Below are 108,291 nucleotides of genomic sequence, written 5' to 3'. Positions count from 1 at the left end.
AAAAAATACCCAGAAACCCTTGGCTCAGAGGCCTGGCTTCATCTGAACACAGTTTCAGAATATAAATTAATTAGGATAATCAGTTACATCTCAGAACAACACCACTTCTTCTTAAAAAGCTTAAGCCATTCCATACCATGGAATTTCTCACTTCTCCATGTGCCCCAGCACCAGAGCCCCAAAGGAAGGATCCTCCTCACCTTGCAGGAGATGGTTCCTGAGACAGGCACTGACTTGAGCCTGCAGGGAACTTCAGGCCAAGGCAGAGGGTGACCCAGCAGCAGATGGTCCATGCGCCACCACAACTGCTGAGCTTCCTGCACTGCCTTGAGGGTGCCATCAGTGCTTCTGCCCTCTCACAGCAAGAAATACTGGCCAAATTCACCTCCAGATCCCAGAGACCTTTCTGGGCTCAGCACATCTCCTAACATGACCACTCGACATGTATCTTCTGAGGTCTGGATTTCCCAGCACCTCACATGAAAAGCCTGGAAGAGGACACTTAGTGCATCATCTAAACTGCCAGCCCAAGACAGGGGGGAGCTTTAAAACCAGTTTTCCTCTGTAGGCTTCCAAATGTAAACCAAACAATCTCAAACAACCCTCTGAGGTAGGTAAGTATTGTTTAATGTTCGTTTTACAGGCAGGAGAAAAGGGCTGATAGGGCAGTGAAGTGATTGACCCAAGTCCCCATAAAGAGCCAGAGAGAACCGACCCCTGATCCCTCCGCACAAAACCCCAGACCACACTCTTCCTCCTTGGGTCCAACATCTTCACCAGATATTTACAGCAGCTGCTGCACCTCAGGGTGCTCATTGCCTAAGGAGCACATGGAGCAAAGCCAGAGCAGGGAGTGGTGTGTCCCCCCCGAGGCTGAGTGAAGAACAGTGACATGAAGCTGAGGAGTTATGTTTATTGGAGAAGCACGTTTAGACACAGCGAGGCGGCAGGGACGGCAGCACACGCACGGGGCACACCTGGGAGGCACCACTGAGTCCCCACAGCCTCCTGCCCTCCACCTGAGCAAGGACAGGCCCCGTGTGCTGCAGAAGGGGATGGAGGCAGCTCAGGCCCCCTGTGCTGCAGAAGGGGATGGAGGCAGCTCTGGCAGTCCTGGGGGCTCAGCAGCTCCCCTGATGCTCGACATCGATGCTTCCTTTACTTTCTCTGCAGAGACAGAGGGCAGACAGTTTATTGCTGTAATCCCAGAAAGGACCACGAGGAAACCTTAAAGCTGTGATGTTCTCATGCTCTGCAGGGGCTCTGGGCCATTTCTGCCTCTCTGCGATGGGGGACCACTCTGCCAGCATCCTCCCTGCTCTGCAGGAACAGCTTGGCTGAAAAAACAGCCAGGGGAAAGGAGTGGCCAGAGCCCAAGGCCCCACAGGCTCAACCCCACCATCACAAGGCTGCAGCGAGAGAAAAAAATCTGCAGAACCCTCTGTCCTGGCCCTGCAGCTTGTGTGGACAAGGTGGGACACAACCTCCAAAGGACAGGCTGGCCAAGCAGGGCTAAGTCACTGCCCGTCTCTGTGCCTACCTTTGGTCACAGATGATCCCTGGTGTTTGCTGGCAGTCTGAACTCCATTACTCCTGGAAAGGAAGAGCAGAAAAAATGAGCCCATCCCCAAGCTTGACCACATCTGTGTGACACTGGTATCAGTGTGACAGCCCCTCAGGCCAGCTCAGTGCCACACAAGACAACTGCAGCAGAGCCTGGCACAAGGACAGGCAGGCTGGGCCACTGCCAGCTGAGGAAAACAAGACTGATTTCAGCCTCAAGCTAGGTGCTTTCCACACCTATTTTCTAATCTGGGAAAGGTCCTGCTTTTTTTCTTTCCCTCCTTTCACTACCTTTAAAAGTAGCGTGGCAAAACAGAGCATTGTAAGGAAACTGGGACTTGCCCATTGCAAACGTGGGAGTTATCTGTTTGTTGAGAAACAGGTATAAAAAAGAAAGGGAGAAACCCTGGATAACCCCTTTTTTCCCTGATCTATTGAACAGCGTGGGCAGGCTGGTGACTACTGCCCAGGTGATTAGTGTGAAAAACCTTTGAACAAGTAAAGGAACTGCAGATATGCAGGATTAAAAGTCAAATGTGCAGGAAAGACCCACAATCAATTGATCCACGTGACACAGCCCTGCAGGACCTACCAGGCAGTTAACTTACCAAAAAAAGATATCTTATCCCACGATGCCGACCTATATTTGTCATCAGTAAAGCAGAACGGGATCAAAGGAATTCAGTTATGGCAGAGACCTCCCAGGGAAGGTGGCCAGACTCAGTGCTGGCCAGTGAGGACAGGCTCTCTCTGCAGCAAGGTTTTCCACCCCAGCCATGCCCACATACACCCATTAGTGTCAAATCTCTCTCAAACCACACTGCTCCCAACCCTTCCCACAAGCTTCCTTCCCTGATGGCCATCAGGTCACCAGAGCCACCAGAAACACCTGGAAAATCCAGCTGGAGCTTTGAAGGCAGGGGTGGCTGCAGGCCCTGGGCTGCAAAGGGATGAGGCAGCTTTAACACACATTTTCTCAGGCAACCCAGCACTCTCCGTGGGTAATTTAAAAATACAACTCAAGGAAATACTACAATTTTTGGGTAACAATTTCTTATCTTCTTCCAAAGGATTTCACATTCTGCACATTGCAACTCTCTAAACCCATTTCTGATGCCAAAAGCACGGCTGGAGCTGCTTTCCTCCAGGTTTTAGTAGCATATATTGAGTGCCTGAATCTCCAGCAGAAAGAAAAATTCATTATACTGCAAGTGAGCATGAATTTTAGTGCTGAAAATAACATTGCTCTGTACATTGTTTATAAGCTCCCATAAATTTCCAGCCTGATTCTTCAGGTGACTTTAATAAACATAAAGAATAAATCATTGTGCAGGGGGGGCTTTAGCTTTTCTTGCCTCAAGAAAAAAAGCTTAGCACTTTGACTTCTAATTGCATCCATCTCTCCTTGGAATACTTAACACAGCTGCAAGCTCTCTGACTTCCAGTAAATGGCATCTCCCTCTTATTGCAAGGGCTTGAGAGCTGTAACAGCTCAGTGAGACAGTAAGGAATTCCAGACCCAGCACAGTTTTTTGGGAATCCTGTCTATTTTTCAGTTGCCATGGTGTATCCAGTCTCATTCTGACTTGGACACAGTCACTGACAGATTCTTGTAGTGCCTCATCTCCCAGTACCCACAGGCCAGCAGCAGCTCCATCTCCCTAAGGACTGAGACACAGAGGCCTCCAGGACTGTCACAGGCAAAATTATTTCTCTCTGCAATTTCTTTGACTTTAAGCAAAGTTTAGAGCACTCTGCTGCTTCAGAGAAGAGGGGGAAAGAAGCCAGGTTGGCTGTGTTTGGGGGATCTGCTGGTGTCCTGGCACTGAGCAGAGGAAGGCATGGAATGACACTGTGGCAGGATGGCTCTCTCATAGCCCACATCCCACTGCACCTGAAAACGCATGGACACCACATCCATACTCAGAAACCAATGCTCCCACCCAAAACTTCCCAGAAATCTCTTTGGTACGTTCAATATTTGGATTCTCTACAGGTTTAGAGTGGGAATCGATCTATATCCTGGGGATAAGGATTGAGTTTCTCAAGAGTTCATGCCAATGAGGACAGTCCTCCCCAGGTGCTACAGGACATCCCATGCACAGAATCACAAACTGGGAGACGCTGACAGCACATCCCAGAGCTGGAGGCTGTCCAGCTTCCACTGGTAGAAAGACAAAGCACAGCTAAGAAATGTTTAACTCATCTGCCCTGTGGGATTGCACAAGATGTCAAGGCTCAAGACCTTTCCCGAAAGTGTGCCACCTAGTGAATAATCTTAATTTCCCAACCATCTCCCTGGATATTATCTGGGGAACAAGCCCTTTATGGTTTATACCATTCTGATCTTCCTCGCTCCATCAAAGTGCCAAGAAGAAAGTCAGGTGTTTTCCCAGACACATCACACTCCTACCATGCAGCATCAGCAAAACATGGAGACTATGCCCAGGTTATGCATTAAATCCGAGCCTCAACCTGTATTTAAACATCTGGACCATGAGAATCCATTCCTGGAACTCTTATGGTCCTGTCACAGGTGCAGAAGCCAGGCTTGGCTCCCCAGGAGGCACTTAAGAGTAAAGTGCGATGCTACACACAGCCAAGAGGCACTTTCTTTTCTTCACCTCTTGACATCATTCCACTCCAGGAACAAAATAAAATAGAAATAGGAGCCTCAATACCTCTCTTCCATCCCAGCCAATATGGCTGAAGAGCAGCTGGAGAGCATGCCTTTAATTATCCCACTGTGACCTGAGGGAACAGGCTAACTCTGTTAACCTGCCAGCGAGGTCCCAGTGTGGACACCCAGCTCCTGCTGAAGGGCACAGTGGGCAGCTGGCGAGTGCCAGCCACTCCTCATTCCTCACTGCCCATTGTGGCTGCCTGGATCAGGTCACCACAGGCTGACATGGTGCCAATGGGGAATTTCCACCAGGGGAAAGGCAGAGATTGATGTTTGGCAGCCCAGCTGTGGTTTGCTGCTTACCACTGCATTGCCAGGCTCTTGGCACTCGCCTCGATAGTTTACCGTGATGAAGTTTGAAGCTCTCCTGCAAAGGGAGGACAAGACATTGCTTATTATTCACTTGCAATGCCACAGCTCAGCTGCTGGCATGACAGTCCTCTGTGGGCTCCTTAATGCTTTGATGCTACTTCCAATGTGATGGCATTTATTACTCCCCAAACAATTTCATGATTGGGCAGAGAGGGAATAGGGGACCCCGGCAACTTGTGTATCTTAATTAGCTGTCATCAGATTAATCTCAGGCATTTTGATCTATGTTTGCTTAACAGCAAAGCACCAAGGACACACTTGATAGTGAGTCATGATGTATCAAAACAAACACTGTTCTGCAAAAGACACTCGGGAATGGTGGATGGCCCTGTATTACTGAAATCTCTCCGCCTACTCACATGGCAGCTGAACACAAGTCACATTCATTTTTGTATGTTTTCCCATCAGTGCCACAGACTGGTTGTGAGGATTCGCTGCAGAAAATCCTTCCACCCTTTACCCCATGCAGAATTCGCTCACAGTCCAGCTGAAGAGAGAAAGAAATCACATTTGGTGACAGTTCACTTGCAAGACCCTCCTTTACATGGCCTGAAGGTGCTCACAAATCAAGCCTTGCCAGGCCACACTTGGAAAGACATCATATCTCTTGTTGGACCAGCCAGCCAAGCTTGGAGGACAGAGCCCTCACTCCCCGCTCACCAACCCACCCCAACACTACGGTCCGGGGCAAGGTTTATTTCTCTCAAAGTGCATCCATCTCCTACCTGCACTAGCCTTCCTTATCGGTATGCTGACACCGTTTATCTCCAGGGACTGAGCCGCAGGCATCGGCCGGAGCCGAGGCGGAGCGCCGGGAGCGCCGGCGCTGCCCGCGGGCGGTGCGGCACGCAGCGCTCCTGCCGCCCACCGCGCCGGGGACACCGGCGGCTGTGACTAACGGGGCTGCCCTCCTGTGCCTCCCAGCACGGCAACGGGAACGCTCCCGACACTGCTTTCCCTGTGAACCACACGTGGCACAGCCAGCACGCAGCGACAGGACAAGGAGTGGCCTGTAGGGACCCCCCAAAAAGCCTCTGGCACCCTCGGAGAGGAGAGGGTGTTTGTACAGTCATAGCAGATTTCCGACAGCAGAGGTCAGGGATAGCACAGCCTGGCCCCTGGCACGCACAGCCCCTTCCTCAGCCCCAGGAACAGAAAAAAAAACCGAGACGAAGAAGCGAGTAATGGGCTCCCAAGCCCTTTTTCCAGTGCTACAAAATGTGGTGCAACAGCTGCAAATGGTGTGATGGGTTTGAGAGAACATTCCAGTTCCCGCTCCACCTGGAGATGCAGCATTCAGCACAAAAATGATGGTTTATCAGCAGCAGGAAGCACCCCAGGGAAGGAGGATTCCATGCCAGGCAGCACAGGGGAGGTTTTGGTGATGTTGGGGTGCTGTGATAGCACCTGCTGGTTAAACGTCACTTGCTAATTTCCATAATGTGCTGCTTCCTCCCTCATCTGGGTAATTATCAGTGACGTGAGAGCAGACAGTGCTGACCTTTGCAATCCTCTGCTGGATGCCTTCCTACGCACCAGACCTGCACCACAGCCCAGGGCAGGAGGCCACCCCTCCAGCAGCCCCACACATCACAGGTGCCAGCAGCCAGTGCCACCGCTCCTTTGGCTCTGGGAATTGTCTGTGACAAAACCCACAAGTGGCCCTGCAAAGAGGAGAGGAGCAGATCTGCTCCCTGAATCACCTCTTGTCTGTCAGGCTCATCGGCATCCACTCCCCCTCCGGTGCTACCAGGAAATACCACTAAGCCCTGAAGCCGACCGGCCTTATTACACCTAATGCTTCCTCTGGAATGCATCAAAATTGCAGTACCTGAACTACCTTTTGCGTTTTTAACTCAAATTTTCTCAGAGTGGTTAGTGGCAAAAGCTTCAGAGAGAGTTACGGCAGTTGGTAGTAAGATCCCTCCAAATCCATAGAAACATTTCCCATCTCTTCCAGCATGCTATTTAAATTACTGTATGAAAAGTCTGAAGGGATTAAAACATCAGGTATTTTTTTAACCATCCTACCTCTAGACAACACCCTGTGATAGCGAGATCCACAGTTTAGTCACCCTTTTTACAGTAACTTATTTTCTCTTATTAGTTCACATTTTCCACTTTTAGCTTTGTTGGAACTATTCCATTTTCTCCTCATGAGAAGGGAGAGCAGACACCCCCACCTTCCTCCTACAGTATTCCATACACAGTTGTCATCTACCACTCAGTGTTTCCCCCTTTAGCACTCCTTCCTTCTGCCAAACTTGTCCTCATCCCCTGGTCACCCTCACCACCCTGCTCTGACCATGGCCTTTATCTCACACCTTTTCAGCATGGAGAGGTAGCACTCTTTACCTTATTTTGGCTACATGTGGGGCAGGATTCCAACCTGAGCTCAAGACCCACATCCCCCGAGCTGGGGGGCTTCCACAAGGAGCCAAACCCTTCCCTCTGTTTCTATGCCAGGTGATACAGGGGCTTTCAGCAGGCTACAGATACCTTCACTCATTCAAACTCTTCCAAGGACATGAGGAAAAGTGAAAAGCTTCAGGGTTAAAGCAAAAACAGGAAAAGCTGCTGGGAAAGGAGACTCAGCACCAACAGAGGAGCGCCCCATGGGAGAGGTCCCCATTTGTGCCCACACAGCTGCCAGCCGAGGGGCAGGAGCCCCATTTGTGCCCACACAGCTGCCAGCCGAGGGGCAGGAGCCCCATTTGTGCCCACACAGCTGCCAGCCGAGGGGCAGGAGCCCCATTTGTGCCCACACAGCTGCCAGCCGAGGGGCAGGAGCCCCATTTGTGCCCACACAGCTGCCAGCCGAGGGGCAGGAGCCCCATTTGTGCCCACACAGCTGCCAGCCGAGGGGCAGGAGGGGGATTTACCGTGGGGTCCTCGTGGCTGTCTCTGCTCTGGGACTTACGGCCTGGTGGCCGATTGCAGTTCCTGCCACGCTGCACTTGAGGGCTGGCAGAGAGAGCAGAGATACAATTCAGCACCACCTCCTTCCAAACATGAGGAGCAGAGTGCAAACCCACCCTCCCTGCAGACCCCCTCGAGGGCTGTTTGCACCATGGCATCCACCCACCCACAGGAGAGGAGAGGGAGAGAAGCCCCTCAGGCACATGCTGAAAGTGAGGAAGGCAAGAGCAGGACATGGCCTTGCCCTGTGCTCAGCCTGAGAGCACCACCACCACGGGGCTCTGCAGGCCAGCAGTGTCTGCTGCCAGCACTTGGTGCAAGGGGGACATGAAGGAATTGCACCAGGCAAAAGCAAGAAATCTCAGTGTGCCCCAGAAAAAGCAGCAGCTGAGTCCTGCTCAGGGCCAACAGCGACAAAACAAACAGCTCCTGCCCAGAAAGCACGTGGGGCCTTTGAGGCAGGGCCAGGCACACACGTGTGCACTGCCAGGAAACAGATTTTAGTGAACAGAGCGTCCTGAGATGGATTCTGAGCACAGCAGTCACTGGTGCTTCATACACAGAACATCAAGGCCAAAACGGTTACATGAAAGACATGCCCCAGTGTGTGTCTCTTCCTCAACACCAGCTCAGCCCATGGGAAATACTGTAGTGAGCACCAAACAGCACAATGTGCACTGCTCTGTCCCAGGCTGTGCTGCTCTTGTGCTGTCCAACTATTCTTGCTCCAATTAATCTCCTAACCACCCCTAAAAATACAGGTATATGGAAGGGGGCAGAAACCAGTGCCAGGCCTGGTGGTGTGTGTGGGGACAGGCTGCCAGCCCAGGTGCTGCTGAACTCACCCTCTGCCCGAGGAGAAGGGACGCCTCTCGTTTACACCCTGCCTTGAGCCACCACAGTTCTTCTGCAAAAGGGGCAGAACACACTCAACAGCCACAGAAACAACTTCTATGCAACTAGGGAAAAAAGCTAAAGCAGCTCCTGCCCTGCCCCCCTGATCCTCCCAGACCCAAAGAATTCTGTTCTTAAAGTAGCAAGTTTGAAGCACTCCATACCCACCAAATGTTATCATCCAAGGGTTTACAGGATTGTGGGGAGTCTGAACCTGCTCTTTATCTCTCATATAGCATCACATCACTGGGAAAGTGAGAGGGGCAGTTCTGTCAGCTACAAACATGTCCAGTTTGTATGCTCATCCCACAAATGAGGGAGGCTTTGCAATACAAAAGCTTCCCCCCCATGATTAGCTGGCTACAGAATCCTAAACACCTTGATCACCCCAGGCTGACCACAGGCAGTTCCCTGACTGTCCTGATCCCACAGACTCTCACCAGGCCCTTTCTGAGTTCTGCAGAGGCTCTGAACTCCATCTCACCTGCTTTGTCCTCTCTGAAGCAGGCAGTTTGTTGCGCTGGAGAGTTCCACCCCCTCTTTGAGCTTCCTTTTTGCTGGAAGAAGGGAAGAGGAGAAAAAAATGTAGTGCTATGGTAGTGTGAGTGCCACCAGCACCCAGGGGCAGTGTCAGTGTAAGACAGTGTAAGGCATTATCATGGCACTAGGTCCCACCTCCCCATCCACAGTCCCTGTTCCTGGTGGTTCTGTTCCTAATTCCCACCCCTAAGACTTCTCCCTTTCTCCTCCAAATTCCCACTGCATGCTACATCCAGGTTCCCAATGGCTGCTTTCATATCAGGTCTGCTTCTGCATATGCTCTATGGGACTAGAGAGAGAGAGAGAGCATCTGGAAGGCCGAGTACACACATGAGAAACTCCTCAGGAGCTGCCCGTGCCTGACAGTCCCCTGGGAAAGGGGCTGTTCTCTGTCACTCTTGCTTCTCCTCCTCTACTCCACACTGCTTCCCACCTGCCCTTGGGCCCTTAGTGCTGAAAGGGAATGGGGAAGAGGAGCACTAACACCAGAGCATTTCTTAGAGGGCCAGGGAGTCAGAACTCCCCCAGGCATTGCCCAGAGACAGCTCCACAGGCAGAAGCTGCGCTTCTGCAGCCAGAGATTTCCCTCCTTGCTGCTGCTGCTCAGGGGAAAGGGTACTCACAACCTCTCAGCACACATGAGGCATTTGTTGGTGTGCTGCCTGCCAGAGGCATCCCGGACAGGGGCATTCTCCCTGGTGCAGGACAGGCGGCCGCCGGCTTCAAACTGGGAGCGGAACTCGCTGCAGTCATCCTGCGGAAGGAGGGCAGGGTTAGGGCACTCTGTCCTCCTTGCCTTATTGATCAGATCCTTAGAAACCTGGGGTTTTCCTGCCAGGAAAGCATGGAACCATCACAAATGCATCACAGGAGAGTCTGGGTGGGGGTGAGAGAAGAGGGTGTGCAGTACCAGCCACTTAGCATATAAACAGAGGGGTGAGTCAGAAAAATTCCGGGTCCTTCTGCCTGCACAGCACGTGTTGGGAGTTCTCTATGCTATGCTATGCTAGGTCCCACTAATTATTATTCTCCTGGCTGGGTTATCCAAAGCATGCCAGTGATGTGACCGATACAGCAATGAAGTCACTCCCTTTTCTCCCAACATCCTTAATACACAGCTACAGCCTTTTCCCAGATTGTAGCTCAAGATAATTTTCTTTACAAAGCGCGTAGGATCCTCAAAACCAGCCACACTTTGGGACGTGTCAATCAAGAGGCAGCAGTTAAAACATAAAAGCACAGTGCAAACACACTTAATAGCCCACGAGCACAGGAAGGTTGTTTGGAGAGTGGATGATTAATTTGTTCCTTGTTCAAAACTGCTGTACAGAAACTGTGTTAACCTGCCCCTGTTATGTAACACGGATGGAAACATTCAGTCCCCCTAATTTCAACTATTTCACATACTGCAATGGGCAGTTCCAATCAGCAAGTACAAAGGTAAGGAAGTGACTACCGCTCACCCTTTTCTTTTTTTAAAAACAGCTTTTAACACTTGCAATTTTCTGCCCATATTGTGCACAGTTTTGCTGGCTCAAATGAAGGTCCTTGGCAGGTCACTGGCCTCACCCTTTGCTTTGCTCAGAAGTTTACAACACCTCATCCTCTGTTCCAGGGGAAGGTTTCCCCAGTGTTGTTCTGCATCCCATCCAGGGCACCCCAACCTCCCGTTCCTCAGCTTTCCCATGAGGGTAATATGCTGGAAAACCACTCTGAGTACAAAGCCCCACATTTCCCTAGAGCCAGCCCAGCCACAGGTAGCAGAGATTATTTGGCCCTGGATGAGCCTCTCCTGCTGTGCCAACACCCATAAAGCATTGTTCCATCAGAAGTCAGTGTTGCACCCACTCCAGAGGGGCTCCCCACAAGCCTCACTGCATCTCCCCACCACCAGCTCACACCCCTGCACAGTTCAGGTAATGCCTCCCCTTCCCAACAAGCCCAGGGAAGCTCTCCTCGTTCCCTGGGACCAGCCCAGCTCAGCAGCCCAATCCTCTGCCGACAGATCTGCCTTCCCCTGAGTGCCTGTCAAACATTTTCTCTTTGAGCCAGCGTTTCTGAAGCCCTGTTCAGGCCTGACCTCTGCTGCAAAAATCTCACCGAGTACATCTGAGTCGTGCATTTGCCTTTTTCATGGCCTGTAACATCCCTGACCCACTAATAAATGCAGGGCTTTCTTATCCTTTGTCACTTCTAGCCAATGAGTACGAATTCTTGTTAAGCACTGACTGTGTGATCTTGCACTGCCATTACATTTTATCTTGTTTCTATTACTCCAGGCCTCAGCACTATCCAATTAGTCTTGAGTGATCTGCTGATCCTTCTCTGCTGATACTGCCTCCCAGCTTTGCCATCAGCAAATTTCACTTACCCTTCTATTTTTTGGTGCCAAAGTCATTAGAAAAAGCACTAAAACAGGATTATCCCCAAGACTGAAGCTTAAGGGGGCCGCACCAGTCCCTAAGCAGGAATCAAGAGGAAAGTGGTAGAAAGCAACTGTTTTCCCTTTACTGGGCTGCTTTTACCAGCAAAGCATCAGTGCACAGCAACATGGAGGCTGCAGCATGCCAGGGAGAAGGTGGCAAATCACAACTCCACAAGAGCAAAGTTTCCAACAAAAAAAAAAAGCTAAAACTGAGCCACAGGCCTGGAGATAGTGCAGGGCTGACATTTCCCAGAACACAATGATCTCTTAAACTGTGCAGAGTTCAGATTTAGGGCTTTTCACACATTTTCCTTTTCCAGCTAATTAGCAGCCTCAGCAGAACTGACCTCTCCACCTGAAAGCTGAAATTTGGGACAGCACAGCACACCTGGCTTCCTGATCTGTCAGGATTTGCCTGTCCCTAGATCCACGGGTCACTGGAACAGACCATAATATTCAGGCACAAGTTGTTCACTTGAGGGATTCAAGAGCATGAATAAGAAATAAAGAATGTAAAGAAAGTGGATCTCAAAATTAACTCAGAGGAGAAAGAGCAACGGAGTAGAATAACATTCCCTTTCCTCTGTCTTGGGTGAAAATCCAATAAAGTTCCATATTGACCTGCCTAATACTTTAATCTCACCTTATCTTTTCCTTGTCTGTTTTTAGATAACTTCTGCTCATTCTCCCTTTTGCTGGAAGAGAAGAGAGATGAGAAAGTGAATACCAGGGTGCTCCAGGGAGGGAGGAGAGGTTTCCCACGCTCCTCTCCTTTACTCACAACTTCTCTGCACACATGATGCACTTATTGCTGTGCTGCTTCCCAGAGGCATCCCGGACAGGGTCGTTCTCCCTGGTGCAGGTGAGTTTCCCTCTCTTGAACAGATCCCGAAACTCCCGACACTCGTCCTGTGCAAACACCAAAAGCATGAGTTGACACAGATATGCTGACAGAGAGGCACATCTCCCACAAATCCACAAAGGATAATCCAACCAATGAATTACATTTCAAACGTTGTTTTGCTTCCTTGAGGCGTAACTCGGTGGAAAACCGTAACGTGCAGCATAAAACAAATAAATCCGTATGTTTAGATCAGCAGATCTGTCTTTCGCATCCAGGGTAGCCTTGTTGCTATTTCTAACAGATAACACATGCAAGAGCCTGCCCGAAGGACCTAAGCTCTGCTCTAAGTATAAAATCCACAACTTCAGTGAATTTTAAATGAGAAAGTCAGTTTTCCCATCTCTCGTGAGAGAACTCGCTACTAAAATTAAAGAAATTTAAAACCCATGCACAGTAAAAAAAAAAGAAGCTGCAGGCATAAGAAAATATAATCCTTGAACACCTCCTATTGCCAGATATATGAGAGCAAGAGGTGGGTGTTTTTACCTTCCACTTAACATGATGGTATGTGTTAATTGAACCAAAGCACTCTATTTCACAAAAGGCTTTTGTAGCAAAGCCTGCTTAAGCATTTCAGCTCAGTCTTTACTTTTCTCTGAACAGCTTTCCTATAAGTTTCAGGGCAAGTCTGGAGCATAAGAAACACATGGAACATGTGAGGTCTTCAGGTTCATTTATGCAGCACTTACAACCTTATCTGTTATGTGATCTGTAATACATTTTTCCTCTCACACCATGTAGAGGAGATAGCTTGATAGCTTATCCCAGTTCTGCAGATGGGGAAGTCAAGCCTAGAAAATTACTTGCCAAAAGCCAGACAGAAAATCTATGGCTTAACAAAGAAATTCAGTGTAGGTCTGTTCCTGACACTGTAAAACTGTCCTGATGCCTTCAGGACCACACTTTGGCAAGTCAGATGTCTAAAAAAAAGATCTCCCTTAGGACAGCTATGCCTTACAAAGCCTTTAATTTGTCCAGACACACAAGAGCTAGAAAGCTACCCTGCTTAACCAGATGTAAAAAACTAAATAAATCAATCACCACAACCAACACTATCTGATGGAAACCAATTTGCTTCCATCTAGAATAAAAACCCAAGGCTAAAAGGACAGCTCCCTCCATGTAAAGACCTGCTATCTAGAAAAACAGCTATGGCTAAAAGAAACCACAGGTGCATCAACAAGATAAACAAGGGACAATTAGAGCCAGCCTATTCCCACACCCTGCCCTAGTCAGAGCTCACATGTGCCAACCTTGCTATTAAATATTTGCCAGATTCCAGGGGTGCCTTATAAACAGGCAGGCATCCTCCTCAGCCAGGCTCTGGGTCAGGCACACACGGCACATGCCGTGATTGCCTGGGAGGAGCCGCCAGGAATTTTGGTTTCTTTTATGCTGGAGGATGACACAAAGCCTCAGACTCTTCCCAAGGCTGGGCACGTTTGCCCTGCTCCCCTTTTGCAGGGCCCTTTCTCACGCTGCAGACGAGGAAGTGCCCTGGGCAGCGGGTCAGAGGCAGCAGACGAGATGCCAACGCCAATAAAACTGGCTTCAGCAGCCATGCTTCACCTCACCTTTCCCAAGGAGTTCACATTCCTGTCCAGCTCTCCACCACTCCCTTGGGTAGCTGAGTCTCTTTCCCTGCAAGAAAAGGAGGAGTGAGTGACGGGGCAGCGTGCAGTGCTTGGACACAAAGCCAAAACAGGGGGTGATTAAAGGCCAGTCCAGCCAACCCCACCTCCCCATTGCACAAGGCAGCAGCACAGACCAGCAGCAGGGCTCAGCTCCCTGACACAGTCCAGATGTTGAACACATCTCTGCTCTGGGATCACTGTGCCACCCTTTCTCCCTGCCCAACATCCAGCTCTCCCCACCCTAAGAAACACCATCTATGGAAACAAGAGATTAATCTGTGCAAGTTTTCACTCTGCATTTGTTCCTCACGCCCTGTGGTGAGTCCCCACCATGTCATGAGCTGGGGAGACCTACTGGGTTCACAGGTTTGCTGAAGAGCTACAAACTGGTCTGGCTGGCCAGGGACAACAACTTTATAGCACGGAGCCTCCAGAGAGTTGGCTCCCTGCTACGGGAGGAGAGGACATGCTGTGGGTGGGCAGGGCTGCCACTGGAGCCAGCAGGCAGCTGATACTCACAGCAGCCTCTGGCACATCATGCACTTGTTGAGGTCTCCTTTTTTATTTGGGCTGCTGAAGGTCTCCCTGGTGATGGGACAGGAATACTTCCCGCTGCGCAGGAGTGACCAAATTTTCCTGCATTCGTTCTGAAAAGCACAGAGGAGGGCAATCAGTGGAGGCTCCCAGCAAGATCCTGAGAACTGTTTGTTCACACTGAATCTTTTTTGGGTGTGCTGCAGGCTCTCAGCAGCACCAGTTTGCTCACACAAACCACGCTCCTCCTGCCCATCCCTGGCCACACACCACACGTGGCACAGGCTGCACCCAGAGCCCTGCTCGCGGCTCCCGAGGCAGAAAAGACAATGAGAAAGTTCAAAACCCATTGCAAGAACCATTAATCACGGGGAAAGGAATATATATTTAAGGAACAAGTTTAATTTACATACAGCTGCAAATTGCTGCCCGCTACAGCATAGGACTGCACGTTATAAAGTTAGCCAAGAGCAGAAAATACAGCCCTGCAAGTGCCAGAGGGATGCAAGAGGAATGAACGGGCCAGCGTGACTGAAGAGTGATTCACATGCAAGACAAGCACAGAAAAGCACAACCCTCTCAGGAAGCAGAGCAGTAATATTGTGCAATGTTGCAGCAGCCCATTGCATCTTCTGCTGGGTAACTGAGATGCAGACCAGGGAGAAGCAATGAACCGTTTAGTTATTTTTGGCTACTGTGTTTCCCGAAAGGATCTTTACCAAGGAGACAAGCTTGCTTGATTAAAACATGAATGGAACTGACTTCTAAGTCATTGAATCAAATTATTTTCTGAGACTCAAAGGACTCGCCTTAATTCTTTTAATTATGAAACTCAGGAATTATCAGAAGCAGGGGTTTCTGCTGGATTAGAAGCTACATTCTAAAATATCATTAAAAATATAATTCATGCCATTTCTAACATCATTTCATGAGATTTCCAGCCCAGAGCTGTTTGGATATGTTCTCATCATCATGCACCAAACACACACTGTCAGCTGGAGCCATTGCCATATTACCTAAGTGTTGTCTCTAAATATGGAGAGATTCACTGTTTTTTCCACCACTGAAAAAGCTTTATAATATCTAAGTATAGTGCATCTAAATGGACTTTGCTCAAAGCATGCATTAAAGCAGTGTAAGTTGGCAAAACAAAGGGAGAAGCAGAATAGAAAAGGTTGGACTCGCCTTAATCGAAGCTTGACTGGCAACATCTGTGACAGAAAAACCAACAATGAAACCATACAAAAATCTTTGAAGGGAAATTTTAAAGCAAAAGCATTTAATTAAAATACTTGATGCAGTTTCCTAATCCACCCAAATACCTCTTGATAAAAGCTAATCCAATGCATTATTTCACACTGATAGAAATTCTCTAATGCCCAGTCCTTTCTGGAACATTGCACTTTTTGTCATTCAAATGCAAAATCACATCCATTTTTTTTTAGTGTCTTTGTGCCCTTCTTTACTGCGTTACTTTTCTCAGGCTTAAAATCCAAGTTCCAAGGATGGCCCAGTAACTGTTTATCCATTATTCTATACCCCTGCCTGGGTAGCTGCATCAAACCCACACAAACATTTTTGGCATTCTTCACCATTCCTTAAAATTGGGATACCAGAACTAGGCCATTGTTGTTTGTCCAAAATGACAAATTCCTTTTCAAGGCCCATTCCATTTGCAGTACTTCACACAAACTATCAAATTAATAATGAGTCAGCAGGTGAGTAGCTGATACCTATTTCTTTTTACTAAGCCACTTAAAGCTGGTATATTATGTTTCATCCTCCTTTGCATCATCAGTGGCATTGCAAGGAACTGTCAAGAAATCTTCCATTAGCACTTTTTCAATAGAAACTGGCAGGAAATTGCAAGACCATTGCTTCAAACCTAACTCCTGCTGAAGTCTATCTATTGTAGCCAAATTACTGCAGCCATGTGAAAATGCCTTCCTTAGCAAGTGTTGACAAGACATTACCATTTTTCTGAATTTACAGAAAATTGTATTACATTTTTGTTCAAAGTTGGGCTTTTTACAGAAGAATTCAGTCTGGTTGGAAATTGGTATTCTTCCACTTAGGATGGAAGTCAAATGGGGGTTTGGCTTTTTTGTTTTCTTCTTAAACTGTTAATTCCATTAAAAATAGATGCTTTCATCTATCAATACAACTTCACTATTTCTACATGAAAAAGAGAGAGTAGTTAACAAGACAGGTTATATCAAACTAATACATGTAGAACAACAAAGAAAATTGTGGTCTTCTGCTATACCACCAGGCTTTTTACAAAGCAAGGGCTCTCTAATCCTCTCTCTGTCTTTATGGGCACTCCCAGGCTGCGTCCTCTGCCAGTCCCAGATTCCAGCACAGAGAACATCACAAGTTACTGACCTGAGAAGAAGCAGAAAAATGCCAGAGCAAGGACCACCGAGGCACCTCCTATTTTCATGGTGAGGGTGCTGGCAGCTGTTTGCCTACGTTGACTCTACTAGAGCATTGCTCAATGAAACCCAAAGAAAGGGCTCAGGGCTGATCACATATATATAGGTGACCAGGTTCTCCGCCTTCCTTATGACATAACCTTCCCAAGAACCATCATTAGCTGAAAAAACCAGTTTGACACTACTCTAAATTCTAATGATCCCATTAACACAATTAATTTCCATAAGGATGGGACATATTTGAGTCACTCCCTGCGTTTTGTCAAGGTAAGAAAATTATAAATAGATCACTTCAGATCCCCCACACAACCAGAGGGATTCTTGCCACCCTCAGGGTGGTTCATAAGACAGTGGGAGTCCAGCCACCACACTACAAACACCCTTTTATATCTCAACCAAATAGCTGAAAGGATTTTAATAACTTGGCTGCAGAAGAGACAACAGGAAGGCCAGGTCACTCCAACCTCTGGAAGTCAGTCTGCTTTTATTAAAGCACCTCAGTATGAACCTGAAGAGTAAACATTCAGGAAACATTGAAAAACATCAAGTTTGAGGCTTTGTTGAAATTCTTTAGGTTTGATGCTGCAGTTCTCATAGCAGCTGTGTTAATGATAAAACCATACTGCCAAATCCTCATGTTTTCTTAGTTTCTCCCTGTTGTCTTCAGGAAAAAAAAATAAAAAGGCAGTGTTATTAGTGAAAACCATTCTTCAGCCCAGGTGGGACCTGGCAGGCCATTATAGATGCTGCTCTTTGAGGTGTGTTGTTATTGATGCTAAAGGGTCCAGCAAAGCAGCCCTGCTCTGGGCTTTCCCAAAGAAAAGATAAGATGAAAGTAATCATCCTGTGCAGGATTTCTCAGGAGTCCCAAGAGAGGAAAATAAAGATGACATCAAAGTTTTGGAATGTGATTTACGTGGGAAGAAGCTGTGTGCCTTGTCTCCAGTGAAAAGAGAAGAATTTGGAGAGAAAAGTCATTTGCAAGGTTTGAAAGGGGTGGATAAATGAGTCAGTCGAGCAAACCAGAGCAATGAGGGGCTCGAGCACAGGCTGTGGCTGTGCAGAGAGGCAGATCAGCACCATGTGAGGAAGAAAACATACTTCTGCATGACATATGTGCCTGGCCAGACAGGCCAGCAGAGCTCAGTATAAATCCTTGTAATAAACTGCTGCCACACATTTCTCAGATCAGAACAGTTGCTCGTGTTCGCAGCTGGAGCCAAGGCCAAGCCAGCACAGCCCTCATTTGGAGTGTGGTCACCCCAACATTTCTCTTCAACTCAAAATGAAATCTGTGTGCAGGTTCACAGTGGAGAGTTTGCAATGCAGTAGCAAAGTGCCCAAGGCCATGCAGATGGCTCATGGCAGAGCTGAAGAGCTGTGTATTGTCCTGAATCATGAGATAATTCCTGTATGCGTATTTGGGCGTGGAATTGGAGGGAAGGCCAACAGGAAGAGAGGAAAACTAAGCTGACAGAGCATGTGCCAATAAATCCTTGAAGAGAAAAAGCAAAAAGAAAAATAAAGTGTATGGTAGTTTAAAAGTGGTTAGAGCTTGGAAATCTATCTGAAGGACAAAAAACAAAAGATGCTATTTGTTCCTGAGGCGTCTGCCCATGAGTCAGCCATGAGGTGGGAGGGTTTGGGAACGGGAAGCGCATTTTTGAAAAGGGTTTTGTTCTTAAAATTTCCTTTTCCTCCAAAAGTTCTATTCTGACAGAGAAATGAAACAATTCCCTGATTTAAGACAGCTGGCTGACTGCCCTGTTCCTGAAGGAAGCAGAGTGGGTGCCAGATCAGGTCAGACTGGCCAGGTGAGAGCAGCTCCCAGCCTGGAAGTGCGGAGTGACAAGGAAGAGGAGAGACAGATCCTGACCCCACACTGGCCTTGTCACCACCCCACTCTCCCATATTCCCACCATGCAGCCCCCCATCCACCAATCACACCCACACCAACATGTGGGAGAAGCCCAGAATTGCCCAAACACACCTTGATACCAAAACCAGATCCACGCTCAGTAACAAAAGTCAAGAGTGGAAAAAAATAAAAAGGATTTTTAGCCTAATTACTACTGCACAACAACAACCTCCTAAAAAAACCCAGTAATAGAATGAAATGTGAAGGGAAGGAGAGGCCCAGCAATGCCTCATGGTTTGCAGGATTATTTGTGTTACACAAACCTGGGCACAATGAGGGATGACAGCAGGAGTGTATTAAGCATAAACCTTGCCTGACTCCCTTGATTGCCTGTATTGATCGATTTACACCGTATTGATCCATCTACACCATGAAGTCTCAATCCTGCACTGGAATCCAGACAGCCCATTAATTTCCATAGAAATTTATATCCCATAGGATTTGATCTGGAAGAGAGATGATCCTGATGCTTTATTTATATATTTTTAGCACAGCACCTAGCTAATCTTAATTTACAAATAAATGCCAAACAGCCAGAGTGCAAAATGCCACAGAGAAAAGCAGGTGAGGGCAAGAAGAGATATTGCAAAGGTATCTTTTGTTCATGTCTCAGTTAAAAAATTTGGGAAAGTAAACAGCATATAATGATGCTGTGCCTGGTAGGACAGCTCTCACTGGGTCTATTTTTCACCACATTCTGCTATGAAAACAGGAATCAGGATAAAAATAATCATGAAGGAGTAACTAGGAAAATGCAGGAGAAAATAGAAGCATAACATGAAATGTAGGGAACCCCTAGGCAGCTGAAAACCCAAAAACAACACCCTGCAGCCAGCAAGCTGGGCCAGCACTGTGGCAGGCAGGACACAGCCACAGTGGGCATTCACCTCTTCCCTCTCCAGGGCCCCAGGGAGAATGGGAAAGGAGTCCAATAAGCAGCCAAATTATTTATACCCTAATTAGTGATGAACATCACACTTTTCCTACAGCCATTCTCCCCTTTTTTGATGTTCCCATATTTCTTTCCCTCACAACCTGTGCCTGCACAAAAATATATCCATAGACAGAGAAAAATAATTGAGATGCCTTGTCCACTCAGGAAGTTGTTTTTCTTCCCATTAGTGACATGGCACTGTTTTGCAGGCAGTATCACCTCCTTCCTAATGGGTTTAGCATCACTTAGGGATATTTTTACCAGGGAAAAGCTTCCTGGCAGCATAATTGGCTGGGATGGTGATGCTGGGGGTGCTGTTTGGTTTGGGGTTTTTTAGGGTGTTTTGGTTTGGGATTTCTTTTTAAGGCAGTGGAGGGAGGGTTTGCTTGGGGATTTTTTTGGTTAGGTTTGTGGGTTTTGTTAAACCATCTGTGCTTTGGTAGCTCTTCACTGTTTGAATGCCAGCCTCCAGCCCAAGCAGCTCTGAAGTTGCCCTAAATGCTTGAGGACATGAGCTGTCCCATTCTCACCCCAGAGCAAGGCAGTGTTTGGGTCAGGCCACCAAAGCCACCACTCAGTGGGACAAAAAGCCCTGACGAGGATCTGCAGCCCATGTTTTACCCACTTTTTCCCTGGCAGCAGTGCCAGTCTCTTCCACAGCACCATTTGTCCTCATAAAACTACAGACATGACTACATTCCCACCATAGATGTACTTTTCTGTCCTGATTGATGCAATTTTTACCTCCCACCATTCTCTCTTCTTCTGAGGAACCCCATCAGCACCACTGCTCAACACCTAATTTCTATAAAATATTGAAACTGCTTTATTTTCCAGCTGACCACTGTGTCCCCCTCCAGTCCAGAGATCCTCAGGGAGAAAAGGGAAGAGACAGAATTGTTTGGCATATTTAACAAAGGAAGCACAGGCTAAATGCTGTTTTGCTTCACATTTAGCCAAAGCTGAATCCAGAGCTCTCAACTGCAGCAGTTTCATGAGTTCATAGAACCCCAGAATGGTTTGGGTTGGAAGGGACCTTCAAGATCATCTCATTTCAGTCCCCTGCCATGATCTGGGACACCATCCACCACACCAGGCTGCTCCAAGCCCCTTCCAGCCTGGCCTTGGACACTCCCAGGGATCCAGGGGCAGCCATAGCTCCTCTGGGCAACCTCTGCCAGGGCCACACCACCCTTACAAAGACTTTCTTCCTAATACCCAACCCAAACCTACCCTCTTCTACCTCCAGAGTGAGGCATTCCAAAAAGAGGGATTTCAGAGCCACAGGGTGGTTCCCTGTCCAAGGCACTCATTGATGCACCCACCCTGGGCCAGACTCTCTGCAAGAGGAGCTACAAGTCTCACCCGTCTCACAACAGCTTAGGAGGTTCCTCACCACACATCCCATGCAAAAACATTATTTATGATGCTGGACAAAGCTTTTCTGGCCCTTGCAAAACCAAAGTCCAGGTGCTGATCAGCCAAGAAGCCAGTGAACCCCAAGCTGATGGAAGTGAGTTTGAATTTCTGGGCAGTCCCACTGTCACTGCAGGTACCCAAGGCCACCACAGTCCCTTCCCTTCAGACAGGAGAGTTTCCTGAGCCCAAAGCAGAGCTCCAGAACTCTGACACAGTAAAAAGTCTTTCCCCAGAGGCTGCTGAGCTCCCAGCATGGTGATGGGTGTGCAGCTGCTGGCTGGTCTCAATTGCTGGCTGCATCCCTGAAAACACTGCAGGTTAACTCCCTTCATCCTGGAGCACTCCCACTCTGGCTGCTCAGCAAGGAGGGGGAGTTGCTGGAGGCCAGGACAGGAATGATGGGAATTTCCTGATTTCATCCACTTCTGAGAGCCAACTGCACAGTGAATGTTATGCATCCACCAAGCCTCAGTAAAATGCATTCCAGAAACACACCCAGAGCAAATCCTTACTGAAGAATAAAAAATACTAAAACAAAAATCTCAGTAAAGTGAACTTACTCTACTAAAAGGAGACAAAGTGGATAAGCTTAATTTGGAATAATTGCTTTGCAAATCTCTGTGCACTGAGAGCATTTCAGAATTTTCCCTAAATCCAGCATCTGCTGCAACCTCTTCTGAACCCAGTGTCTCATGAGTCACACCCCTCCCTGTCACCAGGCATCCTTTCACACCCAAATCCACCTTTTTAACTCTCATCTGAAAGTCACAGAAGTCATCTGGGGTTATGGACTGACCACACACCCCTTGAACATCCTCCAGCACAGAAATCTGCCAGGTGTCCTTGTCACACCTGCAAAGCGATGGCAGCAATTTCCAGCCCCCGTGCTGGAACCAGAGCATGAGACTCCTCTTTGCAACCCTTCCCAGGCCATGAGCCACCATGACATGTGGCTGACTGGCCTGGGCAGCCCTTTGCCACTGCTGATTTGGCTTGACAGTGCCAGGGAGGAGGGGGAAATGAATCAGGAAGTGAGCAACAGTGAGAGGTGTAGGTCCAAAAGGCAGGGATGAGGCCAACTTCGGAAGATCACAATAATAGCATGTAACACATGCCATCTTCAAAGGACTAATGAATCCCTGCAGGGTTCCCCTATTATTATTTGCATTTCACAGATGGATACATTAAGATGCAGAATGCTGCATTATCCTCTGGGTCACACCTAATTCAGTCTATTCATCCCTGGTCTTATAGTGGAGCTCATCCCTGCAGTGCAAGAGATCCTCCCACAAGGAAAAACAACTCTGCTATCTCCCAGGCAGGCCTGCTCCAGGAACCACTGCTGTGTCTGGGGTCTGATTTGCACAGCACACCAGACTGACTGGTCCTATTGATCTCTCCTGACCTTGAAAACTGATTAACTTATCAGTTCTCCTTCCCTCCAATCAGCCTGAGGAGTACAAGCAGCTCTGGCTTAAAGTTGGATTGAATTTTTTTAAATGTACTTTTCTTCTAGATGAGAAATAGAAGACAGAGGAACCCAGAGGAGAGATGCATCTGAGTGTTCAGCACACAATCCAGTCTCGTTCCACCCCTCAGTCTCAGCCTGGCTGTGGAAAGGACCCACCTTCCAGCCAGGAGCTTCCCTGCAGCTCAACAGCTTTTGTTCACAGAAGAATAAAGCTGCCCTGGGAAACTGCTCTTGCTGGGAGAGCAGAGCTGCTGCCTGAGCTGCAACTGCTGCCATGTGGGGCTGGGGATGCTGGAACTGTGTCTGCTTTCAGAGGGAGATCCAGCATTGAGGCAGCAGGCTCTCCCCGCCGACTCTGAGGAAGCAGCTGCCATTCCTGCTGTCAACACACTCCTGGGCGGGTTTGGCTCATTGAAAATTGGAGGCTGGGGATGGCAGGAGCTGGGGTTTGATCTACAAGGCCTCAGCAAGCAACATCTGCACACTGAAAGGACTTCCCATGGCAAAGCACCACGACATCCCCTGGAGCTGCCCAGCACTTGGAGCCTCCAAGGCCACCAAGATCTGTGCTGGGACAGTCCTGCCCAGAGCCAGCTGATTTCACCTCCCTTGCAGTATTTGTAGCTTAGATAAGGGTAATCAAAATCTCATCATTCAGGGTGTAAACTGATCGCCTGCAGGGGTTAGAAAGGAGTTTTGCTCCGTGTGGAGCATTGCACAACTGTTCACTGTGGGTATTCTCCAGCCTCTGCTGAGCACCAGGCGGGACCACAGCAAAGAGCACAGCACAGCACACCGGCTGAAAAGCCAGAGCCATCATGCAAAACAACACAGCCCTATTGTTTGGGAACAAAGCAGAAATTTTTCTGACTCTGGATTCAACTCACACATGGAAATGAAAGACAATGACTGTCACTAGGCTACTGAAACAGCAGAATTTCAACAGAGGAAGAAAAATCTGTCCTGAGATTTTCCTGTGGACAGTGAGGGGAGAGCACTGAGGATTGCACTTGTGTAGCTCTGCCCCACCCTGTGCAGCCACTGGACCCTCTAAGTGCTGCCCCAGTGAGGGCTGAGCCCTTCCATGCCCCCAACAACCCTCACTCCCACCCACCCCACCTAAACAACAAGCCACAAGAACACAGTGTTTTTTCCCCTCTGCAAAATTATTATTTATGTTTTATCAGCAGCAAAGGCTCCATAGTGCCAGAATTGGCCAAAGGGGTGTGGTGGCCTAAGTGCCAGCACCCATGGCTGCAGTGACAGCAGGAGGCCAAAAACATGCCCCGTGTGGGTGGTGGTTGCTCTCAGATTCAAGTATCACCACGCCCCACTCTCCTAATTGCGCTGTGAAACTCTGATCTCTGCCCCATGCCACAGCCAGCCCATGGCCGGGCCCTGAGCCGCCCATGGCAGCCCCCAAAGCTCCAGGTGCTCCTTCAGGAGAGCCCACAGCAAGATGAGATCCCAAATCCCCTTGCCCTGTAGAAGGTAACTGAGAAGGAGGCATTTCAGGACACGATAGAAAACCACAGTGTCATTGAGGCATCTGCTGCCGTGGATTGTGACTGGAGCTGCCAGCCAAAAGGGAGAGTTTCCAAAGAAAACTATCAACTTTTTGCACAGGAAAAATAAAAAAAGGCAACAGCAACTGAAAGTTGACAAGTATGGATTTTCCATAGATTAGATTTTCCAGTACCTAAAGCAGGACTATAAGAAAGCTGGAGAGAGACTTTTTACAACAGCTTAGGACAGTGCAGTGATGGGACAAAGGAGGAATGGCTTTACACTGAAATAGGGTAGGTTTTGGTCAGATATTGGGAAGAAACTTTGCTATAAGAGTGGCAAGACCCTGGCACAGGTTGCCCAGAGTAGCTGTGGCTGCCCCATCCCTGGCAGTGTCCAAGCCAGGTTAGAAGGGGCTTGGAGCAACCTGGGAGAGTGGCAAGAGCCCCTGCCCATGGCAGAGGGTGGAACTGGATTCTATTCAAGGTCCTTTCCATTCCAAACCATTCTATGATGACCTGTGCCTCCTTCCATATCCCCCAAATTTAGGGGAGAGCATAGAACTAATAAATATTTGCATTTGATCCAAACACACTATTTTTAATTTGAAAGCTGCAGAATCTGTTAAAGGCATCCAGAATTATCACTTTTCAGTCACTGTACAACCTTTTTCCAGTGTGCTGGTGATGCAGCAGTACCTGGGAAACAGGACAGTTGTTCCTTTTATACAGAAGATGTAAAAAGCTTTAAACACACATTTTGTGGATGGGTGGCATTTTTCCAAACAGCATCAGTACATTCAGTAGCATCACTCTGGCTGCTGAAGGAGCAGTTCAGCCTTATCAAAGATAATGGCACAGCCCTTGATGCTGCAGAGAGAAATCACCAGAAATGCATCAGTATTTTGGGGAGTCACTTGAGGTCTAATGCACTTAAAGCACCTCCATTCAGCCCTCACTCACACACAAAAACCCAAATTTCATGCAAACATGAACCTGGAATCTGCTCCCCTGTGCTGCAGTCAAACACCCCAGAGGACGTGTCTGCAGCCACCCAGCCCCTGCAGGTTTGTACTGATTTTCAGCTGGTACACTCACCACTGAGCTAATAATCCCTGTGCTCACGAGGGAGTGTTGGCCAGGCCCTTTCTGGCAGCAGCACAAGGACACCACGACAGATTCCAGCCAGGACAGCTCCCCCTGCACACAAACGTGACACTCGTGACACAGAGCTCATCCCTGCAGCAGGAATGTGCTCACCCTGGGAAGTCCCAGGGGTTACCTTGGTACATTTAGCTACCTGGGGCTTTTGGCTTCCATTTAAAAACCATTTCCCACAGCACAGCAGCCTGAGCACCCATATCCAGCCCAATACACATCCCATTTTCCATTGCAGCTGAATCACCAGGATAATGGTGGAGATCAGCTAACAAATAATTGATGACCAGTGAGAATCAACATGTCCACCAGCACTGAGTGATTTGGAAATTGGCTGCCAGGAGAGGCACATGGTAGGCAACAGCATCCTAGAGCTGAAACAAGGAAAGACCTGAATTGGTGCTATTTCAATTTTTTTAAGGAACATCCAGATCATGGTCCAGCTCTTTTCATCACCAGGTAGTGCCTGGCAGACTGGTCAAACCAATAAAATTTCAAATAGGCAGCAGAGGTGCTCAGCTCATTTTGATCAATTTGTCCCAAAGCATCTAATGTTTTGGCTGAACATGTTCCAGGTGTTTGTCCATAAGTGCTACAAGGACCACAAAATAGTCTTTCCTGGCAGACCATTGCAATCTGCCAGTCTGTGATCCCTTTCAGGGATGGATTGCATTTAGCCTTTGTTTCCCAACTGAAAATAAACCACAATGCAACATTTCAGCTGCAGGAACAGAGCCTTCTGAATAGGATTGAGGAAATTTGCATAAAGCTTGTATTTGTAGCTTTTTAGGGAGCTGAGGATGCTGCACACCAGCTGTTGCACAGGAACACATCTGTACAAATGGGAGCACACTCCACATACAGCATGAACAAAACAAAAATTTAAAAAAATAAATAAAGAGAGACCTCCCCTTTGCAGCACTGATGTAGTGACAGACAGCCCTGAGGATGGGAACAGGAATTCCACCTCACTTCCTCCAGTCCTTGCTTGTAGCAAGGTAGGTCTCCTGTACTTGCAGACCCCTTTTCTTTTCTAAACCTGTTGCACATTCACTTCATCCCTGCTGCTGCCTGTCCCACCTTCAGTGCAGAGGTTCATCCTTGGCTCAGTTATTGCCTGTCCAGGTCTGTTCTCCTGTCACTGGCTCAGGATTAGACACAGCAAACAACACTCAGGGCCCAAATGCTATTTTTGTCTTGTATCCATCGTGGACATGTTTTGTCCATGTGCTGTTGGCTGGAGTGCTGATTTTAGGGAACACACTTAGCCTTGCCAAGCACAGCTGGAGATGCCATGGAGCCTGGTTCCAAAGATGCAGGACAGAAATATCTGTGATTCACTCTGGCATTAGCCTCCACAGAGCACAAAAGTGGAAAGGACCTCCCGGGTCATCAAGTTCATCTCCTTGTCATCACCAGTAACCACATCACTAGATCAATTAGAGCTCTTTGATTGGCCTATCACAGCTAATGGGCTCCTCCATCTGGCAGAGGAATAACAGGATCCAGAGGTGATGCCAGGCGGGAAACAAGGGGTGACCATTTAACGGTGCCTGGGTCTGCCCAGGGCACCCACAGATTTTCAGTCTAGCCTGAATGCTGTGCCAAGACCATTTTATCCAGTGGCTTTCTGCTCCAAAACTGAGCCTGGGAATGTCTGGACAGCAGTTCCATGGTTGGTGAGCAGCGACAAAGAAAAGCAGTTTCCATCAGCTGTGTAATAATACAGTTACTGAAGTTTGGTTGGGTTTTGGTTTGGTTATCTTTTAAGGAATTGCAGCTTCCCTGGGCAGCACCAAAGAAATCAACAAGCTGAAAGAGGAGGTTCAAAAAGGAAAGAAAAAGAAAAAAAAAAAATCACTGCTCTGAGCAAAACAAGAACTAATTCTAAAGAACCTCTGGCTGCAGCTTTAAAACCCACCCTAAGTGCAATGCTCATCACCAGGTTTACAAAAGCAAGGAGTTAAATGGATTTATTATTTGTTTTCAAGGTATTGCATCAAATAATGAACCAAAAATTACCATATGCATGTGCCCTTTTCTCACATGCTTTTGAAGATGCCCTCTCGCAGATTAGACTGACACCTAAGATAATTAGCATATCTTCAGGCTGGAGATTTAATGAATAACAAACAAACAATAAGTCCCTCATACTCACTAAAAAGCCTGGGCAACCTCTGTTCTAATAATTTCTCGTAAGCAAACATGTATACACAGCACCATGGTTATAGTGGTGTTAAGATTCACTTCCTGATCATTATCAGTTCCAGGAAAAAAAAAAATTACCAGAAAAACCCAAAGACTTGAAGGGAGTTTAATTATTTTTCAGGCAAAATAAGATGCTTTGCTTCATTCTTGAGGTTTTCTATATTCCACATTTCACATAAACCTAAAATACCTCACTTAAATGATGCAAATCACTGCAACAGCAACTGCAAATCACTGCAATATCCCAGACATACACAAAAATAAACATTTTCGTTCCATGGGGCTATGTTTCAGCTATGTGTGGGATGCTTAGACTATGTGATTTAGTGGAATTACCCAGCAATGACAGCACATTCTACACAAGGGATCATGAATTTGTGTTAAGAATGTAATGGAGAGGATTTTGAATCCCTAAGTAACAGGACATGAATTCACCTTGCACTGAGCAATGGCACAAACAGTTCAGTCCTGCTCAGGGATGAAGAGACCCCTGCAGCTTCTCATTGGAGATTTGTGGGATCTCTCAAAATGCAACAGACCCATCAAAATGCAAAAACTGTATAAGAAGAAACAAGTCTAAGTATTTATACATGGTTATGGCGCTGTCCAAGGGAGTAATTTACTCAAACTTTCCCCATTTAGCAGACATCCAAAGGCCTTTTTTAAACATCCTACTCATTGCAATAGGGACAGACAACTGAGGACCAAAACATCAGTTGTGTGCTGAATGCTGATGTGGTGATCTCTCATCTCTCACTTCTCTGAGCTGGGGAACAACTCCTGGAGAGGTCTATATAGGTCACCACCAAAGCAGGATGGAGAGAACAATCCTCAAGGCAAGATTCAGCTTCAGGCCAAGACCAACTCAATAAAATGCTCAGAAATGCTTCCCCAAGTGCCATTTAATGAAATCCAGGGTCACCCCAAGGTGTAGAGTGTAGTACCCTGAGGACAGGCTTGAATAGGTAGGGCCTGCACAGTAAAGATACAAATATTAAATCCAAATGAAAACAGACCAAGGCTACTGGCACATTTTAAACTAAATATTGTGGGGATGCCAGCTATTTGACAAGTCATGTGGCTTGGGAAAATGCAGTCTCCAGTGGAGAAGTCATGAAAATTTAGTATCCTTGAAGAAAAGGATAGGAGAGAAGCCAAAAACAGTCAGGGGAAAACAGCAGGCCCAGCTGACAGCCCTGTCAGGGCTGCAGAGAGGGAACAGCACAGGACACCAGGTGTGCATTTCTACCCAGACAAGTGTAAAAGGGCAGGGGAGTGAACAGCAGTGCCCTGGTTTCAGATGGGGCTATTAACATAACCAGCACCTTGGAAACCTGGTGGGGGCAAGATAAGCAGCAGAACATGGTAATGAGTGGGTACAAACCAAACAGGAATGAGAGTGGGCTGTGCAGGTGGAGGAGCTGAGCATCAAAGAGAGCTCATCAAAGAGCTCAACCAACATAACTGTATCAACAAATAGTTGATGCTGTTAGGATTGCAGTCCCATGCCCAGACATTATAGTGTTGGAGCTATTCCATCCTCCACCCACCCAGAACAGCCCAACAACAGCAAAACCTTAAGGGAGACGAGCGAGGCTGTGATGGATATGAGCAGAGACAAACACAAACAGGAGATGTCCCTGTACAGATGGGATCACTGACAGGAGGGAACATGTTTACATTGAAAATGGAAAGTTACTGCTCCCTCCAGCAGTAATTTATGACCTCTGACACAAGAGCCTCTCCAGCACATCCTGAGCAGCACCCAGGAACCAGCGGATTTGATTTCAAGTGTATGGCCAAGGGCTCTTTGCACCTTAAAACTGACAAATCTTGAGGGCAGCCTTGAAAACCTGCTGCTGTGACTTAGCTTGGAGAGGGTACTGCCTAAACACACAGGCACTTGTTCAAAGAAAATTAAAAAGGAAAAGCCCTTAAGGAAAAACACACCCAGGAGGTGGGAAGACCATTTGAAGAAGTCATTAGAGTAAACGTGCATTGCTTAAGGGAAAAAAAAAATCAGAATAAATGCTAGTGTGCTTTAAGTGAGACAATTAACAGTAAAATGAGACTAAGGAGAAGCACTGTCCAAATAGCAAAAATGTAAAAACCAAGACTAAAATCTAAAGTTACAACTGTGCCAAAATACTCCAAAGACTTAGAAGAATTTTCCAAGCCACAGCAGTAATAACAAAGCACATTGAAGAGTCCTTGATCACAGGGCTAAGGGAGCCTCCAAGGAAGATAACAGCAGAGTAGAAAAGCTAAATTAACTTATTCACAATAAGCAGATAAATCCTGATAACACACAGCCACAGTCAGGGATTAAATCCCCCTCTCAGCAGCGCTGAAGGTGCTCAAATGTGCAATCACCCAGCTCTGTCCATAGAGCACTTTGGGGAAAGGGAGGAAAGCTCATAAAAACAGCGTAACAAAGCACAGAGAGGAGTGACAGACTGGGGAGGACTCATCACAGATTTCTGGGAGACAAGTCCTGCCTCATTCTCCATCTGAGTCCTCTGAAGTGTGGGCAGGTGGGCACTGCTTGACACCATGAACTTCTCCTTCTAATGAACCAGTTACAAGAAAGTAAGGTGCCAAGTGAAGGAAGAGTTTCTTTGAGTTAAAAATGGAAGCAATAATAAGAGGTCAGCACTCCCAGTGGAGGTGAGACCTGACAGTCATCTCTGCAGCTCAGCTTTTTGTGAATGACCATGAAAAGGCAATTAGCAAAGGGACAAATTGAATGATTCAAGAGAGTTCAAAGCTTCAAGTCAACTGAGAGAAAACCACAAGTCACTCAGTGGCTGGACAAGAAAGCAGCAGAAAAATTTCAGTGTTGAAAAATGGAGAGAGGAGGAAAGCTTGCTGTGCTCTACCTGCACATTACAGCTCCACAGTAACCATCACTGTCAGGGGTGTATTAAGGAGTTCTGTGGCTAAGGTCACAAATAAATGTCACATCATTGCCAGAGGAGCAATCAGGAAGGTTTAGCACCTGATAGGAACTGTTAGGAAACGTGGAAAGGATAAAACAAATTTCTTCTGTCATGCTGCCTTATGATTGCTGGGCCTGCCCAGCTGCACAGTGGCCTTCCTCATCATCATAACAGGGATTTAGAGAGGTAAAAAGGGCACAGGGAACACCTCTCCTGGACACAGAAAGGAGCAGAAATAGGAAGGGCTTTTGTCTAAACTCACAGCAACTCCCATGGTGGAAAACAGGCTATAGAGGGAATATGCCCATGACAGTCCACAAAATCAGGAGGAACCCACAGAAAATAAGAGTAGCTGCTGTTCAGGATTACTCACAGCACTAGAATTAATGGGTACTAAATAAATTATCATACAGTAGCTTTAAACAAACAAAGCGAAGGGTTTTGGTTTTTTTCCCCTCCCCACAAGATGTAATTGCACTGTGGAACTCATCACCCCAGGATGTTGTGGGTGCCAAACATCTCAAGAGAGTCAAAAGTCAATTAAACAAATTCATGGCCAGGTCCAGCAGTGGCTATTAAACATGATGATGGAGATGCAGCCTCTGGCTGACAAGTCTCTGAACCACACAAAACTTTATCACAGGAGGATTTACTTTGTGCTTGCCCTGTTTGTTCCCCTCAACATCCACAGCCAACCATGGACCCAGGTACTGGGTTATTCCAAGTTATTCCAAGCTGGGGCTGGCTCCCAGAGTTGAAGTGAGCATTTTCAGGCACATGCCAGCTCTGGTCTGGAGTTCTAGACTTCCTCTTTGTCCCTGTCCTGAAGTGACATTAATCTTTTGAACACAGGGTGGATTGCCAACATCTTAGGCTAAAATTTTGGGCTTTAAAGCTCAGGAGATTCCAAGGACATGAAATCCAAAATCACACCCAGATGTCAGCCCTTTGTTTGGATGTCATGATTTATACTATGAGTGACACTTCCTCCTCTGTCTCCCTGACAATGACAAAACAAAGAGCTATAAACAAAACCTGACTCCAGATGTTCTTTTGCCCTCATTAGCGACCAGCTTGGCTAACACTATTTCATCAGCCCTTTGTTTCAGGGTGGCAAGCCAACATCAGCAGCCCGAGGACACTTTGATGGGCTCCCCCCACTCGGGATGCGACAAATTCCCAGGACGCTCCTGCCCAACACTCACTACAACAACAAGCACGGGGCTGAGTTACTGCCCTCGACAATGTTTGGTACGTGGAAAAACTCGTGCTTGCTAATGACCACGATTGCTCCATAAAAATCCCCCTCGGGCAGTGTGTGCAATCCCGGCCAGCCCAGGTGGAGGCAGCCTTCCTTCCCTCTCTGAAGAGCCTCCCCAGCCCTGAGGTGTCCCACCCACTCACCGAGGCTATTCCTAGACATAGCAGCTCTGTTTGCTTTCCACACTGACTCTTACACCGGTGCAAAGGGTGAGGATCAGCCCGGACACTTAAGTAGGCTACAAAACAAAGACTCTTCCTCTTCCTTTGAAGCCTACTATCCATTATTTTTGATAAGAGGTGCAGCAGATTTATTTCTCTGGTTTGAGCACTCCTAAGCCTCTTTGCTAAGCCTGGCAGCGGGAACCTCAAAGCAGATGCCAAACTCTGCAATCTTTTTATGTGTGGTGGAAATAATCCCTTTTTCTGGTGCCTGGGAGAGCTGAACCCTGACATGCACAGGAGCTGCTGATGGAGGAGCACCTGGGAGCCAAAGCAGAGCCAGCAATGGTCTCTCCTCCCCACAAAGCCCCTTCTCTCTGTAGCCAGCCAACAACCACAACTTTGCTTTTTTTTCTGAGCTCCAGCTTCATCCTTGCACCAAGATTGGGAAGAAATACTCAGATCTGACCCCAAAGCCCAGTTCTTCTAACAAAGGATCCTTTCCTCCTCCTCCTCCTGCAGTTTCACTCCTACCTTTAGAGCTTTGTGAGTTGAAGAAGCTCAAAGAATCTCATGCAACAGAGGAGCCCAGCTCCCAAAGCCAGCCCTGCTCCCAGATTAACACAGGCCAGGCTAACAAGGTCCTTTGGCTTGCAGGCTGCCTTGGGCTCGGGAACTACATGAGTCACCAAATCCCAATGCCAAAGCCCCAGCACCAGGGTAATTGCAGACATTTTGAACCAGATTATGCTGCAAGGACAGAGGGAAGCTCATCATAAAAGGAATAAATCAAGGGGAAACACTTGGCGCTTCACTTTTGGCAGGGAGGGGCTGGTCAGCTTTTACTCTGGAGGAACAGGGAGCGAGAGAGGGAAGATTCACTTTCACTTGGCTCCCAGGATGTCCAAGGACTTTCACATCCCTGCCCAGAGAACAGCTGCTGTATGTCTTTACATCTCATAATGATAGATTCCTCATTTAAAAATAAATCAGAACAGCCTGGGATAGATGCCAGCACATTTCCCCCAGTTTTCCCACATCCTACATTTTAAAGGCAGCTGATGAGCTCCATCCATGCTGGTCCCTCATCCTTCCTTTAATAACTCCCCATGTTCCCATTAAAACCAGTGCATTGCCCTCCTCACCTTTAAATTTACCCCGAGCTGTAGTTCCCTACTTTGGCTGCTCTTACTCAGTTTTGTATCATGTGGTGTTACTGCTTCAACAGCACCAGCACCCTCTGAACTTCTTTTCTTTTTGTAACTTTTCTCCTCAGGCAGCACCACTGAACTCCTTGTGTAAAAAAAAAAAAAAAAAGGAAAAAAAACAACATTCTTCTGGGCTAATCCATCTCCAACATTACTGCCTCATCAATTACTTGTGATAATGCTTTAGAAGTTAAAATCAATAGTTCAGACACAGCTGGAACCAACACTTATTCTCCACATATAGATCCTGATTTTCGGGTTGATGTGTTTCCCCAAAACTTAGAAAAGGGGCTCAAGTTTGCAAACAAAGTGCCAAAGCACATCATGTTGAGCAACACAGAGGTTATCAAACCTGGGATCTCATTACACCCTGTGCCTCCCACTCTGGGTTGTGCTCCCTTGTTACATCTTGTTTCAAATTAGACTGAGAGCTCCTCACGCCAGCGGCTGTGGCTCCCGTGGCACCACTGCACCAAACGGGATTAATAAACTAACACTAAAGACAGCTCTCAAAAGCACAAAAAACCGACAAGAACAAAGGGATGTGGGAACATCTTGCCCCTGCCCTGGATAAAGAACTCTCAAGGTGCTTGAATAACTTCAGGACATTCACGAACTTGGCTTCTCTATCATGAGTTTCATTTTTCACTTTTAACCCCAGCTCTCCACAAATTAAATGAAACTAAATGAAAAGATGCATTTCATGGTTTAAGACTTTGTATTTTTGAGTGTTTCATCAGCATAGCTCAAAGGTTTAAGTAGTCCATTCAAACTGGGTCATTTGTGTTGCAGACAAGAGAACACACTCAGCAAGCAAGGGATGAGAATTTTTGTGGCAGGAAAACAAGAATTTGTTTTCTTGCCACAAACTTGTCCTTTTATCAGCAGGCTGCTCTGTCCTAGCCCAGGATCTCACACCCCCCAAAGCATGGTTTTATCTCTGTCTGCCTTCTGGTTTAGGACTTACCTTGGGAATTAAGCCACCCTTACAAACCTGGCTGGGGAGGTGCTGCCTGCTCAGCTTCCACCAGACTGCACCCAGAGCCCCTGGTGCTGCCCTTCCATCAGGGCATGCAAAGATGTGGCATTTGGATATCTGGCCATCAATTCCCAGAGGTTTTACACCAACTGAACCAATTTTCTCATAGCCTGAAGAGGCTGACCTGGAGCAGTGTCTGGTTTGTATCAGCTGGAATACAGAAAAATGAGAGATTTGCCAGTGGCCACCAAACAAGCCAGTTTTTAAGGTAAGGTGCTCTTTTCTCTGTCTGGAGCTGAAGTTGGGATTGAGTTCACTGTCCCCATCATCTTTTCACACTCATCTGCTGGACTCCATGATAACAGCTCAAGGTTTGGGAGAGCTCACAATGTGCTGCCATGTCACCCAGCTGCAGCTGAGAGTTCCATCCCTCTTCATTCACCATAGTTTCTGTAACAATAAGCTTTCAGTATGATAGGAATTCCCAGGCCAAAAAGTGTAATTCTAATAGTTGAGCTCCACAACAGCAGGTCAGGTGTCACTGCTTCCCTGGAGACCTTAAATCCTTTTTCCCCAAGAGCCCTCTCTGAGGGTTCTTTTCTCCCAGGACTAGCACATCATCACTGGATTTTGCTTCCACAGGAGCTCCCAACACCACAAATAATGCCCAGGCAGTGGTTCTGGTGATTTTCTCTAATAGGCACAGTGGGCCTGCCTTAAGGGCAGCATCTCCCTGGATAGCACTGCTGGCCCTGGCACCATGGATCTCCAGGGAAGGTGGGTCTGGGGGCTACACAGGGAACCCAGTGCCCACACAAATGAACACAATTACAGTAGAGAACAGCACTAGACAGCAGAGTTGTCATTCAGTGGGAAATCCTCATTTTCAAACAAGATTAGCTTTGCCTTTAATCATCCTTCACCCAACCAGCGCTCAGGACAAGAGGCCTTGCAGGCAAAACTCAACCTCCCTGTGTTACCCTTTGCTTGCAGCTGTTGTTGCAAAAACACACAAATGAAAACATCACATTTGCATGCCATTTAACTCAGCATGACAGCTTTCCTGCTGGAAGGAAAGTTCCTTCAGGCTGGGTGGTGTAGGGCTGCCCAGAAACAAAACCCTTTTCTACAGAAAAGGAGGAAGAAGTTCGTGGTCCCCTGCCTTGTCCCAGAGCTTTGGAGTGAAGGCACTTATGGCATCAGCAAACAAGTGCTCAGCAGCACTTCAGTGATGTGGTTTAAGCAGAAAAAAATCCCTTTCTTGAGCATGGAGCTAAGCAGGCCCCAGGCAGTAATGGGTACATGATGAATAATAAACCCAGCTGAAGCAAGATGCATGAGTCAACCCAGATGAAGAGTTCCTCTTGGTTCCTCCCTCCCCCCTGCCTTTGGCTGTTCCTTGGAAAACCCATATGCATTAAAGGGTGTCCACAAAACAAACATTTGGCTGCTTTCTTCAAGAAACCTTGGAGAGCCCAAAACTGGCTGTGTGGGCTGAGTACTCAGCGGGGTACAGTAACCAAAGCAAAGAGAAACCTCCTCAGGGGCTGTTAGAGCATTTGGGATGGGGGAAATGGAGCAGAAATCTTTGTAGAAAAGCTATTTACATCTGTTTGACCCTTGTAAAACAGGTCCCCAGGCTCTTCCCCACTCAAAGGCATTTGGATGCCAAGGCTGCTGCAGCAGTTTGATCCTTCTCAGGGGAAAGGAATGGGGCAGAGCCACCAGGGTAACCACCAAGCACTCCCATGCCACAGGCAGAGTGGTGCCACCTGCTCTGCAGGCAGGAAGGGACAGCAGGAGGCTCCCTGGCAGCACCAGGTGCTGCCTCTTGGCTCACAGTCCCAGGAGGAGCCCATGAAAGTGAAAGACACCTGCAGCACCCTCCTCCAGGCTGCACCTTGCCCCCCAGTCCTCCCCTGCAGGCAGCTCCTCCCTGCTCATCCCCTCCCACTCAAACCCCTTGATCTGCTTGCCAAAGTGCTGCAGGAGGGTCTGGCTGCCCACAGGGCATGCAGGGTGGCATGTAGGGCATGCAGGATGGCATGTAGGGCTGCCCACAGGGCTGAAGCTCAGCTCCAGGTGCCACGGGGCTAGGTGGCTCTGCGTGTGCTCTCCCCTCGCTTTGTTCCAAATGCCCACTGCAGATTTTCAGTTCACCCATCCCAGCAGCATGCGCTGGCCCCAAACCTTGGGAAAGCCAATGCCATGAGGTACGGAGAAGAGGAATCCCTTTTACCAAGAGCCTTTGCTGAAAGTGATGTGGATGCACACAAGTGACCAACCCATGCCAGGCACAGCTCCTGCTGCTGGTCTGCAGCCAGGCTCACCCACAGCTCACTCTGCCTCCACATTTGCTGCCACCTTCCACAACCTTCCTCACCCCAAGGCCAGCACCACCTCCACTTCTCCCTGAATCACGAGTGGCACCAAGCCAGGAGCAGTGTGGAGGTGGTCTGCTTGCTCAGGATCACAGAGAGCAGAGAAATGGGATGACTTGCACAGTTCTACACCCAGCAGCTTTGTGCCATGGGAGGTAGACCATGGGGTCCATAAGAGGTGGCAGGTGAATGCTGACCCACCTGCACAGGATCTGTCCTCAGAGAGAGAAAGTTTCAAGTGTGGTGGCATTCAGGACAGTGCTGGGTGTGACAGCCAGCTCTGCTCCTGGGTTCTGTCACTGCTTATGCTGCAGGACAAAGCCTTGCTCTGGAAAAGGGAAAGTGGGGTTTGACTCCTTCCACTGTGGATGCCCTGCAGTACCTGGACAATGCAGAGGCCTTGCCTTGGGGGCTGACACACAAACCTCAGGAATGCTCTGCCCCAAACCCAGAGCATTGGCCACCCCACGCAAGTTCCCTCTCCCCTGGGCCATCCCACTGCTCCTGGGAATCCTCAGCAGGCACCACGAGCAGCCAAGTGAGCATGGCCTCCTCCTGCAGGCTCTTGAGCAACCCCAGTGGGTGGACACACACCCAGCTGAGCACAGCTCCAGCAGGGCAGTCCCACACCCCAGGCCCGGGTCACCAAACACATTCTTGCTGTGGGTGGCAGGTTCCCATGCTCCTCCCCGGGAGAAGCTCATCTTGCTCAACCCCTCTCAGCTCTGGTTTCCCCAGTGCTGAACCCGGAACCAGATTTCACTCCTCACCAAATGTGCCAGCTCTTTTTGCCACACAGCTCTGTCCCAGGGCCGGGCAGAGCTGGTCCATACCCCACCACTCCACATCCTGTCAGAGGGGCTGGCCCAGGGCTAATGGGGAGGACAAGGCCTTTGCTGCAACTGCCATTGTCCCTAATCCCTGCTTTTTACCAGATCAGCCTGTGAGATGCCTCACACCTGAAGGACAGGGATTTTAAGGCTTCCAGTGCCTTCTCAGCACAGCCTTTACTTCCTTATGACACATCAGAGCTTTTGCAATCCAGGTTAGCACCAATCTGCCCTATTTCAACTTCAAAGCACTTCACAAACATTAACCAATTAATCCTCTCACTGCCCTCCAAAGGAGGTGAGCATCTTGATTTTTATCTGTTTCCCCATCAATGAGAAGGAGAGAGTTAAGAGCCTCTCCCAAGGCTGTCTGCACTTGACTCCCAGCCCCAGGCTGGGCCCATCAGAGGGATGGACAGGTGCACCTCAGACACAGGAAAAGCTGCAGGAATCACAGCACCTAAATCAAGCAACTTTGGTTTTCTCCATGCCCCCCATGATTCAGCTTTTGGAGCATTTTCTGTTCACCATGAGTCAATGACATGGAAGAAAAATTATCTGAGACAAGCAAGACAGAGGAGGCCACTGACACAGCAACCAGGGCCAGCTGAGAGCCAGGGACACACACACTGCAAGTGTTTTTAATAAGCCATGACGAGTCCTACATCTTGCAATAAGAGACAGAGCTCAGCATGGACAGTTCCAGAGTGAGGGGACAAGCTTTGATGTGACCACAGGTAGACAGACAGCCAAAACACAGCATGAGCTCCTGTCAGTGCTTCCCTTCTGCTGAAAACTGGGGCAGAACATCCCTGCATTCTGCACTTTAAATGGCCCTTATTTCCTCCAGTTCAGCTTGTATTTCCCTAAAGCTTGGTTTAGGGAGCCCTACAAACCTCTGAGCACAGACAGAGCTGGAAAGGGAGCTGGCCTTCAGCTAGGACACTGCAGGAAGACAGCAGGTGTCAACCAGCGTGGTGGCAGCTCGCTCAGGGTGGGACATGTGTCACTGGCAGTGATGCTCCCCCTCAGCATCCTCTGCATCAGTCAGGACTCACCCAAACACTGCCAACAAAGGGCACAGCACCCACATTCACCAGGTCCATCCTGTACCTCTGAGGTGCAACCAGCAAAAAAAAAAAAAAAATTAGTGTTTTATCACCTGATATGACTATTTATTTGTTGAAGGCATGAGCCCATGAGCAGTCCTCTCTCCCCCAGCATCCAGGGAAGGAAACATCCTGATCCCAACAGCCCTGAGACGGAAGCTGTGCAGAGGGAGAACAGGGTACACACATGGGTTGAACACCAGAGCCACCATCAGTGGTGGCTGCATTTATTAAACCTTCTCAGGAGTGTCACTGCTGGCTGGGGAGAAGGGACCTGAGCTGCAGGAGAGCTCCTGTGACACCGTGGGATGGGCCAGGCAGGGCTGGGGTGCTGCTCCCTGCTCCTTTCACTGCAGCAGCAATTTCTGTCCCCAGGGTTCCTCGGAGCATGTGAGTGAAAGCCTCTCTGCTTTTGCAACACCACTGACCCAGGGTGGGACTCCTGCCCCAGTGGCAGGGCAAAGCCACAATTGCAGGGCTCACAGGGAAGCACTGGCTCATTTTTCTCATCATTTCCAATGGCTGGGGCTCACACTAAAGGCTGACAATTACTCATTACCACTCACCCCGAGGTTCCACAGTGCTCACTAAACCCTGTGAAGATGCAGGAATCCCAAAGCCCTTTGGATGGAGAGGGGCAACCTTTAAACAAAGCTCTGCAACGCCAGATCAATACTGGAAAGAGCTGAAATCAGCCCAGCATCTCCTGAAGTGGCAGGAGAATTTCAGGCAGATGAAATGCAATTCTCTAACTGCAGTTATTAGAGGCAGCGGGGGTAGAAGCCTTGCTGGATCTGGAATAGAAGCACCATCCCGAGGGAAGGCTTTTCTTAGCATCCAGAACCACTACATGTACTGTTTTAAACAGGTATTCAGAACATGCCTCGAATTAATTGCTAAGCACAGACCTCAAGCCGCAGCAGCACCTTAGAAAGGGAGCTCTGCCCACCTCCACAGAGGGTGCCACACCTGCACCCCCAGCACGGGCCCGGGGAGGGGAGGCAGAGCTGTGCCCCAGGGAGCAGGGACAGCGTCACAGCACACAGTGCCACCTGCTGTCACCTGTCCCCGTCCCATCCCTCCCTCCGGGGCCCCCAGGCAACCTCCCAGCTCGGCAGCTACAGCCCCCGTGCAAGCCGCACCCCAAAAGCATTCTGTTCTAGTATATTCCACATTATTATTATCTATCTATTATATTCTTGTCTGCCCATGAGGCTCTTGCCCTTCCCCAGTGGCTGTATGGGACAGACCCTGAGCTCTGCTGGATGAGCCACTGCTTGTCCACAGCCTGCAACACACCATGGGATCTGACTCCACATGCTGATAGTGTTCACCAAGGAAAGAAGGAAAAGGCAGACACCAGCAATGAAATATGACAAGAAACAATTTCTGAGGGTGCTTTGGCACAAGAAATGATTTCTGAGTGTGCCTTGTCTTCCTCCTCAACTGAAAACCCTGGATTTTGTATCTTTCTTGAGCATTGACATCACCTCTTCCACTCTGAACCTCTCACCACCTTTTTTGTGGCATGAAGAGGAGCCCAAACTGCTCAGGAACACCCTGGAACTGAGCAGGGAGACCTCCCCACCCTATTCAAACACCATGATCAGATGTGCATTTGGGGATTGCAATTGCATGGCATGCCCACAAACCCAAAATACCTTAAATAACAGTCACGGGGCTTACCTTGACCCCACAAGGATCCAACACCCTCTCAAAACTCCTGTGAACTCCTCCAGGAAACTTTTGCAGCTTGGCTCAGACCAGAATCAAAATATGAAGCAAAGCCACCAAGCTCAGCAGGACTTTGGGCCCTCAGGGACTCGGCAGACTCTAAACATTCACCATAAGAAGCTTTGTAACAGATGGATTCTCTAGCATATTCTCAAACTTATACTTGCTCTTCTTTTTGATAAAAGTCACTGGAAGATGGAATTCCCCTCCACAAGAAATCTACTTGCCAAGCCCCTCTCAAGCCCAAATTTGCTTTTCCATTTACTGGCCACCAAGATCTTGACCAACAGTACATTAACCTCCTTTATATTTGAGAAGTGAAAGGCCCAAGGATTCACTAGGACAGATACTTAAACCAGTTTACAAAACAAAGTTCAAGTTAGAGAGCAAATCCACGCAAATAAGAGGGAATGGAACTCATTGCCTAAAACAGCCCTTCTCAAAAACCTTCCCTTAACCAGAACACAACAAATCCAAGCAAGAATGAAGTGTTTTTCAAGAGCCCACTCTGGCTCTCCTGCTGGGGGTGTTGTTGGTGAGCCCAGAAACCCCTGCAAGAGCCAGCACAACAGGGCTGCCCACAGAGCTGGCACCCTGCAAACTCCTCTCTGCCCAGGAGCAGATGCAGAGGCAGCTCTGACATGAAACTTGTGCCTCTGAGCCATCTGACAAAGGTCCAGCCTGGACAGGAACCATCTAGAAAGAAAATCAGCTTTGCTGATACCCCTCCCAAATAATACTCGGTTTTGAAACCAAATAAACTATCATAATCCACACACCAGATTTCAAATAAAGCTCTACAAAAGCAGGGCAATCCCTGAGAGTGTGCTTAGTCCCCTACTACCCCAAGCCTCATTATTACCTGAAAATCAACTTAATTTAAGAACTCACATTCAGCCTGCAAATCCCTCAAAGCCAATTATGCCAGGATCCACTTCTTCCTGATGCCCTTCCCAAAGCAATCCCACTGCTGACTCTCCAGACCCTCCAGCCTCCCCCTAAAAATGGAGGGGGCACATATTTATGGTACCAGGAGGAGTCACATGCCTTAGGTCAGCTGAGCTTGTTTCCCTGTCTCCTTGTTTTCAATTTCCATCCTTCAGTCACAGTGCTGAAGTGGCACAGGAGAACCAAATTCAATTAACAGGATTAATAGCAATTAAGCTGCTACTGGAGTCAGGGTTGTGCTCTTTAGTCCTGGGTAGAAACTAGATGTCACAGCAACAAGATAAGCAGCAGGTGATGCCAGAAGCTTTTTATTTCCAAGGAGAAAAATTGGTTGTCTTCCTGAAAGTCCTCTCCTCCTCCTCCTATGAGAATTTGGCCCAGATGGAGCCAATTCCTTTCCAGCCTGCTCCTGCTCAGCCCCATTCTCTGCACCTGGAAGAGCTCAGCTTCCCCTGAACACCAGTTGTAGGATCTGAGCAAACCACCCTGAAGTCGCTCTCTTTTCCCATGCCTGTATAAAAAAAACACCAACCCAGTTTCCCAGCATGTGTGGGAAAGAGCAGAGCACTTGCATGTGATGCTCAAGTTCCCTTTCGTTTGCCTTCTCTGCAGGATTTGCCCCTGGCAGCCTGACCCTGCTGTGCCAGGAGGTTCTGCAAGAGGAGCAGTCCCAGTTATGGGACACTGGGATGTTCCCCCTCCCTGGCAGGGTCCTGGCCTTTCCCCAGCAGGGACCACCCTCGAGGGCAGGAAGGCTCTGTCACTCTGGCAATTTCCCCTCCGGTCTCACTCTGTTATCACAGCACCTCGCAGAAGTTATTTTAGCTACAGAGCAGCTTTCTGGCTTCCTGTGTAGTTCCTTAGTGTTCTTCCTAATTGAGGGTTTTAACATTAACAGCCTTTAGCAGCTGTTCTTCTTCCGGAGATGGGGCGGGGGGGAGCACCAAATCTTTTATTCAAATTTCTTCTCTAAGAAGTGGAAACGTGACCCACATCCTAAGAAGGTGTCCCTCAAGTGAAAAGCCTCCCCCACTCTGTCACAGGCTCCTTTCAGCCATTGATATGCCCAAGGGTTTGCTCTGCTGAAGGTTTTGAGGGTAAGGCTGATTAAATATTTTAAATAAATTAAATGCAGGTGTCCAAAAAATAACAATGCTCATCAGTTACTATTGATAGACTCAGTTGTGCCTGAACAGTGGGGTTTTGGTTTTATTCTGCTGACAGTAGTGCTGTGTTTTTATCTTTTCATGAGCTCCCCTTCCATGCTGCAGCCTCTCCTCTCAGGAATGGGGGTGGCTGAGTGCTTGTGACCAGCCCAGAGCCAGAGGCTTGTCCTCTTCTCACACGCAGCAACCAAGAGAGGCAACAAAGGCAAAGACAATTTGCTGAATTCACCGCTCCATACATAATCCCCAAGCAGGAACCAGGGATCTTTGGCTGAATATTTCCTACAGAACCAGGAAAGGGGATCTGCATGGCTTGGTGGGAGCTGGAGCTTCCCAGTGCCAGTGCTGGCCCATCAGTGCCCTCTCCCTGCTGTGAGTGAAGCACTGACAGAATGGGGTCCATGGAGGGGCACAGCAGCAGCAGCAGCTGGGGGCTCTTCCCAATAAGATGCTGCATGCAGCAGCCACCAAGCAAAATGGAAAATGGGATAGGAGGGGGCTGTGGGACACACTGAGGCTCCTGCCTGCAGTTCCTCTCCAGCCAGGGTGGCATCTGCATGGCAAAAAGCTGCCTGGGCCCTCAGAAGAGAGCTGGGATTTACTTCTGTCAGAGCCTTGAGTGTTTTGAAGTTCTGTGAGTGGCAAGAAGCAACAAGCTCCACCAGTGCCCCCGGGAAATTGCAACAGAGTCACCAGTCAAAAGCATTCAAAGATCACAAACCAGACCCAGATGATCGTGAATCACAGCTTAGAAACCGCAAATGGCTCTTAAGCCTCTTCCAAATAATGTCATTTACAACAGGCTCCTTTGGAGTGGTTTGGTTTCCCAGCCACCCTCTGAACCCAGCAGGGAGAACGGCTAAAGCAGGAGCAGAGCTCCCTGTGCCCTCCTGGCACTGGGGGATGCCAGGGAGGTGCTGTGGCACCTGGCACAAGGTTAGCCCTGCTGGGGCTGTGGGGAGGGCTGGGGATGCCAGGGAGAGGTTGTGACACCTGGGGGATGCCAGGCAGAGGTTGTGGCACCTGGCACAAGGCTGCCCCTGCTGCTGGGGCTGTGGGAGGGCTCTGTGGGACAGCCTGGTGTCAGTGAGGGTGGGCAAGGGGTGACCCTCACAGGCTGAGCCAGTGTCAAGGACAGCAGGGAGTCTCTCACCTGGTTCCAGCTCCCTCCAAGGCTCCTCTGGCCTCACCTGCCCCACACTCACCTTTGGAAGTTTGAGGGATGTCAGACAACGTTTTTGTTTGAAAACGCTTCCTGTGTTTTTCATCAGGGAGTGCGCAGAGGTGGTGTTAAGTGCACTAATGTGGTAAAACACCACAGGCTCCTTGGTCCACGTGTGTGGGCAATCCTGAACTCCAGACAGAGCGAGACCTACATCCCAATAATGCACAGGCAGTAAAGCTCTTAGGTGTCATCAATGTTTTAACGCCCCATTTAAATATTAATCTAATGGAACAGCATAAAAGCAATATCCCTGAAAGCACAGGGTCATTTAGTCCATTGCCCTGTTGTCAGGAAGAATCCAGACCTCCTCCAAGTGTTTTACTTCCCCAGTCCAGTGCTGACTTTCTCAGTCTCATAACATTAGTTCTAGTAATAATAATACATCATCATAATGCAAAGCTGGCCATCATGATAATTATTTATGACTTATGCTTCTGGCCCTAACAATGTTTCTGTAGAGGTTTTAATTATCATTTATGCATCTTTGTTCCACGTCCATAAAAATCCCAGGGCTCTGTATGGCTGAAAGCTGAATTTATAGGATCCTGGGAATGGCAGAGCCTGGATGCAGTGAGAAAGGCTGCTCCTAACCCCCAAAATGCCAGATCCAGTGAAAGGACATGAATGTCAGCAGGGCACAAAATGCAAAAATGAGTCCCAGCAGGTGGAACTGCAGCTCCTGGAGTAAAGGGGAGCTTTACAGGAGTGTTGGCTGCATTTGTGCCTGATCCATGATGGAGATGACTGGGAAGAGGTCTCTGGGTCTGAACCCAGCTGGTCAAGGGGGACAGCACACAGAGAGGAATTTGGGCTCTTGTGCCCCTCCCTTGCTCCACAGGGAGCTGCACTCGGGGCTGCCCAGCCCAGGAGTGCCTGATCACCCTCAGTGCAATCCTGGAGGGTCCCCAGGGAGAGCAGGACCTGCCACCAGCAGCCCTGTGGCTCATCCTGAGCAGAGCAGCACAGAGCACAGAGCTCAGGGATGGCTCAGCTGAACAGGCAGATGCAGCATCATCAGCTGCCTCCAGCACACCCCTCACCATCTGCTCCTGGCAAACACCTCAGCGCCGCAAGAGAGGTGCCCCAAGTGCAGGCACTGCGAGGCTGCCTTGAGCTTGGAAGCAGGCTGCATTCCTTCCTCCAAAACACACGGAGGGAAAAATACAAGATGCAACATCCCCAAGTATTTCCTACAGAAACTACAGCGTGGCATGAGGACCTCGGCTGATTTTTTGACTGGAAAACCGAGTTTCTTGGTAAGTGGGGCTTGAAACTGTGAGCCAGGGGCTTTCAGAAGCTCAGAAAATGAGGAGGAATGAAGAAAAGAGGATCTTGGCAGGGATGAATAAGGATAAGAAGGAAAATCATACTGCAGGCAGCAGCCATGGGCTTTGGCAGCCACTTCCTCTTGTAGAAGGAAAAACCCAATTTAAAAGCTGCTTGGGGAAAAGGAGGTTCAGCAGTGGATTTTTTCATCTCTGTTACCAGAGCCAAAGGACTGCTCCTCATATCCCTGATGGGCTGGAGACAGTGCCTTCACTGCAAGCACCTCACTCTCACAACCAGGCTGGGAACACACAAGGCATCAAAAATAATGTCACATTTATTAGGGAAGCAATTCAAGTGCAAAACTCACCGAGGGATACAAGGAGCTGACTACATGCAGAAATCAAAGGGAACCCTTGATGGAAAAGAAATGTTTAGCCACTATGTTCAAAGGCTCCCTAAATCAAAGACAAACTCCTTCTTTAATCAAGGCCATTGACCGAGGCTGAAAGCACAGAGAGCTGCCAACAATTCCCGCAGCGTCGCTTTTCACAGCAGGGCTGCAGGTGCTGATGCTCTTATAGCCTGAATCCTTCCCCCAGCATCCTGTATCTGTGTCCAGGGAGCAGCTCTTGGCACTCAAAACACAGCAGTTTTGTGGGGACAATAAACCTCAGCCATCCAAACATCCCATGCTCCTTTTTCAGCTACAGGAAAATTTCAGCCTCCGAGCTCGAGGAGTCATTAGGAGAAGGATCAAGTGTTAATTGGGCTGTATCTAATCTGAGCCCGACCCAGGGGTCAATGGCTGTTAGTTAAGTTTATCAGCGGTGTTTGGCCATCATTTATCAGCTTTGGGGAGGCTGGGCTGGGACAGGTGTGCAGCGTGCTGACGCACAGAGGGCTCAGGGAATATTGATTTTCCCACCCGCCATTAACGAGCGTGCGTTTGTTGCGGTTAAACCGCACCAGGAGATGCTGCTGGGGAAAGAGCTGCCCAAGAATGAGGTGCACAGTTATGAATGGACTGGTGAAATATCATGGATCTCACGGTGCCTTGTGGCAGCACAGCTCTGAGGAAAAACCATCTCTGGAAACAGGCTCAGTGTTTCCCATCTCTGCTGAGCTTTATGTTCAGAATCAGAGTCCAGCAATGTCATCCCCAGCTCTGTCTCGTGTCTGCTGCTTGTTTTCCCTTTCCTCCCAAAATCTCTCTTCTATCAGTCTGTGAAAAAGCCCGCTGCTCATTTTAAAATCTCTCTATAGATCACAGGAAGAAGAAATGATGACAGAAATTAAAGCCTTATTTCATAATCTGCATTGGTTTTCTCTTCCTATCCTCACCTTTCTAATTTTTTTATAGGCAATTTTTCCTGTGGAGCTAAGCAGGCTGAGAGCTCTCCACTGGAAAAACCTCATCTCCTCTGTTTGGGTAAAATAGCACAGTGAGCTGGACCAAAGAGCTTCAGCTTCCTCTAGCCATATATTTCATTGAAATCAGAAGTATAATACTGGTTTTCCTATTTCTGGGCCAGTTCTGGGAGCAAATCATTCATCAATAGCCATTAGTGCTGCCAATGGAACTCACAGGAGTAGCTAAAAATGCCAAATATTTCTGGGGTTGTGATGAAAGTCATTTGCAGTATATTTGGTTTTGTTGATCAACTGGCTTACAGAGTGATGGAAAATATTACAAAAGGTTGAAAAAAAACCATTGACAAAATGTTTTCAAGAAATTAGGGGGAAATGTGAAAGTATCCTGTATTTCAGATCTCCACTAAAAAAATCTCCTAGTCCTGGAGACTGGATTAGCCAAGGACCACAGAGGGGCTGTTGCTTCTCTGCTGGTTTCTGACAGCTTTTGTGGAGAATATCAGTTCATTCAGTCTTGTTATGAACCTCTGCAAGTATAAAGCCTCCACAGCCTTTTGTTGGTCCAGCAGCAGTGTTTGTCCACCCTCATGGTTTTTTCCTGCTATCCCGTTGGGATAACCCTTCCTGCAGCTCCTCTGCCATCTCCCAGCCTTGCTGTTCAGGTCTGGAGGGGCTTTGGCTCTGTCTTCTCCCCATGTCCTGCCAATCCTCCACCTCCTCACACCATCTCTGCAGCCAGGACAATGCGCCCAGAGCTCACCTGGGCTGCAGCCAACTTTCTAAAGAGCCATTTTCAAATATCATCCCTTGAAACTCACCTGAGGGAAAGGGTCAGACAATCACAGCATGGTTTGAGTTGGAAGGGGCCCTAAAGATCATCCAGCCCAACTCCCTGCCATGGGCAGGGACAGTTTATCCTGTCCAAACAGTTTATCCTGCTCCAAACCCTGTCCAGCCTGGCCATGAATATTCCAGGGATGGGGCAGCCACAGCTTCCCTGGGCAATGGACAGCAGCTGCAGGCACACAGGATCCTTTATGCAACAGCACCAGGCACTGGAGATCCAGGATCCTCATCCAGAGTGGCTCATTCCAGAGCTCCTAGATTACCTCAGAGTGAGATCCAGCCCTGGACAAGGGACATGTGGTCCTTGGGAGCAGAGACAGAGCTGCCTGAGCTGAGCAGAAGGACAGATTAGACTGGATCATCCCCCTGAGTCTGTGACCCCGAAAGGACAGGGACCATATGCTTCCCATCTGGTGAAGCTCCGTGGAAGAGGGAGTGGGCACAGGGTGCTGCTTCGAGTTGGAGAAAGGGGGAGTGATTTGCTGGAGGAGATTGAAATCTGTGTTTGCCCAATTATCAGCTGCAGTGCTTAATCACTCTGCCCTGGATCTCCCCAGCAGCCGCAGGGGCAGTCGGGTGTGGGGGTGGGAGGCAGATAGGATTTAATAAAGAAGCAATTTTATGAGGAATACTTTGCTTTTGGCACTTTCTGTAGGAGTGGGAAAAATGATCCTTTTTTCTTCGGTAATGCCGGGGAAAGCAGGAAAAGCAGAGCTCCATGTTTCAGCTCCTGAGGGATCCACTCTGTCTCCAGCTCTCAGTGCCTCTCCTTCCCATGGAGATCCTGCAAGAGCCCCAAGGAGAGGGGCATCAGAGGAGAAAGGGGGAAAGCCTGTCCCTGCACTGGCCCAGGGTCCCACCTGCAAGGGACAGAGCCCCAGGGTCACCAGAGCTGGCCACAGCCCAGAGCCATTCCCAGCAGACTCTGCCACCACCCAGTAAATCACAGCAGAGGGGAAAGGGTTCCATGGGCTGAGCCCGTGGGGTTTGGTGCCACTGAGAGGTGGGAGAGCGCAGGAGCTGGGCTGGGAGCTCCACCCCAGCCAATGTCAGCCAGGAGCCCTCACAAGCACAGAGCCTGTCCCCAGCACATTCATCCTCCTTGGGAAGCGTTTGAGTGGCATCCAGTCACAGCCTCTTCTGAACGGCCCAACAAGCTGTGATTTATGTGATGTCTTTGTCCTCAGACACTGCTGTCAGCAATACCCAGGCTCAGGCAAAGCTGCTGATGCCTGCAGATTTCCAAAGGTCTCTCTCATGGACATGCTGCCCTTGCTGAAGGATAACAAACAGAAGCTTTAGTAAAAGTAGAAATGATGTTTTGGTAATGTTATCCTGTAGCCATGCCCAGCCCCCTCCTCTGAAACCAGAGGTCCCAAGATTTCCAGAACAGAAGAGAAAACAAATTGATAATCTGTCCTGGGCTCCAGAGATTCTCCTGCAGCAGGAGAAAATATGTGATGCTTTCTCAGCAGCTACTCACAGGATCCCTTTTCCTAAACTGTCAGAATGTTCAATATCTCCCATGCACCCAAAGCAACAGAATAGCTTTCTCAGCATTAAATGGGAAAGAATCCAAGACAAAAATCACTACCGATCAAATTATGGTTTGGGTTTGGGTTTTTTGCTGCAGGAAAAATCAGTGTTTGAGCAGTATTCCCTGGACAGAGGAGCAGCTGATCCCTGCACACTGCTCTCACCTTGCTGATGCAAAAGGGCTTGGTCTGGCTCACACACCTTTCCAAACCACCTTGGATACCATGGGCAAGGTCTTGGCTACACCTGCAAGATCCAGCCCTGGCAGGTAACACAAATTAAGGCATTTTAACTTCTAAATCCAACACAAGCAGCATTCTGGACCCAAGAGCTTTGAGCATCTTGGGAACTGGTTTTTGTGACATCTCTAATTTTCACATTTGCATCAGCCTTTCTCCAGATTTCACCCATCCCACCCACTGCAGGGCAGCAGCAAAGTGCCCAGCTGCCTTGCTGAGATCCTGAGCCCTGAGGAGCCTCTGGTGCTTCAAGAATCCCAGGGAAGGTCCCCACAGCCTCCACCAAGGGACTCAGGGATGCCACCAGCACAGGGCCATGGTGCAGGTCTTGGTCAGGTCATTCCTTGGGGAAAGGGTTGGGAGTGCACAAGGAACTCTGCTCCTGCTTCAGCCCATTCTCTCTCTGCTCCAGGAGAAGGCTGGAAAATGTGAACACCCCTAATGAGCTTGTTGAAAAACACCATTATTTGGAAGAGGTTTAAGAATAATTTGTGACTTCTGAGCTGTGATCCATGATCATCTGGGTCTGGTTTATGATCTTTGAATGCTTTGGACTGGTGACTCTGTTGGTTTCCTGAGGCACTGGTGGCTTTCTCTTTGTACATCAAGTCTCCACAGAAAACCAAATTCCAGCCCTGGTTGCAACAAGTGATCCTCCAGCCTGTCATGGAGGGACCATCACAGGGAAATAGGTAGTTTCCCAGATTTTTAATCCCCCTGCAATGTAATTTTTTATCCCTTTGCAGCACTTTACTACTGAAATGAATGTAACTTGAAAACACTCAGGTTTGGCCAAAAGACAACACAGAAATTCATCCTGCAGAAGGAGAATCACCTCTTCCTGCTGCTCCACCTGGGGGCAGCCCTGGCAGTTCAATTTGCCTCCTTACCCACTGCCCCTTCCCCTCGTGCCTTGTGCAGCATCAATTCTCTCTCCAAGGGCTCCCAGCACCCAGGAGGAGACACCAGCAGCAACTGCAGAGATTTGTGTCCCAGCCCATGTGTGGTGGCCACCACCCAGCAGGGTGGCCGAGGGGACACCATCCCATGCCAGCCCCTGCCTTGGGACCCTCCTGTCCCCTCCGTTTCTCCACGGCAGGCTCAGCAAGTCACACAGCATGGCTGGCACAGCCACCTGACTCATTCCTCTCGACTCCTCCAGCTGATGTGTTTGGAGGAACACGCTGCTCTGACAAGGTGACACATCCTGAGAAAGCCCACACTGCCGAGCAGGAGCACCCAGTGCAGCAGCAGCACTCGCAGCTCTTCTTCATTCCTCCCCACTCAAATGAGCCCCAAGCATTTCTGTTTGATTTTCCTGAAGGAAATCGAGTTGTTGTCAATCAGGAGAGAGGAGCCCTGAAATCCCCTGGTTTTGAAGGCGTCTCATAAAGGCACAGCTGTCAGTGGAGACGCTTGGAAAGGAAGAGCATTTGCTAAGGGAGAAACTGCATTAAAACCCAAGTGTGCCTGCTGTTCAGCTGCAGCCTATGCTGGAATCTTCTTCTGGCAGAGGCAACTGCCCTTGAGTCTGTTGGTTTGGCTCAATTCGTTGTGGAATAATTAAGTTCAGTCCATTGCACTGCATAATCTGGAGTTTCTTCAACCTTCCTCAGTAGCAAAGTACTTAATCTCATCCAGCTCTGGGAGCACTTGGGAACATGAAAATCAGCCAGTGCAAAGCTGTCAGGAGCCTCAGCAGTAAGAGGATGAGGAGAGGAGTGTCCAGGAGGCAGGGGAAGGTCAGCCTGTGCTTTGATGCCTCTGGCTCCTGGAGGGAGGAGAAAACCATGGCATCACACACCCTGAATGTCCCAGGAGCCAACACAGAGCTGCCACCTGCAGAGCATAAACAGTGAGGATGTACCCGTCAAACTCCAGTCTGGAAATGCGCCTGGATGTTTCCAAGGAATCTGAGGGAAATCGTTTCTGTTCCTGGACAATCCAAACTATCACATTGCCTGGCTACAGCAAGGATCTTCAAACTGAAAAATGTGTTTTACCAGGAGTGGGCACGCCCCAAACATGGGTAATCAGAGAAGCTCTTTTCAGCACTGCTCTATTTACATGTCTTAGATTGAAGAGGAAAAAAAAAACAGGGGACAGTGTTGGACTGAGGGGAACCTCTTTTAGCTATAAAAAATTATCTCTCCCCCCCTTGCTCCTCTGAGGGTGATAACACCACCTGAACAACTGTCCCAGGCATGCTAAAGGATTGTTTTCTGTGCTCAAAGGTCCACTAACACCCAGCCCAGCTCCTGAGAGCTGCTGAGCAGTCATGCCCAAAGCCAGCTCTACTCTCTGAATTAATAAAATAACAGATGCCACCAGGAGCTGTTCTTTCTGCCCCATGTTGCAGGTCAGCCCAGGGAGAGCAGAGGGAAACCCAGTGAAGAGGGAGGAATCAGCCCATGACCACTGAAGCAAAATCAAAAGAGATGTTTATGGCAGGGGAAGCGCCCTCCAGAGCCACGCTGGGAATGAGGCATCCCTTGGACAATGGAGCAGCTGCCAATGGAGCTGAGATTTCTCCCTCTCAAACAGCTCCTTGAATTGCTCTTGGCATTGACTTTTTCCTGTTCAGCTAATTAAAAATCTGTCTTTGAGTCATAAGCCCCCATTAGTAATAATTTGCTTTGCACTTCTCCAGTGATTTATGGCTGAGATATCAAAGTGCTTTAGAAACATTAATTAATCCTTCTAATCCCCGGGGGACTGATCCACTCTCTGCAATGCACCACTGGTGGTGTAAGTGTGGGAAATCCCCAGGGTTTGCTCCCAATGCAGGCAGGGAGAGGGGAAGGGAGCAGCATCTGACCCAGCCACGCATTTCAGCTGCTGTCTGCAGTCAGAGATGTGCAGTCAAAACAGCAGCCCTGCATCCGCAGCCACGAGCAAGCCCAAGGCACAGCTCTGAGTGCTCTCAGAGCCATCCTTGCTCCCATTCCTGCCTGCCCAGGGGGGCTGCAGCCCCCCAGTCTGCTCTGTGGATCACAGCAGGGATGGTGTGCGTGGATCAAAGCCATCTTCACCCCGAGGTGGCTCCAGCAGAGAGCTTCACCCTGCATGGGCAGCAGCAGGGTCATTCATCAAAGCCACAGCGCTGCCAACTGCACTTCCCTGTCCTGCCCTTTTCTGCAATCTTGGTTCTTTGTTGCTTTATCACAGCACGCAGACCCAGGCCTGACCCCCACACCTGGGACAGGGCCCCAGCCCTTGCTGCAGATAAGGATGATTTCCTCCATTGGCTTGGCACAGCTTTCATCCTTGCGCCCTCCAATGAGCCAGGTGCCACCTGGTGCTGTCCCCACGCTCTCAATGTTGTCACCACAGCCCTGCAGGGTGGAGCTGGCTCTGTGGTGTGCTGCCAGCAGTGGGGAAAGGTATAAAGGTCCCAGCAGAGTGCCAGAGTCAGGATCTCTGACACACCCAGCAGTGTCCCAGTTTCCCTCTGCTGTGCTCAGTAGAACATCACCTCCACCATGAAGGTAGCTGGTGTTTTCCTGCTCCTCTCCCTGGCACTCTTCTTCTACCAAGGTGAGTCCAACCTTTTGCTTAGGAGCTGTTTCCTCTCCTTGCTAAAGCTCCCAGGTTGGGAAGGGGAGTGTGGGAAGATTCCAGCTGGTGCTGGGACCTTGCTGTGGCCCTGGGCAGGGAATGCTGCAATGGCCAGTGTGCATTACACCTGTACCTGTACCTGTGCATTAAACCTGTAGCCTTTCAAAGGCTACTGCTACAAAAGTGAGCAGACCTGCTGCTCTTTCTTCAGGGGTAGGATTTGTCCTGTAACTGGTGATTTCTAGGACAGTGTGATCCTTTCAGAGTGAATAGGTGCTATTCTGGTTTTAAAAAAGCAAACCCAAGAAGACAGGAAATGAATCTATGCAAGGGAAAATGCAGCTCTCACTACTAAAGCCAATGTTTAAGCCAACTGTGTTTTCAAAATCCCATATGGTGCAGAGGGATGAGAACACGAGCTGTTGCTGCTCCTCAGGTCCTGCTTCAGTGGGCTCATTCCAAACAGGAGGGTGCTTCTGAAGCAGGTCCTCTGCCATCCTGTTTACTGCACAGAGGCTGCCATTGCAGGGCTGTCTGAGCACAAAATCTGGGCTCATTTCAGATGAGCTGAGCACGTAGTGAGCTTCAGCTCCTGGGTCTGGAGCAGTGCCGGCCCAAAGTAAAACCACTGAAATATTAAACAGTGTGGATATCAGCTCCTCAGCACCAAAATGCTTCACTGCCACTGGGCTGTGCTGGTTGTTAATACAGATGTAGTATAAATCCTCCATGTAGATGACTTCTGGGTTTATAACAAAGCCCAGGATCAGCTTCTCAGTTGTCTCTTTTGCCAAAAAAAACTTCAGGTTGTTTTTCAAAACACACCCAGCACATGTTCCACCCTTGTGATCCCAGCTGCCAGCTCAGCTTCTCCATGGGGAAGCCCAAAGTCATGGCTTGATCCCACCAGCTTTGATGTGAGACCTCAGGGTCTCCTTCCAGTAGAGACTTCCAACAACTTGTCTTTTGCTCTGCTTGCTTGTGGTAAAAATGGAATAACAGCAGGAAGATCGCCCTGGATTTACTGCAGCACCTGTCCAGTGGCAGCAGGAGTTTCTCAGGCACTCATGAACATGTGGTAAGACAGGACAGAAGCCACCTTAGCTCCCTGACAGCTGGCAGGTGACATCTCTGGAAGTGCACTTTGCCTTGCATCATTACATGTTCCTGCCAGGGGAAGGAGGGTGACACAGCAGGGAAGGATTCAGCTGGGAAACGTGGGCGATCCAAGGAAGAAATTATTTTCTAGGACAAAGGTGTTTGAGTGAAGACACGCAGTCCTCAGCCTAAACTGTCTTTATTCTGTCCCCTGGAAACCAGCCCGAGTGATGGGTGCTAAGGTTCTTCTCTCCCTCTCTCCCTGTCTCTCTCTCCTGTTTCTCTAGGAAATGCCGAGATGGATGCAGCTGCTTTCAGAGGAACCGAGGTAAAATTTCCTCTTTTATGTAGCACAAGTGAGACAGCACTAACCCAAACACTGGGGCTAAATACATTGCAGATACAGTGAAGCAGTGAGTTGATAGCCCAAAACTGCCAGTGCCTGGGAACCCCCTTCCACCTGCAGTGCCACAGCAAAATCCCAGTGATGATACTGGTTTTCCACTCCATTTCCCCCAAACACTGAAAGAAAAGTTCCTAAAAAGCCAAATATTGCTGTTTCCTGCCAAGAAAGTCAGAAGTGCCCTTAGTCTCTGGCTTGCAAGTGAGGACAGGTATTGCTGTGGCATAAAAACAAAAACTGGGAAAACATGCTCAGGCAGTGAAGCACTATTTACTCTGGACTGTTACTCCCAAGGGTGTGCAGCAGAGCCAGGTGGAGTTCAGCTGGCCAAGGGTGGCAGATGGTCCCAGTGTTTCTGAGAGCTCACAGCAGAGCTCTGGGGATGGGTTACAAAGACAGACAAAATGTGCACTTCTCTGAGAAGGCAAAGCTCCTTTGCTAAATTGAGAACAGGCTTAACATTTTCCAAATTAACCTTTTGTGCCTCCAGCCATCTTGTGAGAATTTCAACCTGGGGAGAGGGTGTACAAGGGAGTTTGACCCCATCTGTGGCACGGATAACCTCCTGTACAGCAACGAGTGCCTGCTGTGCCTGCATAACCTGTGAGTATCTGGAGCTGCTGCGAGTCTAAATGCCACAGAGATGAGGGGATACCACACACACATATCTGGGATTTCCTAGAAAGAAAGCTGCCTGCACACAGCTGGGTGGAGTTTGGGCAGTGAGCCCAGCACATCTGGCACGGCTCTGGCCTCCTGCACAGCTGCTGCTGCCGCTGCTCTGAGCATGTGGGCTCCAGCTGAGGAATCCTTGTGGCTCCAGCTGAGCAATCCTGTGTGATTCCAGCTGAGCAATCCCGTGCAGCTCGCAGCACACACGCTGCCCACGAGCAAAGATCTCCCCACACCTGCAGCTGCCAAGCAGCAGCGAGAGCTGGCAGGCATCCAGGACCTCAGACAAATGGCAGAGTCCTCCAAGCCTGCCCAGATCTAGCGCGCGGGCTGAAGAATATTTTTCCAGATGACCTCAGATGTGTGGTGGCTGAGGGAAAAAACTGTGTTTTTTCACCCCAGAAATTTATGGCTGAGCTCTGCTTTCTGTCTTCTCTGCATATGAAAGGACACAGTTTGCTCTGGGTATTTTTAAGAATGAGTTTTATATTTAATCTGTGCTGGTGCCAGATTGCACTGTTCTAGCAGAAGGCCAGGTCCAAATGCTAAGGGTGTCTCTGGCAAGACTTGATACACTTCATCTGGCTTGGGCCCTAGGTAATTTAAAATATATTTATACATTGGAAGCACTCTGTGTCAGACAAGTGAAGGAATTACTTCCAACTCAATGCTATTAAGTGGTTCAAAAATCTCTTTTGGGAAGATTGAGTCTTATCTGGAGCCAGATGCCCCAGTCTGCAGGGCTAAGGGAGCTTCACCCTTGGCTTCACCAGGTGTAGGCAGGGATTTCTGGTGATCAGGCTCACAGGCCCATCTGCCATCATGTAGCAGAAGCTCAAAGTCCAGCTTTTCTGTCCCTGGATGCGTGGGTTTGTGGAGCCAAAATTCTGCTTTCAGGAGCATTGCCTCCCTGCTAACTCTGCAGGAGCAAGGAACAGAATCCAGATCACCAGGAAAAAAAAAAAAAGAGCCTGGATAAATATTGTCAGTTGGGTTGTCCCCTCTCTGCTTCATTAACCCAGGCTGCTGCCACATATTCTGCAGCATTTGCTGGTTCACCTTTCAAGGCTGAGCGTGATGCAGCCAGGCAGAGAGAGGCTGAGTGGGATCTCCTCAGCAAAGGCACCACAGCTAATGACCCAGCACGGCCTGGCAGGGTGGTAATGACCCTGCTGGAAGCCAGCAGCCCAGCACCAGCTGTCCCTGCATTGTGCAACAGATGGGGGTGGGAGGTTCATCAGACACAACATCATTAGGGCTCTGGCCATGGACCAAGAGCAGGGTAAAGTGAGGGAGGAGGGCTCCACAGTCAGCTGGGCAAAGCGGCATCCAGGATGCTCCATCTCCCCAGAGCAGGGCAGAGAGCAGCTTCACAGGGGATGGGAGCTCACAAGATGGGAAATTGGGGTACAAGAAGGGAAATTGGGGTACAAGAAAGGGAAAGACTGAGCTGGTGGTGGATTCAGAGCCAGGCAGGAGTCAGAGGAGGGATGGGATGGATGAGAAGCTGGTGCTGCATCTGCCTTGTGTTGACAGGCACTGCATTCCCAGAGCTCCCAAAACTCCTTCTTGTGCAAGCTCTGAGCAGCTGCAGCTGGAAATGTGCTGCTCCTGTGGGCCACAGCCCCCAGCCTTGCAGCTCCCCTGTTCTGTTCCCCAGTGATGCAATTCTGAGGTTAGGAGCAGCCTTTTGGCCAGGGCCATCTGGGCTCTGGAGCTTTATTCAGGACTCTGGAGCTGCCTGGTGCCAAATGTCCTGGGGGAGAGATAAATGGAGTGTCCTCATCTCTAAAGCCCTGGCCCATGGGGACCGTTCAGCCAGCAGGCAGGATGAAGTGTCATTTGCAGTTCTGTGAGTGCAACTGGCCTGACAAGAGCTGGAAGGCTGCAAGGAGCCAGGGAATGTCTGAGCATCTGGCGGGTCCCCGTGGCAGCGGCGTCTCACTTGTCGCCGTTGGTCACCTCACTGTGACCGGCATGCAAAACGCTCCTTGCAAAAGGAAAATCATTTCACCGGCATTTCTCTAACGCACCTGAGAAATGGATCTGTCTTTCCAAAGAGGAGAACATCATGATTCCGTGTGAGAATGGAAGAATTCATAGGAATCGTGTTCACTATAGGGCAAAAAGAAGAAAATAGTTTTTTAAAGATACCTTTTTAATATTTTCCTCACTTTTGCTGCAGAAGCAATCAGGAGGGGAGGCTGGGAGCAGGCCAAACCCAAGTGAGACACAGTGGCAGTCTTTTGTTTCTAAAACCCTACAAAACAAAATCATAACCTTTACTGTCTGCAGTCAGACAGGCATTGGAGGTGTCTCAGCGCTGTCCTGCAGCACGGAGGTGAATTATCCTGCCAGGAGGTGTCAGAAAGCACTCTTGAGCTTATTGGAATTAATTAACACATGTCCATGGTAACCCTGAACTCCCTGTCAAGAATATGTGGCCTTGCTTGCTGTGAATAACACTTAGATGATGATTTAAGCAGTATTTTCCTCTCTTTCTGTCTTTTGCCCTCTGAGCCAGGCTCTGCTGTGTCTCAGGGACCCGAGGGCAGCCCCCCAACATTTTTAACCTCTCTTGCAGGCAAAGGAACGACCACGTGCGCATCAGGAACAGAGGAATGTGCAAAACTCCCCGCAACAACCTGGCTTAAACTGGGCTGAGAGATCAGGGCACAAAGCTGTCCCCTCTCCCATCAAACCCCAATAAAATGGAAGCATCGCCACGTCTTGTGCTGGGATTTATTACTCACACAGCAACCCCCTTTCCCCAACACTCAGAGCACCTTCCTGGAAAATGTGGTTTGTTCTGGTGATGTCTGTAAAGAGCTGGGAGCAAATTACAGACAGAGCCCCAGGGAGGAGGCTGGGATGTGCCCAAGGAGGGTGCCAGGCTCTGCCAGAACAGGGAGGTTCTTTTTTTGCATCAAGAATTTTGTTTTCCTTTCCTAGATTTCCAGTGTTTGAGCAATAGATTTCTAGCATTCTCATGACCTGCAATTGCATTTGCTAAATACAGGGCACTAAAGGCCTTGCTCCAGATCCTTTGCTAGGAGAAAGAAACCAACAAGTCCTCTCCATGCTGACCCATCTCCAGCCTTGTCCATGTGCCAGTGCCCCATGACATGGTCCCTGTGCACCAAGAGTCACCAGCCTCACACTTGTCCTGCAGGTCACAGCTTCCCAGTGCCTCAGAAAACCAAAAAGGTTCCATTTTTCAGGCAAAATTCTAATATTTTTTCCCCTTTACTGGTCTTGGTGAGCTTTGCTGCTGGCACTGATGACCTGGCCTGAGGGCTGTGGGCTGGCAGGATGGGAGATGCCTTTCCAAGAAGGATTTGAAGGTGCTGGTGGAGAGGCTGGACACGAGCCAGCAGTGTGCACTCACCAGCATTGTCCTGGGCTGCATCCAAAGCTCTGTGGGCAGAGGGTGAGGGAGGGGACTGAGCCCCTCTGCTCTGCTGAGACCCTCCTGCAGTGCTGCACAGCTCTGGGGTCCCCAACATGAGAAAAACTTGGGGCTGTTGGAGCAAGCCCAGAGGAGGCCACAAAGACACTCCAAGGGCTGGATCACCTCTGCTACAGAGCCAGGCTGAGAGAGCTGGGAATGTTCAGCCTGGGGAAGAGAAAGCTCCTGGGAGACTTCAGAGCCCATTCCAGTGCCAAAAGGGGCACCAAGAGAGACTTTTTACAGAGGCTTGGAGCGATGGGACAAGAGGGGATGGCTTCAAACTTACAGAGGGCAGGGTTAACTTAAATATCAGGAAGAAGATTTTTACCATGAAGGTGGTGAGAAAGTGGAATAGGCTGCCCTGCCCAGAGAAGTTGTGGAACCCCATCCCTGGAAATATTCAAGATCAGGCTGGAGGATCAGGCAACCTGGTCTTACTGAAGACGTCCCTGCCCACGGCAGGGGTTGGACAGGACGCCTCCAATGCTCCCAGCGCGCCCATTCCGTGGCTCCGCGGTGCGGGTGCGGGATCAGCGCGGGTCCGGGATGGAGAGCGGGGCCGGGATGGGGAGCGGGTCCGGGATGGGGAGCGGGTCCGGGATGGGGAGCGGGTCCGGGATGGGGAGCGGGTCCGGGATGGGGATCGGGTCCAGGATCAGTGCGGGTCCGGGATGGAGCGCGGGAGGCGCTTTCGGCGCTGGAGGCCGCTGTTGCTCCGCAGCCGGGGCCGCTGCCGGAGCCGAGCCCGCAGCTGGATCCGCAGCTGGATCCGCAGCTGGATCCGCAGCTGGATCCGCAGCTGGCGGAGGCGCGGGGGATGCGCGGCCGGGCGGTGCTGGCCCTGCCAGCCCTGTCCGGAGCCTCGGAGCCGCTGAGCTGCGGTGGCCGAGGCCTCGCCAGGTCCCTGTCGCCCTCCCGGGACCCGCGGGCAGTCTGGGGGATGCTCGGACAGGAGCGGCCCCGGCGGGTGCGCCCTGCGCTGGAGGGGTGTGACAGTGTCACAGCACTGCCGGCTGCTCCCGGAGAGCTGGGCACTCCCTGCTTGTGCCAAAGGCTGTCGTGAGTCAGCCCAAAACAGCCTGGGATGGAGCATTTGGAGTTGGGGTCAAACCCTCGTGGGGTTCCCGATGAGTCACAGCCCTGCTGTAAATGACTGTTGGTGTCTGGGGCAAACCCAGCGCTTTGTTCATAGGAAATCCTGGACTTCACTGGGGGTAGAAAGATGAGTTTTCTTTATGAAGTGGCTGAAAGAAACACCAAAAAAAACCTTAAAACAAAATAAAGCATGATCCATCTGAGAGAGCTCCAGTGCTCATTTCAGATTTCAGATGCAGCTGGAGGGGGGGAAGCACAGGCTCCTCTTCTCAGATCTGCCAAAGAGTGTCTGCAGCCGAGGGAGAGATGAAAAACGACTCGCTTTGCCCACATGTAAAATTAATGCACTAAAGGTGGTAGTCCCAAATAGGCTCGGGACTGTGAATTGCCTTGACATCTTTGCACACAGGGGATCCTGGAAAGATGCTTCCCACAGCTGGGATATTGCTGATTCTGCTGCATCATAAGAAATGGAGCATAGCTTTTATCCAGGGAGATCTCTTCCAGCGAGGCTGGCAGGAGGGGAGACTGATCCTCCCTACACTTCTTTCACTGCTCTTGGATTTTTTGGCATGGCTAAGCCCACCTTAGCCCCAAACTCATCCCAGCTGATTCCTTCCACCCAGCAGAACACTGAAATGTGCACTGAGGCCAGTTTATGCCAAGCAAAACATCTTTCCTGCCCATGCCATTTCTGGGAAGCATCACCCAGTGTTAGCCAGGAGCGTTTCTCTGATGGAGTGAGGTGCTGCCCGAGCCTGCAGAGCAGCAGGTCTCGTCAGCCCGCTCGGCTGAGCACAGCCTGCGTCTCCCCAGGCACTGTTCTGATGAGAACTGGCATTCCTGCTAAATGTCAGCCACATCCGTTTCACAGCAAGGTCCATATCAGCCTGCAGATTATGGGAGGCAGCAGGCCAGGGGCCACTCTGCTGTTGTGCACAGCAGGGGCACATCAGGCAGAGCAGTGGCAACTTTCCAGGAGGGAATTGTTCCTGTTCATATTTCAATTTTGGCTTGAACAAGGGCAAATCTGAGTGCAGGTGCAAAGTTTAGGCTCATCCTCAAAAGCCAGCCTTCTGCCCCCATAAGAGTTTTTCCCTGAAGCTGAGGAAGGGAATGCTTCATCCAAGCTGCTCCTCTGCCGTCTGATCCCCAGCAGAGCCTGGAGCTGTCCTGCCAGCAGCAAGCCTGACTTTTCTGAGACACCAGCTTGCTTCCCTGCGTCTCCATGATGCTGCTTCCAGTGCTGGTGAGCTGGCAGGGACAAACAAAATGGACAGTGACAGGAACAATGGCTTCAATTCTTGGTTTCTTTGTCTAAATCTCTGCAGCTCTTCGGGCTCCTTCCCAGGGCAGTGCTTCTGGCCATGTGCTTGGAGCCCTGAACACGTTTTGAGTGATGCAGTGAGGGAAAAACAGGATTTGCCAAATCAGTGGAAAGGCTCAGCCATCCACCTCCCCTCTCCTTCCCTTCTGGCTGCTCCCAGAGGGCTCAGCCAGGGCAGAAAATGCATGAGGCCAAGAGCACATGGTGAATGAGGAGAATCCCTAAGGATGGTACAAAGGGTTCGGAATTTACTGCCCTGAAGAAGGTCAGGCAGAGGACAGCAACACAATTCCTGCCCCAGCCCCACAATTCCGGCCCCAGTGCCTCAATTCCTGCCCCAGTCCCACAATTCCTGCCCCAGTGCCTCAATTCCTGCCCCAGCCCCACAATTCCTGCCCCAGCCCCACAATTCCTGCCCCAGTGCCTCAATTCCTGCCCCAGTCCCACAATTCCTGCCCCAGTGCTGCAATTCCTGCCCCAGTCCCACAATTCCTGCCCCAGTCTCACAATTTCTGCCCCAGTGCCACGCTGCTTGCAATAACAAGTAATTTAATGACAAAGGGTAAATTCCCAAAATAGCCTCAGTGCCTGAGGCAGCCAGGGCTGTGCAGAGAGCAGGACACCCCCAGGGCCCAGCCCCAGCCGCCTGCCCTGGGAGCACCAGCACATCCTCGGGAGGAGCAGGTTTGGAAGCTGGCAATGCTTCCCTTCCTCTCCCTCCTCCTGCCATCCAGGGGCATCTCCCCTGCAATCCTGCACCAGGATTTGCTGTTTGGGTGGAAGCTTCTCAAAGCAGGGTGGCATCTCTGTGCCTCCAAAGCAGCCCTGGGCACTGCCAAGCCTCAGGAATGTCACAAGAGTGACAGAATCCAGACAGCTGAGGACAGAAGGCCCAGGGGAGCATTTTCAAATCAGGAAAACATGTTTCTTTAAATTGAGACTTTTCTGCCAGTAAAAATTCTTGTAAAATTCTGCCTGGGAAGCCCTTCCCCCTCCACCTTCTGGAGCACTTTCCTGAAGCTCCCACCTGGGAGGCAATATCTATTTCCACTGCCAGTGGCATTTGACTTCATGATGTCATGGCAGCATACTGTGAATTCAGCTTCAGAACTGGACTGAGGGACTTCAGTGAAATGCAAGACCCAAGCTGAGAAGAAGCCCTGATTTTTTGGTGGTTGCAAACCATTCTTGTGTCCAGGCCTGCCTGGAAGAGTCAGCTTTGGTACCACCTTTGCCCACTGCAGCCTTCCCCAACATTCCCACGATAAGAAGGCTTCTATTTCAGCCACATTTTCCACATCAGATTTGTTTTTCCTGTCTGGAAACCTGGAAAAAATCTGTAAATCAGCAGAGCCTTCCTCAGCTTTGCTGCAGCTGCCGGAGGGCACTTTCCACGAGGCATGATCAGTTCTAGGAGACTTGTTTTGGGGGAGCTGGATTAAACTCATTTTATTGGGCTGGCAAGGAGAGCTCCCCTTTGCAGACACCCCACGGGAGCCCATCTGCTGCTGGAAAGGCTCCTGTGTGCTCTGATGCTCCCACGTGCCACCTCCCAGATCTGCCCTTTGGCAAAGGATGCAGACAGAGGTGTCCCAGTGCCCAGAGCAGGGCACAGATCCAGAGCCTGCTCTCCTTGATGGGTACAGAGCCACTTCAGCTGCTGCTGTTGTGACAGCCTCAACGAGAGATGTCAGCAGTGCCAGCAAATGCAAACAGTTTTGTCATGGTGGGGAGGCAGCTGCCAGCCCAGCACAGCAGCACTGCTGTGGCACAGGGTCACGCTGCCAAGCTTGAGGCCAGGGAAGGAAATACCAATTGGTTCCACCCGAGTGGGAAATGACACTCTTAATACTCTGCAAAGGAAAAGTCTGACTGAAATGGAAGGAGGCTTTTAAACTGCAAATTTCCTTTCATCTAAACCACAGCTCAGGCTACGTAGGGAAAGAGCTGTCCTTGGCAGATGTGTGGGAATGAGCTGGAAGTGGCTCTGCACTGACACAGAGGGGCTGTCCCCAGGGCTTGGTGGGGCTGGAGGATCATGGCAAAATAAGAGAGTGGACACTTCTCAGAGGCAGGCTGAAACCACCCTGATAACCACAGACATGGCACAAATAGCCACAACTGCAGCTGCACATTTGAAGTGAGATCTCAGCTTTTGCTTTCTAATGTCTCTGAGCTGTTACAGAGAAGTCAGATGACAGCAATAGTTTGCATTTCTCCCTATCAAAAGAAAGGAGCTTCCGGGAGCCGGGAGCATCCCAAGTGTTCCGCAGACAGCAAAGCAGCCCTGCCAATGTTTCAGCACTACTTTTTCTGGCCTTTATCTTTCTTCAGGCACATTCCACGTACAGCCAGGACAGGAGGGGCTGGAAGGGGCAGCTCTGCATGGTGCTGGCACGTGGAGCTGCGTTCCTTGGCCTTTGCAGGCTGTTGGAGCCCTCCCGGCGCTGCAGTCGGCATTAGCGCGGCAGGTGCATTCATTGCTGAGCAGCTCTGCTTCCTCCCAGCCAGGCAGCACAGCTCCTGGAAAGCTCCCAGGAAAAGGTCCTGCCCTTCACCTGTGCCAGAACAATAACCTGTTGTTGTGGCACGGCTCAGCAGGGCTGGATTGCAGACTTTTTCCAATAACTTCAGCACTTTTCTTGCTGCAAAAGGGCGCCACAAATAGAAAATCACGTGTGAGGTTTAGCCCAAACAGGCTGCTGGCCTCTGAGAGAAGGCTGGAGCCTTCCTGGCACACCTTGGCATGGATTTAGGTGGTGATCCACCCCCACACCTGCGTGGTGGGGTGCTGGGAAGCTCTCCTTTGCTGGCAGATGGTACAATGTGGCTTGAAGCCACAAAGGCATTAGGTCAGTGTAAGTGTCCAGCTTGCAGGTGGCATCACTCTCAGGGACTGAGATCTGATGCATTAATCAGTGACCCCCCATCAGCCCTCTGTTCTCAAGCCATTATCCATACAGAGAGGGGAAGCAGCAGCCTCTCTACATGCCCTATCCCATGCTCTGTCCCCCACCAATGCCCTCAGATGGTGTTTAACTCCAGAAGTAGGATTCCAGGACCTGAAAGCAAATGCCAGGATGCCTCAAGGTGGGCACAGCAGGGGCTGAAACAGTGGTGAAAGAGCCAAGGCAGGACTGAAGCATAGGCAAGGCATGGCTGGGGCAGAGAAAGGTGTCCCACAGCCCTTGCACTGATGGCCACGTGCTGGGAGTGTCCCAAGGCAGGGAATGAGTTATTGCACATGGCACTGAGATGGCACAGATGCCCAGCTCTGAGTGCCAATGCCTGTGGATTTGGCAGAGCTCTGGATCCGGCCCCAGCAGGGCACCACAGGGAGCTGCACCAGCACTGCTGCAGCTGCTGCTGGGCTGGAAATGCTTCTGGCTGCCCCAGGGCTTGGGCAGGAGTTGTCTCCCTTTCCTCACCCCATTCCTGGTCACAAGCACACAGGAACTGGGTACAGAACCAAAGGGATTGTTCAGTGCACGTTTCCAAGGGTGGTGACTCTCTGGTATTGGTGGCCTCTGCTGGCATTCCTGGCTGGATCAGGACACTGCACCTGCAGCAACACCAGCCAGGGCGGCACAGGAAAACATCTGCACCAGGAGCTGCTCTCCTCCAGCTGACAGCAGAGCCCACACTCTGCAAGAGGGGAGGAGAGGTCCTGCCCTGCCAGTGTGGAGGGGCTGTTTTAGGGAACAGCACACACATCCTTCCTGCTGGCAAGTTCCAGGAACCATTCAGACTCAGCTACAGCCTCTTAAATCAAACCAAATCAAACCAGCATGGGACAGAAGCCCAGAGTTCTGCCCTCCAGCCCTTCTCCAGCCACTGACATCTCCAGTGCCCTGAGCTCAGCTTCTCCCATTCAACAGGATCTCCTAATTCTGGTGCTCAGAAACAATCACTGACATGCCTGGGCTCTCCAGTTTGCCTGGCAGTGTGAGAGAGACAAGCAGAGCATAGAAACCAAGAGAGAGTTCAAGGCCAAGGTATTTCTGAGAAAAAACTGAAATAATAAGCATACACTGATTTGGTCATAATGAGTTCACCGTTGTTTCTGCTTGAGTCCAGAGCCACAAATAACTCCAACCTCTTGGCAAAGGAAAGAGGCTATCCGGTCACAAATGACTTCCCAAAAAGCTATTAAGAAAAGTTCTGTTCACCTCTTTAGGCACTGGGGCAGACAAACTTCTGCTGGTTGCAGCACTGACATGCTCCCTATCCTGATCCAACTCCTTTTAAAGACAAATCCTGCCTTAGAGGCAGCTAAGTGACTTCAAAGGCAGGTCCAGGCTTTTCCAGCTCTCTTACAGGCAAAGTGAAGAGTTTCGCCTAAATAGGGCATTGGGACAAGGAAACATATATTTAAAGTTGCATAGTTAAACTGCCACTCTTGAAAATAAGGCCCATGAGAGCAAAGTCACCCCCAGTAACCATTCCCCACATGGGAAAGGAGCATTTTCCCATAAAAACAAGTTCCTGTTCATTGGGGCGTGGTGTGCACGGGCTTCCATGAGCCACAGCTCGTCACTTTCGGGATTCTGTGCCTATTTCAAGCCCATGATTCTTGTTTGATTGTGCAAAACACTGGTGGGATAACCCACTGAAATCGAAGGAAGGAAATGAGCTCAAGATCTGGGTCTCCAAGGGTTGCAGCTGGAAACAGTGCAGCTGTAATTCTGAAAGCCGGGAAGGCTTCCACATCCAAACCCCTGACTGTATATATAATGACCAGAAAGGTCCTCACCAAAGTGGAAACTGGAAAACAGCACCTTTGTCACCTTATCCCCAGGTACCCCAGCAAAGCTGCAGGGTCACTGCACCACCTTCCACCTGCTGCTGATGGAAGGGTTTGAGCTTGGAGAAGCCTCCAAGCAAGCCCTGGACTCCAGGTCACCAGCCTGTCACGTGTGCTCTGCACAGAAGGGTTGGTGCCACTCCATGTCCCCGCTGCCCTTGCACTCATTTGGCTGCACCTTGAGAAATCAGCCACAAATCAGACAGGACCACAAGGAGCTGTTTTTCTTCAGCAAAGATAAGGCCAGAGACCAAAAAGGAGCCTCAGAGGAATATTAAAAATATCACTGCAAACTTGTAGCCTGGCAATGTGCCTAATTGGGCACTGCCCACATTGAGAGGAGACATTCCTGTGAAAACCTGGTGCTGAGCAACTCACTCGCAGCCTGTAGATGAGATCCTGCACAAACACCTGCCTCTGGAAATCCAGGAGGGGAGGGAGATGGAATAGGAAGCAGCAGGAGACACATAAAATGTAATTTTCTCTTCCTCTGATCGAGCATGTTGAAGAATAGCTTGCCTGTGTTGAGACAGTGTGAAAACCACCTTGTCAATAGACAGAAATCATGGGGTTGTTGAGCCAGTCAGGGCAAGAGGTTTTATTTCTAGACCATCGAGGGAGAAATAATTCTTTAGAAAAATCAATGAAATTTAAATGAGTACATAGGAATGGCTGGTTTAGCCCCAAAGATCCAGCCAGCCAAGCACTGTGATTCCAGCACAATATGTCCTTCATCAAGAGAACAGAGCTGTGCAGCTCCCCAGGGCACCATGACCATGAGAGGTGTGTGGAGATGTGAAGTGCCACAAAACTGATGCCATCCCCTCGGATCCTCCCAGCTCCCTCATATCCAGCACCAAAATCTGGGCATTTTGGGTAGTTTGGGTAGTTCTGCTGGGGGATCTGAGGGCCTGGCCACCCCCTCCACAGTTCAAGTTTGTGGCCAAGGATTTGGGGGCATCACATCCCCTTTGGCAGAGCCAGGCAGGAATTATCTGCCCTAGCAGGGTCACGTGCAGAGGGGACAACGGCCCCCAGACACCCATCTGGACCATGTCAGCTGGGCTGCAGATCTCAGTCACACTCTGCCACCCCTCCTGAACCTCACAAAAATCACTCTGTGCCACGGGAAAACTGGTGAAGTGTCTGGTGTGCTCCCACAAGGCACAAGGATCCCAGTTAAACACCCAGAGGTGCCTTTCTCTGTTCACAGCCTCCATCCTCTCCCCAGCACTCGGCCACCAAGGGCTGTGGTCTCAGCTCAGGGCTGGTTCTGGCAGTGCCTGACTCTGCAGCTCTGGAGCTGAACCCTCCAAAAAGCCATCAACAGCTGTGCCATCTCTTTAGCTTCAGGGTAATATCACCAATTAGTAAAAATAAAGCTTGAAGGGGCCTAAGGAGCTCAAGGCTGTGTCAGGTGTTTTTCCACTTTCGAAGGCTTCCAGTAATGGAATTTCTACAACTTCCCCAATAAACCATTTCCCAACATCTGTGTCTTTCTGGTTTGGCTCGTGACATCTTCTCCTAACTAAGAAAGACACAGAGGAAAAAAACTCAACATTTTCTTCCTTTTTTCAGTATCTTTTTACATATTGCAAGAGCTCCGCACTTGTCCTGTTTTGCCTCAATCTTCAGTAAACAGTTTTCTCCCTCCCTTCCATCTCCGGGTAGGTCAGACGTTCTCTCCTTCTCCCTGTTCCTACTGCTGCCTTCTGCTCTTACCCTAATCCAAACCCAAAATCCGATGCTTGGGGTAAATTCCATCCAGCCTTTTCCACCAGCCCTTCTTATAGGAGACTTTGACCCACAAAGACTGTGCATTATTCAGAGCAGTTCTTTGGCATTTCTGCTTCACTGCCACACAACACAACACTGATCATTTCACCTTTCTAGCTCCTGGCAAAGCTTGTCAAACCTCAGCCTCGCTCATAACCACTCCTTGAACATCCTGAAAGCCACTGGAGCCCCTCTAAGCCTCACGCTGAGACTTGGTGACTTCCTGCTCTTCCAGCCCTGCCTCTGCAAAGGGAAATGTGAGACCTGTTTGCCCTCCTGCTCTTTAATTGCTGTCCTTGCCCCAGGCAGATCCGTGGAGTCACCAGCCGTGATGAAATCCCGCGTTTCCCGTGTCTGTAAATATTTTCCAAAATTTTATTTCCTCCTTAAGACATCAAAAACTAGGTCATAAAAGAACAACTGGGATATTTAAGAATCAGGTTTGCCTTTGGCTTTTATGATCAAGGATGCTTTTAATATTGAATGTTCAGCTGTCAACATCGGGACCGACTTAATAATAAATGTCTGACATTTCAGTCATTATTCGGAGTTTTTAATCCTTCCCTCCCCTCCAGTGCCTGCCTGTTTACTCAAAGATTCACGTTGGTGTTTGCGCTGGGAGCTGAAATGGGGACGGAGCTCCTGGTGAATGCCCAGCAGCCTGTGCCAGGCAGGCCAGCGTGGGCAGGGGAGGATGCCTGGGGAGGGCAGTGCTATGGGAACCTGCTAATAACCCCAGCACAGCATCCTGCCTTGCCAAAGCCTGGGCTGGCTGCCACACGTGGCTCAGAGCTCCTGTGGAGCTCCACGGGAGGGACAGGGGCCAGCTGGGCTCTGCTGCTGCTGCTGCAGGAGCCTCTGCTTTCCTTCCCTTTGTGGCTCCCACGCCGCCCCACAGGCGCTGTCCTGATCCTTGGTGGCTCCTCTTTTCTTCTTTCTCTGCCAAAAAAAAAAAAATCTCAGCAAGAGTTGTTTGACTTTTTTAGCAGGGCCAGCTCCCCACAGGGAGGTGTGGCTGCTGCAGCATCACCACAAAGGGAGGGAACAACAGGAGGGGACATCTGGAGCCCCAGCACCCCTGCGAGTCATCTGTGGCACCTGGGAGAGTCACACCACACATGGCAAGGGACACTGCTACCAGGCCTCTGGTTTTCATAAAACACATTTAAAAATGTTAAATTCTTTAAACTTTCCTTAGTTCTAAGGTTCTGGCTTAATGTGTTCCATGTTTGGAGGATTTTTTTATCTTTATGTCATATATGGCAGCCTAATTATAGTCATTTCACTGCCTCAAACTATGTGAAAGAAGTTGCTACACATAATTATGTGCACATAAGTGACACTAATGCCATGTCTAGTGCCACACAGGTACCTGAAGGGGTTAACACCACAGCTTGCACCCAGGCCAAAACTCACATTTCCAGCAGCTTATCAGATAAGTTGTCCACCCTCTCCATCCCAAGAGACATATTGTGCTCTGGGTATTTTCTGTTATATTTAGCAAAGCTAGAAGGAGTTTTCCTGCAGGTAGTTCCACCCCTCCAAAGGCACTGCAGGCTGGTTTCAGCATTTCAGTGATTTGGCTGATCAAGATTTGAAAACTCCACATGATTCTGAGTGTCCTTGAGAAGCTGCAGCACCACACCACACACACAGGGCAGGTGTGCCTGGCCAGGGGGAAGGTGCAGAGCCTGTTTTGGGTAAGGATGGGTGCATGCCCAGCTCCACCCATTCACCTCTGTGACCAAAACCCTTTTCTTTACGCTGGAGACACAAGCACCAAGATGAGATCCTTTCATGGCCACAGGCAGTGTCCTGTCATCTTCTGACCCTGCTTCTCCATCCATCCTACAAACCAAGGCAAGGACACACCACCTGCCCAGCCAGTGGGCTCCTGTGTGCCCTGCTGAATGCACACACAGCTCTGTTATGCAAAAGGCAGTACAAAGAGTCCCCTCTGTGCAGCAGCAAACAACACAAACATTCCTAAATGAGACCAGCCAAACCCAGAGGCAGATCCCAGTAAAATCTATAGGGAGATACAAATTATTCCACTGCGTGCCTGACTGCCAGGAGGAGTTTTGCAAATGCTCTAATGAAGTCTGGACTGCACCAAGCCAAGACTGTCAGAAATTAATTCCTAATGGTCTCCTGCATACAAGCAGCTCTTCATCTGTCTTTTCAGCCAAGTTGCTCGAGTTTGCTTCTTTTCTCTTTAAGAATTAAGCAAACAAGTAATTACATGGACAGAAATAAAATTGGAAATGAAAAAGAGTATGAGAGAAAACCCCTCCAGTGGACTGGTGGAAGTTGAGGCAAGCAATGGCTGTAAAGAGGCACCTGCCTCACACAGCCAGGGCTCCCAAGTCAGAGGCTGGTCAATTAGAGCTTTACCAGCAGCAGATTGACTTAAAAATATGCAAAGCAGCTGGCCCTGATACTTGTGTTTTCTTTGTGTAGCCGGTGCTGACAAACACCAGCCGTTTCTACATAGCCTTGGGAAAGCTCTTGTTCTGGAAATCATTAGTTGATGCAATTATGGTTTTCTCTGTTGAATGTCACATGTGCAGAGGTCATTGCTGGAGATAGGAGAGAGGCTTCTGTTTCCAGAAGAGGCACGAAGATGAGCCACTTTTGGCTGGAATACAAAATATTGCTCTCCACTGGCAGGACACGTGTCCTCCCACGCATCACCTGCTCTGCTGTGGCCCCTCTCCCATGGCCTCATGTCCTCTCACCAGGGTTCACACTGGGACTCCAGGTGAGAAATGCGATTCTGTTGGTAAAAGCTGCCGGCATGGATTGTCTGCAGGCCTGGCAGGTGTGAAAGGCACCTCAGCTCCAGCGACCCAAGCACCAAACACCAGTCTGGAATGAGCAGGTGCCCTGTGAGCCTGGGGCTGCGGCAGCCCAGGCTGGGGCTGGAGGGTGAATGGGTAATTTTTCAGTCAAATTTTGTCATTTCAATCCACCAGCTGTGGATTAAAATGACTGAAAAATCAGGACAAAAGTCCTGCTCTAGAAAAACGTCAAGATAACCAAGCAAAGATAAAGTGTCATGAGCAAGCCTTGGGGTCGTGTTTCTCCAGGGATGGGCAGATGAGCACCTGGCTGGGCTGCAGGCTCAGAGCACAGTGCCAAACCTTCTCCCCATGGGGAACAGGTGAAGCCCAGCCCAACAGCCAAAAAAGCACTGAGCAGATACAGCTGCTCCAAAAGTTTTGTCTGGTGCAACCCTTGACATGTGGTGCTGGCTCATTCCTTGGTGGCATAACCCACCAGGGCAAAACCCCTTTTTTCCTTTTCATTTAGTGCTGCCAGTGCATCACAAACCAGGTAAATTCTTCCTGAACTGAGCAATTCAAACAAGCTGTGCCTAATAGTCCATCTACCTCGTTGCTATTTATTTTGGCATCTTTGCCTGTTTCAAATCCCACTTAAAGCTGTCTAACAACCAAGATTACGCCACTCACAACTGCCATACAAACATCTCTATTACTGTATGTACACTGGAAAAATGACTTTTTTCCCTCCTCCTTTTTGCAAATACAACACTGGCAGCAAATCACACTGAGGGAAGAGGAAAGGGTGAGATGATAATTATGCTGTGCGAGTCCAAAGTGTGACACCAACATCTCCTGCTGGCATTAGACACTGTGGAGACCTGTGTGGGCTTGTAGCACACAGGCACACTGAGAAGGATCCACAGGTGTCCAGTTTAATAGCAGTCTCTCTGCACTGCCATCCAATTCTCCTCCAAATAATCAGTCAGGCTTGGCTGGTGTCAGGCAAAACACACATCACCTGTAATACCAGGCCCTGCTGAGAGCAGCTCTGGAGGCTCCCAGCCTTCCTGGGCAAGGGCAGGAGCCGATCTACAAACAAAACGTCCAAAAGGATTTTGACAAAGTGACATTTAAACAATGGTTGGAAAATTCATCCAGCCCAGGGCGCTTGGCTGCTGCAGCTCTCTGCCTCTTTCCAGCCTCCTGGATGCACACACAAAGCTACCCCAAATCTCCAAAAAGAGCAAAATATAGGGCTGGGGTTTGTGTCAGTTCAGCTGACATATGTCAGTGAAAGCATCTCCTTTCAAGCATCCCTCTGCCTGCTTCACACACCCCTTCCCAGGAGCTCCCCCAGCTCTGCAGATTTCCACAGGAAAAGCTGCTCTGTGAGACAGATTTTCCTACAGAAATGCTCCAATTTTTATGAATTTTCCTGAAATTTCTGATTTTCTTCTTCAGAAATTTGTTGCCAAAATTTTTCCCCCATTGGTTATCTATTTCAAGGTTATTTTGCCATATATTTCACTAATTCTATAAAATAAAATATTTCGTTTAGATCTAGATTAAAATACATAATGTTAGAAAACAAGACAACCACCCCACTTTTACTACAGTACTTCTTTTGAATCAACCAAAAATGTTCAGGATTTTCTTTTCGAGGATGTCCCAAGAATTTAGAAAATGGAACATTTTGTGCCATTTTCACACCAAACACACCTGGACATCCCAGAGCTGGTACTAGAAAGTGCTCCAGCTCCACCACAGCACCATTCTCATTCCTTGCTCTGTTTCTAAATGTTTCAGGGGGTTCCTCAATGTGCTCTGCAATGAGACAGCACTCTGAGCACTCTCACTTCATGAGCTTCCATCCAGGAAGGTGGAACAAGGGGAAAATCCTGAACCCATTTCTCTCAGCCCTTACTCGTGTGCATGGCTCCAGATTTGTGCTGTTCAGCTTTGTTTGCATTTCAAGACCCTTCAAGCAAACCTTAGCTGAGAGGAAAAACAGATGGTGCAATTAAAACCCCAAATTCTCCACAACAGGATGCCCTGACAAAGCTCTCAAACCTTCCTGAAAGGCTGAGTGGGGGAGCTGGAGCAAGCAGGCTTTGCTGTCACTGTGCTGTGCAAGAAATCAGGCAAAGAACCATTTCTAAAGCTCTGACAGCTTCCTTAAGGCAGACAACCTGAGAGTCCCAGAAAATCAAGGCAGAAAGGCCCAAAATGCCCATCCAGAACCTCACAGAGCAGCAGTCAGAGATCAGCACTTTCCTCTGTGCAGCAGGAGCAAAAATCTGAGAGAAACAGCTGTGGAGGCAAGAGAATGGAGATCCTTGAGAGGGAAACATGGGCTCAGTGGCTCAGGGGTGAAGTGGGAGAGGATTCCACCTGTGCACACCAGTGAGCACTCAGGGGAAGAGCCTCTCCCTCCACACCAGCACCTTCCCACATGGGGCAGCACTGAGGAGCTGCAGAAATTCCTGGGGAAGCCCCCAGGGCTGCACCTGGAGCACACAGAGCAGCTGGAGAGGAGCAGAGGGTGCTGCCAAGGGACAGGGAATTGTCCCCCTCAAGAACTCACCCTCCCCACAGGGCTGGCCAGGGCCCTGTCAGTGGCATTCTCATTGGGGGCCAAGTTAAATTGCTCTGATTTTTTCTGAAGAGCTCCACAGAGGCTTTCAAATGTGATTTTCATTGCCAGTCATATACAAGAGCCCTTCACCTCCCAGCTCGTGCCACCAGCATCTGGCCCATAGCACACAACACTCTGCTTTCTCAGGATAGATGAACCTGGCTCCAAAAACCCCAAAACAACCAAGCAAGGTCCTGGCAGCTTTGTCTTTCCTGCCAGCACAAGCCCAGGCCCTCAGGAGTCAGCACGTGGCTCACAGCACACCCAGGGCTCCTTTTTCCCTTTAAAAACCTTCAGCCTTTTTGTGCCTCGACTTGCTCAATTTGCTTTGTGGGTTTGTTCCACCTGAAGGCACCAGAGCAATTCTCTCATCGTGCTCCCATCACTTTGGTGTGAAATGCAGGGGGAAGTGTTCTTTGCTCCAGACTAGCAGAGCACGAGCCACCTTCTCAGTGTCACAGCAGGCATGGCACAAGGTCAGGACATTGGAGACTCCTCCACACTCACAGAGACAAGAAACGAACGTCACAAAGTCCCCCTGCCTGCCAAATCCAGGCAGAGGCTGCCTGAACTCCATAGTCAGAACCTGCACACTCATTTCCCTGGCACAGGCAGGGCTTGGGGTGCAGAGGGTTGGGAGGGAGCTCTGCACCTCCTGGAGAAGCCAGGAGTCACATCCTCCCAGCACAGCTTCCAGGAAACAAGGAAAACCCTGGCTGCATTTCCCAACAGAGCCCATCTCTTCCAGGCACTGACGCCAGCATTCAATGAGCTGCTACTGACGCTGACATCCTCAAAAACCACCATCATCCAAGAGTCCTTGGGAATCCCTGGCTGGGAAGGGAAACTGGGAATAAGGAGCACTCATCTCCGCTGCATTCTGCAGTGCTGTCACCAGCAGAGAACGTGCCAAGAGTTTGGTCATATTTCAAGGAATGTTTCTGCCCCGATTCCCAAAGGAGCAATTAGCTTTCCTCTAGAAAGTGAAGTAGCCCCAGTGGTCACAGCTCTGCTGCTGCAGAAAGAATTTTATCCTGTATTAGCTCTAGATGTGACTGAATCCCTGCCCAAAAGCACTGTTATCCCAGCTGGACAAACATCCCTGTCTTTGCAAGCCCCCCTGGATCTTCAAACACACAGAGCCCATTTAAAATCACCCCAGAGAGATGTTGAGACTTTTTCTCAATTTATTACTGAGCCCCAAATGCTCATTTTACCATTTTACCCTCCTCTACTTCCCCTGCTCTTAGCACCCACCAGAAACACTGCAGCAAATGCTGTGGCCCACCCTCAGGAGCTCTTTTTTTCTGTGCAATTCCCTATTTCCCTCCCCAGGCAGGATCCATAGGGACACTACACCCCTCATGCCCCAACACACAGAACAAATCCCAACTTTGCAGTGACTGTCCCAGGCTGTGGGAGGGACAGCCTTTTTCGTTTTCCCAGCTGTAGATGTTTGTTTTGTTTCCATAAGAGGTTTCAAGGAGGGCATTTCTCAAAAAGCTCTCTCTCCCACAAAAATCCAGCCTGCTCCTTTGCTTTTATCTCTGTAAGAAGGAAAGAAGACCTGCTCCCACAATCACTGTGCTTACTTGCTTTCAAGTCCACAGAATCAGGGGACATATGCCTGCATCCAACACCAGAGCTTTGCAAGAGCCATTTCCAAGTCATCTGCTCCAGTACCTTATTCCAAAGCATGTTTGGTTCCTTTTTTTGTGGGGGCTTGGAGTAAAGAGGTTTTCAAAATATGCCCATGAGTCCCTGTGGAGGAAGGCTGCACAGCAGGTTGTTCAGCTGCCTTATAGGAGCTGTAATCGAAGGTGTAGGAGAAGAGAGCCAGAATTAGGATCCTGAAGCCAAGGAACAGCAGATCCCCGTGGCTTTGCTGCCTCAGTCTCTGCAAAACTCCCCAGCCCACCTCGTTCTGTGCTGTGGTGTTTTCCATGACGCTGCTGCAGGAATTCTCCAGCTCAGGCCAGCTCTGTACACAAGAGACCTCGTGCCTGTGAGCAGAGAACTGGGGTGAGAAAAACAGGGGGAAAAACAGGGAAAAAACAGGGGAAAAAAACGGGGAAAAAACACAGGGAAAAAAAACCAGGAAAAAAAACAGGGAAAAAAAACAGGAAAAAAAGCAGGGGAAAAAACGGGGAAAAAAAAACTGGAAAAAACCAGGAAAAAAGCAGGAAAAAAAAAAAAAACAGGAAAAAAAAAAAAACAGGAAAAAAAAAAAACAGGGAAAAAAAAAACAGGGAAAAACAGGAAAAAAACAGGAAAAAAACCAGGAAAAAAAAACAGGAAAAAAAAACAGAAAAAAAACAGGAAAAAAAAACAGGAAAAAAAAACAGGGAAAAAAAAAACAGGAAAAAAAAAACAGGAAAAAAAAACAGGAAAAAAAAAACAGGAAAAAAAAAACAGAAAAAAAAACAGGGAAAGGGAGAAAAAAAAAAGGAAAAAAAAAAAAAAAAAAAAAAGGAAAAAAAAACAGGAAAAAAAAAAAAAGGAAAAAAAAAAAGAAAAAAAAAAACAGGAAAAAAAAACAGGAAAAAAAAAACAGGAAAAAAAACAGGAAAAAGAAACAGGAAAAAGAAACAGGAAAAAGAAACAGGAAAAAGAAACAGGAAAAAGAAACAGGAAAAAACAGGAAAAAAACAGGAAAAAACAGGAAAAAACCAGGGAAAAACAGGAAAAAAAACAAGGAAAAAACAGGAAAAAAACAGGAAAAAAAAACAGGAAAAAAACAGGAAAAAAAGGAAAAAACAACAGGAAAAACAGAAAAACAGGAAACACGAAAAAAAAAAGGGAAAAAACAGGGGAAAAAAACAGGAAAAAAACCAGGAAAAAAACCAGGGGAAAAAACAGGGGAAAAAGGGTCCAAGGCAAGGGCTGGAGCATCACAGACCCTCAAACCTGGCCCAGGGGGACCCCAGGGTTCCTGTGCTCAGCCCCCATGGTAGGAAATTGCCAGGGAATAAATGGTGAACATTGATGGGCCCCTGAGCACCTGCTCTGCTCAGCATCTCTGCACAGGCTTCATGCTCAGGATCCTTGGCTTATTTAAAAAAAAAAAAAAAAGCCGTTTAAAAATTCACTTTTCACAAGACAGCTAAAGACTTTATTCCTGCCGGAACTACTCAAGGTAAAAAACAAAAATACGAACAACCAAAGAGAAAAACAAGCAAAATGCACAAAGAAAACTACAGCAAAGCTTTCCTTTTTCTTCCTTTTCTTTTTCTTTTTTTTTTAACAAAAACTACTTCTCTTCCTCATGTGTTTTGGAAAGCAACTTGCTGATCCTCTCAAAGCCAGGAAAGGTCCCATCAGCAAGGGTAAGGAACTCATCAAATCTGCATTTTCATTCTACCTCTGGACTACCAAACTCCCAAATTAGGCATATTCCCAGCAACACACTGTGACAAATGCATCACCCACACCTCAGCTCAGCCCAGGAGCAGACGGCTGCCCTGAGAAAACCGTGCCAGACCCCCCCCAAAAAAACAACAAAAAAAACCAAAAACCGCCAAGAGGAAAATGTAATTTTGCAGCTGGGAATCTTGACTGTCTCCTAAAGTAGCATTAATCCACCTCACCTTCCTAAGCTTCACCAGGAAATAGCTGCAAGGAAGGGGTGGAGGAGGAAAGAACCACTTATGAAGCATCAGCTGCAGTCTAATTAGAGCCATTAGCAAGCTCTTAGTGGTGTTTATTAGCCCTCACCCAGCGTGGCTGAACGAAGCAACCCTGACATCAGCCTCCTGGCTTGGAGAGCCACGCTCCAACCCCAGCGCCAGCAACAGAAGGGTCCAGAAAGGCCAGGCTGGTTTCAGTCACTGAGATTGTTTTGATCCCATAGAAACCAAGGTCCCAGATAAGGGGAACCCACCCTGCTCAGGGCAGGAATGAGATGGCCCGGTCAGATGAGTTCCATCACCATATCTCTCTGAGCTGGAGGTTTCCTGCTCTGATTTATGGTTTCTGAGTCATTTTGAGTTGACAGCATCATTCTGCCTTTGCTCTTCAGACAGCCAGGGGCTGCCAGCCACCGCCCCGGGGATGGGGACAAGATGCTCTCAGAAGACAAAGCACAAACCCTGAGCCCAGCTCGGGACAAGCTGGCCATGAGCTGGACAGGATTAAAATAAGATTTACATCTTCAGTTGTGCCGAACATTCATCACTGGCTGCTGTTGGACGTCCTCAGCCTGCAAACAGTTTGTCTGACATGAGGTGTTTCTTAAACATGTCATGCCTTTCAAAGGACATGCAGCCAAAAGCTGCATGCCTCAAGCAGGGCTAATCTCCCTGGAGTCTCTTATACTAGCATATTTCAAGGCTGTTTATCATACAGAAGGGACATTTAAAAATATACAAATGTATGTTGTAAATCACAGCCTTTTCCTGGGAAGGAGCAGGAGGAAGAAACCAGCAATCACTCAATGTTGAAGAAATTTATATGGAGGCATCTTAGCTCTGGGCTTACCACAGCTAGCAATCATTGTTTCAGCAGGGCCCAAAACACATAATCAGAGCACCACAATAAATGAAAGCACTTGGGAAACTCAAAACATACTTAAGGGAACACTGAACTCCCATATATCTTTCTCAAGCACGTGTACAGTCAGGTAAAATCTTCCATATTCCTGTGATGGAAAATCTGCCTTGTTTTTGTGGTGTAGCTAGCACAGTTCACAGTCTTTACAACTATTTCCTTTGCAGATAAGCAGGTTTCTACCATCTCAGCAGATGGGTCTGTCAGAGGTGCTGCTGAAGGAGGAAACCAAACAGAAAGTCTGAACTCCTGGGGCTGAGTGCCAGATCAGCACCTGAAGAACTGAGCTGTCTTCCCTGACTCATCCCCAGGGATGAGTGTGACAGCCAACTGCTGTGGTCACAAGGTTTTGAAAGACAAACATGCATCTTTCCAGGGTTGTGGCCACAAAGAATTGCTCCTGCAATGCTTTTCAGGACAGTGCTGATGGGAGCTGCCTCTGGAACCCAGCTGTGTGACCACCAGCTCTGCAGGGTGTTTCCAAGCCGTGCCTTGGCCACCCAGCCCCACAAAACCTGCAACATCACCAGCACAAGCTGCTCTCTTGATGAGCAAACACTGCACGCCACAAAGGTGCTGCTGCTATCACAGCCACCTACAAGCAGCTGCTGCAGGGGTTCTTTTGGAAGAGAAAATGTGATGAAAAGAAACTCTGATTTCATCTCTGCCACGTCTCAAACTCGTGGCTTCCAAAAAACAGTCGTGTTCAGCAGAGAAATTCTGCAACCACGCTTTGCTCTCAGTGTCAGCATTTCCCTGCACTCCCTCCAGCCTCACAGGTGTTACACACCAGGCCATGGTGCTGGGAGGTGGATTTTGGCAGCCCTTCCAAGTCAGCCTCAAACTCACAGGAGGGAGAAGCTGCTGATGCTCCTGATCCATGACCCTTCTGCTGATCCCCCCGAGCATCTTGGAGGGGAGATGCCACATTCCCCTTCCCAGGACCAAACATCACTGAGAGGATGGAGAGGGTGAGCTCCAGGATGGAATGGGAGGTATTCAGAAGGAAAACCTGATCCCCCACCACCTTGGGTGTCAAACCACATCATCCCATCCAGCTCTGGCACTGCAGCCCTGTGCCAACACCCTGCCCTGCAAGGAATCACTGCTCAGACTCAGGGACGCCTGCAGGTAAAGATGTGAAATGTGAGTAAAGAAAGCAGTTTGTGCAGAAAAGTAATGACCCCTTTGGGATCTCCCCAGTTTATACACAATTACATCAAGCAGCTAAAATGAACGAGTGCTTGGCAGAGAGGGGAGGTGGAGAATCCAGGGGTGTAAAGCCCTGCAGCTCCCAGGAGAAGTAAAGGATGCAAAGCAGAGCTGACATTTGAGGATGCAGATGATCCTCTAGTTTATGTATGTCAGGACATCTGCTGCTGTGACCTCACACAGCCAAAACTTCCCCTGTCTTCACCTACAGCTGAGCATAGCACAGAGTATCTCCCTGAGCTGAGCCACACACAGGGAATTCCACTCCTCCACGCCAATTTATAGCAAATTCAGGATTTCTGCAACTATTATTTATCACCAGGGCTCCCTGCTAACCGTCACCACATTGGTGAGAAGTTATTCCAAATGAGTTTCCAAATTAGCAGCTCTGAATTCGTTTCTTTTATGTTGGTTTCAGTTTATGAGGGATGTCAGACAATCACAGGATCCCACTCAGGGTAAATTACCTGGGGATTTTATGCATGATCATTCTGCTAAGCTGCAAAGGCAGCGAGCTCTGCATGCTGCTCACAGTGCCTAAAGCACCAGCGAGGATGAGCCCAACTGCTTCCAAAGGATGATCAGGTTGGAAAGGTGCTTAAAACACCTTGCAAGGATGGATGAGTCTTCCCCATGCAGATTAGAGCATGCCCAGGCCACATACCCGTCTCCCACATCCTGAAATATAATTCCGCTCTCCCTGAATTTATCATTAGTGAATGAGAGAGGAAACAAGGATGTGCTCTCCTTCTGCCTGATTTTATTCTCTGAGACAAGAGCTTTTCCACTGAGCAGAAAGCAAACTGGGGCTTGTTTTGTTGAGAAGTGAAGAAATAGCAGGTCTTGACTCCGCAGATTTCTGGCAACAGCTACGCCTTGGAGAAACAGTTGTGCTGGCAGGAAAGTGAAAGACTCCTGTCTGCTGGAGCAGCCTTTGGCCTCTGTGGATGTGTCTCCTGATCGCAGACAGATGGAGCACGCCTCTTACCCCGCTGCACTCCGGTGATTCCTGCTCCAGCATCCTTGTGCCAAGCCAGAGCAGCCCCGGGATGGGGCAGGAGGCAAAGGCAGCAGTTCCCACCAAGGGGGCTCAACAGGAGCTCCTGCACAGGCAGCAGGGTCAGAGGTGTCAAGGTGGGACAGTGTCCACGGGGGTCTCAGGCTGAGGGAAGAGATGGAGATCTGACTCCATGTTACAGAAGGCTTGATTTATTATTTTATGATATATATTACATTAAAACTGTACTAAAAGAATAGAAGAAAAGGTTTCATCAGAAGGCTGGCTAAGCTAAGAATAGAAAGGAATGATAACAAAGGCTCTGTCTCGGACTCTCCATCCGAGCCAGCTGAGTGTGATTGGCCATTAATTAGAAACAACCACATGAGACCAATCACAGATGCACCTGTTGCATTCCACAGCAGCAGATAACCATTTTTACATTTTGTTTCTGAAGCCTCTCAGCTTCTCAGGAGGAAGAATCCTAAGGAAAGGATTTTTCATGAAAAGTTGTCTGCGACATCAAGGAGCGTCACTTCTCCTTGCAGAGCTGGAGGAACAGAAGGTCCAGGAGGACCAGCTGAGGAGCAGCTCCTCCATCACACCAGTGAAAGGTTTCTCAGGGTGCAGGTGGTCCCATGCACCAGCCTGAGGCTGTTTTTAAGCTGGAGTCTGAAGGACAAGGGCTGCATGGCAAGCTGAGAGGCAAGGCAGAGACACAGGGCAGAAAGACAGGTGATACAGGCCAAAATAAAATTGTCCCTGGCCATGCCCAAAGCTGTAGAAGGACCTCAGTACATAGGAGGAAAGAAGCAGCTGTTTGCTCTTCTTGCAAAGTTTTCTGGCTGGAATCCAGTTTATCCCGCAGAACTCTCCTTTGAAGTGAGGATGGATTTAGCCTCCAAAAGAGGAATGACAGAACTGGAGGAGCTCTGCAGTCCTGCTTCTCCCCAGGGCACCAGGGACAGGAGGGAACGTAACAAACTGTGTAGGCTGGCTTTTCCAAAACCACAGTGGTGTTTGGACAAGAGCTTTGGCCTTTCTATTTCCCTCTCTTTTTTTAATTTTTTTCCCTCTTTCCTTTATTTCTTTTTTTTAGGCCATGTGGCCAAATTAAAAAAACAGTTCTGACCAGCTGCCTTTGGCCTTGTGTTACCAATCCTTCCCTAATGATTCTTCTGGGAACCACAAGCCCCAAATCCTACACAACTCTCATGCTCTCTTTCTGCCCTGCAAGATTGACAGAGCTGATTTTCACATCAAATTTCCCAGCTTGGAAATGAAGCAGCACAAAAAAGGGCAAGTGAGGTTTCTTTCCAATCCCCCCAGGTTCAAAGTCAGGTCAGGGCAAAGCTTGTGAAGGACCAGAGCAGAACAACTGCCAAACTGCAACTCTGAACATCACTCAGGACAGGGTGGTGCCCCCAGAAATAGAAGACCTCTGGATAAAAACAAACCACTGGGACCATTTCTCATCTTAATCCTCAGGGGCAAGGACTTTCCAATCTTGGGGACCCTCTCCCACCTCTGTGCAGCTGCTGGGCCCCTTGGTGCCAGCCCAGGGCTGTGCTGCTGGCTGCCCTCCTGATGGACTCTGCCATGCATCCCTGTCTAAGTACAAAACCAGCTGGGTGGTGAGTCTGGGGACTGGTACACAGAGATGGCTTGAAGTCTCCTTCAGTGGTTTTGCACCTTTGATCTCTTAGAATGTGTTTTTCAAGCCCAGAAAGGGCTTTTGTGCTGGCCAAGGAAATAACTACTTAAAAGGACAGAGAGAGAGAGCTGGCAAGGGATGGGGCAAAAGGATTGTGCTGCAAAGGAAAAAGGCAGCCTGCCCCTATGTCTTGAAATGCCCAAGACATAGTGAGAATTGGCAAAGGTCAGGCTGAATTGGCTCTTGCAGAGGATGACAAGAAAAATAACAAGAGAAGGTTTAGCTGTATAGATCAGAGTAAAAAAAGGAGAGGGGAAATGGAGCTGGTGTACAAAAGATGGAGAATAGATTAAAGTTAGCCCAAGTGTGGTCCAAAACTAATGCATCCTCTATGTAACACCATGTCATTGTGCAGATGGCACAAAAATAGCAGGAGTGAGGAGATGGACATGGAAATGTCACATCCCTCCAGATGGACTCAGAGGGCAGCGAGTTCACACCATGGGTACAGCTGGTTCCTGTGCCCCAGCACTCAACACCTGGCACTGAAACCTGCCATGGAAACATTCACCAAGCCTGGAGAAAGGAGAACAGAAAACACAGCGCCTCAGCTAAGGAGAGGGGAAAATGCCACTCTCCCAGCTGCAGCCTGTGAAGGTGCTCCATGCCACAAGCCAGGCACAGAGCAAAGTCCAAGAAGGATTTGGAGCTACCAGACTGTTTTCCGTTGCTCCAAGGGTGGCAGCCAGCCTGATAAGATATAAGTGATAAGATATCGATATATTCCTCCATAAATGAGAGGAATGCAGATCTAATCTACCTCACCTGCAGCAGAGTGTTTGCTGGAGCACCTTGGCACTCGGTCCCAACAGCGCGGGGGGACGGGGACCTGTCCATGGGCTTGGTGGCAGCTCAGCTCAGCTCTGGGCTGGCAGGGCCTTGGCAGCCTCTGGGCCAAGCCTGGGACAGATTTTTATGGATGGTCCTGCCCCAGACCAGGAGTGGGATCCCAGCACTCGTGGGTGTGAAATGTCCCAGGCAAATGGAGATTCAGAAGCAGAGATCTTGGAGCATCACTGTGGCTTCACAACTTGTTTCAGTGCCAGCCAAAAAACTTCAGGAACATCTCGTTCCCTTCAGCTCCTGCCTGCCTGTAGCACACATGTAAGGACTAATTCTCCTGCCCATGACTGAAGCACTGATGTTACCATCTGATTTCCAGACATTTCTAGGAAAACATGCAGCTCTGCTGAGCAGGGAGCAGAGCCTGCGCCGTGCCTAATCAGCTATGCTAATCTACTGCTGCCACGCAGAGCCTGCACAAGGAGCTCCCAGCCTCCTGCTGCAGAGCCCAGCAGCACTGCTTTGTTTATTTGCAGCGATTTACCTTCGGATTGATCACCCTCTTTCCAAGAAGTTGGCATCTCCCAGCAGGAATTGCCCCCCTGCACCTCCCGGTGGCTTTGGAGATGGATGGGAAGTGGGCTGGATCCAGGAGGGCCGCAGGGGAGTGCTGCAACAACCACGGCTCTAACTCAATTTCTAACCATTTTCTGCTTTGCCTTCACTTCATTATAGATTATTATTTTCTAAACTGAGGCAGAGTCGATTCTGCTTCCAACTGAATTGCCCACAGGCTGGCTCCTCTCCTCCATCCAGCTGATACAATCCTTATAGCCAGTTCCTTCTCGATGGACCGGCAGCCTTCAGGGAGCAATGCCTCATTTGGGGAGAGTTCTTCATCTTTTAAGGAAAACAGCATTTAATTTCCAGTTGTTACTGGCTGTTTCATGCAGCTTTTCCACTGGATAAGAAACAGCATCCATGTACAAACTTAAAAGATAGTAATTCCCAGCTTGAATTGGGATAAAAAGTTGAGAATCTCAATGTATTTTGCAGACAAGGTGTCCAGAGCAATGATAGAAAGGGTCATTTCCCATTTCCTGCTTTTTTTACAGCCCTACCTACTTGTTATGCTGCAGATGAGCACTTATGTCTAAATAAGTTGTTTCAAAGCAAAAACAGAACCATTCTCCTTTGAGAAGTGTCAATGCAAGACTTCACAAAGATTTCTAAACATAGATACTTCAAAAGAACAAGTGCAATAAGGAGACTGGTCAAAACGTATCCTCCTTGGCACAGACTGGCAGCTTTGAAGAATTCTTGTTTTCTGATGGGAAGATGCTAAATGGAAAATATTCTCTGTTCCCTGGGCAGGCTCCTGCACTGCAGCAGCCCCAGCTCACCCACACAGGGTGATCCCATCCCAGCACGGAGCTGGGAGGTCACTGCCTGTGGGAGGACAGCCTGACAGCCTTTCCCAGGCCCACTGTGGCTCTTTTCCATTTCCTTCACTACCTGCCTTGCAGTTTGGGTACACACAGCTTGGGACAAGGGCAGTGCAGCATTCTCCAGGATTCTCTAGGACTTGGCTCGACCACCTGGCCAGGAACCCTTGAAATTACCCCATCCCTTGTCCCATCCCCTCTATAACCTAAACTAAAAGGGTCTTCCCACCCTCCTGCAAGGCTGCAAAGGTCACTTTGGGTTCCCTCAAACCCCATTCTCTGCCTGCCCTCAGAAATCCCACACTGCACCCGTGGGAGCTCCGGGCAGGGAATTGGCCCTGGGCAGAAATCAGTGGTGGAGACATTCCTGCCTTTCCTCAGCTAGTCCAGCTAAATCCCACTAAAACATTCCATTACAATATCTGTAATGGTCTGAGCAGTTCTAGAGCACACCCTGCACACTCCAGCCAGGTTTTGGGGGGAGTATGCTCTTCTGAGAGAGCTGTTTCCTATTTTTGTCAGCACATTGAACACAGCCTCTAAATTAAAATCTTCTATTTCCAGACTATTTTGATCAGCGCTGCTTCCTTCAGTTTAAAAGATACAATAAGAATAGATGAGCTCTTACAAATTAAAAGCCTCTCTTGCTTAACAAATTGTCTCTTTGTAATAATTAATTATCTGGAGAGAGATTCCTGCCCTACGCTTTTGGCCTCATTCCAGGCTGTGTAAGGGGTGAAAAAAAAAAGAGTTTGGTGGTTTTTGCCTCACAATGCTGGCTCTCACTGCTCCTGCACAAGGCAGGACCAGTCCAGAGGTGAGCTCATCCTGAGCACAGCATGGCTGTCACCGAGTGCCTGTCACAAGCCTCAGTTTGTGGTTTGCAGGGGAAGGCTCCAGGCACATTTCACTGCCTGCCTTAATTTTTTTTTTTTTAATAGATGATCATTATTAGACAGCAGATCAGTGATGGCTCCTTGAAGCTCATGGTACAGGAGGTTGTGGAGATGTGAAAGCAATGCAAGGACATGGGGGAGGCTGCTGCTAGCCATTCCTCCTGCCAGGCTCCAACACCTGATGACTTCAGGACTTTGTCCAACCTACACTTCCTTAGGAAATTCCTTCCAGTGCATGACTATCCTTATGATGAGTAAGCCTAAATTAATCTTAGATTTTGCACTCTAAGCCCCTGGCTGCTGCTTCTCTCAGGGGTACAGAGCTCCTACTCACGTTCCCTGTGGTGAAACTGGAAATGTCAGCAGGTTACAACACTGCTCTGTCAAAATTCCATCAGTCTTTTCTCAGAGGATCTGTTCTGCAGGCCTCCACATGTGTGCTGCTCACCCTCAGAGCTTTTCAGCCTCCATCAAGAGGATGGGCACTGTTGGCTTTGCTCATCCTGGTGGATGCTCCAGGTCCTCAGGAGACAGAGGGGAAGGCTGGTGCTAGGTGGAATCCAGCCTGGGGCTGTGAGAATTCCCACCTGCAGCAGAGGACATTCCCACCGTGGTTCAGGGCAGAGAGACCCTCTGCTGCTTTAACCCTGTCATGCCTGACTTGCAGCTGCAGCATCCCACAGCACAGCCCCAGTTCTGACAAAGTTACCAGCAGAGGGACAGGAGATGGAGGTGGCACAGACAAACACCTTGCTGGTGCTGTGCAGCCACACCAGTGCCCAGCTCCTCATCTGACCTCAGCCCTGCTCAGCCACACCAGTGCCCAGCTCCTCATCTACCTCACGTCTGCAACAGGTCAGCCATTCATCTGAGCACTCACCTGCTCAGCCACACCAGTGCCATGCCATCTACCCACCTCTCAACCACCAGTGCCCAGCTCCTCATCTCAGCCCTGCTGTGGCTTCCCAGCCCCTCTGCAGCCTCGGTGCCTGCAGGGCTCCCCTGTGCCCTGTCTGCTGGTGCTGGCAGCTCGTCAGGGCACAGCAGGGTCCCTGCCCAGGGTGGCAGCTGGTGGCCAGCAGCCTGCCTGGGCAGAGCCTGCAGCCAGCTCCATGCCCCGTGCTCCTTGCCAGCCCCACGGCGCTCCCGCTGCAGGAGAGCGTTTTGCTAATCCCTCCATCCCTGCCCCGTGCCCAGCAGCACAGCCTCCTGCCAGCTCTGCAGGGAAAGGCTTTGGAAGAACCTGGGGCTCCAGCAAGGAATCCTTCCCTGTGAAGTGGCCAGGGCAGGAGCCACCTTCCAGCCCTGAGGGCTCCTAAACCACCCAAACAGCCTCAGAACAGGCCCTTATGTACACAGAGCAGATTTAACTCTGCCCAGGCTGGAACCAAACAGTTCGTTCTCTCAAAAATTGGCTGATCTTCCTGACAGAGGGCCAGGAATGCTGGGAGGGGTCTGAGAGGGGTAAAGTGTGGAGCATTCCATTGTCCCACCCTGCTCCTGGACAGCTCAGCCTCCTCCACACACACAGAGCAACAGATCTGCACTACCTCAGAAAATTAACCACAAGTTATTGCCCAGGCCACAACCTCAGTGGTGTTTGGAGGAGGATTAGATATTTATCAGGAAAACAAGGATGTACACAATAGAATTCAGAAGGATTAGTGATAAAGCCCACAAAGATCCACTCCTGGGAGCCAGAGCCAGTTGCTCCCTTCCAAGGGAAGCCCTGTGCACCCAGGGTGGGTCACCTCACCTCCTGCCTTGTGGTTGGGAGGGGATGGCTGTCACCTCCTCCCACAGACCCCAGCTGATCCTTTTCTCTTTATAGTGCACCAGAGAGATGAAACCCCAATGCTGGTGTCCACAAATTGCTCCTCCCTGGCATGGTTTAATCTAGGAACAGTTCTGTTTCTCCTCTGTGAGAAGAAAACCCTCCTTGATCCTGGACACGCTGGAAAACATGAGCCTTCACCTCCCTGAAGGAACTCTGTAGCAGTGTGGAGCCAGCAGCACTCTCTAGTACTCATTAGAGCTTGGAGAGCTTTGTGCAACACAAACAGACTGACAACCTGGAAATAAACCTCTAACATCCTCTCCCTGCACACAGAGAAGCTTAATATATATGTCACAGCCTGTGCCTATAGTCTGACACTCTATCACAGCAGATGGGATCCTGCTAAGCATCCTTGGGATCAGCACTGCAGAAAACAAAAGGGTGGGAAAGGCCCCAGCACCCTCTTTCTTTTCCATTACACACATCTCATACAGGAAAGGTGCCTTTGGACAGAAATATTCCTGGAATAGCCAGGATTTATGGCATGCCAGAAATATAAATGCAAGCAGGATGTTGCACTGGAGCTCAGCCACCTCATCAAGGGTCTCCCACCACCCTGGGGAGCTGCCCAGCCTGCAGGCAGGAGAAATTCCTTGCACACCCCCAGATGTTTAACAAGTCCTTTCCCTGTAATAATGATTTCCCACAGTGGCTTACACAGTCCCTGCCAGGGAATATCAGAGATTTCTGTCCAGGATAGGATTTAACTGGAAATTATTTGTTTAAAAAGGAGAAAAGTATCTTAGTACATCGAGGAGGTCTCTGTCCTTTATTTGCATCGTGTATATAATTCACTGGAAATCGAAGTATTCAGATGATTTGAATAAGTTACTGGCCTCTGCCTGCCAGCCAGGAAGTTCAGCAGCCTGTGGTGGGGTCAGTACCTTTCCATGGCTTCTTACTTTTGATTTTTTTCCAGAGGAAACAACTCAGCACCAGTCTATTTCCTAATCCACAGTCTTCTGCCAGAGTCCACACAAATGTCTCTAAAACCCAAGGGGACAAATCACCAACTCCTCTCAGCCTGCACTGCCTAAGGAGCTGCTCTGCATCCAGAGATGTTTTCTACAAATTTTCTACCCCCCTTACCCCTCCTCCTTTGGCTTTTCCCATCTCAGCTCATGCTGGGGAGAGCAGCACAGAGCTGCCCCTCTGAGCCCTTCTCAGAGCTAAGCTGCCTCCTGTGATTTCCCAAGCTGGCTGCTACCTTCCAAGCATATCTTCACCATCTGAGGCTTTTCAGGAGCTCTTGTCTTTGCCAAATCTCGCGTTCCTGGAGTTCCAAACTTTCCCTGAATTCTCTTGGACTTTCCCATCTCCCAGCATTGCAGCCTTTAATAACTGCTGCTTACCCACATGTACACACAGAATGTCAGAGACCTCTGGCCATTTCCTGACTCATTACTCACTCCTTGGCTCTGCACAGCCCACATAGGGAATTTTGGAGTTTCTGAGTTGCTGCCTGCCCCGTGCAGCCCAGCCAGCTTGGTTGTGGCGGCCCTGTGGCAGGTTCTCCACCAGGTCTGAGGAGTTTCCAGTGTCTCCTTCCTTTTCAGAGCGTGCCAACAATGATGTTTTCCAGCCACAGGCTCTGCAGGTATCACATCAGCCACTTCCCAGGGCGCAGAGGCACAGAGCACAGCAGTCCGTGCCACCAGGAATGCCCCTGCACTCTTTCAGCTCAAGATCCAGCTGCTTTCCCACGCTCCTTGCACAATCCACGCAGGCCGCACCCTTTCCAGAGAACTCACATGGAGGGTTTGACCCCACACAGCCCCACAGCCATTGCACAGGGTCGGGGTTTGAGGCTGTCCTGTGCTCAAGGTATTGCAGAAGTGGTGGGTTTCCCTGTGACCCAGATGCCCCTGCAAACCTGAAGCTGCTCCGCCACTGCATCCCAAAATTCACCCTCAGATTTCTGCAGAGGCTTTGGGAAGATGGAGCATGCTGAACTCAGAGCCTGCCCCATGGACAGCAGGGGCCTTTTGTTGAGAGGGATTAGTGCAAGGGGGTTGGAAAGGGAATCCTGCCCCAAAACCCAGAGAATTTTGTCCATCCATGGCCCTTCCCACCCTGAGACTTCCTGATGAAAGATCCCTCGTAGAGCAGAGCCAAGCAAGGGGCCCTGTAATAAATCAACACCCCAGAGACTTGGGCTGACGCAGACATTCCTGAGCAGATTTAATTCTTGTTTGTGAGGAGGGATCCCTCCACATCCACGCTCTGCACACCCCAGCCACTAGAGAAGCATCTGGCAGCCAGTCCACAGCTCAGCTACCCCAGACACATCACAGGGCTGCTGATCAGCAAGAAAACCCTCTGGTTCCAGCAGATCATAAGCTTATTAAAGATAGATTTGTGCTTTGGTCTGCAGAGATAAACAGATCAAAGGCATTTTGGTCTGTGTGCCAGTGCCGCTGTGTCCCCATTTGGCAGAGAGGGAGGCTGGGATGTGCTCCCCATTCCCAGTGCAGGGCATTGGGGGAGCAGCAGGGAGTGTGCCCAGGGCCACATGCAGACTGCAATAAGCCCATTCTTGGCTATTTGCATGGGGAACTTGGAAGCAGCTCCCTCACAGGACTCCCTGCTCTCCCCAGCCCTGCAGAGCCAGGGGTGGCCAAGCTTCGCTGGAGTTCTGCTGCCAGCCAGGGATCTGCTCTGCTCAGGAGGAACAGCTAAAAGGGGAAACAGCTCCTTGCACAGCTGGCCCAGCAGCTGATATTTGCATAGTGCTTTGAGACCCGCAGATGAAAGATTTGAGAGACACGAAAGGCTGTCACTGCCTGTTTGTCATTTCGTGGTTCCTCCCTGCTATCGCATGCAAAGGAGACACCCTTTAGGAGAGGTGAGAGCAGCTTGAGGGAAAGATGAAACAGTGGAGGCTTTTCCTGCCACGTCCCCTTGCACAAGGAGCACATCTGCACCCCAGAGCTGGCTGGGCTCCAGCTCCCTCCACCCATTTTACAGTCACCCCACCTCTGTCCTTATCTGTCCCCAGTTCAACACAGGAGTCACCACCATCCACCCTGAGCCACCCCTGATATCCCTCCAGGCTCAGCTGTGCTTGTCTCAGGGGGTTCTTATGAATTGCAAAGCCAAAAATTGGGAATGAGTGACAGCATCAGGGCTCCCTGCAAGAGGCAAGTGTGTGCCTGCAGAAGAGAGCCGGGAGGGACGGAAGGAACCTTGGCACATGGCAAACCAGCAGCAAGGGCCCTGAAACTCCAAGTGAGTGAGGAAGGTGATGGTGTCACTCAAGAAAGCAGCACAGGAGGCAGCAGGATCCCACCCCCGTCTCCGTGCCTGGCACGGCTCGGCAGAGCCCGGCACGCCGGAGCTGGGCTCGCTTTGAGCATTTCAAATTTGCCGGATGATAACCTCGGTGTCTGAGCTCGCACTCCGGTCCCACCCACTTCAGATCTGACTCATGTTGCAGTCACCGCTGCCCGGGTATTGGTGCGAGAGCAGGAGAGAGGCTGATCGAGAGGAGGGAGCGAGGAGGAGCAGGAGAGCAGAGAGGAGGAGAGGAGCGAGGCAGCGCCGCTCGCAGCGCTCGCTGCCGCCTTCGCGCCCCAGCCGCAGCCCCGGGGCAAAGTTGGAGCCGGGGCAGCCCCTGAAGCCTCCCGCACACCCAGGGGCTCTGAGAAAGCAGCGCCTTTCCCAGGTAATGCTTTGCCTTACTTCTTGCTGAGTTGTTACGCTGCTAAAATACTTTTTAGGTGAGATTCAGGAGGGTTGGTGGGTCCCTGCTGAGTGGGATCCTGCATTGGGACAGCTGGGTCAGGTGAGAGGGTGACACTTGTCAGGTGCTGGTGCCATCAGCATCCTGTGGTGGCTGAGTGCAGGCCAGTTTGGGGACTTTTTTGGCTGTTGCTGGTGGGGACAGCTGGATCCGAGAACACCAGGGGAAGGACATGGGTGCAGTGTGCCCAGGGCAGAGCCCTGCACATCTGTGGGGTGCAGCCTCTCTGCCCAAGCAGCCCTCCCCATGGGGCTGCTGCTGATTTCTCACCCTGACCTGCCCGAGCCTTTTCCCTGGGCACTCCAGCCCTTCCATCCAGCCCTGCACACCCTGGGGGGTTCTGCTCCTGCCCCATCCCAGGGCATGGTCACATCTGTGGGGCAGGACATCCCCAGGCTGGGCAGCCCCAGGGGTGCACAGTGCTCGCTGTCCCTGTCCAGAATCAGCTTCAGCAGCAGCTGAATCCCAGAAACTCAGGCAGCTCCAAGCACACCCCTGAGCCCGACTCTTCTGTTTTCAGTTTCACCTTGCCAGGACACTGTCTGCCGAGCAAACTTTCAAAATGCTGACTGCTCTGTGCATTTCCACATTGCTCTTCACATTTCCTGATTTCAGGGGTCCTGAACAGCTTCTTACCCACAGAGCCCCTTTCCTCCTGGGGAAGCATGACGGAGGGCTGGTGGCATTGATGGGAATTTTGTCCTGGCTCCCCCAGCCCCTCTGCTCACGCCAGAGGCAATAATTGCTGCTTTGTATCGACATCACACTGGGAGAGGGCAGAGAGACACCAAACTCTGGAAAAGCCCAAAGAACAGGGACAGAAGCATCTGGGGATGCAGCCAGGCAGGACACCACTGTCCCCTCGAGTTTGTCCTCTCCCACATTGCCTTCAAGTCCTACCTGTGACAAATTTGCTGCTGTCCCATCAGGCTTATGGGCCTGGCAGAGGATCAAGAAACCCATTCCCAGCTTAGGAATTTTTCAATTCCCACCATCAAACCTCAGGCATCCTGTCTCAGACCAGAAGAATCCCCCACACTCCGTCCCATCTCTCGGCTGAAATACCTCTCCCAGCATGCCCAGATGTTTCATCTCAGGCAGGAGTTGAATATAGTTCTAGAAAAAGCCATGATGCTCTGCTGTGAGCTCTGCATGGCCAGGGGAATGCACTTTGCTCCCAAGTGCAAAGTGCTTTTTCTGCCTGCTCTTTTCTCAGAAAGAAGCTATCATGGGAGGCAGAGGAACATTTCAGGTCTGCAAGGGCACAGCCCTCCTGTCCCTAAGGACAGAGCTAAAAGGCTTCATGTGGAGCTTCTCCTGAGCCCCCAGCCATCCCTGTCCTTTCCAGAAGTGGGAAATACTTCCCAAACAGAGGCTGCCACATTCAGGCACCTCCTGAGTGCTCCTCTCCACCCGTGTCTGCTCATGGTGCTGATGTACCCGGGCTTTTAACAGGTTCAAAACAAACCTGTTATGCCAGGAGTAGAAGCACAGGAAGGGAGAGCAGCCAATGCATTCCCTGCCAGAGCCAGCACTGCATCCCATTAATCTTACTGCAAAAGTGCACCAAGTGCTGGAATTAATGATGTTGGAGGAAAGGATGCTGAGAGATGGGGAGGGGGAATAAAAAAGTAAAATGCAACAGAAATTTCCCATTTATAAATCACAGCCCCCTCCCCAGAGGAGATAAATGCCATTTTAAAGAGGAAAACAGCAGATCAAATGCAACATGGACTGCAACAGAGCAGAAAATATCTGTTCAGGCAAGAGAAAGCAGAAATTACTATGAGAATTGTAAAGAGGATAATGGGGAGACGATAGGATATTACAGCGGAAAGATCATTAATGCTCCAGAGAAGGCTATTAACAGAGTTCCTTAAAGATCAGCCTAGAGGTAAATTTTATTTAATGGTTTTCATTAGTGATCTTGGCTCTGAAAATTAGCGCTTCTTTAAGAGAAATGTACTGGTGAGAAACTTGTGAAAAGTTCTGCACTGAACAAGGGACTAAGTACTAGAGGAGAACCAGAGGATCTGTAGATTAACAGAAACACATCGGCCTGGCACAGGCTCACACGCTTAGCAAAAAGCAAAAATTGCTACTCTAAGCAGCTGAAAACACCATAGGAAAAATATCTGGCTTTTGGGGAGCCCCAGGATGAGTGCAACAACAAATGCAACCTGACAAATCTTCACAGCAGAGACAGTGTCAGTCAGAGCACCAGTGCCATGGAAAAGGCATGAGAAAGATGACCCAGAAGCTGTGCCCTGCTCTGGTTCCTTCAATGTCAGGAGGGTGATTTTGAACCACAAGCAGGTCCAGGCTGTGATAATGAGGATAATCAGGTAAATGTAAAAGCTGCCTGGTGAGACAGGGCTGGGAAGGTATCATTTATTCCGGCTGTTGCTGGAAAGACTGCCATGGGAAACAGCTGCTCCACTCGTACATCGAGGAGGAAATCAGCTCACTCTGCCAAAACACAACAGGAGCAGAGGACACAGGTAGTGAAGGTGGCTGTGAGTGACCTGGGCACAAAGCCAGGGGCACATGTGGAGTCACAGAGAGCCAATGCTCCAGGAGAGAGCTCTGAGCTGGATGCATGGTCTGTGTCCTGCTGGCAGTGAGCTGACAGCCCCCCAGCTGTACCAGCCCTCCATCCTGCTCTTCCTGCAAAGCCATGTCCCGAGGCAGTGCTCTCCTGGGGGAGTGTTTCCAGGAGATAATTTGGCTGGGGGTATGGGAAGGCATCCCCCACCTCCACCACAGTTAGGGTTGCAGCATCACACATCCGAGCTGACAGGAGGCAGGTCCTGCCCCATTCCATGGAGGAACATCCCAAGGGTTTGCAGGCAGCTGAGCCCTGCAGAGTCCCAGCACTACCTGAGCTCCTCTGCAGGGATGGGGATACCTCTGTCCCCTTGCAAGTGCCCATTCCTTGCCCTGAGCTAACCTGGAAAAGCAATAAGAAGCAAAGCTCCTCCTGGGCACATCAGCAGGGCAGGGCTGCGCCAGGAGCTGAATGAGCTGAAGTGCCCAGAGCTGGGTCCCACCAGCAGAGCCCACGTGAGCTGCGAGAGCCAGAGGCAGGAGCAGGTTGTTGGTGTGTGGTGAAGCAGCCACGTAGGAGGCTGCCATCCACCCACAGCATTTTCTAAGTGTGCTACTCCCCCTATAATTTAATCTGCCATTTCCACATGTTGGGAGCAGTGAAAGCACATCCCTTTCACTTGGAAATACCCTTCTGTGGGAACAACCTGTTCTCCTCGCTGCCATCAGTGGGCAGGCAGCGCTCAGCTTGTTCCACACTCCTTTTGTGAGTGAACAAAGAGCTTTCCATGGCAAGAGCCTGTGCTGCAGCTGGAGGTGAGGAACTGCTCCACACTCTGCTGCTGTGGCTGAAAGCATCGCATCCCTCTCCAACAGCCTCAATCCCAGCACCCAAACTCAGAGGGCTCCCTGTCTGCCAAGGAGTTTGCTCTGCTCAGCAAAAGGCTTCCCATGGGCTGGTTCGTGCCTTGTTGTTTGCTTTCCATGCCTTTAGAAGCAGCAGGGCTGTGGGAGTCACCTCTAATCTCAGTGGTCCAGTCCCAATCTCTCCCCTTTATGGCTCCTGGCAATCAGGGGCTGTTTACTCATGCAGTCTCCCTCGTGTACTCCCTCCTGTGGCCCTCATGCCTTCAGACTTCAATCAGAGACATAAATCATCTAAAGAATATTTTAACCTGCACCACAGGTGTTATCTTGTTGATGCAGAGAGAGTTTAAAATCTCACCTTTGTCCTCTGACAAGGCTGGATCTTTTCCTTTCCTGGAGTTTCTTCTGATTGCTCCATCTCTGCAGCCTGTTGGAGCTCTGCCTTCCTGCACAATCCCAGGCACCACCAGGGAGGCTTCACTGCTGTTCCATGGGTGCAGGGAGCCTGCAGAGCTGGGTCCTGCACCACCCACAGGGACCAACACATTGAGGAGGATGGGGAGACCCCTCAAACCATCTGGGAGACCACAGCTTGGACACAGGCAGGTCCATGAGGGTCAGCAAGTCAGTCCAGCTCCTCAGCCCATTCCCAGCCCTCTTTCTTGTCCCTGCACTGCCTCAATTCCCCTTTAGGTATCTTCCCAACATGGATATTGCTTCCAATCAAGGACCCAAGGAACCTTTGAGTCTAGTAGTGGCAGGGTCTTGGAGATCACGATAACCAGCAGCTCATTTGTAAGTTAGAGTGGTTTGCTCTGTTGTTTCTTCCCTGGCAACGTGTGGCATTTTGTTATTTGTATCCAGACAGAAAACAGCCAGAAAAAGCCACTCTGCAAGGGATATTCTCCTTCCCTCCCAGGACCCAGAGCAGAGTGGGGATTTCCCATACAGGCATCAGGAGCTGCTGTGATTTGTGATGGCAGGATGGCTGCTGCAAAGCTCAGACACAAGGACAAAGTTTAATGAAATCGGCAGCCGCAGCCAAGATTCAGAAATTACGTAGTTGCGACTAATTTTGCTGAATTGCATAAGAACTGCTATCTCAGGAAAATTGTTTCCTCATATCCTCCTCGTTCTCACGTTTATTGTAAACCTATAGGAAGATGACAATTTTAAAATCCCTGCTCTTCTCTCAACATCCCTCCATTACATGGGCACCCCTAGTGCTGGGAGAGCCCAGCTGGCAGGTACACGGGTGCCTGGCTGCCAAAGGACTTTCAATTTGGGTATAAGTGGGCTGGAGCAGCCAGGGACTACAGACACTCTGCTTCTGGAAGGGTTTGAGGGGAAGCTCAGAGGGTCTTTGCCCACTGGAGCTCTGACTTGATGCTTTTGGAGAATCACAGAATGGCTTAGAAGGCATCTTACAGATTTCATTCCACCTCTCTGCCAAGAACAGGGAAACCTTCTGCAACACCAGGTTGATCAGAGCCTTCTCCAGCCTAGACTTGAACATTTCCAGGGATGGGGCAGCCACAGCTTCTCTGAGCAATCTGTGCCAGGGTCTCACCAGACACTTTCTTTTGCAGGCTGTCCTTGGGAGGTGGCAAAGCTCTGTCCCTGCTGGAGCACTGCTGACCACTGTCACCAACCAAACATGCAGAGGGCATGAGAGCCCACAGGACCTGACTCAGTCATCACTCAGAGGAAAGGAGAAGGCAAGAAAGGAAAAGAAGCAGTTGAGATCCACCAGCAGCTGTTACAGGGCATCGGCTCCGGCACTGAGCTCCCAGAGGGGGCCAACAGCACAAGTGAGTGGCAGTGCCACATCTTTCCTAGCCCATGTCATTCCCAGCACACAAGGCTGAACGTGTAAAGTGACTCTGCAATGTTCTCCAAGGTCCCTGTAGAATAAGGGTCACTTTGGGAAGGGCTCTAGGCCTGCCTGGTCCAGGCTCACTCCAGGGAGCTTTGGAGCTGATGAGAGCAGGACTGCTCCATCCTTGCAGTGACACCATGGATCCATGTTACAACCACACAAGCTCTCAAAAAAGCATGGACCGCCCCATGCAGCTGCTGGTCGGGTTCTTTCTGGGCATCCTCATCGTGATCACTCTCTGTGGTAACATCATCGTGTGCCTGGCCGTCACCCTGGACCGGCGGCTGCGGAGCGTGACCAACCGCATCATCGTCTCCCTGGCCATCACAGACCTGCTGCTGGGGCTGCTGGTGCTGCCCTTCTCTGCTTACTACGAGCTCACCAAGGAGTGGCCCTTTGGCAGGGTTCTGTGCAACATCTACACCAGCCTGGACGTCATGCTGTGCACGGCCTCCATCCTCAACCTCCTCATGATCAGCCTGGACCGCTACTTCGCCATCACCACCCCGCTCCGCTACGGCCAGGTGGTCACTCCCTCCCGGGTGGCCGTGGGCTTGGCTGTCATCTGGACTGTTTCACTGATGGTCTCCTTCCTACCCATCCACCTGGGCTGGAACACCAAGGGGACGGCGGTGCAGAACACAAGCACCACCTGCAGCAAGGAGTGCACGCTGGGAGTGAACCTTGAGTACGGGTTGGTGGACAGCTTGCTCACCTTCTACATCCCTCTGGTCATCATGTGCATCACCTACTACAGGATACTCAGGATAGCCAGGGAGCAAGCCAAGAGGATAAACCACACGTGGGGCAACGCGCCCGTGTCCCCCATGGTGAAGGAGCACAAAGCCACCATGACGCTGGCAGTGGTGCTGGGAGCCTTCATCGTCTGCTGGTTCCCCTACTTCACCCTCTTCACCTACCGGGGCGTGTCGGGGGACAGCCAGGTCAAAGGCACACTCATGTCCATTGTGCTCTGGCTGGGCTATGCCAACTCAGCCCTGAACCCCATCCTCTATGGGACACTCAACAAGGATTTCCGAGTGGCCTACCAGAACTTGCTGCACTGCTGCAGGACGGGATACCCCAGGAACTCCCACCTGCCTCCCCTGCAGCAGGCCCAGCCCAGGGGCAGGCAGGGCCAGGGCAGGCAGGAGGGCAAACCCTTGAAGCTGGAGGTGAGGAACGAGAAGGGGACTCTGCTCACTGATGGAGCCCTCAAGAGGTAAGAGCCTTCCTACACTAGGGACTTTGATGGTAAATCTGGCCCCAGAGAGGAAGGCAGAGGTGGGCACCCCACATTGTCCATGGACTTTTAAGCAACAAACTGATGCCCCAGCTGGAGATCCTTGCCCAGGCAACTCCTCAGTTCGGCCACTCAGAAATTCCTTACCACCCATAAGAACCCAGCTTGCATCCCCTCCATGGTGGCAGCACAACTCCAGGTACTCCAACTTCCCACCCGGCTGGGCCTCCCCTGGAATTGCCACCATCCACAGGGAGCACAAAATGTCCCCGAGATTTTCTGGGTAATGGGGACAGTTGCCATCAGGACTTGCTGTACAGAATGGGGTGAAGCTCCCCAAAATCAGCCATGTCCCTGTGAGGAACAGACAGCAAATTCTGGGCACAGAACAGAGCTTCAGGGGCCAGGAAAGCTGACAAAAGAGTAGACAGGAATTAGTCCTGGGGCACAGACAGAGCACCTGCAGCAGGCTGGGAGTCCCTGCAGGAGCCAAGGTCTGGGTTCCCAGCTCCCTGCAGAGCAGCTCAGCTACTTCCCTTCCCATCTGAGCCACACACCCTCAGCATTTCAGTCACCAGTTTCCATCAGCAGTGAATTCAGCCAACAGCAAGTTCCATTCCCATCTCTGGAAAGGGGCAGGAGCAGCCCAAATTAGGCTGGCAGATGCTTTTAGAAATACAAATGCCCATGTAAAGTTAGAGCAAAAAAATCCCTCAGTGCCACCCCAAGCGTGCTACGAGGGTCAGCTCCAGCAAAGGGTGTGGTGAGGGAGCAGGATGGGAGCAAAGTGGGCAAGTTCTGTGCCAGGCTGTCTCCCCAGCCCCCTCCCTGAGCACCCACATCCCCTCAGAGCTGTGCCGCCCTCTCACTGCCTCGCTCCAAGGTGTTCGCCCAGCCAAGCACAAGGAGAACAGAGAGGCATGCTGTCAATCTGCTGCTCCTGAGATAATCTAACCTCTAAGCAGTGCCTGATAAGCAGCCCAGAAACTTTCCATCCATAGATAAGGAGTCCTTTGATTCCCTGTTCCCAGCGTGGCAGCAGAGAAGCCGCGCTCGCTCGCTCTCCCGGCACGTGCCCTTGATCCTGCCCCAGAAAGAGTCTTAAGCCACCAAAAGGAGAACTCAGGGAGGTGAACCAAAGTTCAGAGCCATCCAAAAGGCTGATCCAGCATCCTACCTCCCCCAAGGCACCAATGTGACTGTACCCAAGGGAGGGGTGCAGAAAAAGAGATACAGAGGGATGGATTAACAGGAACAAATACAAGAATGCAGCTCCTGGGGCTGCCTTTTTCCATTTCCAAGGAATTAATGAGGAGCCCAAAGTTACAGCGTTTGGCAAATTGTAGGTTGTGTATAAAAACATATGGAAAATGTGTCTAAGGTGGTGGGGGTGTTTCTGCAAACATACAGAGACAAAGAGAGCTCTCCTGTTTACTCACACAAGTGCAGCCCCTGGGCAAACCAGGAGCTCTGTGCTGAGGCTCTGCAGCTGAGCCAGGAGAGCTCAGGGGGACCAGGCTGAACAGGCTGTTGGGACTTCCCTGCACAGCCAAGAGAGAACAGAGTATAAATGTCAGTGTCTTCTCAAAATGCTGACTTACCACAAAGGGACAATAATGACTTGGAGGGAGATCAAAGGGGAAGGAAAATGGGTTTCTGTTCCCCAGGCAGAGGGCAGGGTCACTGATTTCCTGGCTTTTACCCTCGCAGCTTTTCCGGGTAGAAGAGATTCTTCCCCTGGTTCCCCACAGGAAACACTCAAGCAAGGGGATGTTTCCTGACCTTTTTAAATCCAGTGAGCTCCACCCCATCCTCCACAGTATCACCACTGTGGTTTCCACTCACAATCAGATAAGGGTTGCTTGAGCACCTGCTTTTACTTTCTGTCCTTCTCTTCATAGCCCTCTCACCTCACAGCAATCATGCACCAATGATCATATGTGGCCCCTTCCAGCCCTTTTTTCCATAGTCAGATACACCAAGATCTGCTGTTGGCAGATGATCAGGATCAGCTAATGCCACACAAGACAGGTGAGCACAGGATTTACCTGTTCACCAAAAGCCTGGCAGCCCATTTCACCCACAGCACAAACCAAGCTGGTTCCTCTCTGCAGTCTTCAGAGTCATCTGCCCTGAACATGTTAACAGGAAAAGACCAACATAAATCATTCCAAAAACTCATAACCTCCCCAGACAGGAACACCCAGAGCTCAGAAGAGCTCTGCTCAGAGAAGCTCCCTGGGATCATTCAAGGGAAAACAGAATTTTGAACTGTTGCCCTTAATAACAATGTTCTTTTCTGTTATGAGGCATAGGGAAAAGACTAACAAACAAGAGTGGAAATACTGGAGCACTGCAGCAGTCTCAAGGGTCACTCAGAGCCTCAGTCAGGAGCAGGGCAGGGAATCAAAAGCCACAGGACCTCCAGAGCAGCTGGGGCTGGAGGGCACTTCCATCAGTGAGGACCAGGTAGGGCTGAGAGTACAGGACCAAGCACAGAGGCAAGGGGAAGACAGCTGCTCCCATTTCCACACCAGGCAACTCACACAAAACCAGTAAAGAAAACCAAAGGACCTCAGGAACCTGTTTCAGTGCAATGGGACAGGGCTCTGAAGAGCCCTGGTGCTTGGCTTGCTCTGTAGGCTCTGAGAGCAGACCCTGATGTTCAGAGAGATTAAAATCCCATGAGAGGAAGCATTCAGCACTAACTGGATGTGCTGGGGAAGAAAACTCTGGAGCTGAATGAGTGGCTGTGATCCATTCTTGCATGCCATCTGTTCTTAGAGCAGCATGGGACAGGACCATGGCCACAATATATGGGCAGAGGAGAAGCCAGTTCCCACTGGAAAGGGTCCCTGTCCTGGTCACAACACGCCTGCCCCAGCTGCCAGCCTCAGGCAGACACTGCCTGGGGCTCCACAGAGCAAAGCCAGGCTCAAGCAGGCTGGCCCTGACAGACTGCACTGCTCTCTCTCTTCATGTGCAATTTAACCTTTCCAGCACTGGAGCTTTCCTGTGAGCCTCAGCCAGCCCGCTGCCCTAGGACCCACATCTCCCAGCCTTCAACTCCTGGCTGCCCTCTTCCAAAATCCTGTGTGAGGTTGAAAGGACAACACTCAGCTTTCCTCAGTGCAAAACTCGACAGCAGAGGCGAGAGCTGCAGGGTGAGTACAAGGCCAGGGTCCCTGGGTGAAAATGAGGGAGCTCTCCCTGCTGTGGCACCCACTGCAGTTTTGCTGGTGCATGCATCCCTTCCTGATGGGTCCTGGTGCAAAGGGTGATACCATCAGAGATGAATCCTCACTCCTTTATCCAGCACTGGTTGCTCTCCAAGCAAGTCCCAAGCCAGGGGAGGCGCACAGAGCTGGCCCCCCCCTCTGCAGCTGCCCTGGAGTTTTAGGATTATAGAATCAGCCTGAAAGATGCTGCATCCTGCCTGCTCCTCATGCACTGCAGAGGCAGCTGCATTCAGACCATGAATTTCCAGCACACTTCATTTTCATGCAAGCCCACATCCCCAGAAATTGCCAGCAGCTTTGGCGGAGATGCTGGCAGGGCTCCCGAGGTGAAGAGCTGATGCTGCACCAGGCACTGCTGCTCTCTCCAAGTGGTGCTGGGCTGGAGGCCACAACTGCCCTGCATGGGGATGCCTCTCAGCTCCTGAGAGCCACTTTGTGCAGCCCTTCTCAGGAAGAGTCAGGCAAGGTCACCCTGACCTCCACGTGCTCTCCCCCTCCAGTGCTGCATGCTGATAACCTGGGCTCTCCATATTGACTGTGCCCTGAGGGGGAAATAGAGTCACAGCATGCTAGAAGCTGGGCACACTTTGTCCCTGCAGCACCCTGAGCACTTCTAACCTCAGCTAAGTTCACAGCAATAGCAGGAGCTGGTGCTGTGTGTCCACACACAGAGCTGGGGTACAGGGACCTGTACCCAGGGGTGCACCATAAACCTGCACTGCTCAGAGCTACCCCCTGTGAATCAGCCTGGAAATGCCATTGCCCATCAGCCTGAGGAGGAACAGAGGATTTGGAGGCTGCAGATGCTGCTCTTTGGGGAGGAGGCATCACTGCTGCCCTGCAGCAGGAGCAGAGTGAACCCTCCAGCCTGGAAACCACAAAGCACAAAGTGAAGGCCCCCAGGGCAGGCACAGCACAGACACAAGGCAGAGTCATCTCTGCTGCTGTCACTGCCCAGCAGCAGGGGCAGAGGGGACACCAATTCCAGCTCTTCTGCTTCATGCTTCCCATCCCTGTGCATATGTTGTAAGACAGGTGTTGTTTCTGTAAGGTAAAAGCAAAATGCCAGCCATCCCCTGAGAGGATGCTATCTAATCAGCAGAATGAAGGAGAGGTCTCGGGGAGAGGTTTGCAGGAGATCTGAGGTCTTGGTGTGACCACAGATTTCCTCTCTGCACCATGGGGGTGGGGACAGGAAATACCACCTCATACAGGACACCCAACCAAAGAGCTCCTGACCAAAAAGTTCCCAGACCCACGCAGGCAGAGGGGCCATGGGAGAGGCAGCACCCAGGAGCAGAGCACTGCCAGCTCCAGGACATCAACTTTTGTCAGGCAACAAAACTGCCAACTCAGCCCTGCTGCTGCTAGCTGGCCTGAGGGACAGGAAGAGCAGGCAGAGAAAGCCACAAAGCAGAGTGTTATTGCTCAGAGGGGCGTTGGGTGACAGGTCTTGGGGTGATGCAGGCCTGCTCAGCTCTGCCCAAATGCCAGCACTCAGCATTTAGCAGGGGATGCTGAGAGCATCCTCACAGCATCACATCATGGCCCCTCCCAGGGTGCTGAGGGCAGCACCCCTTACACTGGGGAGCAGGAGAGGTGGGGGGAAAATGGACCCATCTGCATCTTGTAAAGTCACTGATCACCCTCTGTGTTTCCCTGCAGGATCCCTGCTCTGGCACATGGCATCACTCCATCCCCAAACACTGCTGGAGAGGCCTCTGCCCATCCAGGTTCCTCCCAGGAGGGTGCTGGGTTAGAAGAGCCCTTGGAGGAGCTGCCAAAGAACATCTGCCCATCCTGTGGGCAGTGACACTTTCAGCATGAAGAGATGCCTGGGGAGCTGGGTCAGGAAGCAGTGCATGCCTGGGCAGGGCTGGGAGTGCCCTCTCCAGAGCCCTGGCAGTGGTCAGGCTGCAGGGGAAGGGGCTGTTGAGGTCGTGGTGCCAGACAGACCAGCTCAGGATAGAGAAAGACAACAGGCACCACTTCCCTGGTGTCCTGGGAATGTACCCACCCCTCAGAGGGGCAGGGCCCTGGCAGATGGGGTGACATGGCAGGAGGGCTCAGCGAGGTGGATGCTGGCAGCCACGAGTGCTGGATGTCTGTGCACAGGACATCCCAGGCCCTCAGCATCCACCCTGGGGCAGGGCTGCTTCCCTTCCCTGGGGCTGTCCTTACAGCACACCCCCTGTCCCAGCCCTACTGCCAGCCAAAGAGAAGCCCTGGAGCCTGCTGGGGAGGCACTGAGCAGCCAGGGCTTGCCCCAGGCTCTGCCCTCCTGAGAAGCTCAACATGAAGGCGCCCAAAAGAGAAGATTTTGCACAGACTTGGGGCAGAAACAATCAGTGGTATAAAAAAAAAAAAAATCTATTTAAGACAGAAAGAAAATGAGATGCTTGATGATTTCTGTGGGAGTACTTTGTCCTGGGAAGAGCCTCCCTGCCCTGCTCCATCCTGCTGTCCCATCCCCATCCTTCTGCTGGGACAGAGCCTGAACACACAGCACAAACACCCGAGACACAGGCACAGCTACCCTGGACAAGGCTGGCACCCCCCAGAGCACATCTTGCCCTGTGGGATCCCTCCCTGGTCCCTGAGCTGATGGAGCAAGGACACGTTGCCAACCCCAGGGGCAGGTTCAGAGCTCCCCCTGCTTGCTCTGGGCACAGAGCGGCCCCGAGCTCCGGCCACACCGAGCGTGTCACCCACTGTCACCACCCACGGCAGGGCTGGGCTCCCCGACCTGGCACAGGGCACCCCAATTGTCACTACAGGACACTCAAGGTGAAGAAAAGGGAAAGTTTATTTTCTAACTCCCACATTTATAGTTTTCCAAAAGTGACAGTGGATTAGAGGGTGAAAGTGTCACCTCATCCATCAATGACGCTGGACAAACCAACCAACAGTCCATCAAATTCCTCCTCCTCCATAATAGAATGCAAAACAGTAAGTTATTTACAGAAGGTGTGTGAGAAAGTTTGCTACAAGAATGTGAACATCAGAAGGCTCAGAAAACCTTAAAAAAATGAGGGTGCCACCCAATCACTCCCCCAACTCCTCGACACCTCCCAAGCCACCCCAGCACTGGGTGTCACCATCTGCCACTGGTACCTCCATGGGTGTCACCCTCCACCACTCATTAGGGGTTACAGAGAGCAATTGGCTCCCAAAGAGTGAGGAAAGCTGAGAGGGAGGAGCATTGCAGCCCCCCCAGCACAGCCAGATCCCACCAAACATCAGCAGGCCAGGAAACCTCCCCTGCACAGCAATGCCCTGCCAGCCAGGGTCCCCTCATGGTTCTCCCTCCTGTGGCCTTGGGGTGAGGAGTGATGAAACTCCTGGGGTGAGCCCCCAGAGCAGATGGAGAAATTGCCTGATCAGCAGCTCTGCAGAGCAGCAGGAGCCAGGTCCCTGCACAGGAGGAGCTTTTCCCTTTTCCTCCCCAAACAAACCCGGCAGGAGCATCCACGCTGTGCTCCAGCTCCGGGAGGAACTGGCAAACACACACCCAAACCCCTGCCACCTATGATAACAATTAGAGGCTTATCTAATTGCAAAAATAATTGCAATTGAAGTGTTTAATTACCATACTAAGCAGGAAGAGCCGTTTCCTACTGTTCCAGTAGCACTCCCGATCCATCAAACAAGGTTTGGGGCTTGTTTGGGTGCTGGGCTTTTTGAGTTTTTTTCCTGGTTTTCTTTTTTTGATTATTAGATTGCAGCCCCAGGGGATGAAGAGATTTGCTAATTAGGGTCTTGGAGAACAGCTACCAATTCACAAACACTTGCTTTTAATTTCAATACTAACGAGGCTGGAAGGGGGAGAAAGCCAAAATGCAGAACATCTGTGGCAGGGCTGGCTGCAGCAGGGCTGACACTGCTCAGGGACCATCCCAGAGACCCCGGGAATGGGCAGGGCTCCGTGCAAGCCCAGGCAGGTGGGAGCAGCTGCTCTGGGTCGCTGCTGTCGCCGCAGCCACCACACAAACCAATCCCAGCATCGATCATCTGTCTAATCCCCCCAGGGACCATCGGCTTTCTCAGTGATGGGCTAATCCTGGTCCTCAGGCAGCCGTTCCATCCCCCGGGGGTGCAGCAGCAAGAATTTCTCCAGGTGACATTTGGTTTTGTTCTCCTCTGAACTGACAACAAAAGGGAATTTAATTCTCTCGCCAAGCAGCAATTCTGAGAGGGAAGAGAAACTGCTTAGGAAGCTCCTAACCAACATCTGCTCTCACAGATAGGAAACATCCCCTGCTAGCGTTGGGAGCACAGGCGGGGCTGGCTGCCAAGTGCACGGGGACATCCCCATCCCCCTGTCCCTGCAGGAGCTCCAGTGCCCCAAATGTGGCACCAAATCCTCACCTGGCTCCAGCAGCCACCCCAGGGACCCACAGAGCCTGCCTGGGCTTCTTCCACCAAACCTTTCCTGTCCTTGGCACAGCTCTGGGGAGGGTCCAAAAACCTGCAAAGAGGAGAAACAGGGAAGGAGAGAAGCACAGGGGAGGCAGGAGCAGCTGCAGGGCATCCAAGCATCCCGTCCCCCCCAGGAGCACAGCTGAGATGTGGTGGTTGCCACAGGCCGGAGGCAAAGGAGCGTTTTATTTCTTTTAGATAAAAGAGAAACATCAGTAGAATGAGAAAAAAAAACTGTGTTGGGGTTGTTTTTTTCAGGCTGTCATGTGATTAAACACAGAGGGAACAGAAAGGTAGAGAACAGCCCCGAGCAGTGGAAAATGAGAAACTTTGTGTTAGAAATCTCAAGATTGGATTTTCTGGAATAAAATACATTTTGAGGTCACTCACCCAACAGTTTTGGCTGGGGAATCACGCCTCTGGAAAGGTTATGGGACCCATTTCCTCCCCACTAATCTAAAAATCACATTTCCATGATGAAACACCTTGAAAGCAAGGACAAGCACTCCCTTCCAGCACGGAGGAGATGACCATGGGGAAGGCAGCATCAGGTGCCTCCCTGCCCAGCATTTCCCCACCTCCAAGGACATCAAGGCTGGCAGTGCCAGAGGCTCCGGCAGATCCCAGCCCTCACAGGGTGGTGGCCCCGAGACCAGGAGCATGGTGGTGTCACTGGGATGGTGGCCAAGGGACCAGAGAGAGAGGACAGAGCCACTAGAGGGCACAAGTATGACAGAAACACATCGGGGGACCTCCAGCTTCTGCAGGTCCACAGTCCCAGAGGTCCCCAAATCCCCTCATCACCCCCACCTCCAAAAGGGCACCCCCAGCTCTCCCCCAGCAGGAACAAACCTTCTCCTGGAGGCCCAGGACCTCACCAGGCTGTGGAGATCTGGGTGCCTCTGGCCAGGCAGCAAGGTGCAGGTCCTGTGTGCATTGTCTTAAATATCAAGAGTCCTATATCATCATAGTGCAAGGATTCCATGTCACCAGAGATTCATACCTCCTCAATGCTTCCCACAGGCAGCTCCTCAAAGCACAGACTCTTCCTGGTCCTTGCAGCAGTCATCTGAGTCCAGATGACACCAATCCACTCTTTTATACCACTGTTCTTATTGGCTACAGGTGTGGCTTGTTAAGATCAGGCCTGCTCCTAATCTTTAGTAATTGGTCCAGCTGCAACTCACTGGGGGATGAGATTCCATTCTACACCACCTTCATTTACTCATACTGTAACCCCCTACACAAGGAGACATCTTGTCATTGCCAAGGGACGTGTCCAACGTCCTTCTGTCCTTGTGTCCTTCCCTTCCCCTTCCTCCCCAGAGCCTCCTTCAGGCAGGTGCTCCCCTCCCCGCTCCTGCAGCCATCACCACTTCTATTGAGGCTCTTCCACCAAACCAAACACATTTGTCAGGGAAACAGCTGCCAGAGGCTGCTCTGCTGGAACAGGTGCTCCCGTGTCCCCCAGCAAACAGACATTGTCACCATTGTCACATCCTCCTTCCCGTGTGCCACACATCCACTCACGTGTGTGTGCACAACCCTGTGTGGGTTACCTGTCCTTGGGGCAGGATGGGGTCACACAGCCCTGTTCCCAGAGCTCACAGAGCCCTGTTTGCAGGGTTAGCTGTCCTCAGTGCAGGATGGGGTCACAGAGCCCTGTTTGCAGGGTTAGCTGTCCTCAGTGCAGGATGGGGTCACAGAGCCCTGTTCCCAGAGCTGTATTCCTGTTCCCAACCCCATGAGCACCCTGGGACTCTGTGCAGGTGTCAGAGCCATTCTCAGCACCTGGGCTGCCCTGTCCCTCCACCCAGCCTGGGCGTAGCTGGCAGGTGCTGTCACCCCGGGGTGTTTGCACAGCTGTCAGGGGTGGATCTGCTCTCCTTGCTCACAGTTCCCATCCCACGGGCAGCACTGATCCCCTCCCTGCCGGCAGGAACCCAGAGCTGCTGCAGGCAGAGGCAGCAGCGCCCTCCGACCCCGGGCACACAGGGACTGGTGGTGATTAAACACAGCCCCTGTGCTGATAATTAATTTCTTAGAAGATGAATTACTTGGGAAAGCTCCAGAATGAATGTTGTTCTTCCTGCCACAAAACTGCTAGGTCTGTTCAGGCTTTTAAAACAATCTAAAAGCAAAGGGGAAGAACATCCCCTGATGAACTGCCATGCCCTGGGCAAAGGGGACTGCTGGGTTTGGGATCTTTGCTGGGGCTGTTCTTTGGATCCACGAGCAGGCAGGGCAGGAGGATGCGCTGGCACTGCTCATATCCCAGCAGTCAGGACACCCTCAGGACAGGCTGTGGGCATCAGCTAAACACCCTCCAGCAGCTCCTTAGACCCATCTCAGTCCACAGCTTGGGCTGAGACATCCTCATCTCCCATGGGACCTGCCCAGGGAACTACAGGATCTGTGTGGGGAGCACCCAGCTGCCCTCTCCCAGGCACTGCCTGCCACCCTCAGGGGTGGACGTGGCTGTCCCCGTGTCCCTCTGCCCAGCCCAGCCCCTGCAGGAGCGAGCATCCCTGCAGACAGCTCTGCTGTGCACGGCTCTCCATCCCTTTTGCTTAATAGGAAGCATTTTTCTGTTTCATTTCCCTTACCCTTGGAGCTGAAACCGCCTTTCTGCAGCAAAACGCACCAAGCCAAGGAAATTCTTCTCCCTTTGCAGCTCACAAACTCCCCTCCCTCCTCCTCCTCCTCCAGCAGGAATGGCCACCCTGCAGTGCCCCCCTTGCCTGGGGTATTTTGTACTGCTGGAGGGACAAATGATCTCCACCCCTGTCCTCCCATGGCACCTTGGAGACGGCAGGGACAGAGGATACTGAGGGGGCTGCAGGATTCTGTTCTCTCCATGCACAGATCGTGCAAATATTCCCAAACACGGCAGAAGGCAAAGCCTGCCCTCGCCTCACCTCCTCTGGCCCTCCCTGAGGGCACTTCACTCGCTTGGCCTGCTTCAGGGCTGAGCTAAGGCCACCACCATTCGTTATTGGGTAATTAAGCTCTTAATTAACAGGCTGATTTCCCCTCAGAGCCCTGCCAGCAACTCTTGGTCCCTCTCTCAGCTGCCTCCAGCAGGGCAGACCCTGCAGGGCCTGGGGAGTGCTCCCATTCCAGGGATGGCTCCAGCAGGGCCTGGGGAGCACTCCCATCCCAGGGATGGTTCCAGCATAACCTGCAGGGCCTGGGGAGTGCTCCCATCCCAGGGATGGTTCCAGCATAACCTGCAGGGCCTGGGGAGTGCTCCCATCCCAAGGATGGTTCCAGCATAACCTGCAGGGCCTGGGGAGTGCTCCCATCCCAGGGATGGTTCCAGCATAACCTGCAAGGCCTGGGGAGTGCTCCCATCCCAAGGATGGCTCCGGACAGACCCTACAGGGCCTGGGGAGTGCTCCTGTCCCAGGGATGGCTCTGGGCAGGGCCTGGGGAGTGCTTCCAACCCAGGGATGGCTCAGGGCTGTTTTTCCTTCCTCCCCCATGATCTGTTCCTGCCAGCCTGGCACTAGGGCACTGCGACCCAGCCTGAAGGCGTGAGCCTGCTCCAAAAATGTGCCTGCAGCACAAGTGAGCCTGACACATGTCTGGGCTCGGAGTGACACCGTGGAGTCAGGGGCAAACAGGGGTGAGACACTGCCAGCGTGAGTGATGCTTAAACCTAAAGCTCCAAGACTACAGAACCTCCCAGCTTATAAACCTTTAGGAAAAAATAAAAATACACTATTCGAGACATTCCTGCCTAAAGAAAAAATCTCTCAGCAACCTTTGCCGCAGGCACGTCCCCTCTGTGTGCTCCTCCCTCCTTCGGGACCGAGCTGGGTCAGGAGGCAGCAGTGCCATGCCCCAGCCCCGAGCTGGCTGGACCACAGGGGATACAATGGAGACCCTGCCCCAGGCTGCCCAGCAAACCTCAGAGAACCGCAGCAAACCAGCCGTGATGAGCCGCCGTGCTCGGTGAGACACAGGAGCTGCCCTGCAGCGCTCCGACTCTGGGTATTCATCACTTGTCAGCTCCCCTTAGCCGTGAAAGGAGAGTTATCCTCCCCCCGGGGCTGAGCCGTCCCGGTCCCGGCAGGGCTGGGGACACAGGGGCTGCCACCGAGCCGTCCCCATCCCGCTGCCTGCCGGGGTGTCTGGGTGGGAGGAGAGACCCGGGTTTGGCTAATCCAAGTGGAAACTAATTGTGTTTCATTGAGGTTTTATCTCTGCAACTGGCAACATGCTCCTGCAGGAGATTTAGTGTGAAGTTGTCTGGTCCCTGCCAAGAAGGCTGGTTTGGTTTTTTTTTTTTTATAGAAAAAGCACATTATGCATCAAAGTTGAAATTCAAATCCCTTTTCCTTCATTCCCAGGGTATATTTATGACGTTCCAGATATTCCTTGGTGCATCACGGTTTGTGGGGAGCCCCCAGTCACTGCAGGAGCCCGGGACCGGCTCAAAGAGCTGCCTGAACTTCTCCTGCTTTATGGTTTTTCCCTTTGCTTTAAATTGTTGCTGCGTGAGTGGGGGACTGTGGGCAGGCAGGGATGAAGCTGATGCACATGAATGGCTCCAGGTGAGCTCCCCCCAGCCCTCCCAGGGCTTCCCAACCCGGGGTTG

The 108,291-nt window shown here is 50.3% G+C and overlaps 3 protein-coding genes and 3 long non-coding RNA genes across 10 annotated transcripts; 2 read left to right on the top strand and 4 right to left on the bottom strand.

Moving 5' to 3' along the window:
• Positions 1–606: 606 nt before the first annotated feature.
• LOC135453652 (serine protease inhibitor Kazal-type 5-like) lies at positions 607–104,753 on the bottom strand. Its single transcript, XM_064724908.1, has 16 exons — positions 104,692–104,753; positions 103,638–103,737; positions 15,654–15,679; positions 14,454–14,581; positions 13,875–13,941; positions 12,178–12,305; positions 12,040–12,091; positions 9,595–9,725; positions 8,916–8,988; positions 8,383–8,444; positions 7,501–7,582; positions 4,978–5,105; positions 4,550–4,613; positions 2,172–2,203; positions 1,541–1,593; positions 607–1,167 (listed from the first exon to the last, which is right to left on the bottom strand). Exons 4-14 carry the CDS (start codon positions 14,471–14,473, stop codon positions 2,186–2,188), a joined length of 825 nt encoding a protein of 274 aa, XP_064580978.1. The 5' UTR covers positions 14,474–14,581; positions 15,654–15,679; positions 103,638–103,737; positions 104,692–104,753; the 3' UTR covers positions 607–1,167; positions 1,541–1,593; positions 2,172–2,185.
• On the bottom strand, positions 24,380–41,138 carry LOC135453654 (uncharacterized). Of its 2 annotated transcripts, XR_010441917.1 has the most exons (4): positions 41,010–41,138; positions 40,071–40,217; positions 25,249–25,350; positions 24,380–25,020 (listed from the first exon to the last, which is right to left on the bottom strand). It is a non-coding gene; the product is annotated as an uncharacterized LOC135453654 (long non-coding RNA). The 2 variants fall into 2 exon arrangements; XR_010441918.1 differs by lacking the exon at positions 40,071–40,217.
• LOC135453655 (uncharacterized) lies at positions 26,368–34,248 on the bottom strand. Its single transcript, XR_010441919.1, has 3 exons — positions 34,053–34,248; positions 33,023–33,170; positions 26,368–27,120 (listed from the first exon to the last, which is right to left on the bottom strand). It is a non-coding gene; the product is annotated as an uncharacterized LOC135453655 (long non-coding RNA).
• Positions 52,129–57,173, top strand: LOC135453850 (pancreatic secretory trypsin inhibitor-like). The gene is made up of 4 exons (XM_064725303.1): positions 52,129–52,255; positions 53,662–53,702; positions 54,268–54,380; positions 57,034–57,173. The coding sequence occupies exons 1-4, from the start codon at positions 52,201–52,203 to the stop codon at positions 57,101–57,103; spliced, it is 279 nt and encodes a 92-aa protein (XP_064581373.1). The 5' UTR covers positions 52,129–52,200; the 3' UTR covers positions 57,104–57,173.
• Positions 66,446–75,980, bottom strand: LOC135453653 (uncharacterized). 4 transcript variants are annotated; one of them, XR_010441913.1, is made up of 5 exons: positions 75,911–75,976; positions 75,325–75,372; positions 74,242–74,326; positions 74,007–74,131; positions 66,446–67,841 (listed from the first exon to the last, which is right to left on the bottom strand). It is a non-coding gene; the product is annotated as an uncharacterized LOC135453653 (long non-coding RNA). The 4 variants fall into 4 exon arrangements; XR_010441915.1 differs by having other exon boundaries at positions 75,223–75,372; positions 75,911–75,966; XR_010441914.1 differs by having other exon boundaries at positions 75,755–75,914.
• HRH2 (histamine receptor H2) lies at positions 89,291–101,763 on the top strand. Its single transcript, XM_064724907.1, has 4 exons — positions 89,291–89,416; positions 94,498–96,009; positions 99,031–99,194; positions 100,935–101,763. The coding sequence occupies exons 2-3, from the start codon at positions 94,889–94,891 to the stop codon at positions 99,047–99,049; spliced, it is 1,140 nt and encodes a 379-aa protein (XP_064580977.1). The 5' UTR covers positions 89,291–89,416; positions 94,498–94,888; the 3' UTR covers positions 99,050–99,194; positions 100,935–101,763.
• Positions 104,754–108,291: the final 3,538 nt, after the last annotated feature.

Source organism: Zonotrichia leucophrys, chromosome 13 (genome assembly GCF_028769735.1).
Source record: "Zonotrichia leucophrys gambelii isolate GWCS_2022_RI chromosome 13, RI_Zleu_2.0, whole genome shotgun sequence".
Classification (NCBI taxonomy): Eukaryota; Metazoa; Chordata; class Aves; order Passeriformes; family Passerellidae; genus Zonotrichia; species Zonotrichia leucophrys.
Note: the sequence above shows the minus strand (reverse complement) of the source record. Positions and strands in the feature narration are given on the sequence as shown.

What these genes read in the sequence shown, in the direction of transcription:
- LOC135453652 (XM_064724908.1), bottom strand. Translation starts at nt 14,473, where the DNA reads ATGATGTGCCAGAGGCTGCT. An exon ending in CTTCAGAGAGGACAAAGCAG is followed by an intron (nt 8,445 to 8,915) that starts GTGAGATGGAGT and finishes CCCCTTTTGCAG; the next exon opens with AAGAACTGTGGTGGCTCAAG. An exon ending in GACTTGTGTTCAGCTGCCAT is followed by an intron (nt 4,614 to 4,977) that starts GTGAGTAGGCGG and finishes CTCCCTTTGCAG; the next exon opens with GAGAGCTTCAAACTTCATCA.
- LOC135453850 (XM_064725303.1), top strand. Translation starts at nt 52,201, where the DNA reads ATGAAGGTAGCTGGTGTTTTCCTGCTCCTCTCCCTGGCACTCTTCTTC. An exon ending in CTGCTTTCAGAGGAACCGAG is followed by an intron (nt 53,703 to 54,267) that starts GTAAAATTTCCT and finishes TTGTGCCTCCAG; the next exon opens with CCATCTTGTGAGAATTTCAA. An exon ending in CTGCTGTGCCTGCATAACCT is followed by an intron (nt 54,381 to 57,033) that starts GTGAGTATCTGG and finishes CCTCTCTTGCAG; the next exon opens with GCAAAGGAACGACCACGTGC.
- HRH2 (XM_064724907.1), top strand. Translation starts at nt 94,889, where the DNA reads ATGAGAGCAGGACTGCTCCATCCTTGCAGTGACACCATGGATCCATGT.